The sequence below is a fragment of the Medicago sativa genome, chromosome 8 (genome assembly GCF_051527215.1).
Source record: "Medicago sativa cultivar Bolivia chromosome 8, Bolivia_mono, whole genome shotgun sequence".
In the NCBI taxonomy this organism is placed as follows: domain Eukaryota; kingdom Viridiplantae; phylum Streptophyta; class Magnoliopsida; order Fabales; family Fabaceae; genus Medicago; species Medicago sativa.
The window spans coordinates 94,209,423-94,332,248 of NC_140756.1; the positions used below are offsets into that span (position 1 = coordinate 94,209,423).

Here is a 122,826-nt window from a genome sequence, read left to right on the forward strand (position 1 = left end):
TAATATAATATTTATTTATTCTCTTAGCTTGTTCATACAATTGTTATGTCATGAGAAGAGAAGAAATAGTCAATTGAATCACGACAACTAATGAACAAAATATGATGCATGGTCTGACTATAAAAGGAAAATATGATCAAATACGAAGTAATTATTATTAATCTTTACATGATCCACTTATTATTGAACATGTATTGTATTAATTAATTCAACAGTGCAGCGGATGAAAGCTAGATCGTCCACTTGGGAACAGATTGTTTATTGTGATTGTGACACTTTTGACTGACTCACTAAACACTAAACAACAACACATCAAATTGGAAAGTGCTCCCACAAATAAAACATGTGTCTTGATAAAGGTAAGAAAACTACCACGTCTGCATGCACAAGCACAATTGTCGTTTATTTAGTATTACAAAAGATGAGGAGAGCTGAGCTACACACCTGCGCATTTTCAAAACGATCTCTCTACCAATTTTAAACTTATAGCTGATAGTTTAGTTTATAGCTCTTTTCATCAAAATAGATAGGTTTTGTAACCAATTTTTCTCACGAATTTATTGTATTTTTCAATATGAGTGAGTTTATCAGCTAACAATTAACTTATCTACTATACGCAAATTCATCCACTACAAGCTATTTTTTAACAACCAAAACCTACTAATTCAGCTTTTGCAATATTTCATTTGTCGCATAAACAAATTTGACGGCAGTGGCGGATCTTGAGTTTTTTTTTCGGGGGTGCCAAATATTTGAAAAATATATATTAAACATTTTCAAAATATATGCAACATTGTAAATTGGTGTGGTGGTAATATTTCTTGATTGTTACATGGGGATGCTGTGTTCGAGACCCATCTGGACGTTTTTTTTGAGTAAAATAAGGAAAATTCGCAAAGAATTATAAAAAGGAGGGTGCCAGAGGGTCGAACTCGCGACCTTTCATTGACTAAGCGACCGCATAACCACTGCAACACCAACATATCAATTGAAATATCATGGATAATATGAAATTTATATTAAAACTGGGGGGTGCAGTGGCACCTGGGGGCCTCCAAAGAGATCCGCCCCTGTTTGACGGCACATTGATGATCCCATAAGACTGTAGAAGAGACAGCAATATTGCAATTAAGTACGTCTTTAACATAATGTGTAATTTCCATATATTACACATTACGAACTCAAAACTTTGCTTGACATCCCTACATTACCTTAAAAAAAATCAGTAGTTTGTGAAACATAAAATCAATACAAGAGTGACATTAAAATTGACCGTCAGTTTCCACAGAAATTCTACATTTTTCTATCCTTTTATTTTATATTCCCTTACACCATTAGAAGGACTTGCACTAAAGCGGATTTTAATTTGCCCGGTCAAAACAAAAAGGCAAAAGCAATTACCAGTACACTTGTTCAAACCAACTCAACTCTAATCCTTATATTCCTTATCTTCTCTAGCTTCAACTTTCTTTACAAAGGTGAGGGAATCAAATATCAATTGAGCATTTCACTCATTGGCATAGAATATTAGAATATAGAAACTAGAAAGCTTATTTAACACTCATGAAATGAGAGGCCGCAAAGCAATACTAGTTGTCTATGTAACCTTATCATTTTCTATACTTTCAAAAAAAAAAAACACCTTATCATTTCCTAGAGGCTAGTACCAACATCACGTCTAGAACTATATGTGCATTTTTCCTTAGATTCACAAATTCTAGAGTAACGTATGTGTGCCCAAAGATCTAATCTTCTAAATGAAAGATCATTTATTTTTTATAGAAGAAAAAAGATTTTCAAATTGGATTAAGAACAAGGACACAAATAGCATAAACGCCATTTTCACTTCAAATTGTAATGACCTGCATCAAAGTCCGACAAGAGCTTTTGAGGATAATAAAGTCATTGCTTTCCATGTCTAATTTGAAAAGGAGGCACGCATTAGTTTAAGGAAGTTGATTTATTGACAATCATAAAACTTGTGTTACAAAGTAGTACTAGTGATACAAATTCATACATCATTTATTATTATTATGTACATCCATCTTTTACCAATACTCGTCAATGCCTACTAGGTAGGAACATTAGAGCATTAAACATTACCTGCTGACATCAGAACATGAAAATCACCGTTGAATAAGATCTACCTTCAGAGTTTGTGTTCCAAGAATACTCTCTGAAAACTTCAATCAGTGCCTGAACTGCATGTCTAGCTCTTCAGAAAATCGGGTTGATTGGTGACAGATCTCACCCATGACCAATTATGATCTTTTGTATTAACTGGGTTTTTTGCACATGCTACATCTTCCAGTGGAATGTATGCATAATTGCCATTAATAGGACCAGCAACAAATCCAGTATATCCAGCCATAACACCATGAATTGCAGAGTGTGCCAAGAGTGTACAATACAAATTATCCGTAGCATTTGCATGGACTGCACGAATCATGTATGTAGGATCTATATACTTGACTGTAAATAGCTCACCAGGATGGTCCCTGTCCCACCATTTCTTCAGCTCTGACTTTAACCACACTCCAACATCTAAGAAAACTGGGTTACCAGATTCATCTCGCTCTTCCTTTTGTGACTCTGTTCTTGGTATTATATCCTGGCCAGCACCCTCGGCAACTACAAGCACTGCATGCCCATTTTCCTTCAGTCGTTGGTCAAGAAACTCAAAGAGCCCTCCTTTTCCTTCCAAGTAAAAATCTAGTTCAGGGATTAGGCAGCAATCAACGTCACGGCTGCTGAGTGTTGCATGAAGAACGATGTGACCTGTGCTTCGACCCATCAACTTCACAAGGCCTATACCGTTAACTGCACTCTCGGCCTCCACATGAGCAGCACCGATTGCTTGCTGAGCCATTTCAACTGCTGTTTGAAATCCAAAAGATCTGTCGATTATTCCCACATCATTATCCACTGTTTTAGGAATTCCAACAACTGCAACATTCAGTTTACGTTGCTTTATTTCATTGAATATCTTCACAGCCCCTCGCATAGTCCCATCTCCACCTATAATGTACACCTGTTGACGAGAACAGGATGATAAGTGCATTAATAAGTATGTATGAATGCAATAGTTTCTCTTTTCTTTTTTTTTTTTTTTTCAATATTTATTTGTATATATTTTCCAGCCAGCTTAATTTGGAAGAAACACATAAGGAAGGAGTGATATCTGAATTGCACGGTTCCTGCTAAACTTTACAGGACAAGACTGAATTTGAGATGAATAGTTAAGGTGAAAATACAAGGATAATAAACAAATTGATTCTAAAAGCATAAGATTCAAGTAAATTGTAATGGTGACGTCAAAGTTATTATACATCACACACAGTGATCCATATTCCATCGAGTAGCTCTTATTTATTATGTGTGATATCAATGCATTTCCAAGCAGAAGTATTGTTGAGTTTAACTTTATTGCTGCAAAGGGGAAGAGAGGCATACAGTGTTACAGAGGTGGCACTCAGTCAGTTATAAGATGAGCAATGAAAGGCATCAGCAAAGAATCACTCGGTTGATAGATAGATAGGAAGGAACATTAAAAAGCCTTTCATTTTATATTTTGGTTTCTTTTATTTAATTCTAGTAAAACTTAATTCCAGTTTGTGTTGTGAGTTTCGCATTAACAAAACAAAACCTGATTGAAGCCTTGATTTTGGATGGCATCAACGATCTTGCATAAATCAAAACCACCTCTAGAAGTCTGAAGAACAGTACCACCTTTGGTATGCCAGTGGTGAACAATACTAGGGTTGAGCTGAACCAACGGTTGAGTAGAAGAAGAGTAAAAGCCTCTGTAACCAGCGGTGATACCAAAAATCTGTCTAACCCCGTAGAGATCCCAAAGACCAACAACAAGCTCTCTAATAACGGTGTTGAGTCCAGGACAGAGACCACCGCATGTTACAATAGCAGCTCTTACATCAGAAGGGTTGAAGAAGACGCTGTTGCGAGGACCGGCGCTGCGATAAGCGAAGCGTGTGGAGTGAGAGAAAACGAGGTCGTTTAAGGTGATGTAGAAGTGTTGGAGTTGGGGGGTGTGGAAGTAAGGGTTTAGATCAAGTGGATTTGGGAAGGTCTTGAGGTTGGAGATGTAGTGGTTGAGATGAGGAAGATCTTTTAGCTTAATGGGTTGAAATAATTGTGTTACATCTTCAAGGAGTTCTAAAGAAGAAGAAAAATCATCCTCCATATTTAGAATGAATTAAGAGAAACCAAAGGGTCGTCGTTTCTCTGTGTTTTCAATTTCAACAACGATGAACCACCGCTTTGAGTTTGAGTTTGAGTTTGACCATGAATAATCAATACGTGGCGCTCACTGTGTTTGAGATCGCATGAGTCATGACATGCCTTTTTACTTAATTAATTAACTCTGTCACCTCTTTCTCAAAAACTCTTATCTTTTTTTTCTTCAAGTTGTGTAATGGCTAGAATTCACATTTTCGTAAATAAATTAAGAGAGTTACTTTTTTCACCCTATGCCTTTCCTAGCGTGCCCTATTTTTTTCCCAAAATACCCTTCGTCCGGATTATCTATTCCGAACCAGTTCCGGAATACATATTCCGGATTTATTCGTGTAGTTTGACACCATTCACCCTGATGGTTGATGATACCAGTTATAAAAATAGTGGTCCGGATTATATAATCCGAAACGTTAGAGATATTCCGGAGTATATAATCCGAAACATGTAAATCACCCCGTTGAAATTCAACAAAAGGGGGGGTGAACGACAGTTCCGGATTATATAATCCGGAAAGCGTTAAATATGTCCGGGGTTTATAATCCGGAGTGCATCAGTTCAGAGGCAGAAGCCATCTGTTTTGGCTGAGCCTCTGTTTTAGAGCAAATTCAGTCAATGTTTTTGGCCTTTGACCATACGCAAACCAGAAAATCAAATTATAACATCAAAATTAACAACATAATATAATTTTTAAACTTTAATAAAATATCAAAATTATCCAAATGGTACATAACATAATTATCCAAAATATTCAAACAATAAAATTACATAAAATTATCAGTCCCTAATAACTACACCTCTGCTACCACCGCTGCCACCACCTCTGCCACCACCCCTGCCACCCTCAGTAGCTTTCCGACGACGGTAAACTTTGGCATCATGCACCTCTCTCAAGGCATCCTCCAAATGCTGCCATTTCTCACTCCCTTTCGGCACCAGACCGCTTCTCATCACAGCATAGATGTGGTCTCTGATGCGGCTCATCCTACCGCTAAGCTGTAAGTACGCAAGGTCTCCATCATCTTGAGCAGCTCGGGCATCAAGGACCTCACGCTCTGGTGGCTGTGGCACCGGTACCGGCATGTCTGTAAGAATCATGCGTGGATGAGACACCTGGTAAAACCAGTCAATGTATCCATCTGCTACCTCCACACCATGAACTGCAACCTGTCCCAACTCCTGAGGTGTCAGCGCATAATCAAGTGCTCGCGGAAAGCGGTTTGTGATCTCCGCCAAGTTAACATCAACAGGTGCACTCTGAACAGGATGTCTCGGTATGGTCTGAACCCACCCAAACTGGCGAAGCACCCTCTCCGGCAGGCATCTCACCATGCGCTCTCCGCATCTCAGCCATCCAGAGTAAAGGCTGACCCGCTCAAATGGACGTGTCTGACGGTGCTCTCCATATGGGGCCATGACAACCCTCGTCAAATCCATCGCATCTAGATAGCTTGACAAGGGTTGAAAAATACGAACTAATTGAACTTGCTTGTGTAGAGAAATCGAACTTACCTTCCATGATGCTTGACAAGGGTTGAAATGCGGTGCTTTTGAGCAAGAAAACTCCAAATTTGGTCAAGATTTTTGGTGTCCGGATTTTGGGATAATGTAGAGAGAGAGAGAGAGAGAGAGAAGTGAAACTGTAAAACTGTAAAAATGGGAGGTGAAGTTCCTTTTATACCTCGCAACTGTCCGGATTATATAATCCGGAGGTTTTACCTATATTTCGGATTACATAATCCGGAGGGTATGTTTGTAATTTGCGTAGGGCGCGCGAGGAGGCCATAGGGTGGGAAAAGTAATACTCATGAATTAATTGTCCGGAAAACAGACATGCCTTGGCTATTTTGGTGCGGTGTTTATTTTTAAAAAGAAAACTCTTATCACCTCTTTCTTTATTACATTTATCTATACCTCTTATAATATTGTTAATTATTTTATTAAATTATTTATTTTAATCAATTTTACATTATTATAATAATCTATTTTGTATATTTGAATGAGTTCATTCTGTTCATTTCCCCATACATCAAAACTCATTGCCTATGGATAAAGAAAGATTGCCTATGGATAAAGGGTAAACTGTATTTACTCTTGATTTCTATTTCAACTTAGACAAATAAGATGCATTCGTTTTATATTTTATGTACTTTAATAATTCATTTAATAAACTGTGAGTTATAATATTAGTCGTTCTTTTCTTTTATTATTTATGACATATATCAATTTTTAATAAAATAATACAAAACACAAACAATATTCTTATATATGTCTACCCAGGTCCGACCTTTAGCAAGTGTAAAGTGAGCTACAACGCTAGATCTTGCAATTTTAGGAGTCTAAAACTATTTTTAATATGCATCTAAAAGTGGTAAGTATATATAATAAAATATAAAAAATCAATAGACACTTGTAATAACTTGGTAGTAAATTAGAATGCAATTGGGTCCTTGGTCTTGAGGTTCAATCCTGAGCATTTGTGTGAATTTGAACCAAATATAAAAGTCTGAATTACAAACACAACTATTAGGTCATCACAATTTTTTTTATCAAACTTACAATATAATATATATTTCAGAGTTATATATGAATGTAGAAAACTACTATTCCTCAAAAAAAATGTAGAAAACTACTATATACCTTGAATTTTTTATCATTTGTTTCCATTAACAACACAAATTAATTCCGTTAAATAATTAGTATTTTTTCTATTGTTTTAAGTTTAATCATGCACGGTAATATTTTTTTTTAAGAAATTAAAATGGAATATATTAATAACAACTGAGGCGCTTCTTAAGCACAAGGTGTACTAAAGAGGACGCTCAAAAACAAAGTGTCTGACAAATATATGCAAGAACTAGCAATGGCTGATACGCAAACAACACAAGGGGTTCGCCCGCCACTGCTCGCAACCGTACACAAAAGAGGCGTTATTCGCCTTTAACCACCAATAAGCATGGAACTTAACTTTTTCCGAAAGCTCCATAATGGAAGAATAAACATTATTAAAAATTCTATTATTACGTTCTTTCCATATGAGCCACACGTAAAGGAGCCACAGAAGCTGAAGAAAAGATCTACAACTCCTCCTACCACCCAAGTAGTTTGTAAATTGAGAGAAGTGGGTGCTTGGGACGTTGTGATCTACACCTGAAAAGCCAAGCCAAAATCTGACATGCTGCCATAGAGAGCCAAAAAAACTGCAATTAATAAACAAATGTTGCGCGCTTTCAACTTGACCGCAGCCCGCCACACAAAGAGCATCATCCACTTGTATAATGGTGCGGTTCATGAGATTGGATTTTGTTGGTAACCTGTCTCGAAGCAACCACCAAGCTAAGATAGAGACCTTTGATGGAACCTGAGTGTGCCATATAAGTTTCTCTGAATCATCTAACACCGGAGGGATCTGAGCAGAGAGGGTCTGGTAACCTGAACGAACTGAATAACCCCATGTAGTATCTGCATGCCAGTGCCATGTATCTGAAACATTTATCTACAAAGTGACATTAGCAAGTAACAACCTACACTCCCCTACCAACTCCTCCTCCCACGCCCACAACCTCCTCCTCCACTTCCACGCCTCACCCCCTCATCCCAACCCAAAGAGAACATCGATGCAACTGAAATCGACTTGTCCTCTGCTAACTCAAACAACCGACCAAAACGTTGACAAAAGGGAACATCCCCTAACCATCGATCACGCCAAAAAAGAGTGGCTGCCCCATCGCCCACCTCTCTCGACACCCTCTCTAAGAACCAACCCTCACCCTCCTCTCCAACACCATCTCTAACAAAGATATTAGTACTAGTTTGTCATTATTTAGATAACAAAGACATTGTCCTTGTGAGCTTAGCTCAGTTGGTATGGACAATGCATAGTATATGCAAGGTCTGGGGTTCAAATTCCGGCCACCACCAAAAAAAAAAGATAACAAAGACATTTTTTTTAAGCAACAACAACCAATATACTTAAGACTCATTTTACACTATACAAAGTGATGATTTTTTTTAAGTTTTTGAAATTTCTTTTTAGGGTTAATTATGTTTTTGGTCCCTACGAAATTGCGACCTTGTAAGTTTAGTCCTTACTTAATTTTAATAGCATTTTTAATCCCTACAAAAAAAAAATTTACTTATAATTTTAGTCCCTGCTAAAATAAATTTTGTTTAATTATCCTTAAACTCATAAATTTATTAACGATTCTTTTTATACAAGTTTAGAACACTATGAAAGGTTCATTTACGAAAATCTATAATTTTTTAACATGAAATAAATTAAATATGAATTTTTTAAAACGACAAAAGTTTAAGATATAAGTAACAAAAATATGGACGTAGAAATCAAATTTTTACGATATTTTTTTCGGAGGACCTTTTAATAACGTTCTTAACACGCCTGTAAAAAATTGTTGAAAAACTTAAGAGTTTAAGCATAAATTAAACAAATTTGCATTGAGTAAGAACTAATATTGAGTGCAGAAATTTTTTGTAGGGATTAAAAATGCTATTAAAATTAAGTAAGGACTAAACTTACAAGGTCGCAATTTTGTAGGGACCAAAAACATAATTAACCCTTCTTTTTATTATGAACCCAATTTTTATTTTTTTTAGCAAACTTTGTGAGCTCAATTTTTAATATTAAAAATTATGGTTAGCGAAGTTCAACACAAGTTAGTTAGTTCCTCCCATATGTTATACCCTAATTTTGGACCTAAAAATATTTTCTCAAGATGTTTTCTATCTCTGATATGTGTCTTTGGACCTTTGAAAGATTGCCTATTTGTTACTGTTTACTCTGATATTTTACTCTGCTGTATTTGCATATTTCTACTGTCTATGTTTGAAAATACTTTCAATTGTGACTTTGTCTATGTTTTCTTGCATTTCAAGTCATTTGAATGTGTCCTTGATCAATTGCATCTTTCTCTGCATTTTACTTCAATGTTATTTGCAAAATTCATGAAAAAGGGTATTTTAGTCATTTCCTGCATTCAACTCATTTTAATCCTTGAAAATTGTTTGAGTCTTTTCAATTGGTTTGTATAAGTCCTTGTTTCAATCTCATGTGAAAATCCATTTCAAAAATTACATTTGAAGTCATTTCGAGTCAGTTTAGCCCCTAGGGGCATTTTAGTCATTTCCAGTATCAAAAACTCTTTAAAAATCCTTAAAAATTGTCTCTGAGTCTTTTCAATTTGTTTGAATAAGCTCTTACCTTAATTCCCCGTTAAAAACCATTTTAAAATTGCATTTGAGTCGTTTCGAGTCATTTTAGTCCCCAGGGGCATTTTTGTCATTTCACACAAAATTTTGGCAGAGAGAGGTTACTTTGAAGTACCTCATTTAAGTAGTTGGTTCGTTTTAGTCCATTTTGTGTTTTTTATTGGTTCCACTTTACGTTATTTTCCATTTACCAATTTTAAATTCAATTTTAGTTTAATTTTCATTTTAGTCCTAAAATTTCTAAAAATTGCATTTTAGTCCTTCTGTTTCATTTTATTTCTTTTTAGGTCTTTTTTAATTTGAATGTTAGTCCTTCAGGTCAAACTTTTGTTTTAGTCCTTTTTTAGGTCAATTGCATTTCAGTCCCAAAGTCTTAAAAATTGCAGATTAGTCCTTAATAATTTTTTACAGGTCAGTCCTTTAAGTTCTGAAAATTGCAGAATGGTCCAAAGAGTTAGTTGCAAGCTCATGTTCACGTGGCAGCACCTTACAGGCCAAGGCATCACATGTGTCAGCTTATAAATAGCTGAATAGTGCTAGTACCATTCAGAATTCGCCAAATCATCACAAACACCTTTCCCATTTTCTCTCTCTTCTCCAGAAAATCAAAAACTTTAACCGTTTTCCAGAACCATGAAGAACACGATGAACAACTCAAAACCCTAAAAAATTCCAGAATCAAAATTCATCACAATTGAAGCAAATTACGACGATTCTCAGAGATTCATCACTGAATCTTCATCATTGAATCGTGTTTCTTCACAATTCAAGTGAGATTCCGTCACTTACAGTGACAGATTCAATCACGATCACGAAGAAACTTCGAGAGTGAGAAGAAGAAGGATCGAAGCCAGATTCAAACCGGAGAAGAAGAAAGACGAACTGAATCAAACCGGCGTACAAGAACCAGCAAATTCACCGATTTATTTTCGGTTCAAAGCCTCATTTCTGAAGAATGAAGGAAAACGCGAAGTCTTCCGTCATCTTCTCCGTTCGTTCTCCGATTTATACCGAGGTAAAATTCTCGTTCTTCTCTCTTTTAAATCTCCAGTTTAATTGTTGTTTCGAACAAAGAACGGTGTAGATCGAAGAATGAACGGTTGATTTCATAAAAAGTTTCAGAAACACAGAAAACTGTAAAGTTCAAGTGTAGATCTACACCGATCTACGCATTTCCTGAGGAAACGAGTATCATTTTTGAACTTAGGACGAAGAAGACGATTTAATGATGCAAAAAGTTTCAAGAAACAACGAAGTTTCAACTCCGGTGTGGCGGCGCTAACGCCAGCCACCGCACCGGAGAGAACTCCGGTCGTCTTCTTCGGCCTGCAAGTTGCAGAGCTCATGAGCCTTAGAGGGAGAGGGACGAAGTGTAGAGAGAGAAAAGAGAGAGTGAAAATGAACCAAAACCGGTTCAAGGCCTTATATAGGCCAATGAGCCGGTTCGACCCATGCCCGCTCCATAACCCGATCCAGTTGCTCTCAAGCCCATTCTGCATGCCTGTGAGCATTTTGCTACGTGCACCCCCCTGTTTGTGTGTTTTTGGTAATACCTTGCTAGTTACACCCCTGTCTCATAAAAAACCCTTTTTAAAAAAATTCCTAAAAAAATTCCTATGTGTTTTAATGTGGTTCTTGAGGTTTTTTTTGTGAATATTTTACATGTTAAAAGTTGATAAAAATGTATGTGATATAACTTGTGATTTGGATGTCTTTCTTGTTGATTTCTTGTGTATTTTTGCTATGTTTGGCATGATTTTTTTTGTCCAACTGATACATGTACTTGTTGTGTAACCTTGTGATGTGCTTGCCACTAATTTGTATCTTTGTTTTTACAGTTTGTGAATGTGATTTGTCAATTACTTGTGTTGCAAGTTATGTGGAAAATAAAATGCCAAAATATGTCTAGAACATATCATGATTCTTGACTTGTTTGTATCCTTACAATCCTCATATTATTGAATGTAATAGAACCTTTAGAAAAGTTGACATGATGGGAGGATTATAGGTCATACACCTGTCTTGATATTATGATAAGTTTTAGGAATATCTTGCCACTTTTAGGTTATGGGTTCCATTATTTTTTGCCAAGTTTCTTAGTGTTTCTTTTGCTTATAATTTCCATTCTATAATACCCTATGCTACTAACCACTTTACTTCATGTTTCATACATCCATAAGCATCTCATCCTCCATCTTATAGTCCTAGCTTTTGATTCTTGCATTTTAAATTTTGCCAAGACTTAGTATGTAAAACTTTAGGGACTTTGTAACTTCTTTTATGCAATTTAAATTCTTGCAAGACCATAGCATGTATCTAGGCCAATGATGTAAAGGACAATGGACTCTAATGATGTACACCGACACAAGCACCGACACATGCACACACCTCACTTTAGATGTATGGCTAGGATATGCATGTTTAGATGTATGCTTAGGTTTTACACCTAGAGAAAATTCCAATTTTCCAAACGCAAAAACTTGAACCATCTCACTCAATTTTTTTTTCAAATAAACTCTTGGAACACATTCCAAGTGAATTTTTCTCTTTATTTTCTTAATAAAAGCATCAATGAAACTAATTCCAACTTTGACTTGTTTTTGCAAATGACTAATTCAACCTCACAATTTCACAATCTTATGCCCTTGAGGCCTCTCTCTCTCATTCTTCAAATTCCAATTTTCCAACTTAAAATCAACCAACAAAAACAAAAACCTTTTTGGAAGAGAACTACGGTGGATTTGATCCCTTAAATGGGTACGTAGGCAAGGAATCAAAATTCCTTCAATTCAAATAAAATAAAAAATCAAACATTCTTCTCCCTCCAATTCTTCACTTAGTAAACTCTTAGGTAAATAAACAATTTCAAAATAGCATTTAAAAATAGAGCGCGCGCGTAGAAAGTAAAGACGGTTCCTATAGGATACTATAGTCGTTATGGGTGCCTAACACCTTCCCGTAGCGAAAACAACTCCCGGACCTCGATTCTCAAAGGGTTTTGCTTATTTTTTCCTTCCCAAGAAAAAATGAGATATCAAAGATTAAAAGGTTCAAACGTAATCAATGTTTGACACCCGAAAACCAAGATAAAACACCATACAAACTTACTTTTACTAAATTTATAAGAATGACTATTTTTTATTTCATTTATATCTTAAATAGATGGTTACTATTGTTTACAAAATCTTTTTTCTCTGAAAAATATTGCTTACAAAATCTTGTTTTTCTATTTGGGATCCGTTTTTATTATTTGAATATGACCTTTAATTTTATCGGAACGACCCTATATTTACCCCTAAACAATGCCGGTAAAATACACTGGTTTAATAAAAGAGTCTCTCGTGAATTTTCGCAAGGTTATATGTCCGGATAACTAGCAATTTCCATCCTTTTAATTATGTTTGGTTATGGAAAATGCTATTTATCTAGAAAAATAGCATCAAGAATTTTTCAAGACACATGTGGCAAGTTTTAATTGCATGATTTATTTGTCCACTTCCTATTTTTCAGCCACACCTCCTTGAATTGTGGCAAATAGTGCATTGTGATTGGTTGCTTTTTATTCTTGAAGAATTCTTGATATTTTTTTCTAGAGATATAACATTGCTCGTTTGGTTATAATCTCTATATCCTACTTTTCTTAAAATTTTGAATTTTTATGTCTCATACTTATTACCAAAATTGTTTTGGAGTATATATCCTTAAAAAAAAATTGTTTTGGAGTAGAAATACGTCAGGTTGATAATTTTTAAACAGATTTTACGGATATTTAAAGGTACTTTTTATCTTTTTGAGTTAGCATTAGATTTATTGTGTGGAATTTAGATCTGATCGGGCTATGCCTTTTTTGAAAATATTTACACTCTTAAAGATGTAAGGTATGGGAGGATGAGATTATGCATCACTGCGCGTTGCAAATTACGAAGTTAGAACGTACACCCTTCGGTCACTATTATAAGCAAAACTTTGTATTTTAAGATTCATTTAATTAATGATGTATATAATCTTTATAAAGACCATATACATCATTAATTGAATGAATCTAAAATGCAAAGTTTTGCTTAAAATAGTGATCGGAGGGTGTAATTTATCATTCATTTTTACTTGTAAAAAATCTATTAGGTGTTTAACCAATTTTATATATATATATATATATATATATATATATATATATATATATATATAGGGGTTTGCTAGAACACACCCACTAGTTTTTATGTGGGAGTGTTTTAGCAAGTAAATAACTAAAAAGTGGTTAAATACACCCTAAGGTGTATGTTGCTATAACACACCTTCTAACAATAACAAGTGGGTGTGTTCTAGCAAATCCTATAGGCATTTGCTAGAACACACCCACTAGTTTTTATGTGGGAGTGTTTTAGCAAGTAAATAACTAAAAAGTGGTTAATTACACCCTAAGTTGTAGCTTTGCTAAAACACTCCCACATAAAAATTAGTGGGTGTGTTCTAGCAAACCCCATATATATATATATATATATATATATATATATATATATATATATATATATATATATATATATATATATATATATAGTGGTGTTTCTGCATTGAAGTTACACTTAATAACGTACACTGATACACACAAAACAAAAAAATTAGTTACACTTACAATACAGGTGCCATTTAGTTTACACCACTAAATAGAATTCCCAAACTTTGTACCAAAAAAAAAATGCCCTAACTTACACCACTAAAATAACATCTTGTATCATCTTTTTCATCATAAGATCTGATCCGTTAAAATAAATTTATAATATATCAATGGTTTATATTGAGGTGGTGTAAGTTGGAGCAATGTATTTAATGGTTCAAACTATACTTTGCCTACAATACATTGATAAACACACAAAAACAAAAACAAAAAACTACGTTACACTTAGAATACACTAATACACACACAAAAAAACCTTGATCTACATATAATTTACATTCTTACAATTAACCATAGATTTATTGGATAATTAATGTATCTCTCTTATAATATGACAAGATATCAGTTATTCAATAAATCTAAAAAAACAACTTCTTGCTTATGATAATTACCATGTGAAGGGAGTATATAAGGTTGATTCGCTGTATTTTTATTTTATGCAAAGTTTCTTCCACGTCCAGACCAACTCTGTCTTTAACCATGCCCTGCATTGAAGGTAATGTGATAAGACGTCTCTTTAAAGAATTAAATTAAAAGATATATGAATAAGTATATGTCCGATCGATAAAGAAGAAGTATAAAAAGGGGAAATTTGTACACTTCAATTATATATAAGGTGTGAACGAACGTGTGTAGCATCGTGGTCATAAATCATGGTAGTAATAATAAATGATGAAAAAGAAAGTTGGTGTGTTAGCAGTTGAGAGTTGAAATAATAGTAAGTAGTATGTACTATAGTATACTGTCTATAGTGTTGTGTTGTGAGCAATTAGGCTGCCTGCTTGACTCCCTTCACGCCAAGTAAAAGGGTCGTCAACCATTTAGAGAAGCCTCTTATATGGCATGCAGGGAGCCAGGCAAACACAACATTTTGCATCCGTTTGCTTTGATCAAATCTAGCATGTTAGAAAGAAAGAAAGAAAAAAAAGTTGCAAAATTGACACTAATATGTATATAATGAATGAATGAATGAATGAATGAATGGAAAGAGTTAATCAGTAGAAGGAGTGCATATATATAAATTAAGATATATATATATATATATATATATATATATATATATATATATATATATATATATATATATATATATATATATATATAGTTTAGAAAAAGTGAAAGAGAGGGAACTGATTTGTTGAAGGAGATTGGAGTGAAGAGAGTGAGACAAGAGAAAATCCATGAAAGGAGAAGGGTGATGGTTCTAATATTATTGGCAAAGACGGCAAACAAAGCCTTATTCTTAACTTATTTATAGTATTAAACGTAACTCAACTCTTGTATGTAGTTCCATTGGATAATGCCAAACCTGCCAGCCTCAATACTTCTTACAGTTGGTCTGTTTTGGATTTTCCTTCCTTCCTTGGAAATTGTCATAATTAACTTACCTTCCACCACCCACCGTTCACATTTCAGTATAACTTTCTCATTTACATTGCTTCATTTATTTTTTGTTTTTGAGAAAAATTGATAAAGTGATATATTAGGATACGTTTTAAAAAAATTGAACCCCAACATTAATTTATCTTTTATTTGCCCAAACAACAAGTCTTGTGTTTGAATGAACAACTGTGTCTCACTTAGTTAACTCTCAGTGACGTAGCTAGAAATTTTGAATAATGGGAGCAAAATATATATATATATATATATATATATATATATATATATAAACTTGTAGTAGAGTCATTTTAAATAATTTAGAAACCCTATTCTAATTATGAAGTATGATCATCTTAAACAATTTAGACACCGGTGTACAATACTAGTTTAGAGATCGAAACTGATTTGGAGTAGTCATTTTAGTCTCTAAATGTTTGATGTGTTTTTACTAAAATATTTGAAAATTATCAAAACTATGAACACATCTTCAAACGTTTCTTTTGTTATTCATTGTATAGATCAAATTGATCAGTGAAAAATATATTTAAAGATTAAATTAATTAACTAAAGACACATTTAAAAATCAAATAACTATTCAAAAAAATGTTTTTTCATTTTAATAGAAAGATTGATAACTCCTTTTGATTCAAAACCATTTAAGTTTTTTTTTTTAAATAATAGAAACCTCTTAAATTTTTCTATAATATATAATTACATTATTATTAATTATTCAGACGTTTTTGTTTAATAGAGTCGATAACATATGTATGGAAGGTTGATAAAACTTTTTTAGGGAAATATAATAATTAAATAAAACAATAATGTGTATTAGTGTATATGTATGAAGCCATGAAATTAGTGGGGGCACAAGCCCATAGGGAGCTGTAACTGTCATCAATTTTTTTCCTTCAAATAACTTATTGACTACAAATTAACTTTTTAAAGTAAATAAACAGAGTGTATGAGGTTCAAACTTCGACCCCTACATACATTATGCAATATACATACTAATTGAGTTAAACTCACGAGTACCTCTCATCAATTTTTCTTTTGTTGGAGTATTATTAGAAATCGGTACTAAATGGACAAAATTAATTATTTATTTTTTAAAAATTAAACATTGAAAAATAGTATGGCAATAAAATGATTAGATGATGTACATATGTCCAACAAAACTAATTTTAATGTTCACCTTTTTATTTACTCAAAATTCATTACAATTTTTTTAGTATGAAATAATTAAATATGACACTCATAGTACCACAGGGAGTATTGTAAAAACAAAAAAAGTACCATAGGCACCGGTGACTTCCTTTGGTCTCGAATATAAGCGGAAAAATATAATAAGTTTGTGTGACTTTTTTTAGTCTCGAATATAATCGAAAAATTATAACTTTTATTTACGTAGAACAAGATCCTATGAATGATAGTTTTGATTTTTTTTTTTTGATATCAAAACAAAATTAGCTACACTTAACTAAAATTCGTAATTAAGTGTAAAATTACTGAATTATGGCATAATATCTGCCGAGGCTGCCTTATGTTCCGTACGATGTGGGCAGGTCGAAACAACCCTTCATATGTTTCTTCATTGCGACACTTTTGCCTCCCTTTGGCAGCTGGTCCGATCTTGGTTAGGCGTTTCAGGAGTAGATCCTCAAAGCCTTCGTGCTCATTTTCTTCAGTTCACTCATTACTTAGGTGATTTGAAGACCTGATCGAGCCAAGTTATGAACCAAACTAATCGAATTATATATAGTTCAAGTTCAACTTATTTAATTGACGAACTTAATTTTCGGCTCATTTGGTTTATTAACCAAGTTCAACGAATTAATTGTCGAGTCAAGTTTCGAACTATGTTCGAGTTGGTTCGGTTCATTGTCATCCCTAATTATACCAATCTTTAGGTACCAAAGAGGAAGAAATATATATATTTAAGCTTGCTAATGGACGAGAAAAAAAGACAAGAGACCTAGATCAGGTGAAGTGTATTAAAGACGGTGAGGATAAAGTTTTGGTTTAGGAAAAGGATATAAATGATAGATGGAAGAAGCATTTCCACAACTTATTTAATGAACGATATGAGATCTTACCAGAGTTTAACCGGCTAGACATCAAAGAAGAGGATTATAACTATAACTACTATTGTCGGATTCAAGAACATGAGGTAAAAGAAGCGTTGAAAAGGATGAGTAATGACAAATCAGTTGGGCCAAAAAAATATACCTAATGAAGTGTGGATTTTTTTTAGAGATATACGAGTTGTGTGACTCACCTAACTTTTTAATGAGATTATGAAGACAAAGAAAATGTCAGATGAGTGGAGAAGAAGTTCTTTGATTCTAATCTATAAGAATAAAGAGGATATACAAAATTGTGTAAATTATAGAGGAATTAAACTAATGAGTCTTGTCATGAAGTTATGGGAAATGGTGATTGAGATTAGACTAAGGATAGAGACTCGAGTTAATAGTCAACACGGGAATCAATGGAAGTTATGCCTCATTGAGTATATCGCTTCCATGGTCGACCTCTCCGACAATGTTTTATGGTACAAATTGTTGGGCAATTAAGAATCAAGTAAACATAGGGAGATGATGATGTTGTGGTGGATGAGTGGTAAAACATGATATGATTAAGAATGACACCATCAGAGAAAGTTGGGATAACACTTATAATAAAAAAGATGGTAGAAAATAGGCTTAGGTGGTTTGAGTATGTAGAGAGAAGGAACGTAGATGTTGTAGTACGTAGAGTATATCAGATGGAGGAGAGTCAAATCAAAAAAGGTAGAGAAAGACCTAAAAAAACTATAAAAGAAACTATTATGAAAGTTTTAGAGGTTAATGAGTTTGATCCAAATATGGTCTTTTATAGAACACTATGATGTAATTTGATCGATGTGGTCGACCCCACTTAGTGGAATAAGGATTGGTTGTTGTTGTTTTTGTAATTGTATTCTAATTATGTAATTTGATATTTTTCTTATTTTTTTTACCTTAGAATATACTCGTAGTCCAAAAAAAATGATATATAGGTTGAATTTTTTCCAAACATGTTTACGACGTTAAAGTGAGTTAAGATCCTCTCCATTTGTTAAAATAAATTAAATATGCAATTTCGAGAGAGATAGACAAAAAAAAAAGATAATGGATATTTTAATTAAATGGGGCTTACTATCATTAATTACTTTATACTTTTTCGAGATTTTTTGTGTCTTTATCTCTCCAAAGGGATGGAATAGAGAGAATTGTAAAAGAAGATGATGTTGACTTCGTAAAAGTATGATTTTACACAAAAATCAATTTTTTTTTTACTAGGGACGGATTAATTATGACTTTTTATTCCCTATAATTATGAATTTCTTTAACAATCCATAATTAATTTGTCTCTCATTTAAAAACTCCAAAAAAAATTGGTGAAGGTTCTTGTGATGTTCTAACTGTTGAAGTTTGTTATATGTCCCACATCACTCAGGTTCCCGGGTTGTCGATTGTATAAATATGCTTGAGTTCCCTCCTCCTTTGAGCTAGCTTTTGGGATGAGATCCAAGCTTATTTTAACTTGGTATCAGAGCCGGGTTAAGGATTGCGATGTGGGAATTTGACCCAGTCCCACGCTAGGTCCCACGCTAGGCGTGAGGGTGGGTGTTGAAGTTTGTTGTATGTCCCACATCGCTCAGGTTCCTGGGTTGTCGATTGTTCGCTCAGGTTCCCGGGTTGTCGATTGTATAAATGTATAATATGCTTGAGTTCCCTCCTCCTTTGAGCTAGCTTTTGGGATGAGATCCAAGCTTATTTTAACACTAACCATGTCTACAAAATCAGGGAACGAAATTTGACCCATGAGTATACATTTACCCGAAACAAGCTTGAGTTCCCTCCTCCTTTGAGCTAGCTTTTGGGATGAGATCCAAGCTTATTTTAACACTAACCATGTCTACAAAATCAGGGAACGAAATTTGACCCATGAGTATACATTTACCCGAAACAAAATTGCAATTTTGCACATTTTGGTTGAAAAATAAAAATAAATTGAAACATTTTCAAAAAATTATGAAACTTCGCAGATCCATTTTATATATTTTTATAGATTTATTAACAAACATTTTGCTCAAAATTTGATTTTTAGGTCGAGATTTTTGCCGTTTTGTTTTTATTGAGTTTTTTGAACTTTAAAAATTCATAATTAATTCATCCCTACTCAAAAAATTATAATTTTTGTGTGTAAAACTATACTTTAACTTCCTAAAGATCTTGTCAAAAAAAAAAAAACTTCCTAAAGATGAATGGAAAAAATTTAACCTTTGGGCCGCTTTTTTGGACTTCTCGTACATTATAGGTCTGAAATAATAAGAATATCAAATTACATGGTTATATTTTACAAGTTATTTTTCGGACTTCGTGTATATTACAAGGTTAATTTCAACAATTAACCGTAATTTATTTTTATAGGTTCCTTCAAAAAAAAATGTTTATAATAGGTGGGAATTTTTTTTTTTGAGGAAAAAAATATTTTTATTTTTAAAAAAATAATGAAAACCACTTTAATGTGCATGATTTTGAACCTTAACATTTAAATTGGAAGAAAAAAAAAACTGATCTTTATAGTTTAACCGCACGGTCCTTTTGTTTGTAACAAAACACAAATTTCTCAGCATTGTTTCGATGCTTTGAAATGATCCAATATTTTATACATTAATTTGTTTATAATTATCCGATAGTAATGTAACTGAAAAATCGAAAAACATGATCACGCCAAACTCTCCTGTTATTTATAATGAGGTTGTTGTTGTATGGTATACCTTACTTTGCCCTAGTTTTTTGTTTTCTGCAGACTCAAAGCAGAATGTCTTCCAAAAACCATTCAATTTTTCTCTTATCCCTGTTCATTCTTTCTACAGCTTTGTTTCAATCATCTGCAGTGAAAAAGGTAAAACTCTTGTCACTATTTTCTTTCTTTTTTTCTCTGTGCAGTGATATCATGTTTAATCTAACTTTTTTTGTTTGCTTGTTTTGGTTTAATAAAAGTCTTACATAGTATATTTGGGATCACACGAGCATGGTGAAGGAGTTACTGAAGCCGATTTCGACCAAGTTACCAAAACTCATCATGAATTCCTTCAATCCTACGTGGGAAGGTAAGCTACAAATAATAGAAAAAGAAAATAGAATTGCTTGCACTTTTTGTTGGTTCAAATTTGTTTAAGTAGAAAAAAATATATGAATCAGAATTATGAAAACAAAACCCTAAAAAGTTAAACCAAGAGAGAATTATGTAGTAGTTCAGTGATGATGAACACGTCACAAAAGGGAAGGGTTTTTCTGAGTTTATGTTATTGTTTTTTATCCCTTGTAAACCATGTTTTCTGAATTGGACCCTAACACGTGAGGGTCACGCTTTAATCGGTTTCCCTTACTTTAACTAATGGGTACAACTACGCTTTAATGTGGACAATATTAGGCACACATACACATAACAGTAGAAAAAAAAATTAAAATTAAGAAAAATTAAATAATATATATTTTTAAGATGATTAAATAGCTTGTTTGGAACTACCGTCAACTTTATATTTTCCCATTTTGAGACAAATTTCGCAGTGAAAAAATAGAAGCTACACGATGTGAACTCTGATTTATCGCATGTCTACATTGTGGTCATCATACAAACAAACATAAACTAAATGATTATGGTCACCATACAAACAAACATAAACTAAATGATTATATGTGCATGTGTTCAAATAACTTCGATTTTACTTCATGAATCAAGTACTTCCTCCGATCACTAATATAAACAAAATTTAACTTTTTAGATACATTGAATAATTAATGTATCTAGTCTTTATTATAGGTTAGATACATTAATTATTCAATGTATCTAAAAAGTTAACTTTTGCTTATATTAGTGACCGGATGGAGTATTGACTTAAAAATAATTAAGTATTACAAACTATTTTTTTAAGAAAAAAAATTTGAAAGAGAAAAAAAAAAAAAAAAAGAAGTTGGTACAACATATTTCAGTCTCGAAACAGATGATTTTGATGCTTGTCTCGGGTTTAAGAAGTTCAAAATAATTCAAGCTTATATTATTGAAAGAGATTTACGGGGTGTTTTTTTTTTTTTTTTGGTATATTTGAAGTAAATTAGATTTACTTCTAGGAATAATTTTTTTGAGAATATAAGGATCCAAGTTTTATTTCAATATATTTTTAATGATAGAAGAATTTTTATGTTTGTTACAAATTTATTAAATGTCATTTATGGGAATAGAAGACTTCTTCCAAAGAAAATGATGGGATAAAATCACAGAACATATTTTTTTAAAAATACCTAAAATAAAATGTTCATCCTTAAATTTTAAAGAAACTTATTCCTATGAATAAATATAGGAAACTTGAAAGTTAATCCTTGTATTGTAAATTGAAATGCAGTCATGAGAAAGCAAAAGAGGCAATGATATATTCATACACAAAAAATATCAATGGCTTTGCTGCTTTCCTGGATGAGAAAGAAGCTGCTGACATTGCAGGTAACCTTCAAAATAACTGATGATGAATGGAAGAATATCAATGTCATACTTAATGTGTCGTTTTTTCTTTCAATTTTGCCTTCGATATTGCAGAGCATCCAAACGTTGTGTCAGTGTTGTTGAATCGAGGAAGAAAGTTACACACTACACACTCATGGGAATTTATGTCACTGGAACACAATGGTGTGACTCCTTCTCATTCCCTCCTTAGGAAAGCTAGATACGGTGAAGATGTTATTATTGGGAATCTTGACACTGGTAAAATTTTATGTTTTTTTTTTCTTCTTCTTCTTCTTGTATCTACCATTGTTAAGTTTTAACTATATTATTATGACTTTGTTATTTTGCACACATATACTACGTCAAATTTCTAAAATAAAATAGATAATTAATATTGTTCAAATTACGTGTTATTTATATTTAATTATGATAAATGTAAATAATAATGTGCCCTAATTTATTAACTTATAATTTTCAAGTGCTATTACTTTGTTTCTTGTTATTGGTGGAGTTTTGTATTTAAACCTTGTTGATCTTCCTTGACACACTTTGCGCTGAGAGGAACATCTTTTTTTTTTTTTTTTTTTTTGAGAGAAGGAGCATCTTTTGTTGTTTAATATAAGTTTCATTTTAGTTTGTTAAAAAAAACACATATAACACATAAATTCATTAGTCACAGTATAAACATGAAAATCATGGGTTAATGAGTTCAAAAGCCTTCTTAATTTTTTTTCTTAATTAATGGATAACATTGTGACTAATCAAATATTTATTTGAACATTGTTAACCATATATTTATTTGAACATTGTTAACCATATATTTTATTGTGCAATTTTATGTCAAAGTTTGTGAATCATAATCACATCTCTCATTATTACTATTAGATTAGATTAAAAGTAATAATAACAGTAGTAGAAGATGATCGTTTAGGGAAATTTTATTATAATGATTTATGGTATCACACAGACAAAAGTAAGCATTATTGACGTATCAACTATCTAATCTAGAGCTAAAATTGAGAAACTCTTGTGTGAATCAGGATCAAACCTATTTTCTTGGTCACAACCAAAGAGAGAAGAGAGAAGAGAGAGAAAATGGAAACAGTAAAAAAAAGAAAAAAAACTCTATGGATGACCAAACCTCATTTTTTGGTCCTGGTTCACACAAGAATTTCTCGCTAAAATTTTGAAATTTCTTGTTTCCTATCTATTCCTTCTTTCATGCTGACTAATAAAAAAGAAGTGCAATCACTTAGCCGTGGGCCCCATTTTTTTTTGTGATGAATCCCCACTCTCCGGTGACCATTACTCTTTTGGTCAAAATTTTTTCTTAATAAACAATAGATACTAGTTAGTAGTATTTCTCTTCCATATTGTTGTGGATATAATATGGTATAGTATATATTGTACACAATTAAGTAGCTAAAAAATTCCATTCTACTTTTTCATCACAAGTTTTTCAAAGGTTCCATATCGGTCCAATGAAGTTTCATTGCACAATAATTTTGTGCAACAAAACATGTATGATTGTTTTCATCGGAGTTTAATTAAATTTGTGATCCATGTAGGTGTATGGCCAGAATCTCCGAGCTTTAGAGATGAAGGGATAGGGCCCATTCCCTCAAGGTGGAAAGGAACTTGTCAGAGTGATCACACAGGCTTCCGTTGCAACAGGTCCACTCTTTTAGTTGTTTATATAGTGTAGTAAAAAATATGATGAAAGTATATATTTTTTTAAAAGAAATAAATTAATTGATGAGAAGTATGCTATGTGTTCTGAGTTACACATTCTTTACTATCGCTAATTATAGTATTGCTTGTGTTTACTATATGTCTCTAAGATTAAAGCAAATTAATAGTCCAAGTAAAAATATATATATCACCGGTGAGTAAAAAAATTGCTTGCATTCTGATTTGTATCTTAAAAGCATATATAGGTACATTGAAAATTTTAAAATGTGTCATAAAATGTTTTGATTAAACCTTTTAATATGGAGTATATTTCATGCAGGAAGCTTATAGGAGCAAGATACTTCAATAAAGGTTATGCAGCCTATGCAGGGTCAAAGGTACTACAGAACGGCACACTTGATACTGCACGAGACAATGAAGGTCATGGATCTCACACACTATCAACAATAGGAGGAAACTTTGTTTCTGGAGTTAATGTTTTTGGCTTAGGAAATGGAACTGCGAAAGGTGGTTCTCCCAAAGCAAGAGTTGCTGCTTACAAAGTCTGTTGGCCAGCAATTGATCACAACGGATGTTTTGATGCTGATATCATGGCAGCCTTTGATATGGCTATTCATGATGGAGTTGATGTTCTTTCCCTTTCTCTTGGAGGTGATGCTTTTGATTACTTTGATGATGGCCTTTCAATCGCTGCGTTTCACGCAGTTAAGGAAGGCATCACTGTGTTGTGTTCAGCTGGAAATTCAGGACCAACACTTGGAACTGTTTCAAATGTTGCACCTTGGATATTGACTGTTGCTGCAAGTACCATAGATAGAGATTTTGATGCTGGTGTTCAACTCCATAATGGACAACACTTTAGGGTATTATCCAATTTTTCTTCATCTTGTGAAATACCATTAATTAACTAAGTCAAGTTTTCCATTTTTCCTATCACTTCCATTTTCTTCTCTAATATTTCCATTATTGATTGATTATCAGGGATCTAGCCTTTCTATAGCTTTGCCAGAAAACAAGCTTTATCCACTCATTACTGCTGCTGAGGCAAAATTGGCTGAAGCACCAGTTGAAAATGCGTAAGTATATACTGGTTGCATTTACGGTCTAGTTTGTTGTTTAACTTATTTTTGAAATGGTGAATGTAAATATAATTAGTTTTTAGTAATGTCAATGGAGGATTCAAACTGACATCTCTCAAATTTTCCATTGTGTAGTACTCTATGTATGAATGGAACAATTGACCCCGAGAAAGCAAGGGGCCGAATATTGGTTTGTCTTAGAGGAACCAGCGCAAGAGTGGAAAAGAGTCTTGTTGCTTTGGAGGCTGAAGCAGTTGGAATGATTCTTTGTAATGATGAGTCTAGTGGCAATGAGCTTATTGCTGATCCCCATTTCCTGCCTGCAACACATATTACATATGCAGATGGCGTTGCTGTCTTTGCCTACATCAATTCAACCAAGTAACTTTTGTTGCTCCCTCCTTTTCTCATCCCTTCATTTGTATAGTTGGTCTTCATAGATAATTCAATTATTTCAACATTGTTCTCTTAACACCTTCAATTAATGTCGTTATTATCACATAACAGGAATCCACTAGGATATATTCATCCACCCACAACAAAGTTGAACATAAAACCTGCCCCAAGCATGGCGGCTTTCTCCTCTAGAGGGCCTAACCCAATCACACCAGAGATCCTCAAGGTTTGCCTATTCTTTCATTATTAATTTCAAATATTGTGTTATAAATCAAACTACATATTTTGTTTCCACACTTAGTATTTTCCAAATTGTCCATTAGTTGTAAATTGTGGTTTTACATGAGTCGATCGTAGTTTCATTTTCTTTCTTTCACCTCACCTTTTTCTTTTTGATTCTTTAGCCGGATGTAACTGCACCCGGTGTGAACATTATTGCTGCCTACTCAGGAGCGATTAGTCCCACAGAATTGGACATTGATAAACGTAGGGTTCCTTTCATCACCATGTCTGGAACATCCATGTCATGTCCTCATGTGGCTGGAGTCGTTGGCCTTCTTAAGACTCTCCACCCCAACTGGAGTCCATCCGCTATTAAATCTGCAATCATGACAACTGGTAAATTACCTAACACCATTAGGTTACTCATGGAATTATGATATGATTCATTGAGAATTAGTCTTGATTCTTGAATAAAGAGAGGAAATTAAAAAAATATCTGTCTGATAATATGATGTGTTTTCTTTCAGCTAGGACAAGGGACAACACTGATAAACCTATCCTCGATGATACTAATGTCAAGGCAACACCATTTGCTTACGGTTCTGGTCACATTAGACCAAATCGTGCCATGGATCCTGGCTTGGTCTATGAGTTAAATATCAATGATTACATAAATTTTCTTTGTTTCTTAGGTTATAACCAACCACAAATTAGCATGTTCTCCGGTACTAACTATCATTGTGATGGTATAAACATCTTGGATTTCAACTATCCTACAATAACAATACCTAAACTCTATGGGTCAGTTACTTTGAGTAGGAAGCTGAAAAATGTTGGACCACCAGGCACATACACTGCAAGACTTCGTGTACCCGTTGGACTTTCCATATCAGTGCAGCCTAAGAAGTTGAAATTTGACAAAATTGGTGAAGAGAAGAGTTTTAGTTTGACAATTGAAGTTACTAGATCAGGTATGGCTACTGTATTTGGAGGCCTAACTTGGTCAGATGGCACACACTATGTTAGGAGTCCAATTTCAGTTGGAGGAGTTAAAGGTTAGATTAGATTTTTTTTTTTTTTTTTTAGGGAAGTTAGATTAGAATTTTATCATTAGATTTAGGTATGCATCAATTAGTATTGATTTTTTTTTTGTTGGAGGATTGGAATAAAAAACAGTAAACTCATAGCTTGAAATTATTGATTTTAATTATTATTTTTATTTATTACTAGTCATTTTCTCTCGGTAGCAATTGCAATTTTTTTAATTTGAGACAACAAAATGGTGAGGCCGACGTTACTCTCTCTTGTTTGCTTTCTATTTAAGGTTTTGTATATAAAGGCTTAAAAGATCATTAAATATACTCTTAATCAAGTTTTAAAAAGTTTTAGTATAAATTTAATTATGGAGAAAATCGAATCTGCAAGAGAACATACTCCAAAGTACCAAGACAACATAAGTGGATTCAGCTATAGCTTTTACTTCCAGCTTCGCTTAAGTGAATATGCAATGATAGAGTTGGAAATCTATTAATTAGTATATGTTCGTTGTCTGTAGTTCTGGTTTTAAAGTTTAGGTCTCCATGTCACATGCAACAAAACAGTGCCAAATAACCCTAAAAAAAAAAAGGAAAATGTTAACCGGTGTCCCCGGTGCCCCAAAAAAAAATAGTGGCAAATAAGTTGATGTAATTGTATAATTTAAATACCTCGCTTAAATCAAAGAACCGGCGTCCTCCATAATTCAATTTGAAAACTTTTAGAACAATTGGTGCGTCTGCTTATGACATATTGCCATTATTCATAAATTGCTTAGAGAGCATAAGATAATTTACACTGCATTTGATGAAAATGGGAATCTGGAGAGATTGGAAAACAAGAGATTACTTGTCTCTAGCTTAAGCCATGGGCAAACCCCCAATCTCTAATACGACCCACACCATGCCCACACAATGAATTGAGGATATTATCAGCTTTGATACGCCTATACCCAAAAAAAAATTATTCATAGGAATGGGATTGGATTAAATACCTAAATTCGTCCTTGAATTTTCAAGGACCAGTCAAACTCGGTCAAATTAGTCCATGCTTGCGTGACATCTGACATGGCAAACCTTGTGAGAGGTTAACAGAACACATCAGCACCGTTAGCAGGCCAACTTAACAGAGGGACTAATTTGATTGACATTTGACAACTTCAGGGACGTATTAGACATTTTGCAAAATTTGGGGACAAATTTGTCTGGTCTTTGAAAATTTAAAGACAAATTTAGGTATTTACTAGATTGGGATAGTGTATTAAAATCAGGACAATTTTTACGGTAAGAAAGGAATATTTTTAGAAAAATGCTTAATCTCGCGACAAATCTTATCAGGACTATTTCACGAATGTGGTACCTACAAGCACTGGCTTGTAAAGTTGTAATTAATACAACCTTTCTCTTCAAAATGCTTAATCTCGCGACAAATCTTATCAGGACTATTTCACGAATGTGGTACCTACAAGCACTAGCTTGTAAAGTTGTAATTAATACAACCTTTCTCTTCAAAATGATGAGTTTTGTCTCCATATTATTATTGGAGTAGTGATATTTGAACAACTTTTTGGTACAACTCTTTTGACAACTTTGGTTTTCTCTTCTTTGATTGGTCAAAAATAATAGAGAGAAAAAGGAAGAGAGAGAATAAGAAGATAATGTGAGTATGAGTGAGAAAATTGTCAAAAAGTTGTTAGAAAATGGTTTTACAAATATCATTTCTCTTATTATTGTGAAGCTGCATACCTTAATCTCAACATCTCTGTCTACGGGACTCACCTCCTCTCATACACTATGAATCTGCTGAGTGTATCAATACTTATGAAGCTGCATGCCTTTTCAAATATTTCAATAACTGAATTTTTAGGCACAAAAAATTGAATTGCTCATAATACATGGGTTAATTAAACTGGTGATATAGCTTCACTGATTCACATGCTAGCCATTTGAGTGAGCTACGACCATGTTTAGATGTACTTGAAATGATGGCCTTTTAACATGATGGTGGGTTTTAGAAAGAAATGTAAAAAGACCATTTCGTGAAAATTCGTGTGAAAACTTTTCGCTGCATATAGCATAACTGATATTTTTATTCATCCCCTGTAATCTCTTGATTGGTTCTCCTCCCGTTTTTCAAATGCCTTGTACTCCCTTCGTCCTGAATTATATGAATTTTTTTTCTTCTAATTATACCCAAAAAATATTAATGTTATTTTTTTATAATACCTTTAATTATTTATTACTATCTCATTTTACAATTCTTTAATTTATCTTTCTCATACCATTAATGAAAGATAATTTTCTAGAATAAATCATAATTTTTCTTTCCCATGATTAATTACATTTCTCAATTTCTTAGTTTATCTGAAATAGTCAAAACGACTTGTAAATTAGGACGGAACGAGTATTCATTAGAAAAAAATATTAATTAATTTTATGAAATCGATGTATATTCTCATTAGGGCAATCTATTCGAGATTACCTGCTATTAGAAAGTTTTATTTGAAATTCACATATAGAAACAAAAATAGTAGAATCTTTTCTCCAAGTGATTTATTTCTAACAAGGGATCAAACCAAATATATTATCTCACCTAGGAGTATGTCTATGCACATTCTCCTTAACATATTATTATTAACATATTGTTAGGGGTGTAAGCTGTTGGACAAAATCGATGAACCCAGAACACCAAACCAAAAATCATCCAATATTTTTTGGTTTGGTTTGAAAACCAAATCAAATTGGAAATCGAACTGGATTGATTAGTTTTCAGGTTTCAATTTGGAAATTCAATAAACCGATGAACCAAACCAATAAGTTTTCGGTTATTGAACCCAGTTTGCATAGCCTATAATGAGATTCATGTTGTAATTAATATTCCTTTTGCAGTAACAAATGACAATCATCCAATCAAAATAAATGACGAAGATTGTTTTATTGTGTGAAACTAAATTGAAATCGGAGTCATCCGATCTCAAATCAACATATGATATTTATTAGAGCGTAAAATTGTGTTAAAATATTGCAGCAGGGAATCGTATTTATAGATAGTCTAAACCTCGACAATCTTAACACTCTAGGTTACAAATATTGATTTCATTCAAATTCTCAAAGTAGAAAGGAAGCTTATTTATAGATAAGCAGCAAGATAGAAATCAAAGCTCAAGGTTAGATAACTTGCATTACAAGTTATCATGTGAGACTTAATCTAAAACCACTAAAACCAAAACAATTAAGCTCTAATTATCCTTAAAAAAAACTACGTGATTGTGTACGTGAAGGAGAAAAAAAACTACGTGATTGTGGAGTTCGGGTATGCTCCATTTAGGCTAAGCTCCATTTACTCCATTTAGGGTTTGGATGCAAGACATGTGGCAAAAAAATATCTAACGGTTGAGATTTTAAATTAAAAAACAATAAAAGGTTGTTGTGATATGAAAGAAGAAGGGAACATGATTTTGTTTGTTATTATTATGTATTTTTATTAAACAAATATTTGTTTTTTAATTTAAAATCTCAACCGTTAGATATTTTTTTGCCACATGTCTTGCATCCAAACCCTAAATGGAATAAATTAAGCTTAGCCTAAACGGAACATACCCAAACTCGTGATTGTGTGCGTGAAGGAGAAGTTCTTCTACAAACAACCAATGAACATATGGCACCTCATTTAACATTAAAAAAATAAATAAAGTAAAAGAAACAACAATATTCCTTTTTTTTTCTCTCCTTCCTCCATTGTTTTGAGCAAGAGTTTCTACACCAACTAGTGACGCTCTTTCACCCTCATCGATTTTGACATACGCTGTGTGATGGGTTTTGTGCCCAATTTTATATTTTTCTCCATGTTGCCACTCCATATCATGGTTTATGACACATTGAATGTGCTTCCAAATAAAATACATATCATATCATATAATGTATCTAATCATTGTTAATACTAGTGCTTGGTTACAACCCGGTCATAGCGGTTGATTTCTGGACTGGAGAGGAAAATAAATTACTCCCTCTCTTATTTTTAGATTTTTCTATTTTTAATAATTTACGTGGCACTTTTTTTTTACCGGGTGTTCCTAAATTTTAGTTGTTATATTCGTTTCTACGTAGAAGAAATTCTCATGTAGGAGAAGCATGTTCAACAACAACAAAAAAGCAGCACCAACAGATTTCTTTATTTAAAAAAACAACAAAAGGCACTTTAGTATTTGTATAACCGTACATCCTCAACAGATTTTGATGAAAGTTTATAGTGTTTAGCCATAGATCACTAGATACAAATTATAGCATATCATCAGTAACAAAAGAAGGAACAAGAATTGTGTACCTTTGAATTAGGTTGATGAAGGATAACCGTAGACAACGCCGACGACTATGAGAGGGGTAACTACCCTCATTCTGTCTAGCTCTAGGTTTTCACCAATATTCAGAATCATTAACCGTCTAATGGGATGACGTTTAAATAGCTAAACGGTTGAGGGCAGGGACCTCTCATTGGGCTTATCTAAATAGTCCAACCCATCACGGTCCATTTAGTAACAATAGCCCAATCAAACATATTCATCAACTAATTAGTGTTTAACACAATAGACCATAATATATATTATAAGATTAACTTATAATAATTGATTATTGTTAATCCATAATTGATTAATTAAATAATTAATCCAACAGTCTCCCACTTGGATGACAATACTCAATTACTAAAACTTTTATGTATGGTCAAAACACTAATCATTCAAAAGAGAAGTGAGCTTTAATGCTGCAGAAATTGAATCCGATAGGGAAAACAAATCATACAGATCAAAGACTCACTTTTCTAACAAATGATGAATTTATAGTGACACGTTTGAATTAAAAAGAATGTGTCACTAAAGAATAGCCCAAGCATTTTAAAAATGCTATAACAAACTCCCACTAACCCAAAATAACATAGACTTAATCAAATCATTATGAGTTACAATACTCATATATATAAGTCTGTGGTTAGTGGTTCTGCCAATGAGTTTTCAATATTACAGAAGTCATATATCCACATAGGTACGCGAATAGTAATTACTTATAGGGATAGCCTATTAAGAGAGTGTAATTACATATAGTCAAAATCGATAAATGTTCTACGACATTCAATTAATCCAAATTTTGTAAAAAATGTGACTATGAAAATCCATAAAAGCAAAATAGGAAATTCAATAATCCCCAAATTGGATTAACATAGACACTTAGTTTAAAGAAAAAGATGTGGATTAATGTGGCCACTAGAATGTCAATAACAAAAGAACATTTATGATTATCTCAAATTATAAGTACCACAAGAACACAATATCATACTCGATAGGAGTATTGATATTATACATTGTACTTACTATTTATGACCTCATAAAATGTGGAAAGTTGGTAAAACAGAAGCACAATGTATATTTGCATGCCAAGAAGTTATTGTGCATATTCCAACAAAATTGACTTAAGCATCCAATTTATGATGCTCATTGAGATCGATAGAATTTTAACATATATCTCAATATAATAGAATGAGACTAAAGTTTAAAGTCTCTTAAGCTATGCCATATTTTATAGTGTGCACAAGAGTATATGGCGACAACGACAATAATATTGTGTACACATTTCTCTTGATCTCACATATATATATAAACAAGAGTGAGATTTCTCATTTGAGCTCATAATATATAATATTGTGTACACACTCCCACTGATCCCACATATATATAAACAAGAGTAAGTGGGATTCTCAATAGTGATCACTGACATAAAAATATTATAATAATGTAATATTCAACAGTGGGATACTCAATTACTAGTGCAAGATTATCAACATAAGTGGTTATATAATTTTAGCCAATAGAGTTTCATGAACTCAACCACATATTTTGCACATGAACATAGCAGAATTATTAACACAAGTGGTAACTCAAGAATAATATAAAACCCCTTAAATACATATTTTATCAATGGCAGATATCATCAAGAAATGGGTTTCATAGTTAACCACATATTCTGCATTTGAAATTAAGGAGAATGTAAATTTTCATTTAAGAATTTTATAACACAAGATCTCCTTCTCACAATTAAAATTCCAAAGAATTTTATAAATATAGTAACCTCTATATGACAGAATATGATGATTATATAAAAGGTTTATCATCATATGAGTGAGATAAGTCTTTATTATTATAAAATAGGATATGAGACTTTATTCACAATTTTAATAACTCACTCAAAACTCAAATGTTATAATTATACTTACACAAATTTGAGAAAAAAACATTAGGTTACAAGCAGCGGAAATACACAAGACTTATATTTTATTATTATTGAGGATATAAGAGAAAATAGTCACAAGCTTTCATAAGTATTAAAGAATAGCAATAGCATAATTAATATCCTCAATATAAGTCTCTACAATAATTTCATATCTAAAAATATGAAACAAATAAATATATTTGTTTATGAGATATAGTTAGTTGACATGTAGAATTTTCCTCACTTGTTGAAGAATGATAGTGAAACTATCTTACCCACAAAATGATGATTATGTTAAGTAATGTCATACCGATAGGGTATGTCCATCATGTTACACAATACATAGCAATGATTCTCCCACTTGATAGAGAACTAATCATGATAGTTGAATTTAAAAGTCTGAAAGTATTTTAAATAAAATATCCAACTATTTCTCTATCACAAAATGATATGTTAAGTAACGTCACACCGATAGGGTATGTCCGTCACTCACATAACAAAGGGATAGTAGCAATCCAAAATATTTATATATATAAAAAAAATCACATATAGTTATAAATTTAATTCAAAATATAATAATATTGGATTGCAAAATTTATACAATTTTCTACATGTCTTTTAACAAAATAACTTACTTATATTAATCTCATTCAAGGATCTTAAGCATAATAAGTAAGAACTATATCATCACAATGTATCATTCTTTTGTCTTACAAAATTTAAACATTGATAAAGTATTCTAATTATAATTGACATAAGTATAAACGTTTTAGGTACATTGAATAATAACAATTATATTAATAACAACACACCGATAGGGTATGACTGTTACCAATATAATGCTAATCTATTTAACAAAATTCGCATAATTGTACCCACGATAGGTGAGATTACAATTATACAAATAAATAATGTTTATGCTTAAGAGAGTATGATACAATAATATCATGCATAAACAATTGTACTTAATTTACTCAACTTCGGTCATATTCAAACGAGAGAAAAATGTGCTTAACAATATTTTAAATTAGCACATCATAAATATGACTTTAGAATTTCTTTTATATGAAGTAGTATAATAACAAAAGTTGTTATTTGGAATAGAAGTGTGTCAAATAGTTTTCTAATTTATCCAGAAAAGAACTCTTAGAATAAAATTTTTCAATACTCCCACTATAAATTAGAGAAAAAACACAAATAAAAATGGAGTATTATAGTAAGAAAATAGTATATAACAACAGAGTTCTGTTTAGAATATTCTAAAAAAGGATTTCACTTCTATATAAGATATCATAATTGCACAACAAAAGAGAAGAAAGACTAAATTTCTTCATATGTGCAATAATAAGCAATAAGGCACTAGAGGATAAAATAATTAAATCACAACTAACCTCAGAGAGTGTGACATCCATCCTTATACTTAGAGCCAATGACTTTTGATGACTTAAGGAGAATATCTTATAATATAGTCATCTCAAAATAATCATGAATAGAGAATAAGTCATTATAACTAAACATATATGAGACTCTAATTATAAATCAATATGATTTATATAAGAATTCAGATGTAAGGATGATACATATTTCAAAAATTGCCTCAATTCTTAATAAGTTGTTTTGATAATAGTTAACAGATAAACAACAAGGAGGCTTACAAATTTTAATTCATCATTAGAATTTTAGCATAAAAAAAAATGCAACCACGCCTCATTCATAGTTCAACATGTGATCCAAATATTTAATTGCGACAAGATACATAATTATATAGTTAATTATGTTTGTCACAAAGTTTAGAGTTATAAACTACGGGTCTAGATTAGAGAGTATAATAGAAAGCATAATGTATATTAAAGAAAAATATGTCAATTAATATAAATGGCATATATTCCTTCAAAAAAAAAAAAATATAAATGGCATATATATACAACTCACTATACTCATTTTGAAAACAAAATATTATGAGGACCCTTTCAAAACAATTTGTGACAAGAATCAAAGACAAGTGTCTTAGTTTAAATATGTCGCCAAAAGAATGATCAATTAGTGAACTTTGGATCTTTATGCTAAGACAATATGAATTCAAGAATATCTTACATTAGAATATTTATAATGCCAAGAATATTTAAAATCGTAAAATTCAAATTAATTATACTTGGCATTAAAATTAACAAAATTGAGCCTTCTATAAATTCACAATAGTAAATATAAGAGAGAATTTTCAAAAACAGTTTAAGCTCAAATATTGAGAATACATGATTTGAAATAAATTATTCTCAATTTAATTGATATATGATCTTTTCAAGATTTGACAAAATTTTGAAATCCATGCATCAAAAATACAATATCAACAATTGTCAAAAATATATTAGTTTATACAAGATATTTGAGACAAGAATATAAGACTGAGTCTAAAGATTCTTCACAATACTAACACTTTAAAAGAATAATTTACATAAGTGTTATATTTTAGACTCAAATCTAAAGAATGCATGATTTAAAAGAACATATGATTCTCATATTAGTATACATCAAATATTTAGATATCTCATAAACTAATTTAAATCCCAATTTTTATGAGTACAAAATAAATCAAATCTTCTTACGAATATTTTGGGTGGAAGTAAAAATTATATTTATATCTTAAAATAATATAATATTTACTAGTTAATTAGGGATGTAAAATTCCTTATTGACACATCAATCCCAAGTTTGAGAGGGTAAAATTTCTCAAAAAATGTCAATCAAGAATAAGGAATATTCATGTAATTTTCATACAACCAAAATGTGAGAATATAATTTAATTATCCCCAAATAATATCATATAAAATATTTATAAGTGTCAAATGAAGGGGCCAAAATTATAAGAATAGTAAACAACTTATTTGGCATTTAAGGCATATAAAGTTTGGAACTTAAAATGGCACGCGCTCACACGTCTGGGTTTTCCACAAAGTTTTTTTTTCTTTTTTTTTTTTTTTTTTTTTTTTAGTGCGCGCGTGTTGCCACGCGCCGGTCTTTCTTCTTCGCCCGTTTGGGCTGAATTCGGGTCGAAACGACCCGAGAATTGACCCGTCCTATCCTTGCTCAATATTCAACGAAATTCATCAATCTTTACATCGATTTGAACGAAATTGGGAGAAGGGAAGAACCCATGTATCGTTTTTGAGGAATATCGACTTAACAACAGATCTAAGAAAAATAGGGTTTATCCAAAATACAAAATAGGGACTGATTTCTCATAGAAAATTGAATTGCTTATTTCTCACGATCGATTTAATAGAAATCGATATGCTAAAACATGTTTGCGAATTCAGTTCCATACTACTATATGCTAATCATGCAGAAATACATTTGATAAAATTAATACAAAGCAACATTAGTTTCCTGCAATTGATTTTGCAATTGACTTTTGTACGATAAACCTTATAAAATTGATCTAACAAGGATATAGTTTATTGAATTTTAAGAGTAGCCACATGCAAAAGGATTAACAAACACGACATGGAGAGAATAGGCAGAAATAATTTACTGCATCGGTACATAATCCATTGATTCATAAATATTCATATGATAGAATGATAGCCATAAAATGTATCTAATTGGCTCTGATACCAATTGATGAAAGTTTATAGTGTTTATCCATAGATCACTAGATACAAATTATAGCATATCATCAGTAACAAAAGAAGGAACAAGAATTGTGTACCTTTGAATTAGGTTGATGAAGGATAACCGTAGACAACGCCGACGACTATGAGAGGGGTAACTACCCTCATTCTGTCTAGCTCTAGGTTTTCACCAATATTCAGAATCATTAACCGTCTAATGGGATGACGTTTAAATAGCTAAACGGTTGAGGGCAGGGACCTCTCATTGGGCTTATCTAAATAGTCCAACCCATCACGGTCCATTTAGTAACAATAGCCCAATCAAACATATTCATCAACTAATTAGTGTTTAACACAATAGACCATAATATATATTATAAGATTAACTTATAATAATTGATTATTGTCAATCCATAATTGATTAATTAAATAATTAATCCAACAGATTTATCTTGTTAAAGATCAACGTAACGTTCAATTTTTCTCTTTAAAGATCAACATAACATTCTTTACTTTATTTATATATATGTAACTGAAAGTAGAATGCGGACCCCGAAAGTATTCAATTTTCCTCTTGTTCTTCATCATTCTTTCTTCTTCTCTATTCCTATCATCTGTTTACGCATTGAAACAGGTAAATTAAGCTTTATGTCACAACCATTATATATGTTCTATCAAAGTCTTCATCTTTTTTGCTTTTCAAGTTTAAACCAACTTATTTTTTGGTTAAAATTAGTCTTACATAGTGTACTTCGGATCACATGAGCATGGTGATGGAGTTCTTGAAGCCGATTTCCATCAAGTCACCAAAGTTCATAATGAGTTCCTTCAATCCTATGTGGGAAGGTACACTACAAGTATAAATAATAGAAAGAAAAACTTGAATTTCTTTCACTTTTTGTTTTTTCAAATTTGTTTATTAGGAAAATGGACGTTATATTGTGATGCAGTTATGAGATAGCAAAAGAGGCAATGATATATTCTTACACAAGGAATATCAATGGCTTTGCTGCAATCCTTGATGAGAAACAAGCAGCTCAAATTGCAGGTAACCTTTAAAAGAGGAATGATATTTGTTCATTCATTTTTTGTGATAATTTTCGGAACAGTACTATAGTCTCTCTTATATTCTTATTGTGTTATGGGAAATGTTAATGAGTGTTGCATTTTTTAAAGACTTTAGATAGTAAGTTTTTATGGAGACTTTGCATTCAATGCATAGAAAATTAAAATGTTAGACTTTTTCAATAAATAGTTTCTTAATTGTGAATCCTTGAAGAGTGCTTGTAAGATACTCGTTAACAAGACTCATGTATTATAACTCTATTATTTTGGATTTTGTATCAATACATATATTTAATAATATTTTGTTGTTCTAAAATTAGTTGTTGAAATAACATTTAATAATATTTTGTTGTTCTAAAATTAGTTGTTGAAATAACATGTACATCTATAATCACTAATGATTAAGGGAGTTCTAATTTTCAAACCTTAACTAAATATATGTTCTATTTTGTGTTTGATGTTGTAGAGCATCCAAACGTTGTGTCAGTATTGTTAAACCGAGGAAGAAAGTTACACACTACACGCTCGTGGGAATTCATGTCACTGGAACAAAATGGTGTGGCTCCTTCTAATTCCCTCTTTACAAAAGCTAGATACGGTGAAGATGTTATTATTGGGAATCGACACTGGTAAAATTTTATGATATTTCTTGTATCTACTATTGTGAATATTTACCTTTGATTTCATGGGTGACAATTTCCTTAGATCAACCTCATAAAAAAAGGGGTTTATAATGTTTTTTTCCTGTAAAATAGGTTATTTTCGGTTTACTCCCTAGAAAATTTTTGGTTGTAATCAGTACTTTTAAAAAAACAAAATCCAGAATACCCCATAACATGTCATTTTTAGAATTTGTCTTTAAATGACCTATTAAGGGGGTATTCTGATTTTTTTTTAAAAGGACTAATTTCAAACCAAAAATTTCCTAAGGAGGTAAACCGAAATGACATATTTTACAAGGGGAAAATCACTATTAACCTTAAAAAAAAAAATTACCTTAGATCAGTAGTGTGTGTACAATTTTTTTTAGGCAGTGTGTGTACATTTTTTTTTTGGTCAGGTAACCTATTTTTTTTGTTTTTGGTCAGGTAACCTACTGATTAGAATTCACCTTTTTCAAGGTGAATAAGCGGGGTATCCGGGGTGTGTGTACAAATTTTAACTATATTTTTATGAGCTTGTTATTTTGTCACAAATTTTACATCAAAATTCTACAATAAATTAGGTGGTTAATACCATTCGAATTAATTGTGTTTAATTACTTTTTCCACCCAAATTACTCACGCGCCCTAATTTTTTTTTCAAAAATACTCTTTGTTCGGATTATATAGTCTGAAATAAATTGATAGTAATTTTCCGATTATGTAATCCAAAATATGTGTTGGCCGTAATTTTAAAGAAACCTTGGCTTATATTATTTTATTGACATAATTATAAATAACAAAAACATAAAATAAATGTAAATATAAACAAAATTAAAGGGACATAGATGATACAAAATCTCATTTTATTAATTTATGAGTACATTTACAATAAAGTTGAAGGTTAAAACTCATTACATAAAACATTCAAATACCTAATGCTATTTCTATTAAAAGCTAAAGCTAAACCTGTGGCGCAAGAACGATGGGGAAGGGGCTGGAGTAAGGTTTGTTTCCTTTCTTGGGAGAAAGAGACCTTGATGGTCAACCTTACACCCAAACAAATCAACCTCGCACTCATACAGACCGCACTTCTTTTCAGCGTGGCACCATCCCCATTGACTGTTCATACAACCCCTAAATTCCAAAGTAGCTTATTAATATGAAATACCAACGATGGAAACACATTGTTGTAGAAGACAGGATGAGAGAGTGTGAGATGATGAAATTGTGAAAGTTTAAAGGGTATTTATAGGAAAAATTTGTGAAGAATGAGTTGCATAGAGTGTAATAATTCTTAATTATGGATCAACAAATGTGTTCAAAGGGTTTTGCCAGCAATTAAAGCTGGTAAAACTCTTTGAAAACGTGTTTCATGAGTTACTTTTGCTGAGAAAGTAACCGTCCAACACTTTGAGTTGGTTCAGATTATACAATCCGAAAATATTCTAGATATGATCGGATTATACAATCTGAAATGCTTCAATAATATGTCAAACTTCGTACTTTGTAGGGTGAGGGATATTTTGGATTATATAATTTGAAACTATTATTTACAAGTTTTTTTGTGTGGTCCACATTGCACCGACAATTTATGTGGTCCGCGACACCCTAAAACTTCTATAAATCAGTGTGCCTATTTTCGAAAGCAGTAAACCACACCCAAAAAAAGCATGGACATTTATGTCATTGATCTGAACACCAAGCTAGCTGCAGTTTACTACAATGGGGGAAAGTCACCCTATCTATTTAGGATTTGCACTGATGTCACACTCTATGGGTTAAAGGATCGTTTGGATCAAACCAACTGTCAACTCAACCACAGAGACACAACAAGGGTGAATGGTGTTGAGTATCGACGCCCATCGACCGACTCAACCGAAACTTTGCGGTTCAGCCGGATGAAGCTCATGAACAACGACGACATGAGAACCATGTTCTTGATATTTGGTCAGTACAATACTAAAGGATCGATCGAGTTGGTCGCTTCGTTGGTCAGATATGTTGAAGAAATTCGAAAAAGTTTAATTCGACTCAGGAACTACGAAGATATCAGGGCTCTGTTGGAGGAACAAGACGAAGAAATTAGTTTAGTTCATCTGTGATCTATTATATTTTATTTTATTACGTGTTTTATGTTGTTGAATTATGTCTCTGATGTATTTGAAGTTGGTATATTTAATGTATATCGCTGAAATTAAAATCAATATACCTATGGTAACCTAACTTCTCCTAGAAGTTGTATCGTTGTTTCTTTAGGTAACCAACACTTTTTGTTTTGTTTTATTATCTTCATCGCACATTTCATTTTGTCACTCTATGTTTTTTAATGTCTTTGTGTTCGTTCATTACAGAAGAAGATAAATGTGCACACCGAAGGAACACATAGAAAAGATACGAAGATATATAGGGTGCAAGTCAGATTCAGATTATATAATTCGAACTAGTTCAACAAAGGTCTTTTTGTGTGGTACACATTGTACCAACAATTTCCGTGGTCCACGACGCACATAAACTTCTAGAAATAAGTGTGCTTGTCTCATTTGTTGTAAAACACACAAAAAAAAATTGAAAATTCTTTCAAAAGATATGAACGCCAAGAAGTTGCTATGAGTTAGATCTTGTTGCCTTGGCAATATAAATATGTCAGTTGGCAAAGCAGCATGATCTAACTTAAAAAATATACTCTTGAAACACCTTGCCTTTCATCATTACGTTGCAGACCTGATTCTGAAGAGATTCTTGTGAACTTGATCCAGTTGACATGCTGATCAAAATATGTCAGTCGGCAGGCCTCCTGGATCAAGTACAAAAGTACATCTTCGAACACCTTCTCAAAAGATTCATCACTTATGTTATTATGTTGTTTTAAACCATTTAATTATGTTTTGTACCTTTTTTATTTTCATTTTCCTATGTTATTTGCCATGAAAATCCTCCAAAAAATCAAACTTAAACACAGTTTGGTGTTGTTCAGATTATATAATCGGAAAATGTTTTGAGATTTTTGGATTGTATAATCTTAAACCTCCCAGACTGGGTGGGTTGTGGCGTTCCACCCAAGGTTTGGACGGTTTGTGGTATGTTTAATGCATTTTTGGTCGGTTGGAGCATTTTAAATGTTTCCTTTGACTGTAGTTATAGTCTATGATAGGTTTATGGCTATAAATAGCCTTGCATACTTCAACAAATTCATTCATTCTCCATTTCTTACCTTTTCTTTCACTTTTTTTAGTTATATATGAGTGTTTATGATATCATGGTGTTTACCGGTGTTTTTGGTAAACAATAAGACTAGTTTTAAAAGTTATTTGCAGGATCAAACTAGAAATCCTATGACATGTTGTGCAAAGATTTTTTCAGAAAATGTATGAATGTTCATCATATTCATGAGTTTGCTTATGAACAAGATGAATAAAACTGTTTTGTGATGAAAATAACTGTCATTCGACAGGAATCAACAATGTGTTTGAGGATTAAAAGACTTAGAATTTTAAAGGCAAAGAAACTTAAGGAAAAGTAAATAGCATTGCATTAAATGTAAATGGTCTAGCAAACCTTTACATACATTATGTGACTCTTTTCTTGCTATGTTGGGTAATTTAAGTTTTAGAATTCTGTAAGAGTGATTTGTGACTCGTTTTTCCTATGAAAAACTACTATATATACACAAGAAAAATAACTAACAGAATAACGGCTAGAAACTAAATCTTTTCGACAACTTTGGCATGCTTTCCACGTGTCTAGACCTTCGATCTTGCCTTCACAGAGAACTTTAATTTTCTGTTGTCGAATCAAAGCCCTATCGAAACCAATTACTATCGAAATCTTCATGTTTCTACCTTGGACTAAGATGATTTTGTAGCTTTGGCCATCACCTTGTCTGTCGAAATACATATTTAAAAATGCAGGCTAATACATGGTCACTGCAGACTGCTCATACAATCTCTGCAATTGCTTTTCAATTTATGCGGAGATTGTACGGTGGTCAGCAAAGATCTTTGATATCAAATATGACTCAGTTCTTTATTGTTTGCTTTTTTTTAGGATTCTAAAATCGAAAATACCCTAACAATCTATTTCGAATTATAAAATCTGAACAGAGGGTATTTTCGGAAGAAAAAAATAGGACGCGCGAGAATAAGATAGGATGGAAAAAATAATAGTCTAGCATTTTTTGGTCAACTTTTTTTTTCTTCTAATGAACAATTTGTCTCAATATTTTTTTTAGGAGAATTTTACTCAATATTGATAGGTAGCTATTTCTCTTGCATATTATTATGGATACAATGTTTATATTTTAGTTGCAAATTTATGGATAGTTTAGCTCAGTTGGCATGGACAATGCATAATATAATATATATGCAAGGTTCGGGGTTCGAACCCCGGCCACCACAAAAAAAAAGTTACAAATTTGAGTAGCTAAAAAAATTTGCACTACTTTTCTATCAGAAGTACTCCCTCCGGTCATGTTTATAAGCAAAAAATAACTTTTTAGAATCATTGACTAATCAATGTATTTAACCTATATAGGTCAGATACATTAGTTATTCAATGAACTTTAAATATTGTGTTTTGCTTATAAATGTGACGGAAATTTCAAATGTTTTTTTATACATCCTAAGAAGTTCTAATGCATATAAATCATGTGCAACAAATATAGGTGTATGGCCAGAATCTCCAAGCTTTAGAGATGAGGGGATAGGGCCCATTCCTTCAAGGTGGAAAGGAATTTGTCAAAATGATCTCAATGACTTCCGTTGTAACAAGTAATTAAACTTCCTTTCCTCCCACTCTTCTAGGATATTTGTCAAAATGATCTCAATGCGTAAGCATTGGAAATTTAAATATGTGGCATTAAATGTTTTGATTTAACCTTTTGATGCATATATTATGTAGGAAGCTTATAGGAGCAAGATACTTCAATAGAGGTTATGATGCATATGCAGGGCAAGAGGCAATACAAAACAACACACTTAACACTGCACGAGACAATGAAGGTCATGGATCTCACACACTATCAACGATAGGAGGAAACTTTGTTTCCGGAGCTAATGTTTTTGGCTTAGGAAATGGAACTGCGAAAGGTGGTTCTCCCAAAGCAAGAGTTGCTGCTTACAAAGTCTGTTGGCCAGCAATTGATCACAACGGATGTTTTGATGCTGATATCATGGCAGCCTTTGATATGGCTATTCATGATGGAGTTGATGTTCTTTCCCTTTCTCTTGGAAGTCATGCTCTTAAGTACTTTGACGATGGTCTTTCAATTGCTGCATTTCATGCTGTTAAGAACGGTAGCATTGTTTTATGTTCAGCTGGAAATTCTGGACCAGACACTAAAACTGTTTCAAATGTTGCACCTTGGATATTGACTGTTGCTGCAAGTACCATAGATAGAGAGTTTGATGCTGGTGTTCAACTCCAAAATGGACAACGCTTCAAGGTATTCCATTTTTTCTATCTTTACATGTTATAATAATGATAATTATCTAAGTCAATTTTTTCCCTTGTATTGAGTATTGACTTCCATTTTCTTCACCAATATTTCTATTATTGATTGATGATTATCAGGGATCAAGCCTTTTTAAAGCTTTGCCAGAAAACAAGCTTTACCCACTCATTACTGCAAGTGAAGCAAAATTTGCTAATGCATCCGTTGAAGACGCGTAAGTAGTATTAGCAGTCTATTATTTTTGTTAAAAAGTGTTAGTAACACTGGTCTCTCGTATACGAATTCAACACTTCAATCAAAAAGAAAGAGTAATAGAGTGTCCTGCTGATTAAAGCTAGCACTCCTGGTTGTTGTTAAGAAGTATGTAAAATTTGATTATTTGTCAGTAATATTGTCAATGGAGGAATTAAACTCACATCACCTTATCTCTCTCATGCACTTCAGTTGATACAACATATATAGTATTTAACATGCGTGTTTACTTTGTGTAGTATTGCATGTGTAAAAGGAACAATTGACCCGGAGAAAGCAAGGGGCCGGATATTGGTTTGTTGTCTTGGAGGTATTAATGGAAGAGTGGAAAAGAGTCTTGTTGCTTTGGAGGCTGAAGCAGTTGGAATGATTCTTTGTAATGATGAGTCTAGTGGCAATGAGCTTATTGCTGATCCCCATTTCCTGCCTGCAACACATATTACATATGCAGATGGCGTTGCTGTCTTTGCCTACATCAATTCAACCAAGTAACTTTTGTTTCTCCCTCCTTTTCCCTTCATTTCATATGTCTAATTCAATTAATTCAACAATATTCTCTAAACACTTTTACTTAATGTCGTTATTATCATATAACAGGAATCCACTAGGATATATCAATCCACCCGTAACAAAGTTGAACACAAAGCCTGCTCCAAGCATGGCTTCATTCTCCTCTAGAGGGCCTAACAAAATCACATCAGAGATCCTCAAGGTTTTCATATTCTTCCGTTATTAATTTCAAACATTGTGTCATGAGTCATACTACATATTTTGTTTCCTAACATAGTATTTTCCAAATTGTTCATTAGTTGTAACTTGTGATTTTACATGAGTTCATCCAAGTTTCATTTTCTTTCTTTCATCTCCCCCTTTTTATTTTTGATTTTGTAGCCAGATGTAACCGCGCCTGGGGTGAACATTATTGCTGCATACTCAGGAGCGGGTAGTCCGACAGAATTGGACTTTGATAAGCGCAGGGTTCCTTTCATCGCCATGTCTGGAACATCCATGGCATGTCCTCATGTAGCTGGAATTGTTGGCCTTCTCAAGACTCTCCACCCTGACTGGAGTCCATCAGCTATTAAATCAGCAATCATGACAACTGGTAAGTAATATAACATCTTCAAAATACTAATGCAATTATAATATGATACCTCAATTTGTTCATTTGTTGCAAAATTTATTATAACATGTTTCCTAATTAGTTGTTAGGTTTGCTTGTAATTAGCATGTCTATTTTGCTTTGCTTCTATAATCTACTTTTTTTTTTTTTTGAAGGATAATCTACTTAGATTTAACCTTGAATAAAGAAAGAGAAAAATACCCATCTAACAACATATATATGTTTTTTTTTTTTTTTCCTTTCAGCTTGGAGAAGAGACAACACTGCTAAACCAATACTTGATAACACTAATGTCAGTGCAACACCATTTGCCTACGGTTCTGGCCACATAAGACCAAATCATGCCATGGATCCTGGTTTGGTCTATGAGTTAAACATCAATGATTACCTAAACTTTCTTTGTTTCCTTGGTTATAACCAAGCACAAATTACTATGTTCTCTGGTACTCCTACAATAACAATACCTGAACTAATAGTTCAGTTACTTTGAGTAGGAAGCTGAAAAATGTTGGTCCACCAGGCACATACACTGCAAGCCTCCATGTACCAGCAGGACTTTCTATATATGTGCAACCTAATATGTTGAAATTTGATAACATTGGTGAAGAGAAGAGTTTTAATTTGACAATTAAAGCAAATGTAACAGGTGTGGATACTTTATTTGGAGAGATAACTTGGTCAGATGGCACACATTATGTTAGCAGTCCAATTGTAGCCGGGGGAGATATTTTTTTTGATGATTAAATAAAACATATTCTCCATTAAAATTAAATTAAAAAAATATGATAATTTAGAAAATGTAGTACTTTTTTTATTTACAATTATTGTGGATATTCTCTTTCAAAAAAATTATTGTGGATATTTTTTTTGACAAAAAATATTTAGTTAGTTTTATCTACTACTGTAGACACTAGAAGTTGCACAAATTAAACATATATTAAATAAGTGCACGGACACAAAAAATTCTTTTTTGAAGAAAAAAATGAATTAAACAACATATCGAATTATTGGATTGAAATTATTTTAATTTATAAATAAAAATAATTAAACAACATATCATATTAATGTTTTAAATTAAATAATTAAGTAAATATCAAATTGTAAATTATTCCTTAAAAAAAAATCAAATTGTAAATTATAGATGCAAGAAGTTTTAGCTCGGTGAATAAAGTTTGGCTTTGTAATCTCAACGCCCTCCCCAAACTCTTTAAAAAAATTATAAAGCATAGATAAGAATATGTGATTTAGATTTGTTGAACTTTATAAAGCATGTGATTTATTTATTTTTAATTTATGATACAAATCTAAGATACATTAAAATAAATTTTGTCAAAAAAAATACTTATAATAAATCTTATATGCATATAAAATACTTGAAAGAAATATTTGATTACTTTTCATTAGTATATAATTATAAAGATCTCAATTTACAAAAAGTAATATTGGTGATCAAAATAGAAAGTGTAGGGTTTTCGTATAAATCATAATTTATTTTCATTCTTATGTTAGGGAATCAACGAAAATATCTTTAAAAGAATTCAAAACAAGACCTTGACCAAAAAATAATGAATTCAAAACAAGATTAGTATATTTTTAACTGATCGAGTCTCCTCTCTCTTCATTGTATTCATTCACAAAAAACATAACTTTTAATTCTGATTCATTGATAGACAGTTCTACTAATTAACTCACATCTTAAATTGAAGCATTGAAGCATATACATCTCTACTGAATTACCATTCTCAATGATGTTTGAAACTTTTGTTTTGAGAGTGTAATGAACGGGAATGCAGAATATTCAAAGCTTCAGCTAGACTATCCAAACAAAATGAATAAACTAAAGTCTTTTTTTTTTTTGTGAATGTATAAATTACTTCAATTTCAACCCGCTTCTAATCAAAATTTACAAAATCAGTTCATTCAAAACCAATTCTACACGGCGTTCAACTCACTTTCCATGGACGTGTGGTGGGTGCTTTATAGACCAAACATGCTTTAAGTCATACACGCCTATCCGTCCACTTCTATTGTTTATCTTTATCGAATAAACCATCATTTAATCCCTAAATTTTATGTCTCTCTCCAATTTAATTCCTAAATTATATAATGATAATAAGTAGTCCCTAAACTATATGATTTTATATACTCCCTCCGGTCATATTTATAAGTAAATTTTACTTTTTCATATTAAATAATTGATGTATCTAGAATTTATTGTAATCCAAATACATCAATGATTCAGTAAATCTGAAAAAGGAATAATTGTTTCTAAATGTGTCCGCATAGAGTATTTATTATATTTACATAGTTTAGAGACTAAATTAAAAGGGTTGTGATAATTTATAGACTAAATTAATGGTTTATTCAATCTCCATCATGCTGAAAAATCCACACAATTTTGGCATACTTTCTAGTAATGCCTATTTGTGCACATATCGTCATCGGTTGAAGAAAATACCATGTGTTTTCTTGCACATTGAGAGCGATGGTCTTCTCAACGGAAATGTAGTTCTGGCCTGCAGGTAATGTGCATGGAAAAATCAGATCAATTTTGCATGGTTGATGCTCACATCCGCCAATAATTTCATGATGCAGAGAAATTTTGCACCCAAAAAAGTGACAAAAAATTACTACATCTGTTCCCTAAAAAAAATTACTACATCTATACTTCTTAGATATAAGATAATCTTGAGTTTCTCATGCTCCTTTTTATAAGAACCTCTTTAAAAATTGTATGAATTATTTTTTACAAACTTATCGTCAATTTTTTATTTATTTGTTTGGTACAAAAACATATCGTTAATTTATTATTAGAAAAAATAAACAATCTCATGAGATAGAACAATTTATTATATTTCAGTATGTATGAATAACCTTCAAACAACAATTAAAAAAATTGGAGTGACAAAATTTTGCTTAATTACTTTTACATGGTATTAATTCTTCCTCAAAATGATATTTCACAGTTCTGTAAGCACAACTCAGCCGATAGTTGTAAGGACAATATTATGCAAAGATTTGGGTTCGAACATCGGATTCCCCACTTCTCCATATTTAAAATGTGTGAGCCACATCAACTAGGCTACTTGACATAAAAAAATGTTGTCCACGTGATATTATATTTTCTATACAGTGAGATGCTATTATAGTTACTCGTCACAAGACGAAAAAAGATTATTTGCCCCTTAAAAGAATCTGGACAAGTATCTCAATGTTTTCGCGGTATGTTGTACAAGATTACTTCCTTATCATTTACTTTTATTGCAATATACTCCCTTCGTCCAAAATATCTAACCTAGTTGATTGTTTCACATATTCCAATGCATAATTTTGACATTTAATATTTTTAATTATCAAATAGTTATGTGAATAGTACACATGGTCAAACTAGTTCACTCATTTTGGGACAGAAAAAGTATCCAAAATGAGTAATGATAAACTGTACGACTTTTGGTTCGTCTCAAGAGCACATATGTCAAATACTAGGCTATACTTAAGAGTAATGATAAATGCTCTCTTATTTATTTTCTTTTGGTACAAACTTTCTCACAATTTTAATTCGATCTAAAAAGACCAATTTTACTTGGAGATAACACCATCTTTGATTTCTCAAAAAAAAACACCATCTTTGATTTACATATATGGATTAGAATCAATTAACATCATGATGTCAAACTTAATATATGATACTTTTGATAATTTTTTACCACGGAATTATTACAAGATTCATCGTTGTATTAAAAGCTACTGTCAGATAGATCATGTTTAAAAATTTGACATTAGTCAAATATCCTTTAATGTGCTAATGAGCTGCATCAAAATCAACATCTTATGAATTTTTATCAAATGTGTTAATTCTCTCTAAAAAAAAAAAGTGTTAATTGTTATGTATTTCGTCAACATATTAATTGATATTTGATTGATGTCTGAATTTCTAGACATAATCTATATAATAATAGTTTGCAATCTAATTGTTGATTTTCTAATACAATCTAACAATATCGATATTATACAAATTGAACTAGGTCTTATATATACAATAATACAAATAAAGAGTTTGTAAAAAAATAAAATAAATAATAATACAAATAAAGAGGTTCTTTCCCCTAAAAAAAAATAAAGAGCTTTTTTATTGGTTTCTTGATGTAGTCTACATGCTCTAGGAAGGAGTATTTTAACTACCAATTTTACCAAAAAAATAAGAACAAAACTATTTTTATAATAGAAGAAAAGAAAACATTGTCTCGTACATAGTATAGTGTGACTATAAGCGCTGGTGCATTATCCCACGAAATGCTTTTCAAATTATTGATCCAAAATACGTGTTGCAGCAAAGATTTTGAAATATGCATCTAAATTGAACAAAACTATTGTAAAAAGTGCGATCTTTGAAAAATTCAATCGCCAGTAGGTGTCCCTCCAAGACTAACAACAATTAATCATGGTTATAATCATATTCTATGAAGTCGGTATACGATGGAGAGCCATCCTCTGCTAGGTGAAGAAGGGAAAAACATTCATCACAAAAATAACAAGGGTTGTCTGGTGTCCATTTGTCATCCACAGTGACCTTTGTAGCTCTGAATATTTTGCAAACACCGCATTTCTGAAAACGTATCTTCAGTTGAAAAGTGACAATTGGATAAACAGCCCAATTCTGTACATCATCGGCATGAATTAACCTCATATCTCGTATTACTAAGGTATGGGTACAGTTACCCTGCAAGTAGACAGAGAACATGCCACGTTAAAGATCCAATTTCTAAGAAAACAATTATAAATTTGGCCACATCAAACACCATCGTAGTTAGGTCTCAATGAAAACACAGCCCTTTTCAAGTTTGCTAGTGCTAAATAAATAATCTCCTTTTAATTTATATATTGGCCAATGATGGTGTTAGGAACCAATTTTCAGAAGCAATGAAAAATAAACAAATATGTGGAATAATGAAAATTGTATTATTGAATGATAGGTGGAATTGGAATGTTTGCAGATTCGAGGAAATAGAATCCTAAACTGCCCAGAGCGTAGCTCCTATAGGAAGCTATTGCTTACTACTCATATCTAACTGCAAAATTCTTAGGATACTCTCTCAACCCACGTCTTCATTCCTTATACTATGGACAAACGGTTACAATCTCACTTCTCTCATCCACGCCACAATTTTACTTAGTGTCACCCCTTTTTCCCTCTTTTACCCCTCCTAGAGTAAACTCTCCACGCTATGGGCTTATTTGGATCCAATATGAACCAAGGGCCCAAGCTGATCAGCTCTAACAGATGACCTCGTGCTTTTCTAATTGAATCATGCAGGTCTCATTCTTCCACCTCAATCTCAGAAAAAAAGATTAGCATATATTATGTTAACATAGTCACTTCACTATGGCTACTTTTTTTATGGTCTCATTCTTTCACTATGGCTACTCACTTAGAATATGTTTTGAGGGAGGGGGTGGGGGGGGGGGGGGGGGACCCAACAAGGTTTGGAAGTGTTTTAAGATTGGAGGAGAAAACAAGACTTATGACTAGTATTCTCTTTGTTTTGGGAGTATTATAAAAATATGGAAAGGATTTAGAGAATTTTTCAAAACCCTCCAAAGTTTCCCAATTTTTTTTTAACCCCCAAAATTAAAGAAAAATAAAGACATGCAAGGTAGGGGCTGTCCCCTCCTCTCCTTTCCTTTCCCCTCCCTTCCTCCTATAACTTCCCAACAATGTCTTAAAGAACATGTTTATCTAAAGAGAACTTACATCTTGATCTAGCGACAGTTATGGATATTAAACCATGTTGTTTAAAGGTAGTGCTGAGCACACAACAAAACATATGGATTCTTTACTATGTTTGATGCAAATTAAAAATAAAACAGAACACAGCATAAAGTAAAAAATGCGAAACATTGGTTACACCAAAATTGATGGAACCAAACAAAACACTCAGAGCTTGACGGAACAAGGTTTTTACAATCCATTCTATCATTGCATCAAACATTATTGAAGTTTTGCCTTTTCACTTGAGAGGCATTGTACTATTGTAAAATAGGAGAACATCAGCCAAACTTCCCTTTCAATTACCATGAGACAAATTTCATAAGCAGTGCCAAATTTAAAGCAAAAAATTAAAAAAATGGAAAATGCAACAACAAAACAATAAACCTGTGACATATAAAAGAAAGTACCTGATGACAATAAAGGTATCCAGCACCAAGCCGAAAACCTAAATCACAAAAATGTATCTTGTGCATCTCAAAAGATGCAAAACGAGGCAAGTGTGATACAGATGCTTCCCCGACAATTGCCTTTTGTTTTTGCTGTAGTTCCCCATTTATAATATATTCCCATTTCTTCTGTGCCTCCTCCTTGGAGTTTTGAAGCCAATCGAGTATGGGTCTGGTCAAATCAATAGCAGATGGATCCCTCAAATCAGTGTAAAATACATCCTGCAAGAAACTGGTCGTCAGATTTGATGAAGAAATAGTGATCTCGTTACAAGAGGGACTAGAGGTGCATACCTCAATTAGAAAATAACCAGAAGGGTCATGTTGGCCAGCTTTTTGCATAACCTGGTCCGTTGAGCAATTGATCTTGTCCCTCAATACAGATAAGTTCTGGCCACCAAGAACTAACAGCTCTTGGGTCTACCCAAAAGAAAAAGAAAAAGAAAAAGAACAGAGGACCTACATGTTAACTTTGATGATAGTAGTTATCCAAAATTCATTTTGAAAATGAACAGAATTATTATTTTGATTATGTAGGCATGGCATTGAATACCTTTTTTTTGGCATTGGATAGCTTGACACCTTTTCGAAAATTATGGTAAATCTCGATAGAGAGAACAACTTCTGAATCCTGCACAGGTATGTGCTCCTGAAGAGCCATTGTGTTGACCTGTGAAACATTAAAGAAGAAGAAGAAAGATAAGGAATATGAAGATGGAAAAAAGAGGAGTAATGCATAGTAAGAATTTAGGAGAACCTTTGTGGCAGAACTTGTGGACCTAAGAGACATCATCCTTTGAGTTTTGATTGATTTTGATTTGTTGGCAGATTGATTGATCCTGGAATCAGGACTAAAGCAAGATAGGTGAATCAGGACGACTAAAGCTCATAATAAAATGAATGATGAATGAATATTCATTGAGTAAGAAAGAATAGTATATTAACTGAAATGAATGAAGTGTGACTTGTGCCTTATCTTCCTCCTGCTTGTGTTTGATTCTGACAACCTCCTCCACCTTTTCTTTACAATTACTATCAAGAATGGGTTTATTTGTTCGACGGGACTTTCTCCTGAAGAGCTTGTTATTCTGACCCCTGCTGCAACCAAATCCAGTAATCAATTAATGAATGATATCATAACAGATAATAATAATAATAATGAAAAAAGAGGGTAATTGAAGTGACTAACTCTGCTGCAGCAGCATTAGGAGGTTGATTTTGATTGTTGTCTCTTTCACCCTGAAAGACTTGTTGTTGTTTCAAAGCCATGTCCATTAACTGGTCCTCAGTAAAAACTTTAAGATCATCGACGCTAATATCATGATCATGATTCGAATCAGGAGGTAATTGAGATTGCAGAGAGTGAAGTTGAGAAAGAAGTGAATCCTGAAAAAGAGGAACCCTAACAATTGGGCCAGACATATTGGAGACGTAAATGGGTCCACCCCTCGGAATTGAGATTGAAGGATCATCAATTCCAATTGAACATTCCAATTCCAATTCCAATTCATCGTCATCCATTATTCTTGTTTCTTCTCTTCTGCCGATTGCCGATAAAGGAAAATATTTTATCCATGTGTCATGTTTTATTTCGATAACGGTTTCAACTGTACCTCTACCTGGTTAATACTTTTAAAACTCGGACCGTGAACCTGAACTGCTCGCTCAAAACCGGAAAAAACCGGCGACTCGGTGGTTTTGAAAAACCGAACCGGTTCAATGATTAAGAAGAAAGAAAGGAAAAAAAAAACAGAATTTAGAAGGAAGGAAGCAAAAATTTGAAGTGGAATTGCAGTTTAATAATTTGATTTTATGATGTTTTTTTTATTGAATCTATCTCATAAATCTTGAGTATGCTCTCTATGAAAAAAAGAATAGGAGAATAATGAAGAGATGAGTGACGTTTAAGGTGAGAAAGTGACTTAATTTTTCCACCATGGGAAAATGGCATAATAAGAAGAGACTTCAACGGCAGATATGGTAGATGGACTACCTAATGGCTAAACCAATTGTACCTAGATAATAAAAATTCGGTAGATTATATTTAACTTTTTTTTTTTCCTTAGAGCATCTACGTTGGTGAGGTCTTCACCATTTAAGATTTGGTACATGATTTGGTACATAATAGGTACCTCAATGTGGACAGTTTTTAAGGGTCTTCTAGGACTCATGGTCTCACTTAAGACCTCAATGCTTAAATGGACCCCACATTACTTTTTCTTAAAATAATCATTGTCATTGTACATTTTAATCAATTTAATATTATAAAATAGATAATTGTCTCTTAAATAAATAATTATTGATACCATATACACCTTTTGTTAGAGGGTCTCCATTGTATTGGTGGAGTACCTATTAAGTACTACTATTATTAAAAAATTATAAAAAAATGATGTGTCCATGTGGAACCCGTTTAAGACCTCAAAATTGAGGGTCTCCATTGTGGATGCTCTTCATTCTAATTTGTTTTTAAACAATAGTACTCTACACTACCAAAAAAACAATAGTACTCTAAATGTCTTTCGTCAACAAATTTCATTATCGCTATTGGAATAAGTTAAATGTGACACTATATATAAGTATTAAAAATGACAGATAAGTTTTTTTGTCTCTATAAATATATCGTCTTTTTTTGTCGCTATTGAAATAAGTTAAATGTGACACTATACATGAGGCCTTTTTGTTGGAAAATGTTTTTTTGCTGGGTTAAGCGAGGGCTCTGATAGCTTGAAAATTGTTTTTTTGACATAGAATACTTCCAATTGACACATGGAAATGACCCTAATGACCCTGGCGGTAGTTAACTACCGCTGGTAAACATGTCGGCTGTTAACTACCGCTGATACCCAGCGGTTGTAAACAACCGCTCACACCAGTTACAGAACCAGTGCAGTCTGTAACTGGTTTTTCCAGCCATTTTGGCCTGTTTGTACCTGTAATTTCAAACAGCAATTCCGCATTAAATGAAACAGAAACAACAACATCCAGCAATCATAAACATCAACATTTAATAGTTTATCAATTATTCGGTTACATTACACCAAACCGATAATGCGTTAACGTTTAACAATTGTTTGAAATTCATCAAATTTTCCACATTATGCAAAACATTACACGTAATGTACATTAATTACTAATAAATGCGAAACTCAAATATATTGATATACATATAAATAGTTGAAGGTTAGTTACATTATATCACCCCCAAAAATTGGTCATTAAATTATATATCCAAAAAAAATATGTCGGCGCGTATCAACCAAAAAACGGATTAACACCGACCAAAAAGTGTCACATTTCATCTAATAAAAGCAAATCATCTAAATGTTCCAGAACGTCTTCAAATTCGGTGTTTGCTTTAACCGGAGTGTCATCAAACATAATTGGATTATCTTCATTTGTTGGCTCCTTTGGTGGAACCAGAATCTCTTTGACCTCAATGTCCATGAGTGTTTGGAAACGATCGTGTTGATCCAAAAATTCATCCTCCCATGTTGCCGCCTCTTCGCTCCTGTGATTTCTCCACTCCGTGGATGTTGGAGGTAGTGGGCAACCATCTTTTAGTGAAAGAAGGACAAAATGATTAGGGATTAGACCAAGGCAAATCATGTTGCTTTTCGGGTTAACCGGAGGCCGTCCTCTAAGTGGGAAAAAAGTCTCGGAGATGTAGTCTTTCCATGTTGTCATCTCTAACACCGGCCTATTGTAACATGATGCAACGATGTGTCCCATATCCGGCAATGTCAACCATTTGTCGGGAGGTGCAAAGCTACTAGGATTTTTGGGAGGATACAATCCATCCAAGATGTAGTTGTAACGGTTCTCGCTCGCATACACCTCAATGTATTTGCTCCTATGCTCTTTTAACTCTTGAATAAGTGCTCTCCGCACCATAACATGACTTTCTTGCGTCAAACCCAAGGCTTCCGCTATAGCCCTAAACCCACAATGCCCGTCACCAATAACATCCATAACTCTCTCAATGGATGGTATCATGAATTTTGGCATGTAATAGATAGGATTGGATGGATCATAACTTGTTGAAACCAAGCTAGGCTTAGGAACTGGAACCGGAGAAATGCCAATGCGAGCACCTTTCCTTTTAGTTTGTGAAGATTTTTTTCGTGGTGAAGATTGACTTTCCGGATGTTGAGAATCAATAGTCTCCCGCGTAGATGGAATCCTACCACGTGTGGTTTTGATTTTTTTGGGAGCTCCTTTGGTTGCCACCTTTCTTGGAGGTGGTGACAACAATGTGGTCTCCGGAAACGCTAACAACCGCAATGCCTCTTTGATTTCTAGTTTCATTTGGAACGGAACTCTTTGGAGACGTTCTTGGATACCATGCCACTCCTCCGCGACCGAAAACAAATCTTCATTACTTTGTTCTTCACCCATGTACAACTTATGCCAATGTGGGTGTATCTCATCCAATCGAATGGGCATGTTGTGACGGATTTTCATAGCAATGAAGCATGCACAAGGTAGGCCATACGATGTCCTTTGAACACAACCACAAGTTTTCTTCTCAATGCACAAGGTTCTCCTAGCACGCTCTTCTTCCACAAAAATAAAATTCATGGCTTGTCTAGACACGTGACCACCCAACCCGGAGTACAAAGTGACATCTTTGTATCGATGTTTCAAGACCGTAACGCTCCTACCAAACAATGATTGTATCTCCCCAAATTGGTTTGCCAACATCTCATCAATTTTATGCCAACAAGTACCCATATCACCCTTGGAGGTGGACAAATATTCCTTCACCACACCATCAGCTCCTTCAACTCTATTCGTGGTCCTACACCCAAGATGTAACACAAGGTCCGTCCATGCCCTCACTAGTTTGTCCTTAAAAGGGTTCAATATGGTTTCTTGAACATAGTTAAGAAACTTTGGATGATCCTTACAAGCATCTTGGAATTCCACTAGATTAGCCGCATATAACTCTTGAGTAGGAGATTCAACCAATTTTTCCCATGTATCAAATATGGTATCAACCAACTTACTATGCTTCTCCTCGTCGACAATCTTCTTTTCGCCATCCACCACAACAACGTTTTGTTTAACTTTGCAATCGGTGATGATTCTTGATCTAACATTTTTGCCAACATGGAAATAACAAAGTATTGCACTACTACTGGGGAGAACATTGTTTACGGCATTCATCATACCCGTGTCCCTGTCGGTCACTACCACCTTAGGCATATCACTTTTTGGTCCAAGAAGTTTAAGCAACATTTGCAAAGCCCAAGTAAAGTTATGCTCCTTCTCGGACGTCATAAATGCAAAACCAACCGAATATGTCAAATAGGTTGAGGTGACTTCAACTATTTCAAACAATGGCATCCTATACAAGTTGGTTTTGTACGTGGAATCCATTATCAAAACAGTAGGAAAAGTGTTAAACAACTTTACCGAAGTTGGATGAGTCCAAAATATGTCTTGAACGGTTTTACTTTCATTTTTTTCTCTTACGTAATAAACATATCCATTCTCTTCCAACTTTGTGATTAGATATTGCATCTTCGTCAAGTCACCCCTTTTTGCCTTTTTGAATTTATGACGTTCATTGTAGACTTGCTTGATATTTGTCATGGTCTCTTTCCTTTTATTCCTCAAGTTTGTCAAAATATTTTTTGGTTTCACCGAAGAATCGGTCAAGTCATGTACAATCTTCTTGTCGTCCTCCGTTAATCTTCCGGCAAGAAGGTGCCCTGCTACATACGGAACCATCTCATGGTTGTGAACGCCATTAAGAATAGCCAATTTCCAACCATTGTCTTCCCTAACGACATATCCACGCACCTTGAACAAACACCCACATTTTCTTGATCCCATTCCTTCATGCTTCACTTTTGTCTTCGGTACTTTGTGCTCGCCGCTCCGTTCACAAACCAACTCCAACATAGCATTTCTTCCTTCACAAGATCTTCTAATGACAACCGTAAATCCAGCCATATTTGCTTGTCAACGGACCCAACCAAGCAATTCGTTTTTATCTTTCCATGTGTCTTGGGTTGAAAAGAAATGAGCCGTGTCCACATCGGAATTGACGCTTGAAGCCTCAACTTTAACGGAGACTTCGACCTTAGCGGGAGCTTCAACCTTAATGGAATCGACATTATCTATAAATAAACAACAAAAAAAGTTGCTTATTTGACAAGGAATAAGAAAGTTGCTTTTTTCTCAAACATTATCTATAAATAAACAACATGCAATTACTAAACTAATTAATAAACATCTATCTAATATCATATATTAACATAAACAAACAAAAAAAAAAACAAAAGAAAAAAAAATGGGAAAAACATTGTAGTGGCAGTAGCTACTGCAGAAAATTTTTCAAAATTTTCTTAAGTGTCCAGCGGCAGTTAACAGCCGCTCACTCCTAGCGGTAGTTAACTGCCGCTACAACGCGTGTCAGTGCAAAAAAAAAACCAGAAAAATGAATCAAATGCAATGGATTTTAACGTTGTAATACCTGTTCTTTGATGCATTTTGTGTGTAGAAACGTCCTAGCAATCCATCAGCAATGATTTGGACCCAAGATTTTGACAAAATTTTTTTGAAATGGGGATTTTTTGGGTATGGTATTGGTGATGTAAGGTGATGAATGAATAGGTGAGGTAGAAGTTTGCTGGTTTTGGGGGGAAAGACACCAGCGGTAGTTAACAACCGCTGGGTCCCAGCGGCTGTTAACAGCCGACGTATCTTCCAGCGGTAGTTAACTACCGCCAGGGGCTTTAAAGTAATTTCCATGTGTCAATTGGAAGTATTCCTTGTCAAAAAAGCAACTTTCTGATAGCTTTACCCTTGAGCCAGACCTGATTTTAACAGATTTTGTTTACTCCCATATAACATGTGCATGTACGCCTCGTTCTTCTTTCCGGTAAGCATTAAATTTCATACTACAGCATTATTCATGTATTACTTTTTCTAATTTGATTGTTGCTGGCAGGCAAACGACATCAGGCAATGAATGTTCCTAGTTTAAGTCTACAACTTTATGCAAGCAGCTGGTTAGTTGATAGATTTTATTCTAGCGTGAGGAACATTAGCAAGCAACATGATGGATCCTATCAATGGGGGCGCACTCTTGCTAACAAGCCAAATATTTGGCAATTCCTAAAATGAGTTAGTCATGTTCACAGTCAATAATGATAACAGCGAAATGAAGGCCAATCAGAAACCAATATTTGGCAATTCCTAAAAATGAGTTAGTCATGCTTCTATAACTACACTACTCACAACCTACACACGAAATTTGTGTTTTAAGAACATTACAATTAGATTGACTATTGGAAGATTATGATATGATATACAAAAGAGGTCAAGATGACTTGTTTCTTCGATGGGTTGATCCCTTAAGAAGACAAAGCCGCAAGCGTCTGCTGAGAGCCTCCAGCTTCTCAAATCTGTCACTCTTTGGTTTCTTTGCAACCGTTTCAGCTTTTTTCTTCTTCTTTTTACCCTTCTTCGGCTTCTTTTCATCTTCTTTTGAGTCTGATGATTTCTCTTTCATACTTCGCAAAGGTGTTGCAAATACCTTCACAGTATTCTGACATGACAAATAATGAATTAGCAATAAATACACATGAGTGGCACAGAAAACAGAACCCTATATAAACTAGCAGGCAAATTACTGTCACTTTGAGAATCATTTTCAATATACATCTGTCGTATAACGCCTCATTTTTAGAGAGGGAGCTTAAAGTATTTTTTCTCAAATGCGGAAACATGTCGAAGATTTTTCTTTCACACACTTAAAATCTTACATAAAACTTTCAAAGTTAAATTAAGCTTTACAAATAAAATCTTAAATCAATATTTGACTTCAAAGAAACTTTTAGCCTTTCCCCCAATTTCTACATCTTCTATTCTTGAAACCCTAACCTCCGTTGATCTTCCATCTTCAGTAAATAAGCTTCTTCACACTTGGAATGGAACGAGTTGCTGAAAATTCTACTTGTTTGTGGTTTTACCACGGTATTTTGTTGAAGAAAAGTGAGAATTTGAGAAATGGTGATTTGTGGCGTGAAGGGGTGAAGTTTGTGGTGATAGAGAACCGCAAATTTTGTGAACTCTGATTTCTAACCTTGCTATCTCCTATTTATAGCCATGATGTCAATTTACCATCTTACCCTTGGTCAATATTACCTATTCCCTTGGTGTCCTTTTTTTTTTTTTTCCTTTTTTAGTTTTGGACCTAAATTTGGTTGGCCTTGCTTATATATATTTCATGGTCTACTAATTAGTTTCTCCTCTAACTCACTTAAGTAGGTTAATGAAGGGTGTTAAGATATATTATAATTCTCTATTTATTGTAATTATATTGTAATTATGTTAGGAGTAATTAGTCTTTAGGACAACTTTCTTGTACTTGAAACACACAATGAATATACAAATATTTATCATATTCTCCTTGAGTTTCTACAAAGGGTAAGGTGAAGATTGGGAAAATGTGGAATATTAAATGTTGCTAGTAATGAATAAAGCAGAGAGAGAATACCTGAGAGAGCTTATCATCAGCACTTAAATCTGCACAAAATTCTTGATCACTGCCTCCTAATGAAGAACACCTGCCCCAACTTTCTCTATTTGAGCTTGTATATGAGCAACAATCTTCAATCTGGCCATTTAGCTTGCCCTAAAAGTCATTAATGGTCAAGTTCAAGTGAAGGAATATGCTAAAATTATAAAAATGTGGACTGAGTCTCCACACTTGTCAATTTTAACTTCAAACCAAAATGATGTCATCAACGACATAAGAAAGCCAGGCCAGGCTTACATAAAGCTAACAAAGACATGGACGATTCCAGAGTAAAACAACACTTAAAATCTCTTCACAACTATAACTATGATCTGTTGATCAGGGTAAGTCCTTTTCTTATAATAAACTACTCAATTCTAGCCACAAAAAGTCTACTAATGAAATAATTTACCCATTCAATCAAGACTTAGTTTTTAGAGTAGTGGGGAGATTCTGAATTTAAAAGTAAATAGTTCTTCACTTGTGAAAAAATCCTTGTAGGCGCACATAATTGTTTATGAAGAATATAATTTTAACGTAAGAAAGTTCTGAAAAAAGAAGTTACTATAAATGAAATTATAGATTAAAATATTCTAAATTAAGAAAAGTTAATCTCAAAGGCAGTTAATTTAGTCAATAAGTTTTTATCCACTAGCCACTCTTCGAACTTTGTCTATCAGTTCAGTGTATAATAGTTCCCATTCCGAAAGTAACCTTAAAATTGCATTTGCAGTTTTTTCAAAAAAATAAATAAATAAAATATAATTCACGAAATCGGTTTAGTAAATAAAATACTAGCAAAGGTACAGTAGGTAAGTGCTCTCACAGTCAAAAGCACCGTTCAATGTGTAGGAGGAATGTTGGCAGCTGAATCATTTCGATACACTCTTAAAACACACTTTGCGATTCGTTCATTACTTAAATAGTCAACATATTTTGAAGAACTTTGCAATTTGAGGTGAATAAATTGACTATATTAGAAAATGAACCAAAAGAATGTCCATAAGAGTGTGTTACTAGCATTCCTCTCGTGTAGATTTTAAAGTGCACTGATTGCTTTCAATACTGAAACCTACATGTAAAATAAAATTCCTGGACCATTTCTTAATTTCACAGACAATTCTATAAAGATAACCTGCACACTTGCGGCTTCATCAGGGCCAATTCCATCATTGTCATCTGTAGTTTCATCTTCAAGCAAGGGTGCCTACATTATAAGTAATGGATAAACTAAATAGAAAGTTTTTTTGGAAGAAAAAAATAGACAGAAGGTTAAGGCACCCTACTACATCAGTCAGGGGAGCAACTTCTGAAAGAAGTTCGCTAACTGATTTTGTTGCAGATATTGTTGGAAATGTAGAAGATGAACTTGCAGCATCAGTAGTTGCAGACCGCAGACTAGAGAGAATCTCGTATAATACGCTCTAGCATGAAAAAGAGAAAATTAGTTTCTGTTCTTCAAATAACACTATCATAATATTTCTAAGTCAAAAAACCTAAAACCATACTAATATAAAACAATGCCACAAAAAAGTAACAATAATAATTTATGGTAACATTAATATGATCTAACAAAAATTTATTTATAACCATATATAATCATGATAATGTTTCCAAAAACTGAAATGGAAGTTGAAACATTGAGCGCTAGTTATCATCGATCCGCCCCAGACATGATTAGAGGTTTCAGGCAAGTTAAGGCTAGGTATCTTATCACCTTTTTTTTGTTTTTCCATTTTGTTGATCTTGAGCAAGGTAAAATTATGGTTCGAAAAAAGTGTCACCAAGTTAATATCTTCAATTTTATTATTCTGATTAGTTTTTCTCAAGCCATATAACTTAAATATTACCATTTCGTTAGTTCACAAATAAAATAAACATTTAACTAAATTCTTTGAGGACCAGGCTTCTCATAAGTGCAGCTAATACTTCAATATAAATCAATATTTATTATCGATTTCGTTTGCTATTCTGATCATATTCTGCAATTAATAAAGTGAAGAAAGCACTGAATAACTAGTAGTGTGGAGGGTGCAATAATACAAAGAACATAATTTTTTTTGGGTTACACGAAGAACATAATTAAGTGAGCAGGAAATCAAGACAAGAAATTCTAAAGTTAAATACCTCATCCACACCGGAACCAAGTTTCAAATCCCCTAAATCATAATATTTCTCGAGCTTTTCAGCAATAGAGACTTGAGGAGGACGGAGGACATTGTAGAAGAAAATGGAAACTGAATCATAAAAGAATTGTGGCCGGGAGGAATTATGGTCGCCATCAAATTTAATGATATTTTTATCACCCTACAAATTCATAAACAGAAGTTAGATATTTTGGCTATTAAGGAGAACAAAATGCAGCTGCTTTAGAAAATAACAAATTCAGATATTTGTATTAAATTAATACCGCATAGGATTCTGAGATGAGATCAGAGTGATGCGGCTGAATGAATTTGTCATCACTTGCATGTCCAAATAAAACAGGAATGAATGTCTTCGGAGCAACCTGTACGCTTTAAAAGCATTAATTTAAGATAGAAATGGAAAGAAATGACTTTAAAAGCAATTCGTTTAACCTGAATAAAGCCTATTGTGGTTAGATTCGTCATTCATGATGAAAACAAAATATGATCGATGAAGGTCTACATAAATGTGTTCATAATGTTTTAATTTAAAAAAGATGCACAATTAATGCTTACCAGAACACAGTTCAATTTCATAATATCAAACTTTGCCTTCTTCTCAATAACCCGCCGCATGTATTGTACAGCCATTTTAACCTAATTGGGAGAAAATGCAACAAAATATCCGACTTAACAAACATACTAGACAATTCTAACTGACAGCTATAGGTCTTTACTATTTAGCTTAGATCCATGTTGCTCAAAAGTAACCAGCATAAAAGTTATAAAATCACGCAAACTAGGCAAAACAATACACTTCGCAGATCCAGTTCATTCATTCAATCAAACAATACACGGACATAAAGTCAACTAAAATCAAGATAAACACAGCTAAACCTAAAAGTAAATCCAATGCATATATAGTTGTATACCAATTTGGACAGTCGAGCTGAAAATCAAAATATGTGGGACAACCTACACCTACAGCTTAAAAAATAGTTCATGACCCCAAAAAAAAAAAAAATCTTTATGCATTGTGGTAGTTGAAATTCCCAGCTTTGGCCTAATTATACATGATACTAGTTGAAACTCTCGGCTTTGCTAGCTCTAATTTTTTTATTCATAAATAATGCATCCTGTGACAACCCCTTAAAAACAACCATGCAAAATAAAAGTATATTCTTTATTAATTAACGCCAAACTTGTCATGATTAATAATTCCCCAACTTTTGTTTTAACAATTTCCTAGTAAAAAAGAGCTATAATTATGAGAGGAAACCCTAGATCCAAAATAAAATCTTAATCAAAATTAAGTATATTCTTCAATCCTAGGGATTCCTTTTTCTTTACTTTCCATCTTAACAAAAAGGAAATTATTAAATTAAAACTTGCTGACACACCAAGTCCTACAAGCTAGAGGCTAGAATAACTTAAGCTCTTCCAGATTCCAGCAACAACTTATGAAGAATGTTTACAAATTACAATACAAATTAACAGCATATTAAGATGCAGTTACAACAATGCAATAATTTTCAAGTCTTTTACAATAAAGGGAGTTGGCAATACTTGGCATCCACACAGGGATACACGCACAGACACACACACAGACAGAGAGAGTACCGTGAACTTTGGAAGCCGGATTTTATAAACGTCCACAAGCTCCATCATGAGATTATATAAGTTTGAAAAGGCGCTATCCAATACCATTCCAGCAATAGAAGGGTCTTCGGCTCCATAAAGAAGGCTAAATCCCACAAAAGCAAAGTGAACATTAGATATTCTTTGTTTATAAGTCTGCTCATAATTAACATGTATACAGAGAAAATGTAAGGAGTGCAAGATACTGCAACACTCAGTATCTTGAACTATCAAAACTTATGAAAATACAAATTAAAAAGTTTAAAAAAAAAAAAAACATCAGTTCTTTCCCGCTTTATGTTTTTCCGATTTATAAAATGTTTAAAAAATATTTTTGTTTCAAACACAGGAATGCCTCAACAGTTTTGTCCACAAAGATGCATGGAGAGAAATAGATGTTGACAACACCCTTGACAGAAAACTTTAGTGGAATTATGTTAGAACAATATGTGAAAATCACCCATTGAGGTCCTTTCTTTTCTTGGTGAGATACATGTAGAAATTATAAAAGTACCAAAACAGCATAAATTCTTAATAAAATCAACAACAACCACCAAAACTTATCCCACTAAGTGGGGTTGGTTGCATAGACCAAACGATGCAATAATGTTCTATCAAATGCCATATATATTTCTATCTAACTTTTGATGAAAAAATCAATTTTAAAAAATTCATTAGAAGATGTAATACCTAGTAACTGCGCCCATTGACCTCCCCCATAAACCTATACGGGATATTTGTTTGTTGCTCCTCAAATGCGACACCACAATCTTCAGATCATCTTTCTACCACACAAAGGAATGGTCAAAAGGAGTCTAAAAATCTCTTGCACGTGAAATTGTAACGGTAACATTCAACTAGACAAAGCATTACAATCTACAGAAATATGCAATAATAAAATACAGAAATTAATTACACAAAAAACACATTCATAAAGAGGCAAGTTACTTCAAGCCAACTAAGGATAATATGACATAGTCTCCATCAGATAAGCCTGACCCCGAGAAGACAAGGGTAAAAACAGTAGTATTTGTGTAATTAATCGAACAAATAAACACATTCACAAAGAGGTAACTTACTTCGTGCCAACCAAGGCTGACATAGTCTCCATCAGATAAGCCTGACCCCGAGAAGTCAAGGGTAAAAACAGTAATATTTGATGGCAAGAGAATTACAGCCGCTTCATTGGCATCTGCCCTACATCCACTGCATCATTTAACACAAGTACACATATCAAAAGGGGAACAAAGACTATGTCATTTTGATGAAGTAAATGTTCAAAAAATAATATTTATGATCATAATTCAGAACCAATAGCAGTGGCCATAAAAGTAACACATACCTGTTTCCATGGCAATATATAACACAAGGAAGAGAAGTATCTTCAGGAAAAGGAAAAGGGAGATAATGACTACACTTCAAGGTATAGCCTCTGGCATTCTTGAGCTGCACAATTACAAAATAGATAAATCTAGCAGTACATACGCAAACAATTGGAATCGTGATGTACCTTCCATATATAGGCAACAATAATTGCAACAACCCATAAAATAAATACTCGATACTTGCCTCTAAATCCTGCCTTTGGTAGGTTCTACCAGCAAGAGAGAATTCCTTTTCCCACAGATACTGATCCGGGTTATAGTCCGCCCTGTGTATGTGGCAAAGTATAAACACCCAAACTGTAACTCAATTTGCAAGATGAAATATGATCACATGTTGAGACTTGAGAAATGGATGTTGAGGCACTTATATGATTGTTTACAATAATTAAATGCAGAGAAAAAAATAAAAAAAAAAAAAACAATAGTTGACGTCTATAATGAGAACTATCTAACATGGTTCTTTGAAGATTGTTGGAACATATTCTTGAACAATAACCAAAACTTTTTGAAATAGTATGGGGTTTGAACCATGTTCAGTTTGAGCACAGTATAAAAAGAATTTCAACCAAATCAAAAGAAGATAAACATAATAGTTCAAAAACTTACGTCCCTATTGACCTCTTAGTGAAGAAAGAAACATCATATTAACTTGTTTGGATAAACTACTTATAGCACAAGCGCTTATCATGATAAGAGCTTATGTATAAGCTTGCATAAGCTATTTTATAGCAAAGGATAAAATAACGTTAAATTGTGTTTTGTGTATGCTGTAAGGTATTTTAATAAGCTATATTGGAGGACTTAGGAAAATAAGTTGAAAAAAGCTTATGAAACTGTCATAAGCTGTTTTCATAAGTTCTTCCAAACAATCTCACAAAACTTATGGCATAAGATAAGCTGCTCAAATAAGGCAATCCAAATTTGATGAATAAAAAAGAATAATAATACCTGGGAGGGCGAATAACGAAATTGATGAATTGCTCAATCATCTTGTATCTATCTTATAGCCACTTGGCGTCATGAAATGAATGAGCTTAGCTTACAGTTAGAGTGAAGTCTGTAAGAAACACACACAAATATAATAAAATTCTCCAATCTCTCTTTCTTCACAACTCAAAAAGTCAAATTGGTAGTATTTATGAAGTTGAACTCAAGCTAAGCTATAAATGTCCAATTCCTGTGAGAAGTTTAAAAGAATCCCGAAAAATGAAAAAGTAGTAGTTTCAGATCCAAATGGCGTTCCCTTAAAAGTAGTATGACATTGACAGCAATGATTGTGAACAAGCAAGTTTATGAAATATGGAGACACGCAAATATCAGAGATGAGATGAGATCCCAAATGATGAAAAATTGACGCACATTTTCGACTTTAATCTTTCTTGGCTTGGGAACAGACAAAAAAGGAAAAGAAAGAAAGTAAAAAAAAACAACTTTACTTACTTAACGAAATGAAATGAAATGAAAAGGGTGGGCCAAAGTCTGAGCTAAGCTACCACCACCACCAAATAAGCTGAGAAGAAGTATGGTTAGAGAGGAATGAACAGAAAACAAGATTTGTATTGATGTTGTTATCTGCTACTTTCAAAGATTCACAGACACACCAATTCAATTCCAAGAACACCAAACACCTCAGCCAGCTGTCCTTTCTTTCCCTCTTATCAATTTATTCTTTTTTATTTCTTATGTTTCATGTTATGTTATGTTAATAAAAACATGGTGTAAGATTGCAATGTTTAGCTTCATATAAACATTGCATGATATAATACTCTTAATAAAAATTGTTTAATTTTTAAAAATTGATTAATTGTATTAATTTTGATGATCAAATTAATATTATTTACTAAAATACATTTATTAGTTATAGTTTTTTTTTAGGGAAATTTATTAGTTATAGTTAGTAGAGTGGTTAAATTGGATAAAATTCAATAAATAAGAGTATAATGGTGGGAAAAAAATAATAAATGTAGCATTGATATTCTAAAGTGACACTTATTTTGAGAAAAGATATGTGGACATAAGTATTCTGGAGACTTGAATATAGCCATATTTGTATGCATAGATATTTTGTCGTTTTATGCTATTAACAAGGATTATGTAAGTTTGTTCACTAATTCATCATTTTTGTTGTTAGCAATTTCGAATTTGTATTGTATCGATGTACTTTATCGATTTGAATGAATGAATATTATTTATTTTTGTCAAAAATAATATTTAAAAAAATGTTAAAAAGATAATTATTTTGAGACAGACGGATAGAGTATACGTAAAAGTTGTGTTCGAATTCCAAACATCTTGTTTTATTTTTAAAAGAAAAACTAAAATTGAATTATATATAGTCAAGCGACTTTATTTTCTCCGTAAAAGAAGTGGCAGAGAAACAAACACAAAAGGAATGTCAACATCAAATTATGGTATAAGTCACCAACAAGATTCAAACATTTTTTTTTATGGTATATTTCAAACAACCTATTTATTTATTTTAAAAGGTGAATTTTTAGTCATTAAGTTACTTGATGAGAAAATTAAAAAATTCTTTTAACAATTCCATTGAGTAAGAAAAGCATTATTGTCTTAATTAAATACTATACCTTTTTACGGGTAAGTAGCATATATTTATTTAAAATATTTTTTAATAAAAATCTGTTTAGGTCATGTCTTGAGAATGCTTTTAAGATTGGCATTTATAGCCATAAGCGGGTTGGATAAGTCCTCTATTTTAAGCATTTAGTTATTTTGTTAGTTTCGAGTTTAATTTTTGAGTGTTTTTCTTCTTCTTCTGGGTTTGGATGAAAAATGCGAAGGTTTGATTATGAAGATGGTGAACTAGGGGTGAATGTTAACGTTTTTCATAAGATTTAATGGAATTGACTTATTTGGTGGATGGAGGAAACTTGACCAAATTGAAACAAAAATTATTTATGGGACCAACTTGAAAACTCATAATTAGTTAATGGATTGGTTATGTACGTTAGCTTTTATTTTTAGTCTTTATAAATGTACTGACTTTTCATTTTATTCACTCTGAAATTTTCCTTAGACTTTTAGTCTATATAAAATTTACAATCACAACTTTTGATCCCTATTTTTAAGTCAGCTTATGTATTTTTTTTGATGAAATTGTGCATAAATTTATAGAATATTGTGAAAATCTGTAAAAAAAAAAATGAAGTAGATTTTTTAAACAAAACATGAATTAAATATGAATTTTTAACTAAAAAAAATATAAAAATTCATATTTAATTATGTTTTGTTAAAAAAATTCTAATTTATTTTGGGAGAAGTTGTTATTATAATATTATAATTTTTTGCAAAATTTTTATTTAAAAATATGAATTCCACACATAAATTTACTTAAAAGAAGGAATAAAAAATAAAGAAGAAAATTACTTAAAAGAAGAAAATTTGTTAAAAAAGTTACTTGATAAGAAAATTAAAAAAAATTTAGATAGATTATAACAAAAAGTTAATATATTTACTAGTACCAAAAAAAAATTAATCCAAAAAAAACAAACACCTTTTCGTGAGAGTAGCATTTTTTTCGATAAGAGAAAGGTAGATAAAGAAAAGGAAAAAAAAAAAAAACACGAACCCACTACTCCTCCTTGACAGAACAGAACGTCTGCACGGAGTTGGCTGAAGTCAATGGTATGTATGCTATTCATATTCTTCTAACATGCGCCTTCCTTGTTCGATCTATTACTCAACTCATTATTATGTTTCGTTCATTTGAATTTTTTTGAACAAGGAAAACGCAAGTGTAGTTGTAGTTGAAGAAGAAGAACAAGAAAAGCTGATCCTGTATTCGTATTGGAGAAGTTCATGTTCCTTCCGAGTCCGAATCGCTCTCAACCTCAAAGGTCTCAAATATGAGTACAAATCAGTTAATCTGTTGAACGGAGAACAATCTCATCCTCGTTAGTTCGTTCCTCTCTTCTTTTCCTTACTCCGTATTTATTTATAGCATCTCAATTTCATTACAACATTTTTTTTATTTATTTCATTTTCATATCTTTCAGATTTTCTCAAGCTCAACCCTGTTGGTTTTGTTCCTGTTCTCGTCGATGGCCCTGCTGTTATTTTTGACTCTTTCGCTATTATCATGGTAAGTCTCACTCCTTTTCTAAAAATCTACAATGTCTGTTTCATTTTCATGATTTCTATCTATGCATTGCTCGCAGTATTTGGAGGATAAGTATCCTCAACAACATCCTTTGCTCCCTACTGATATTCACAAAAGAGCTATCAATTTCCAGGTAACTAAGTATATAGTGCAGTGTTTTCTTTTTCACTGTAAGTTGGATAATATATATGTAATCAAATTTGAATCTCATTCTCCTGTTCAAATTCATGTTCTGGAAATGGATTCTCTTCTATTGATTTCATCCACAGGCTGTCAGTATTGTTTCTTCATCAATACAACCTCTTCAAAACCTTAATACCCTGGTATGTATGTCACATCTTACTTCTTCAAAATTTTAGGTTGTTTTGTTCTTTTTTTAAAGGAAGCAACCGTTTTGTGGGTTTAGAGTGCATATGATAAGTTCATTGTTATTTTGCTTTTCTATTTGCAGAAGTACATTGAGAAAAAAATTAGCCCTGATGAAAAACTTCCATGGGTCCAGAGTGTAATTAGAAAAGGCTTCACAGGTGAGATTAAACTAATTTCCTCATCAATTGCTTTAGACAGGGATTGATAAAAATAGTAGCAAAAGATACAGTTTCATAGTTAATGTCATGCATTGATTCAAAGTTAAACAGTTTAATCAAAATTGTCTATGATAACATATCACTTTTTTCAAGAAGTGTGATAACGGATCATTAATTAAGAAACCAAGGTTTACTTTCTCAATTTTAACGTAATAGATGCTTTTGGTCCAAAAGTGAAGCACCAGAAATTTCATCTAGATGCCATGGAAATGGGGCGGAACATATGATGATAACCAAATTTATCTTCCAGATCAACCCTAAGTAGCTAGTTCATGAGACTATATCAACCAACTGTATCGCTGATAGTTGATATCTATCTCCAGGATCTCAACTGTTTTGAATAATCAACTGCTTATAAAAGATTGTGTTAACACTTATGACTTAACAGTGCAAATATGATTTTGTACCTAACAAAAAAAGTGGATCTTTTGATTGGTCAAAGGCATAGCTAGTAATGTTAATGGTCGAAGAAAATATTCACTGTGGTATTTTGTCCTCATTCATGTTTTTTATTTATTTGCAAATGTTAGTATAGTTGGTATTATGTTGGGGGTGGGGATCAAATCATAGACCTTACCACTCCACTTCTTAAACTCCCCGCCCAACCACCAAGTCAAATCTTATATCCTCTCCTTTATTGATAGGAAATACTTCTTGCTAGACACAGTTATTGTTCTGTTTATGTTATGTCCCTCCTTGCTAGAATAAGTTTCAGTGTGTTGTTGGCTTAATATAATTGAATGTATTTACAATTGAATGTATTTCAGCACTTGAAAAGCTATTGAAAGAACACACTGGGAGGTATGCTACCGGAGACGAAGTTTTCATGGTATGTTGCTAATCATCGAAGTTTGTTTGTTTGAAAACTAGTAAAGGAATAAATAACTCCTGTCAAAAGGGTCAAGTTGCCCAATCTTTGCTAGCGCGATAAACCATATGAATGTCTGATCATTGTTGTATAATGTAATAAATGTATTTATCATCTGCTATTTTATAATATAATGCAATTCAACTCCAAAGTCAATGATGCAAGTTTTTGAAAACTAATAAGGTTAGCTGTAGGAACAGACACTAGATTTGCATCTTTTGTGGAATATATTGTCGGCTGAGTTATGTATAATCTAACATGTTCATTATCATTTGCAGGCGGATATATTTTTAGCACCTCAGTTACATGCTGCATCTAAGAAATTTAACATTGACATGGTAGTATTCTATGGTCTCGTGTATATTTTATGCATATCTAATGAAATGTATAGTGTATTGTTGTGGGGCCATTACTACAACTTCTTTGATCAAGATGCATCTTTACTGTTTTCCCTATTATGATTAAAATTTTAAGCAAGGCAGTTTTAGCCTTGTGTTTTGTTCCCAATCGAAACAAATATAGGCTGTTACCTAAATGCCTTTGCATATTTACTTGAACTTGTAGTTGATTTAGATTGAATGACTGTGTCAACCTTCGTTCCATGCTCTTCAAATCAAGCAAATAATATGAATGTGTAAGATGAGTTAATCTCAGTCTTAGTTCTGATCTGTTTAATTACCAAATTTCTCAAAAGTGCACTACTTTATTGCTTTTACGGGTCGTCGGCTGTTGGTGAAGTACATGCAACTAACATTTCAAAGATAAAACTGGGCATTCAATCAGAAAGAGGATGCATTAATAAGAGGGTGTTCAATATGGATAAAACCAGTCATTGTCAAGCTCTCTAAAATTTTGAAACCTGTTATTTTCTATAGTGAAATATTATGTCATGTCAAATTGCATTGCCCAAATTCATCAGATGACTTACATTTCCCTTAATTGTCCAAGCAGAATGAGTTCCCTACTCTATCAAGACTACACGAGACATATTACGAGATCCCAGCATTCCGGAGGCTTTGCCAGAGAATCAGCCAGATGCAGTAAGCTAGCTGAGTCAATAATTGGGGACTGGGTAGTGACTCCTAAAGCACATGATGAATTTTTAGAGCTACCATTTATTATTTCTCTAGTTTATGAATGTGTTATTAATCTGCACTATGCTGCCGGTTCTGATTAGTTTTTTTTTTTGTATGTTTTTGGCACAGTTTGTAATTTTCAGTGCTTGACTTGATTGATGGATAACATAAATGCGACCTGATGTTAGGTTTGAGATATCGCAGCTGGACCTACTGATTTAGAATCTTGTTGAATTTGCCTCCAGATTTAGTATTTGTAATGGTATACAATACTTAGGGTCATGCTAGCAAGTGTCTTAAGGACATTGTTTCAAAAATCTATAATAGAAATTTTTTTTGTCTTAGAAATACAAATCAAACTATTCTCAGAGTAATTATTACATCACTTTTCTATACAAAAGTTATCTATTTTGGCTCCTTAAACAATGTCAGTCATTTGTTACTAGCATTTTCCAGCAATAAGGTTGCCACGTGCAATTAACTACCACCATTTCTTTTTCTATGCCTCAATTACGATTTTCAATTTTTCACATATATTAAGAAAACGATGTAGTGTATTTTATAGCTGTCAATTTGTATGTAAAGTCTCTCAACTTAGCCTGTCCATGTGTTTGGGGCCAAAAAGTTACTTTTTAGATTAATTGAATAACTCATGTATTTGGTCTGACCAATTACACGAATTATTCAATGAATCTAAAAAATAACTTTTTGCTTATAATAGTGATCGGAATGAGTATTGTCTTATCACAACAAATCTTGTTACCATAAAGATGAGTAGCTACATCTCCCCCTTTTGCACCAGCTAGATAGCGTGGAGAGAATTAGAGTAGCACATGACATTTTTGAATCTTGCCTCCCAACAAAGGAGGATACCTTGCAACAAGGCCATATCTCGGTAGCCAACATAACCACAAATGAAGCTGCCATTATGATATCTCATCAAACACCAAATCAAGCAATCTCTGAGATTTGTCCGAGAATACAAAGTGGAAACTATGGATACGAGGAAATTAAACACTAGGATTAGACTTATGGACCGAATCACCAATTTATCTACTTGTTGTACATGATCCGTGCAATACTATGACTTCAAATATAAACACTTTTTTGGGGGGAAAATGTCTATATAAATTGCATTAGAAATTACCAGATACATTTACAGTATTATTGTTTTCAAATATGAAGCACAAATATGGACACGAACGTCAGACAAGACATAGACACTGACACCGACAATGTTAATAATTTGAGAAAATCACATAATTCAGTGTATATGTGTCGGTGTCGTGTCAGTGTCAGACATGTGTCGCCTAATTCGAAAGAGTGTCCGTGCTTCATAGCCGCTTATTAATATTACTCGATGTCTTGAATGATGAGAAGTCAAAATTAAACACTTATCCATATAAAAGAGTATTTAGAAACATCTATACATAAAATGAAAACATTAAATACGATACATATATGTGAGGCTTAAAAAAAAGGAACAGAACTACGGAAGTAGTAAATTGCCCATGGAAAACCTTATTGTTACATAAAGTATTGTATATCGTTACAAATTCAACCAGCTGCTGAATCAGTGGGTCCTGCTGCAACTTCTCCAACCTAACATCAGGTCACATTTCTGTTGTCCATCAATTGAAATCAAGCATTGAAAATTACAAACTGGGACAAAGATAATCAAAACCGGCATAATGTAGATCATTGACAAATTCATAAACTAGTGAAATAGTAAATGGTGGCTCTAAATATTTATCATGTGCTTTAGAGGTTCACTTACCAGTCCCAAATTACTGACTCAGGTAGCCTGCTGCATCTGGTTGATTCTCTGGCAACGTCTCCCGGAATGCTGGGATCGCATAATATGTCTCGTGTAATCTTGATAGAGTAGGGAACTCATTCTGCTTGGACAATTAAGGGAAAAGTAAGTCATGCGATGAATTTGGGCAATGCAATTTGATACATGACAGGAGATTTCACTATAAAAGATTTCAAAACTTTGAGAGTTCCGCAATGACTGGTTTTATCCATATTGACCAGTTTATTTTTGAAACCTTCACCAACAGCCAACGAGTGGTGCAGGCAAGCAAGTCATGACTCATGCACTTCATCTTTTGTCCAACTCCGAATTTTTTTAATCAAACAGATATGAACTAAGACTAACTCATCTTACACATTCATATTATTAGCTTGATTTGAAAAACACTAAATGAAACGCTAACACTAATTCAAAATCTAAATCAGCTAATAGCTCAAGCAAATAGGCAAAGGCCGGAGGCATTTAGACAACAGCGGATATATGTTTGGAGTTGGACAAAACACAAGGCTAAAACTGCCTTGCTTGATGTTTTTATCGTAACAGGGAAACGGTGAAGACACATCCTTGATCAAAGAAGCTGTAGTAATGGCACCACAGAAATACAAGCCATACATTTCATTATATACATGAGACCATAGAATACTACCATGTCAATGTTGAATCTCTTAGAAGCAGCATCTAACTGAGGGGCTAAAAATATATCCGCCTGCAAATGATAATGAACATGATAGATTATACATAATTAAGCCGAAAATATATTCCTAAAAACATGCAAATGTGCTTGTTCCTACAACTAACCATATTAAGTTTCAAAAACTTGCGATCATTAACTTTGGAGTTGGATTGCATCATATTCTAAAATATCGGAGGATAAATATATTTATTACTTTATACATCGGTGATCAGCCATTTGAATAGTTGGCATTGCTAGCCAATATTTTTGGGCTACTGGACCCTTTTGAAAGGATTTATTTACTCCTTTTATTAGTTTTCAGATTTTGCCATTTCAAAAAAAAAAAAATTAGTTTTCAGACGACCAAACTCCAATGATTAGCAACATACCATGAAAACTTCGTCTCCAGTAGCATATCTCCCAGCGTGTTCTTTTAATAGCTTTTCAAGTGCTGAAACACATTCAATTTTAGATACATTATATATTAGATTAATCCAACAACACACTGAAACTTGTATCTAGTAAGGAGGGACATAAACAAAATATTTTTAACCAGTAAAGGAGAGGATGTAAGGTTTGGGTTGGGGTAGAGAAGTTAAGAAGTGGAGTTACAAGGAGGTCAATGATTTGATCCCCCCACCCCCAAAGCAGTAATACCAACTACAGTAGCATTTGTTATTAAAAAAGAGGAGCGAGGACAAAACACCACAGTGAATATTTTCTTCAACCATTAACATTAAATGCCACTCTGGCAAAAGATAGTCAAGACCCGAGTGTTGCAGCTAACAAATGTTCTTTCCACCAGGGATACAAACTATGCCTTTGACCAATTTTATGATCCACTTTATTTTGTTAGGTAAGTTACATTCATTGTTTTTACTTACTAGAGGGGCTTTTGAAGTTCTCCTCCGTAAACTTGGAAGCTCAAAAGGGGGTGACGGAATTCGGATCACGGGTCTATTATGTTAATATAGAAAGTTGTAAACTGTGGAACTTTTTGTGAGCTCATTGACTGACTGGCCCATGTTTTACCTATTTGGTTTTGTATCAACAGTGTATACTTGCTGTATTTGATATGCATAAAGAAAGTGTTTTCCTGTTGCTTAGAAATTCTAAATGGCAGCACATGTATGGTTTGTGAATTTCTCAATAGTTTTTTTATTTCTCTTATTAGGTCCTTTGTTTACTTCTTCATTTGCATATCACAGTGCTCTTGAAATTCTAATGGGAGTATTACTAGTTTTTTTCTGTGACATTTCTTTATATCATTCATTTCAAAGTTCAAACAGGTACTAAATATAAATTTCATTTTCTCTGGCAGGCTTATGTGCTGAAGTCATTCACGTCCCTTGTTTTACCAGGGAGTTCAATCTACTTTAATTCAATCCGAGAAGTGTAAGTTATCTGTGTTTCCGTATTTATCTGTTTACTTTTGTTGCTGATATTTAGATGAATATCTCTTTCATATATACATATATATTTCCTTCCTGTTTCATGGTTAAACATGTTGGTTGTGATTTAGGTGATTAAACGATTACCAGTGATATATCATATACTGCATCATGGAAATTTAAGGCCCTAGGCGTATCTTTCTGTTGAGAAAAGTGTACATGTTGAGGTCTCCAGTCTGTTACCGTGCTCTAGATATAGTCCTCATTCACAGGATAAAAAGTGCATCTAGTCCTTAAAGTTCATTGTTTATTCTTGGAGTATATCTCAAAATTTGTCCTTGGAGTACTTTAACTTTTCTAAGGATACAACTAGCGATTTTCTGCTGCTGCAGCAGAAGTTCTTACCCATGCAATCACTAGAGTGGAAAGATTATTCCCCCCAGCATTTATTATTTAACATGATTTCATTCTATTGTACATTCTTTTGCTAATCAGCCAACTTTTAGTTCACCCTGCTAATTGTTGTCTGTCCTAGATTTGAAATTATAATGAATTTTGAGATATATATTGATTAGCTAAGTGCAATGCGTTGATCATTTTATCTTGTCTATTGTTTCATATATGAAGCTTCGATCATTTGTGGGTTGGTGGTCCTGGATCAATTGTTATAGGTTTGAGTGGTCGGGTTCTGAAGCCATCAGTTTGTCTGATGACTTGTTGCTTTCCTCCTATACCATTGGATGGGCGAGTTTGCATCCGATTTCAGATTTTTGGATTAAATGCTGTTGTGCCTGAAAATGGTTATATATATGCCTAGACACTGATCTTTTGAATGTTTTACATAGTTTTTTTTTTTTTAGTTACATTTTTTTAACTGTTAGAGGCTAGGATGACATATGTGACCCACAATATGGAAATATGCTTTATAGATTATTGGAAAATCACCTAGACATCCCAAACATACCGTGATACAGAGTTGTACATAGTTGCATGATCATCATTTCATAACTAATTTTTATTTCTCACTTCTAAACTTATATTGTAGGCATTTCATACGTAAATGCAACTTTTGGTTCTTCACTTTTGGACCAAAAGGATCTATAAAGTTAAAATTGAGAAAGTAAACCTTGTTCATTTGATGATCCGTTATCATATGCAATATGCTAGCATATTAGAATAAACTCTTTAACTTTGAATATATGCATGACATAATTGAGTGGCATTAGCTATGGAACTATATCTTTTGCTACTATTTTTATTGGTGAGGAAATTAGTCTAATCTCACCTGTGAAGCCTTTTCTAATTACACTCTGGACCCATGGAAGTTTTTCATCAGGGCTAATTTTTTTCTCAATGTACTTCTGCAAATAGAAAAGCAAAATAACAATGAACTTATCATATGCACTCTTTAAAAAAAGAACAAAACAACCTAAAATTTTGAAGAAGTAAGATGTGACATACATACCAGGGTATTAAGGTTTTGAAGAGGTTGTATTGATGAAGAAACAATACTGACAGCCTGTGGATGAAATCAATAGAAGAGAATCCATTTCCAGAACATGAATTTGAACAGGAGAATGAGATTCAAATTTGATTACATATATATTATCCAACTTACAGTGAAAAAGAAAACACTGCACTATATACTTAGTTACCTGGAAATTGATAGCTCTTTTGTGAATATCAGTAGGGAGCAAAGGATGTTGTTGAGGATACTTATCCTCCAAATACTGCGAGCAATGCATAGATAGAAATCATGAAAATGAAACAGACATTGTAGATTTTTAGAAAAGGAGTGAGACTTACCATGATAATAGCGAAAGAGTCAAAAATAACAGCAGGGCCATCGACGAGAACAGGAACAAAACCAACAGGGTTGAGCTTGAGAAAATCTGAAAGATATGAAAATGAAATAAATAAAAAAAAAAAGATTAATTAAGCATACAAGGTTGTATGTAATGGGTTAGTGGGCAAGGAAAAAAAGAGAGGAACCAACGAACTAACCAGGATGATATTGTTCTCCCTTAAAAAGATCAACTGCTTTGTACTCATATTGGAGACCTTTGAGGTTGAGAGCAATTCGAGCAATTCGAACTCGGAAGGCACATGAACTTCTCCAATATGAATACAGAATCAGCTTACTACTAATACTATTATGTTGTTGTTCTTCACTTGCACTTGCACTTGCCTAGTTTGAATCAACAAAACATAATGAGTAAGTAAATAGATGAATCAAAGAAGAAGATGCAAAGCATACCATTGAGATTGAGTTGCTGCTAAGTGCCGTGCTTAAACTTCCAACTTCAAACAAACCAGAGTAGAGTAGACTCTACGGGTTTGGTCTTTTTTTCTCTTTTAAAAATCATATATAATTGGACTCTATACATTTTTAGATAACGCGGGCAGAGTCAATTATTGAGTTTAACAAAACTCTCTCAAACATTCACTTTCCAATATTTACCATACAAAACTTACATGACTCCCACTATTCATGAAACGAGTCTCACTTTATATAAATCGACTCAATGAAAGATAAAGTGTTTTTGGCACTGATCATAGACCATCCTCAATGGTAGATCTTATCTCCATAAGATTTGTACTTAATAGGTAACTGGGGAGAAAATATTTATGGGTACTTAATGAGTTGGAGGTCTCAGCCAAAACTTCCCTTTATATGTGGATCTCATTTGTCTTTAATATTAAAAAATTGAAATGTAATGATAGAGTTATTGATAGAAGATTAGTGTGTCTCGTTTAAGAAATTTATATGAGATGTTGGATTAGAGGGAATGAATGTTTATTAGATACTACTATTAAAAAATTATAAGCGAGTGAGATATATACATGTGACTCATTTAAATACTCAAAAACGAGTTTCTCCATTATGGATGCTCTTGTAAGGACAACTTATAAACTTGTAAGACGATAATAGATTTGTTTGGTAACAATTTCTTCTCACCACTTTATAAATTCATTCAATAAAAGATAAATTTTTATTTTTATTTTTAGAGGAACTTGTAAAGTTTGCCGATAAACTACTTCAACTCTTCAAAGATAAAATACTTAGTTGCAATCCCAAATTAAAAGTATTTGAGCACGTACACATAACTAATAAAATTTAAAAGAGAAATAATTTATTATTTTACTTTTAAATTTTATCATCTATATGTTTGTCTAAATAAATTTTATCTGTTCCCGTGAACTTATATCAGTTGGTAAGGACAATACATAATTACATAATATATGCAAGGTTCGGGGTTCGAATCCCGGACACCACCCAAAAAAAATTATCTAGGTTTCCTAAAAAAAATTATCTAAGTTTTTTTTGTAAGTTTTTTTTGTGGTGGCTGGGATTTGAACCTCAGATCTTGCATATGTTATGCATTGTCCATTACCAATTGAGCTAAGCTCACGAGGACAAGACATCGAGTTTTGTGACATTAAATTTTAAGCAGCATTTGAATTTATATTTGATGGACACCCCAACGTCCATACATGCCTGTGGCATTTTTTGTTGACACATTCAACATCAAAACAAAACAAGTCTTTTTTCTATCTCATTGAACTCCAAATTTCATCTTCTTATCCATAGTCATCTCTCCTCTGCTGCTCTTTGATAAGTAAGACTTTATTAAAACAATTAAAAACGGTAACTTTTTTATTAAAAACAACAATTACTTGTTAAAATTACTACTCCGTATATATTTAATTTAATACAAGAAGTGTACAAACATACTATTTATTTAGAGTATGCAAAATTACATAAATAAATATCGAGAAATGATATTTGTACATCCACTTTTTGACAACTTTCTCTCTCATACTCACATTATATTCTTATTCTCTCTCTATTGTTTTGAATCAATGAAAAGAGAGAAAATAAAAGTTGTCATTAAAGTTGTCCAAAATGATTGTCCATATATCACTACTCATAAATATCTAAAAAGGATATAATAAAAAGAAAAAAACAGCAACAACTAGTATTCAGGTTCGAAGTTGGAAGTTTAAGCACGACACTTTAGGACCGGCAGAAGCAGAAGCAACTCAATGGTATGTTCGTTTTGCTTTCTTTCTTTCTTCTAACATGCGCCTTTTTTATTTTTATTTTTATGGAACTGATTATGTTTCATTGATTTGAATTTTGAACAAGGCAAACGCAAGTGTTATTGTTGAAGAAGAACAAGAACAACAGCTGATCCTGTATTCGTATTGGAGGAGTTCGTGTTCCTTTCGAGTCCGAATCGCTCTCAACCTCAAAGGTAGGTCGCTTCCCTTTTTAACATCAATTCAACACTTTATTCAATCAAATTCTTCTATAAATAATAAAATCATTAATATTCTTCAAAATTTTAACGATTCTGATAAAAAAAAAAAAAAAAACAAAAGACTCATGACATGAGTGTTAAAAAAAGAAGAAAGAGCGGAAGATTGTCACAGAGATAGAGTGTATGTAAAAAAAAACAAATCGGAATTTATTAGAGAGAGCGATACATCAAATTTATTGGAAAGAGACAGAGTGCATGCAAACGAAAAATTGGAAGAATTCATTGATGGATTAAAACGAGAGTATAACAAGGAAAAAAAAACTCTAAAAAATCCACTATCTCAGTTGGAGTGTACTATTTTAACGACACTTAAAAAAGGGAGTACCAATTAAAGAAAGGGTCATGTTCATGTTAACCCGTGCCAGCCCGGACACTGGTTAAGGATACCAAAAAAAGGAAACTTTTTTGACTTTTTATAGATTGATTACACAATTTTCAATGCAATAACTACTATATAATTTTATTTTTTAGTATCCGGGGGCACCGGTTAGCATTTCCCTTAAAGAAATTAAGACTCACTTTAACCTTTACATTCATTCATTCATTCATTCAGGTCTCAAATATGAGTACAAAGCAGTTAATCTGTTGAAGGGAGAACAATCTCATCCTGGTTCGATCCTCTCTTTTTTCCTTACCCCTAACCTATGTCATAATTTATAGTATCAATTGCATTACAACATTTTATTTATTTTTCACATCTTCAGAGTTTCTCCAGCTCAACCCTGTTGGTTTTGTTCCTGTTCTCGTCGATGGCCCTGCTGTTATTTTTGACTCTTTCGCTATTATCATGGTCAGTCTCACTCCTTTTCTAAAAATCTACAATGTCTGTTTCATTTTCATGATTTCTATCTATGCATTGCTCGCAGTATTTGGAGGATAAGTATCCTCAACAACATCCTTTGCTCCCTACTGATATTCACAAAAGAGCTATCAATTTCCAGGTAACTAAGTATATAGTGCAGTGTTTTCTTTTTCACTGTAAGTTGGATAATATATATGTAATCAAATTTGAATCTCATTCTCCTGTTCAAATTCATGTTCTGGAAATGGATTCTCTTCTATTGATTTCATCCACAGGCTGTCAGTATTGTTTCTTCATCAATACAACCCCTTCATAACCTAAATCTCCTGGTATGTAAGCCATCTCTTTTTCTCTCTCTCAAAATTATAGGCTGTTTTGCTGTTATTTAAAAGGGAGAAAAGGAACAAACCAACCATTTTGTGGATTTACAGTGCATATGATAGGTTTATTGATATTTTGCTTTTCTGTTTGCAGAAGTACATTGAGGGAAAAGTTGGCCCTGATGAAAAACTTCCATGGGTCCAGAATGTAATCAAAAAAGGCTTCACAGGTGAGATTAGACTAATTTGCTCACCAATAGCTTTAGAAAGAATTTATAAAATTAGTAGCAAAAGATATAGTTCCATCATTAGTGTCAATTATGTCATGCATTTATTCAAAGTTAAAAAATTTACTCTAATAACTAGCATACTGTGTATGATAACAAATCATTAAGAGAACAATGTTTACTTTCTCGATCCTTTTGGTCCAAAAGAGAAGTAGAAGTTTCATCTAAATGGCATGGAAATGAGGTGGTCTTCATTAATTAAAACTTTTTGCTTTATTCTTAATGAAACACATACGAAATTTGGCTATTACAATGGCAATATGAACTTGAATATAGTTGTCAATGCGATGAGAGCAATTGGGATTTTACTATTTGAGCACTACATTTCTTGATAAACATTTGGACTTAATCTGTGGAGTGAACCAGAAATAAGAAGAGAAACCAAAATAAAATAAAAATAGGAACATATGAGGATAACCAAATTCAATCTTTCGTAAGTTGGTAGTTCATGTGAATATATCAACCAGTTGTCTTGCTGGCAGAGGATGTCTATCTCCTTTAGGACCTCAATGATTTTGAACCTAACAAATGGAGTGAATCTTTCGATTGGTCAAAGGTATACTAGTAGACCTGGTGGAAATAACATTTGTTAGCTTGAGCATTCAGGCGTTGACTATCTTTCAACAGACTAGCACATGATATTAATGATTGAAGAAAATATTCACTGTGTTATTTTGTCCTCACTCCTTTATATTTTTATTTTTATGAATGACAAATGTTAGTATAGTTAGTAATATGTTGGGAGTGGGGATCAAACCATTGACCTCTGTATCACTCCACTTCTTGATTTCCCCACCTCGACCATCAGGCCAACCTTATATCCCGTGCTTCACAGATAAATTTTTTTTTGTTTGTTAGGTCCCTACTTACTAGAGATAGGTTTCCTTACTAGATACGAGTTTCAGTGTGTTGCTGGCTTTATCTAATCCAATATTTTTATAATTGAATGTGTTTCAGCCCTTGAAAAGCTATTGAAAGAACACACTGGGAGGTATGCTACTGGAGACGAAGTTTTCATGGTATGTTGCTAATGATTGGAGTTAGTTCTGTTAAAAGGGTCCAGTAGCCCAAAATTTTTGGCTAGCAATGACAACTATTCATATGTCTGATCACTGATGTATAATGTAATAAATGTATTTATCTTCTGATATTTTAAAATTATAATGCTATTCAGCTCCATGTCATAGAGGAAGACCTAAGAGGTAGAGGAAGACCTAAGAAAACTATTAGAGAAACCATTAGAAAAGATTTAGAGGTCAATGAGTTGGATCCAAATATGGTCTTTGATAGAACATTATGGCGGCATTTGATCCATGTAGCCGACCCCACTTAGTGGGATAAGGCGTTGTTGTTGTTGTTGTTGTTGTAATGCTATTCAGCTCCAAAGTCAGATCACAAGTTTTTGAAAATTAATAGGGTTAGCTGTAGAAACAAGCACTAGATTTGCATCTTTCTTGGAATATATTTTTGGCTTAATGTTGTCTATCATAGTTATATATAACCTAACACGTTTATTATCATTTGTAGGCGGATATATTTTTAGCACCTCAGTTACATGCTGCATCTAAGAGATTCAACATTCACATGGTAGTATTCTATGGTCTCGATATATTTTTGTGCGGGAATAAGGGGTTGTAATGAAACATATGGCTTTTATTGCTGTGGTGCCATTACTTTAGCTTCTTTGATTGAGGATGTATATTCACTGTCTTCCCTGTCAGTTTTAGCCTTGTGTTTTGTTCACACTCCTTTGGCCATTGCCTATTTGCTTAAGCTTTTAGTAGATTTAGATTCAATGATTGTGTCAGCCTTTCATTTTGTGTTCTTCAAATGAAGCTAATAATATGAATGTGTAAGATGAGTTAATCTTAGTATTAGTTCTGATCTGTTTGATTTTAAAATTTTGCAAAAGTACATGGTTTTTTTGCTTTAACCACTTGTTGGCTGTTAGTGAAGTACATGCAATCAACGTTTCAAAGATCAAATTGGTCATTCAATCAGAAAGAGGATGCATTCATTTAAGGGGGTTGAAATATTTTGTCATGTATCAAATTGCATTGCCCAAATTCATCACATGACTTACTTTTCCCTTAATTGTTCAACCAGAATGAGTTTCCTATTCTATCAAGATTACATGAGACATATTATGAGATCCCAGCATTCCGGGATGCTTTGCCAGAGAATCAGCCAGATGCAGTAGGCTAGCTGATTCAATAATTTGGGGCTGGTAAGTGACCTCTAAAGCATATGATAATTTTTTAGAGCTGCCATTTATTATTTGAATAGTTTATGAATGTGCAATAATCTACACTATGCCGATTTTTTTCTCTCTCTTGGTTATCTTGGCACAGTTAGTAATTTTCGATGTTTGATTTTAATTGCTGGATATCACAGAAGTGCAACCTCATGTTAGGTTGGAGAAATTGCAGCAGGACCTACTGATTTAGCAGCTGGTTGAATTTGTAACAAAGATACAAGATACTTTATGTAGCAATAAGGTATCCAAGTGTAATCTATTGCACGTATGTGTTTGATAATCCTAGTGTTTAGTTTCCACATCGTATTCTCGGTCAAATTTGTTTTTATATCTTTTGGTGGAATTGTGTTTATAGATGTTTTTAACATCTAATGGAAAAAAAAACTTTGGTAATTGAAAGAATAAAGATAATAAAAAATGGAGAGGGTCTTGACTCAATGTTTTATAGTCCATCTCTACCTCTAATTAATGAGTAAAGATCTTCTTCATTTGCTTAAAATAAATGGATAATGTCATTTGGTGAGAGATAAATACAAAAAAGTATGTAGTGGGTTCTACCATTATTAATTATTTATGGTTTTTACAAACTTTTTTGTGTTTTATTTCTTTAAATTGGAGAAATGAAGAGACTAAAAAATAGAGAGATCTTAGCTCCTGATTATTGGACTATCATCTTCTTTGCAGAGCTACTACCTCGAATTTTGGACAATTTTATCATGCATATACATATTGCACTCAAACACCCAATTTATTGATTGTTTCGTGGATAATGCTTCGAAGTTAATTAAATCTGCATTTTATTTTATTTTCCTTCATAATTTCCCATTGTCCAGATAATAGATTATATTCAGTCACAGGTGTTTGGGTGTTGATGTAAATAGACTCACTGAGCTTTTTCGATTGCAATTTCTCATTGCCGAGCTAATTTTGCAAGCTGTTATTTGACCATTGTTCTCACTATCAAAAACCACGAGTGATTCACCACTCACTAAAACTAGATTTCCGGCGCAGCGGCTGAGAGCAAGGTTATTAGGCGGTGATGGTTGGGGCCTTGAGGGGATGGGGTCATTTACTGGGCAGTGGGACGAACGGCGGCCGTTGCAGCAAAGGTTGAGTACCGATGGTGGTTGGTCGTTTGAGAGAGATATGTGGGGTTTCAAGTTTCGCTCTTTGTTTCGGTCGCATGTGGCATTGTTCAATTAAAAGAGTGTCGTGTCATATTAGTGGGTGTGTTCAAGGGCGTGTGATCCCAACATTACTCTTATTTTAATTTAGGGAAATGCTAACAAGTGTTTTAGTAGGATACTTGTTTTTTTTTTTTTTTTTTTGGTACAGATTAGGATACTTGTTAAGAAGCTAAAGAATAAATTTTGTTTTTGAGATTGATGCATTCAACACATTAAAATTTTAAAAAAGTAACTTTTTCTATTTAAAACTTACCAATTATTTCTATTTTAGAATCTTTAAGAAGTGCCCTAACATATTTGTTAGGAAGACCCTTTAATTTATAGACTAGTTATTTGATTCAATTTTTGAGTTGGACAAGGGGAGTGGAGCAATTTATTAATCTTTTATTATTAGGTTCGGGATGTTTATTGATTTTCTTTACTAAATATTTGTACGCATTTCTCGATCTTTTTTTTGAGAGCGCATTTCTCTATCTCACCTTTGCAAAACTGCTTTTTCGTACGCAATTTATTGCTCAGTATTTTGTCCATGTAACACTGCAAGCCTTGGTTTTTTTTTTTTTTTTTGAACAATGCAAGCCTTAATTATGTGCTAAAAATTGTCTTTGATTGCCGATGAATGTTTGTTCATTTGATAAGAAATTGACTCACCCATAAGATGGTGGGTTCAACTCCCGTTGACAATATGAGAATCTATTTGGTAGGTGGTCTCTAAAAAACACTGAGGTCCGCCTTCACCTAAACTTTTGATTAGAAAGAGAAAAAAATTGTCATTGGAATGTATTTTTTGCTAACAAATTTCACCTCTTGTATATCCTTATATCATTTATTCTACCTCGATCTTGTATTTGACATCATCCACTATCTCTCATATCATTTTGTACGATGGATCCAAAATAGTCTCATATCATTTTGTACGATGGATCCAAAATAGTTAAATTGTGACTTGCAGTAGCGTATGGATTGTTGTTATGTTTCTTAATTTTCATTTCTAAATTCATATTTATGTTTCTTAATGTTCATCTCTAAATTCATATCATTTTCTAGTTTTATTTCTTACGTATTTGACTCAAAATAGGGGTTGATATTTTCGTTCCATTAACTAAAAATTGAGACTGTATAAACGACTTAGAATTATGACTTGGATCTTACTCAACTGCCGTGTAAGTTTGAGTGAGGTTCAATCTAAAAAATCCTAAAATTGTATCCAAGTGTATCTAAAATCATTTGGATTACAAGTTATCAGATCATCGATATGGTGCCACTTGAATCACACTTCAAGTGTCCCGTTTTGAGAGTGAAGGTATGTGTTAAGATCTCATATTGCAAAATATAAGATATGAACATGAGTTTATAAGTATGTGTAATCTTCATCTTACAAGTGATTTTTGAAAGATTGAGTTAAGACTAACATAAAATTATAGGATGACAATTTTTTTTCTTTTCATAGAAGACAAAAGTTTATCTTTGATTGTGAATATAATTTGAGCATTAAATGGATGGGCTATAAAATTTAGCATATGGTTTCCTCTCAAAAGAAAAGTTAACATATGGTTATGTAGCTTCACGAAATAATACAAAAAAAAAAAAAACAACTATGAAAAATAGATTGTGTGGAAAATGCGTCCAATGGACAATTTATTTAAATGGAAACAAAAGAGTAAAAAAAAATTACACGTTTACGATAAGTGGAAGCAAAAAAAAAAACATTTCTTGAAGACATTTATTTTTTTGGATGAAAAAGAAAATATAACGAATTGTGTTCAAGAAATGTATAGAAGTGTTTGTTTGCCATTCCATTTTTATCCTTCAAAGGGAGTGCGTTGGAGATGTTCTACAGAAAATGTTGTGTATTGCTAACAACATTTCGTGAAAAAATATCGACAATGTTGCTTTTTTTCAAAATTTTCAGAGACGGATCCATAATTTCAGTTAGTGGTGGAAATATCATATACCACAAATCCTCGTTTTAAAAAACACACACTATTAGAAACATGAAATTATGGCCAAAATAGCATAACGGGGCAGCTTTCCCAAATCTAACTAAAGAACATTCGTCCCCGTATGCCCTCATGTGGTTTCCAGCAAATAAGGTTGAAAATTTGAATGATATTTCAAAAACATAACATACCCGTTTGTGAGTCTCAACTCTTACGATACTAACCTTCGAAATATATAGTAACACTCATGCTTTTACAAGATTTGAATCATAAGACTTATATTCTATCCATTTGATGATTTTTTTTTTCCCCTTTCCATACGGGTTAGAAGACTTATTTTTTTCCTAATAAAAAGTATTTATTTTTTTGTGACCAATGTAGCACATATATCTATATCTATCTACTTCAAAAGAATTTGGAAGGTTTAGGAAGGAAAAAGAGGATCACTTTCTTATTGTGACAAACCATTATGCAAGTTGTATATAAAATTTATCCTATTTTTATTGCTATAAAACTCAAAGTTTTTTTTTTATCACTCATAATTTTAACTGTTAAAAAGTACTATGCCAACAATTCAATCCCAATCGAAGCAAATAGAATAATACATTTTGGATCTATGTACGTACAGCAAACTACTGATGAATCAATTAACTCAATAATGTCTTGTAATTTTTTCCTCTAACGTTAAACTTTACAATAGACAATACTTGTACAAAAAACACTTTCTACAACAGAAATCTACATCAGTAAAATTCCAACCATTGTTTGAAATGAGACGATGATATTTGTGCAATTGACTTGAACTTTATTACATTGATTGTCTACTGCAACCAATTTTGCTGTTAAGGTACATGGTGGCAGTGTAGCACCAAAACTGACTTACTATCATGCTTTATGCAACTTCACAAAATCATTTTTGCACAGACAAATAAGGTAAATGTGTACAAAACCCAAATTATCCTTTTTGCTAAATGTAGTAATTTTCTCATACAAAAAGACAAAACGCCCTTCATTTGTTAAGGGGCCACTAGTTTTGTCCTACTTAAATTGAACTACTTAAATTGAACGACAATTTATCTATTTTTTTTAAAAAGAAAAGTATATTGTCTAGAAATCTTAACTCAACTGGTAAAATGACAAAATTGTTAGGTCGGACGCTATGATCGGGGTTCGAAAGGTTATAATATTTTTGTAAATACGGTGCATCCAATTTTCTTTTTAAAAGGAAAGTATATTAATAACTCTAGTCTAAAGCAGAAAATTTACTTTGATTTAACATCAAGACCAAAACAACCTGATATGAAAAGTCACAAAATGATGACTCATACTACCATAAAAATGTAAACAATGTCCTGCAGAATTATGCAGGTCGAGTAGCAACACAAGGAATTGGAAATTTGACTAGCTTTACCAGTTTCATACTATTATGCAAAACAAGCATTAGTATTTGACATTTCCAAGACAAAAAAGGTTTTAGCTTTTGTTGCAGGCTGTCTTGTATTTTCTGTTGTAATTTTACTAATTTATTTTAAAGTTAATTATTAATTGTATTTTTTGTTTTGACTTGGTCAACTTGGTCATTACACGATTTCATTTTCTAATTAGTGTTATTTTACCGTTACAGTCAACAAATCCTCATTACTTGGAATTAATTTTGTCACGTTAATAACCGTTGTTACCAATTTGTTTTGTGTATACAAGGGAAATTGAGGTCTTACCCTTGAATTGTTTTGTCAAACCACTAGCTACACCTTATAAACATGTCATAATTAATTATAAAAAGAATTAAGTTCCCATGAGCATCTAAAAATCACATGGTAAGTGGCCTCACCTTTGTATTCTTACATGATTCGTGACTCCATCGTACATGAGTATTTTAAACTTTGACTATTCAAATGTATAGTAACATGAATGTGAATTTGGATTTATCACATTCCTAGGATTCATTTATTTGTGTTCAAATGCATAGTAATACAGGATATATGGTTAGTTTACTAAGTGGCTAATTCAATTTTATCCTCACCTTCATGGTAATATTTTATTTCCACCCATTTTCTTGGAAATAAAAGCATGTGAAATTGGAAGTTATTTTATAATGGGAAATTAATTTTCTAAAACTCTTATAACCTGAGTTCAACGTTTTTCTTTTGGAAAAAACCTGAGTTCAACATTAAAACTAAAAATATTGTGCGTATAAATTTTTCTTTTAGGGAAGAAAGTGGATAATTTGGTAAGCGGCCTTTGAGAAATTCTTGCATGGTCTCTTCCTAACATGTCATCTTTAGTCTCAACCAACAAAAACAAGACACGTAATAAAAAAATTGAAACAAGTTGATTCTCTCTCCTATTACTCCCTCTGTCCTTAAATGTAACCACCCTTTCCCTCTAATAAAAGGGTGTTTACATATAGGGACGGAGGGAGTATTTATGAAAACCATCTTCAAACCGTTTGCCACCACACACTCACTTAAAACCTCCGGGAAACTTCCACCACCAGCACAAACACACATGACAAATTGGACCATATTTCGTTGGTAATGCAAATTTATCACCAAAATTGATGATTGTGAGACCATTTTTTGGCAAATTATTAATTCATTATGGCTGAGTTAATGTCATGTTTGAAACATCTCAAAGGCCAATGGTGTTTTTTCAACCGGAAAAAAAATTAAAAATGAAGGATAAGTATACAAACAACTTAAAAATAACAGGCATCATCCATGCTTGAGCAGCAATGATTTGGGCAATTTTGAAGTTTCGAATTCGTTGGTAATGGAGGTTTAGACAACAATGACTTAAATGGCGGTGTATTAGTGGAGGAAGAGAAACAATGATTTCAATTTTCATTTATTTATTTATTTTTAATTTAGAAAAAATGATGTGTCATGTTTTTGTTGGTTGTGACTAAAGATGACATGTTAGGTAAGAGACCATGCAAGAATTTCTCGTGACCTTTTACCCCCTTCATCTTAGTAAAATTTCTACTTTGAAACTTGTTTCATAACTAATTTTCATGTGTTGTATTTTAACCAAAAACAAATTGAATTGGGTGATGTGTAGGATTACCTAAATCTAGATTGGTGGGAACTTAATATGATAAAAATTATACAGACTTTAGTTTCTTCATTAGGCGGTTATCATATTACGTTACGTTGTCACAAAAATATTTTATTTGAGCTAATTAGTTTTTAACTCAGTCTATTTCTACCGTTGCTAAAATATCTCTCATTAAAGTCACGTTGTCCATTGAAACCTGAATTTGCATTAATCCAACACATGAGAGGTGATAGAAAAATATCACCAACGAATTTGTAACTGCATATAATTAGGATTGGACTTGGTCTTTTTCTCTCACGTCTATTTATTGTTAATTTGACCAAATCTCACTCAAGTCCCCCATGCATTTACCGACCGTGCTCCATATTTTTAGCATCTCTCAAGTCCCCCATGCATTTATCAGGGTGTATATACATATATAGTGTAAGGTTATTTAGAATCAGTAGACAATTAGAAAAAGATCAGTTTCACAAAATTACTCTTAAGTGTTACTTTTGGCTCCAGTATTTGCTGAGTTAACATCTATATATCTTTTCTTGTGTACTAATATGGTCGAGAAGTACATGTTGTATTAGGGAGTTGCGCAATATAATTCATTGGTTCAATAACTTTGCCACGCCTCAAATACTATCTTACGATTTGATGTTTTGCAGGTTTATCATCTTCCGGTCATCCGCAACATTAATCTAAGGAAATTTGACTAGCCTTACCAATTTCATACGGTTATGCAAACAAGCACTAGTATTTAACATTTCCAAGACCAAAAAGGCTTTGGCTTTTGTTGCAGGGTGTCCTGTATTTTCAGATTCGTAATGGAGAAACGTATGTGGCTTCACCTTGTATTTTTACAAGATCCATGACTCCTTCGAGTTTTTTATGTTTTGAATTTTTCACTATTCAAATGCATAGTAACATGAATGAATATGATATTTTTTTTCTTTCAAGTCTTCGATCAAAAAGTGGGGCAGACATTTTTAGCTGATCTATAGCCACTCACAGTGGAGGTGTTGGACATATTTAGGGTGTGTGATAGGACTAATTATATATCAAAAGTTTAAGGAGCTCAACTATTTGCCAAAATACTAAGCCTAATATATTTTAAGTTCATAAATTGTTTGAATCTTAATATTGAATATACGAGAGAGAAAAATGTTGGACCATATTTTTTTATCCTAGGACTACAGTACACTTTTTTTGTACAACTTTTATCCTAGGACTACATTACACTTTCTTTTTTGGGTACAACAACAGTACACTATATTCTAACCATGATGAAAACAATGAAAATGAAGGTGATCACATGATAAAATTGAGTATTTTCATGATGCCGGTCATAATGAAAATTAAAAATATGATGATTATGTCATCGTGAGCTTAGCTCGGTTGGTAAGGACAACACATAATATATGCAAGGTCTGGGGTTCAAACCCCGACCACCACAAAAAAATATGATGATTATTTTTGCCGATAAACAACCTACTCAGTTTATTCCATTAGACATTTATGATCTAATAACATGGAATAATCTTATATGTGACTTATAAGATGAATTAATAAGAAATGATCCTAAAAAATACATTAATTGTCAATGGTCCTAAGGTTACTTTCACTACTAGACATTTTACATTATCATATTGTAATCGTTGCTTTTGGTCGAGAAGAACATGATAGGAGTTTGTTTGTGCATTCAAAAGAATGCGATATATATATATATATATATATATATTGTAAAGTTATAATTTGGTACAAGTCATAAAAGAAACTCTTTAGAAAATGAATTTAATATCTGAAATCATCTATCTATAAGGCTTAATGAAAAGGAATCATGGGGTGAAATGACTTTAGGGAGTAAATAGATTGATTTATAAAACATATTTTAAAAAAAAAACATGAAAATACATTTGAGTAAGGAATTTTCTATCTTAGATTATATTGATAGACACGATTTTGCAATATATATCTATACTTATGTTGTTTTAAATAGTCTTGTTACGATTTTAATAGATTATTTAAAGAAAATATTGATTATGAACGAAATATTAATAAATTTGCAGTAAAAATATCAAAATAATAATATTCAAATGATTAGTGGGGCATTATTGTCTAGTTCACATAGCACTCGAAATCTTAAGAACGACAAGACTACACGACAAGTTATACACTTATTTGACTTGTTTGGAGATATTTGGTAAAAACTTATCTCACCAACTTATATTTTTAGGGCATTTACTTGAGCTAATATTTGTATAACTATTATTTTTTAATTTTTTTTTTATGTTTATTGTCTCGATAAAATTTATGAATTTAATTTATAGGCATAGATATTTTAGGAACTAACCAATAAAAACGTCACTATTGTGTGATTTGGTTGGATATGTAAAAACATTAGTACATTGTTAATGCACAAAAATTGATCTCAGTATTAATTGCCGTTTTAGCTTAAAATTTTGTAATATTTTTATAAAAAACTCAAAATGCACTTAACATTATTTTCATTGATTGATTGATGACTATTTTGCTTTGAAATGCTTTTAAAAGTAAATAAAAAAAAAACTCTTGGTATTCAAATCCCATTTTTATCTTATGCTACAAAAAGAAAGTAGTTTGCAGTGTTCTGCAAGCCAAAGCTTGCCAGATTGTTGGCATGGCTATTAATTAATAATGTAGTGGCTAGGTAGCTAAGAGGCTGACCTAAACGACAAAACTATCGCATTCCTCTTCTATTGCTTGTACTCTTACTTCTTCATTAAGTTTTACTATTTCACTATATATGGAGTATTTTCTACTAATTTCCATATTAATGTGTTTGGGTGAGTGTATTTGTTAATACTATAGTCCTAGAATCACTTAGCATCTTATTGGTTCTGCGACTAATTTTTCGCATTACCTTAAAACTAGGACAATATATTTTCACATCAATGTTGAAGCTTGATTTTCTAACTTCTATAAATCACAACAACTTTAAAAAAAGAACACAATAAAATATACTATTAGTCAAACGAAACGAGACAAGCCATTTCAATAAAAGAAGTGTTAGATAGGTATTTGAATTATCAAACGTGCAAGTGCTTTATTTATGATTTGTGATTTTGGTAAGGAAAGTATTAAATTAAAAAAAAAATAATAATAATAATAATAATAATAATAATAATAATAATAATAATAATAATTATTATTATTAGTTTGTGCATGGATAAAATTGAGGTAGCAGTGGTTTTGGATGAAAAGAGTTAAAGAATGTGAAAAGTAAGAAAACTCTTAGCATTCTTTTCCGTTTAAGGGAAAAAGATGAAAAAGCGTATATGGTAGTATTTGTTTCTAGTTATGCAAAAACGCCAGCTGAAATTCAGAGTGTGACTGTAAACACACACACACAGAACGCATGCCACTCGCATCGCACCGTGTCTGAGACTGAGACTGAGACTGAGAGAGAGTTTGTTACAAACAAACTTGCAAATTCCACTCTCTCATCTCACTCACCTCTCCATATTCCATTGTTTTTTTCATTTCTACGACCTTTTAACTAACAGGTTCATCATCTCATCACTACTCTTTTCAATCAACTATTACCATTTTTAGCTTTTGATTTTCTTCTTTGTGTTATTTCTTTCTACTTTCAGCTCCTCTCCTCTGCATTTGATTCTTTCTCTTCATTCACAGATTAGCAGCTTCATCAGGTAAACTTCCTTCAATACTAGAACATAACATAACAGAACAGAACAGAACGTCAATGATTTAGATCTTAGATGATCATGATGTGTTAATTATTTTCTTCATTCATTTGCTTGTTTCTATATACATTTCTTTTGCTAACTATATATATTTCAATGATTTTCAAACTTTTCCTAATTACAAAACAAAAGAGTGTCTGTGAATATTCATTATTTGTTGTTACTAAATCAAACTTGTCTCATTAATTACTTGATCTTTCAGAAAATGAAGATGGTTAAGATTGAGAGTGAGGAGGGGTCTCTCAACAGAGACGTCATCTCTCATATTCTCACACGCGTTCCGGCCAAGCCTTTGCTCAGCATGAAATGCATTTCTAGAGTGTGGAACCGCATCATTTCAAGCCCTTCATTCATCAAAGATCAACTCAAAAACTCAAAGCTTGTTTTAAATGGTTTTATTGTTCAAGATAGGTACATGTTCTGCAAACATGATGTTAAAACCATTAGTTACATCCCTGTGGAGCCCAAAAACGCTGCTAAAGTAGTTCACCACAAGGTTTTTGCTTTTCTTCCCGAAGATGTTGTACTTTTGGCATCGTGTAAAGGAATTGTTTGCTGCCGTAGCTGTTTGCCTTCCCCAAATCCAACCATGTATCTCTGCAATCCTTCAAACAAAGACTGGATTCAATTGAACTGGCCTCCTCAATCTGACATAACTGATAGCATAGCTCTTGCTTTTGATTTTGATTTTGAGCCATCCAAATTCAAATTGGTAAGGGTGAAACGCGTTCAGAAGAATCATGATGATTATGATGATAATGATGAGGAGGAGGAGGACGAATCGTTCTACTTCACATTTGAATTGTACTCCTCAGAAACCAAAGCTTGGAAGAAATCGAATGAGATATGCGACTGTAATGATGGTTTGATTAAAAACAAAGGGGTATACATAGGAGGTGTCTTGCATTGGCTTACAGAAGGTGATCAAATCATCGCCTTTAATGTTGAAAAGGAGCTGTCTTTGATGATTTCAGTACCTGTTCCGGCGTGTGAGTTTAGGACAGTCCCTCAAGCTTGCATTGGAGAGTATGAAGGAAGGCTTCATTATGTTCAGGTATCAGAACAAGGTCTTCATGTCTGGTGTCTTGATTCTCTTGAAGATTATTTTGAGTTCAAATGGGTGCTTAAGCATTGCAAACTTTTGGAGGATTTTGAAGCAGAATATCCACGCCTCTTTTTGAATTTAAGGAATAGAGTGTTGGAGAGTGATGATACAAATCCTTGGATGAATCCTCTTGGCTTCAAAGATGGGAAATTGCTGATTAAGGTGTCTGCAGAGTTATACATCTATGACATGAAGAATGACAAGATTGCTCATGCTTGTTCCTTTCTACAACTCAACCCACAATCCTTGTCACATCCTACAGTATTTCCTCATTCCTTGACTTTGGTTTCCCTAAAAGATCCTTAGTATAGAATTAAGTCCGATATATTAGCTTTTATTATCGGATTATTATCGAATGTTTTGGGATATTTTAGTTTATATATATGTAGGAACTAAGTTGCTTGGAAGGTTCCTTCCCTCCATTTCCTAGCTGAGGAAATTTTGAGCTGAAGTTATATATTCTTACTAGCCATTTTAGTATGTGGACAAATTTGAGTTGATCAATGTTTTCAAGTTTCAATTAATTTTTTATGGCAATGAGTTGTGAATAGTATTTCAGTCAATGCATAACCATTTCATCTTTGCATACTTTTGCTTGTTAAGTATCTGGCATTGTTTTATGATGAGTTTATTTTCTATTTCTTTGATAAAGAAGGACTAAGGAGTGTTCTAGGACTTCTGTAATAGTTAGTTCTCACAAACACAAATACATGTTAGGTGATATTGGTTTGCATCAAGAATAGTCACATTACATGACACTAAAGTATCTCACCCAATTCTACCAACCCTGTGCATTGGCCTATTCCAAAATACAACACCCAAATACAATGAAAATAGCTCCCTGCAACGCCTACATCCATCTCACCCAACATTGCTCACTCAAACTACTGAACTGATCATAACTCTGCCATAATGCAAAATGATTCAGCAGTATAATTGGCACATCCATCTTATTGAATCCAGGGCCAGCATCAACAGCACAATTCCACTTTTCAAACATAATAATTTTATGTGCATCCCTTCAACATAAATCAGTTGTACTTGGCTTCTATTATCTATACTGTGTCTGGTCCTTTTTGATGCACTGCTGCAGCCACTTTTTGTTCCAAATGCCACTTACATTTTGGTAACTTGTATCCCAAACAACTCAATTACTTACAGCAGTTCAACAATTAAATGCCTCTCCATCGATCTTGTTTGTAGGCTATGTACCTTGCCTCCTCCATAGCTTCAGTGTACTCAATTAAATTATTCATCTTGACCTGCTCCTTAACTTCTTGTAACCTTTTATTGATCTTGACCAGCTCCTTTAGAAATGTTGTAACTTATGAGCACTAAGCATCATATTGATGCCCTCTTTATCATTCACAAGTTGGAAAGTCAAGTTCATGAAATGTTTTTCACAAATTTCTCTATTCTTTATAATCACTGTTTCTTTTGTTTTTAACTCAGCTGCAATTCTGAAGTGTGCCGAGTACTAGTTGTGTTATCATCCATAAATATCTATTTTGCATCTTCTAATTAGCTTCCACTTGCATTTATGACTTAGTTTTAAATCTCGAATTCTTCATGTGGCTTTAATTGCTTGCGAGAAGAATTGAACTATTTTTTTTTTGACAAATAAACTAATTTAACTTATACATATGTGTGGTGCGAAAATCTGATCAACAATTTTAGGCAATTTCTTTTTTAGTCAAAAAAAAATATTAGGTAATGTCGAGTGAAATATGGTCCAACAGTCACACATGGTGTTTAACAAAGGGGAATGAGCTGAAAGTACCATGAACCTGGAAAATAAATAATGAATTTTTGTTTGGTCACACTTAAACATAAGCAGCTATTATTTAGCTAAGTTAGCAATTGCTATATCATCAGATTTAGCTAAGTTAGCTAAGTTAAACATCAGATTTTTAATGGGATATTAGCAATGAAGTTGAAATCCAACTTACTGTCGTTGATGGGCTTTTCCCACAAGGGAACGAATGAATCACTACGTGGTGGATATATATATATATATTTGTTTTACGCAGGAGATAGTGATTAATGAAAATCCAAGAGTTAGTTACAATAGTCAAATTTCCAATTCCTTGTGTTACACGAAATTAAATCAGCCTATTTTGAATGAAGATTCAAGAAGAGAAATGAAAAGGAGTGCTCAAATGCTAATGATAATCATGCTGTTGAGTTTATTTTTGATTTCATCTGCGTGCAATCAAGTGCAGAAGTATTATTCATGTAACATGTTCTGGGTCCTGTTGGATATTGAATATGATATTCTAAAAACAAATTGCTTTGATAATAGAAGTATCATATTACTGGTAAGACTTTTAGTAGCTGAAATTGACAATGGGTTTTCTTGATATGCTAATTTTTTAGGACATGACATGCCAAATGAAAGTGTGAGCATGGGAGGCATTTCTCGGTGTTGTGGTGTATTGATTTGTCATTTTAATTTGTTCAAAGTTTAAGCATATTTTTTCTTGGCACGCTTAAATCAAGGGCTTGGCTCCGCCTTTAAATAATTTTTCTTTTTTTCATATACCATACTTTTTTTTTTTTTTTTTGGTGAACTTTCATATACCATACTTAAATTATCCCCTTCTTTATTTTCTTGCTCAAGATTCAAAGCGTTTGCTACCATGAGAAATTGAAAGAGACACCAAAGACTTTCAGCTTCATTGTATTGCAATGCTAATATTGGCATTTGGCTCAAATGATTCATTTGGTTCTACTTATTACCTATAATCTATGATAGTAAGTAAATAATAATCGCATTAATTTAATAGCGCTTGGTTACACTGATCCCTTCTGACTCCTGCAACTTTACAAAGTAGTCAATTTTCAGCTTCACTTGGACTTGCTTGGGCTAATTTTCTAAGGTTTTCAATGATCATAACCAGTTTTGTGTTAAATCGATTGACAAAACACTTGGGCAACCACCCTGCAGGATCTAACTGAATAAAACAAAGCGATGAGGAAAACTTATTAGTCAAGATTTTATTGTTGTTGCAGAAATATATATACTATGAGGAATACAAAGAAAACTTATTCATATAGTATGAATATTAACTTTAATTACCTGAACAACATAAGTAACAGCACATGAATTATCTTCCAGCTTCTCAACTACCCATCCTGATTGTAACAATAGTCCTCTGATTGAATTATTTTGCTTCGGATGTAACCCAGCAGCTATTTCTTTTGGCAGTGAAGCAACTGCTACAACCTACAAATCCGGTTTACATTATTTTCACTCAGTGATTTAATTTGAAGGAGAGAAAGAATTATTAAGATTTTGTTCACGAAATTATTAGTACTAACTAACCACAGTTCCATCTTCCATGGTTTGACGGCGCTCATAGACAATGAATTCTCTATTCCTAAAGAGAGGCTTAGAGTTATCTCCAAACCTAAGACGAATTATGCTTAGGTTGTCTTCAATTTCTTTTATGTACTTTGCTTCCACCAAATCAGAGTCCCATTGCTGGATTAACATTATAATAATATAAGTAACCATTTATTTAGAAGCTTCATCATAAAGTAACCAACAGAAAAATGATATGATCAGTACCTTGGCAGCATCAATGGCATTAGCCACAGTGATGAATTGTTGTGGAGAGACGGATCTAAGCACCCAACGGCTGCGAAAAGTGTGAAATGAACCTGACCTTCGTTTTGATATTTCAACTCCATTGTCAAGAGTGAGCACTTTCCATTCATCATTGTTTGAGTTTCCTCTGTTTGTATCTGAAGCTGCTAATAACTCTTGTATGCAGCTTTCACTTGCAAACTGTACATACCTTTTAAGAGAGTCCTCACTAATTGACCTTTACAACAAATTCATCATTATCAGTTCACTAATTAATTTCTTCAACAATTATATATGAACACAACATTTATTTGATTGAAATGGTTGGTATTTAATTTAGCACTCACCAAGATCGGCTGCAAGGTACAGTTCTCCTGCTCATTGTGGCTGGTTTCTATGGATTTTTGTTTTCTTTATGAGTTATGACATTAAGATTTAATACTATTGGTAAATGAAAGGCATGTATATATACAAAAAGTGCTAAGGGGTTATGTGATGATGCGTAGTTTAAAAGAGAGGCTAAGAAGTGCCAAGAAGAGGTGATTGCTGCACATGCAATGCCAGAAGAACCTTACATTATTAGAACAAAAGCCCTCTCTCTTTAGAGATAAATAAAAGATAGATTCTATTATTCCAGCCAGAAAAGCAGCAGGATAAAGGGTTGAAAATTTTATGCACATGGAGTGTTGGAGAAGAAAAATAAACACATATATATGTAGAGAAAAGAAAAGAAATAAGAAAAGTGGAACTTCAACTAACTTCATGTATAATTAGGCCAAAGCTGGGAATTACAACAACTACCACAATGTGGAATTTATGAGCTAAATCACATATAACATATTCCTCCTGCTAAGTGAAGTGAAGTGTACTTAATTGTAATAATAATAAAAAAGGGTAACATATTATTCTTCAATATTGGTAGCTCCAAATTAAAGAAAAAGTGGCAAGTGCTTTGGAATAGGAGGCCCCAGTCACGTGCCATGATAGAGGTGGAATAGACTGCAGCAATGCATTCCAAACAGCAAGGCAAGGCAAGCAAAACCGGTCCCTATTGGCACCATGATATTTGATTGAGATTGTCCTTAACGCAACGTTAGGTTTGTTAGTACCAACAACTTACTTCCCATTCTATTTCACCATTATTATTATTATTATTATATACTATACTGTAGTGTAGTACTTCTTTTGTAGAGTCTTTGGTATTTTCTTAATTATATTTATTCTAATAATGATGCATGTTGTGACCAGACTTCTGTTCAATTCCACATCCAGTATGTGGATTGTGGTTGTGGAGTGGTTAAACACCAAAGTGGGCATGGGGTGTTGGTTATTGTAAAATTAATTAACAATTATAACAAAAGTGGCAACAATGTCACCATATGACAATCGATTAAAAATATGTAAATGACTTTCAATATCACTGCAAGCCATAATAAGTATGATGATGACTGATGAGGGCAAGGAATTTGATCAAACCAGCTAAACTTACTATAATTAAATTCATTATTACTTGTCACCTTATCAAATCATAAATTAAATAAAGTAATAGTTAACTAATTGATTTGACTTAAACATGGTTAATGAAGTTCTTCAAAAACGAATCATTTAAGAGATTCCTTTATAAAATTAATCATTAGTTTTTATGAACTGAAAAACTAGCTAGTTTGCATTAGCAACTGGTGTGAGAAATTAGAATAAGCTTTGCCTTTATTTGATATGAGCTTTTTCCAATATCCAATTTAATAAGGAGTTCCCTTAAACTTTTTGTAAGAAAAATAAAACTATAGATGATAATTTAGTACACCATCAAAAGTACAGATGTACAATAATAGTAGAATTTAAATCCGAATAATTCAAAATGGTGTATAATACTGCAAATGATTTCCTCCTACTTGCTGCATAATTTATACAGTGTATGATTTTATTTTTATATAAATTTGGACTTCCAGTTGTCCTGCTTCCAACATGACATACAACGCCAACTGATCCTGCCTACAAAAATAATAGTAATTAAAAAGCATTTATGAAAATTTATGATAAAGCATATCATAGGATTGCTTTTCACCAAACCAATCATTGCAATACATCAAACAAAGTTAGTAAGGAGGAAGGGGGTAGAATTTTGAAGTTAAATTGATTCCTGATGGGATGTGTTTAAGGATAGCTCTTATTAACATGATCCACCTAAGGATAATACCCAAAAATGTTTACAACATTATGAAAAAAAATTCGCTCATTATAAAAAAAAAAAAATTCCTTCTTTAATTTTTTTATTTTTATTATTTTTTTATATTTTATGCGTTGTCCCTACCAACTGAGCTAAGCTCACGAGGACTAATTTTTTATTCTTTATTTTTATGAAAATTTATAAACTTTTTTTGTCAAAATAAAAAACTTTTTTATCATGGATGAATTAAATATGAATTTAATCCCTTATATCTAATCCTAGCTTACATTCTAACCCTAATTCTAAATACCTGGCGGCAATCTTTTGAAAATCTGAAATCAGAATTTCCCTCCTAATAGTGTTAATTAATTGACATTGTTTCACTTTAACCTTTCAGCTTACTAGGCACATTCATTTCTATTACGTTTTCCATGCAATATTGATTAAAATATTTGTTTATTTGTTTACTTTAAACAAAAACAGTTCAGCCTATCCTTAATATATAATCCAACTAATTGCAATTAATTCCTGGTAATTTACGTACCCACTCCTTTCCATATTCCCATGCTTCCACTCCTTTCCATATTCCCATGCTGCAACTTAGTTTTTATTTTCCATGCACCACACGCCCTCTCATCTGCCAAGGCATTCTGTCTATAAGAGAAATGCTAATATCAGTCGCTTGGGCACTCTCTTTTGGACAATTGCTCAATTATTGGTCCACGTGGTTGTTAATAACAATTTCGTAACAGGCAACCGGCTTAAGTGTTTTAGATTAAAATAATATTTTAAAATAACACTTTCAAAATCGATGCATTTTTTTTTTTGGCAAAATTCTGCTTTCATTTTTATGCAAAAATCGATGCTTTGCTGGATGAAATTCTGGGATGTGAAGAAATAAAGAATTGGTGGCACATCCTTTACACTGTGAGGCGATGAGAGTTTACAAATTGAAGCAAAGTAGAGAAAAATTGATGGATCTGAAACGAACAATTGGTGGATCTGAATAGAAGAATTTAGATTCAACTAAATTTTAGTTTGGTCGAGTACAAGGTTGTTGCAGATGAAAATATGGAGACTGAAGAGAGATTTAGAAAGGGAGAGAGAATGTTAAGGAACCAGTTTTGTTTTGGGGGAAAATTTAACGAACCCATTTTTTTGATTAGAATATGCAAAGAATCAATTTTGATACTCCAATTTTTTTTTAAGAAGCTACATGTATTTTGGATTGTTGAGGTGTGGCTGGCTGCTGTTTTTAACAAGGAGAATGATTTGGTGATTCTCAGTAGTAGGGACGAAGGGGTGCATCAGTGCATGCGTGTTCTTTTCTAATTTATTTTTGTTTGAACAAAAAAATAAATAAAGGGTATGATTCTAAACCTGTAAAGCCGGTAAGCAGGTAATGAGTTTTTTTTAAATGATGACATGGACCAATAGTTATGAGAGTGTTGAAGAGAGAGTGTGTGAGAGATTGTCCATAGCATTGCTCCTGTCTATAATATACCCTCATGGATTGTACCATCGTGCAAGGTTTCTTTCATATAACAAAATCTTAGAAATTGAATAGAGTCATGGCTACCGACAACGTCCATACTCTGTTATCGTACCATGCATTGATTGGTAACGTCTCATATGATTCATTTACAGCTGTTGTTCTGTTTTATTTTTGGTTGTTATATGCATACTAATTTTTAAATGTTCAATTGTTCACTGCAACAACACCTTTGAATCCCAACCCTGTCACCGAGCTGGAGAGAGTTGTGAATGAATTGCAAGTTAAATACAGGACATACTGCCTTGAGTTGAACGTTGAGAATGTGCGTTTTCTTACAATTCAATTTTCTTCGTTGATATATACACTGCGAATAATCTGATTCCTAATGAAGTGTTTTGTTGAAAGAAACTACAATCCTGCAAATGTGAATCATGCTGTTCCATTGCCCTTTGCTCATGACTTGATGAATTTTCAATTTACTTATGCGAAGAGGCTATCTGCTGATGAGATTAAGGATGGATGTATGGTAGGTTGTCTTTTCTGATTTTATCTTTGTTCAGTTCCTTGCGTATACATTTACGTCAAATACCATGAAATATTCATATATTTTCCTTATTTTCATCTTACAGACTCTTGCTTATAGTGGGTTCTGTGAGATTGCACTTCAAACTTGGACTCCTGCGCTGGGGATTGTAGATGAGTGTGGGAATCTGTGGTAGTGTGATCTGGTCTTTGAGACGCGTCCATATACTCATTTTATAGTTGGTGGTGGTTTCAGCATAATGCTCCTCGCTAGAAGGCTTTGTGAAGGGACTCATGTCATGGTTGGTGCACCTGAGGTTGGGAGTAACCACACTCTGTTTTTCCGAGTTATTCGCCGATAGGAGATTTCATGTTGCAGCTTGGAGTTTCGTCTCAGATATATATGTCTGGCTTTGTCACCATATTAGTTGTTTTGGAGTTTATCTTTATACTCTTTAGTAATCTTTATCTTTTAGTGTTGTTTTGTTTAGTGTTTGCTTGAAGGTTGTTTGACCAAATTAAACATTTTAAGGTTGTTATCTGTTGATTGGAATGAACTGCTTCAATGAGTTTTAGTTATTTAATTGTCTCCATTACAATTTTGTATTATTGCACCAGTCGCATATGCATGAATCTATGAGTTTCATACGCCTGAGTTTTGACAGTAATGTATAGCCTTTTGATTATGTTAATTGCCGTTTGGTTAGATGGATAGGTATGTATTTGCATTCAATTCTATGTGCTTAAATTCCTCCACTGAAACGTGGGAAATGTACCGTTATTTAATATAAGGTCAAATGTATATAAAGGTCCTTTAAGTTTTTCGTTTTTCCCAAAGTCGTCCTTTAAGTTTCAAAAGTCCCAAACAAGTTCTTTTAGTTTTTGAATCGTTTCAAACAAGTCCTTTTAGAGGATAATGGTGATGATTCAGATGATAGCAACAAAGAGCATTATCTAACATTTGTCATGCCTAAAAAGATGATTAATTTTAAGTGGGTGTTAGGAGCCATATTTGGTACCAAAGATGAGTTCAAGGAAACAATTACCAACTATGCTATCTACAATAGGACTTGTTTGAAACGATTCAAAAACTAAAAAGACTTGTTTGGGACTTTTGAAACTTAAAGGACCACTTTGGGAAAAATAAAAAACTTAAAGACCTGTAGATGCATTTGACCTTAATATAACAAATATTTGGTTTAGTGGTTCTATATAAAGAAAAGGAAATATCTTTTACTTTACTGCCATAGTTTTTCCAAATCGTTTCATTGGTTATATTGATTTCAAAGGCCATAAAATATACTCCCAATAATAATTATAATATCATAAATGACTTTGCAGATATGTTTGTGCATTTCAAGCCCTATTTTTATAGTTCCCAATAATTTTTCTTGAGCTGCCTTGAGTAATGCTCACCTATTCCCAAAGTTTTCTACCAAGGATTTGATGGGTGCATGCCGATTCACTTAATAGTGCATGGTAATATAACCACATAGATTTTTTTTTTTTTTTGAAACGGCAAAATATTATTAACCGACAAGCCCGTGCGAGAAGCACTAATAAACTCGGGTGGAAAAAAAATACAATAAGGGGAAATCGGTTGCCATTCAATCACCAGGCTCGAATAAAAATCCTTTAAAAACCACCCAACATCACACCAAATAATGATGCGGAACTATACATGCTACAAAGCCACATGAATAATACAGCTTCATAACCGCATAGAATTGATACATATAAAGTTAGCTATTATAATGCAATACCTTAATATGACTTCAACTAAGTGGAATGATACATACAAAGTTAGCTATTAATCGTTTTTAAGGATCAAAGGAATTTTAAAAAAAAAAAAATGCTTCCCTCACTAATAACTAATTTTTTTTTTTGAAAGAACTAATTGTTTCTTATATAGTTTAGGATGGCTAATTAACTTTATACCATAACACTTTTGCATTTACAGTACAACAATTGAGTAGCAACTAATTGAATTAGCACAACCAGTTTTATAATTATTCTCCAAAATAATCCTAGAACTATATTCACCGTAAATGTTTTTGGTGTTTTGCTAACTTGATTTTTTTTTTTTTGTCTTTACGGCTGACACTTACTCCCTCCGTCTCAAATTATAAGCCAAAAAATCTCATTTTTTTGTCCCGAAATATAAGCAAAATTAATACCAACATTTATGCTATTATTATGTTTTATAAAAAAAATAATCTTTTTCAAAAGAAAATTAAATGCAAATTGCATTGAATTTGTTCTCCTTTTTATTTTCTCCGTAATCATTATCCAATAAGAATTGTTTTTACATCTTTTTATGAAACTTATTCTAAGAAGAACACAAAAAACTATAACTCATATAATATACTATGTTTTAGTTTTCTTAATAAGTGTGAATTTGTGTTTTTTGCTTATAAATTGGGACGGAGGGAGTAGTATGGAAGATGATAGAGAATCATTGAGGTTGTCAATGGTGAAGGAATTACGGCACATACTCGACCAAGCAAACTCATATGCTCAAGCGTACAGGAGGGTTCGAGACACATATATACAAAACAATGCTCCTAACATGAGTTTTTATAACAGACCTTATGATATTTCACACCTATATTTTCTAATAAAAAATACAGGTAATGTTTTGAACTATATATGACCCGTGCAGAAGCACGGGTGAAAAGTCTAGTAAAAATTTATCACTTCTAAAATAAAATTGTTGGATTCGTGCGTGTGTGTATTGAATGGAGTATTGTTTTAATTAAAGCAAATAGGGGAGGTAAAAGAGTAACCTTGAAAGAAATGAAATTTTCAATCGATAAAAGCCCATGAAAATCCCCGAGTCCTTTCTAACCCGAAATGAAAGTAGTTCCGAAGGCCAGAACCACACAAAAATAAAATAAAATAAAAAGAATTAATAATACTTTGATTTGAATGAATTTAGTTAGGTAGATGATGGAGGATGAATGAATAATGAAGATGAAACTGAAATTCGTTCCATTATCATCATCTTGTTCGTTAGCAGCTGCTGCAGTACTGTGTGATTCCAATTCCAATTACAATTACAATAAGAAGAAGAGACACAGCAGTATGAATATGATAGTATACTCCTCCTCCTCCTCCTCCAAAAGCAGCAGCAAGAAGAATGATTCTTCTAATTCTAATTCTAATTCTAATTCTCAACCAACTCCAACTCCAACTCCTCCTAGAATCACTTCTAACGCCAAACAGAACCTTCGCTTCCTCAAGATATGGAAGGTAGGTACCTTACTTATTTATTTAATTTATGTTTTTTTTGCATCTATCTATCTATCTATCTATCTATAAATAATATTATTATTTATTTAGGAGTACCAAAAACGAAAATCCAGCACTCCAAGACCTTCAACTAGTTACCGTAAAAAGAAGAAGGCCGAGAAAGAGGATCTTGCGGATGACCAAACTGACCTCTATCGTGATCCAACAACCTCCCTCTACTACACAAATCAGCTGGGTCTGGGGGGTTTAATTGACAATGCTGCTGCTGTCCCTGTTTTGCTTGTTGATGGTTACAATGTCTGTGGATATTGGATGAAACTCAAAAAACATTTTCTCAATGGCAAACTTGAACTTGCTCGCCAGAAGCTTATTGACGAACTTATCACCTTTAGTATGCTTAGAGAGGTCAAAGTCGTTGTTGTATTTGATGCCATGATGTCTGGATTCCCCAATCACAAGGAATATTCTTCCGGCATCGACATTGTTTTCTCAACTGATGCATCTGCTGATACATGGATTGAAAAAGAGGTTACATATCATATCATATCATATCATATCATATAACTTATTATATCTGATTTCATTGTATTCTTTGAATTGAACTTTAATGTTGTATTGTATTCTTTACTCCTCAATTTAGGTTTCAGCTTTAAAGGAGGATGGTTGCCCCAAAGTCTGGGTCGTCACTTCTGATCACTGTCAACAACAAGCAGCACATGGAGCAGTAAGCACATTCTCATAAACATTGAAGCAACTTCATTGTCAATTTTCTTTATAATTCTTTTCCAATCATAACTATTGTTCTCTCCTTGTTGATCTGTGCAAACTAAGGAAATATAAGTTTTCTATGATTTTAACATGATTTCCTTTTCTTCTTTTTTTCAAATGCTGGTGCATTTCATTGCTCAGTTATCAAGCAACTGTAATTGAGATTTATACTCTGGATGTTTTCAGGGGGCCTTTGTTTGGAGCAGCAAGGCATTGGTAACCGAGGTAAAACATTAATATGACGTTTCTGAATGTCTTCAATTGTTTTTGTTGCACATTTGAATCTCAAATTTTTGAATGGAGTATTAAATTAAGAGTTTACGTAATTTAAAAATACATGACCATACAGTTAAAGAGGTTCAGAAATCCAAATCTTTGATTAGTGTGACAAATTGACAATCATTTGGATGAATTTTATATCCTTCAATGATATTTTACATGGTCTTGTTTATTACTTGTTTGGATAGTAGATCAAGGCATCACAAAAGGAGGTTGAAGAGATGCTTCAAGAGCAAAGGTATGCATTGAGTTTGAAAAATAGTACTATGTATTTTCCATTAGATATATTCGTTTTGTTATAAATGTTTTATGATTTTTCGCTGTATGGTGTATGACCTGTGTATTAATTGCCTGTGCAACTTGAGATGCAATATTCTCTAATGCAGTGCAAATTTACAAACCAGTTTTATCTATTGTGATTTTTGTTACAGTCACAGATTTCCTTAATGAGTATCTAACTATGGGGATTTATTTATATGCTTGCATTGTAATTCTTGATGGGTTCCTGCAGAAAAGTTCTGCCATAATGAAAAGGAAAATAGAACATTTGTTAGAAACTTTCTCCTATTAAGGGAGGATATAATCTATTTAGTTTTAATAGTTGTCATGTAATTAATTTCCTTAGTTTCTGTATTTATGTAGTTTCTAATACTAAACTGTAAATCTTGTATGTCTGTGCTGAGCTCAAGCATTCAGTAAATTTTCCCATCTCAAAATGGTACTAGAGAAACCCACCTAGCCCTGGTTCAAGCAATAGGTGAAACTACTGAAAGTAGAAAACGTACTCTGTCCTCCACCACTACAATTGCTCATACCGACAATCCCAACTATTTGTATATAACATATTGGTAATAATCTAACTTTGGATTCTTGATACTACTGCCTTCAACCATTAATCTGGTGACCAATCACTTGTCTTTTTTCTCTACATGAGTTGTCTAGCTTTGTGATACTTTGTGATACTTTCTGATGGCTCTAAATTACTTGTCCAAGGCATTGTTTTTACTTCTCCAACAACATATATGTCATTAAAATTCGTTTATTTTTTTCCATGTGTCCTTATAATTTGATTTTCTTGAGTTGACCCACGCCTTTAACTGTTCCAGATTTTTACTTTTGATTTCCTTACTATCCTGGTTAGTGAATGTTAAAGACCATTGGCATAGGGCATGAAGCACATGAACTTCACTATCTGTAGAGATCTCCCATGGTATGCCCTGCTACTGAGTCTCTCAGTATTGCTTATCATTGCCTTGGTCATCCTAATTTATTAACTTCTTTGTTCTATTGTAAAGTTAGAATATTTGAGTTTTTAGTCATGTCACCTTAAGAAGTATGTCAGTCCTTCATTTTCTAGCCAAATTCAGAGTCAAATAGGGTCTCCTTTTGCTATCGTTCATTCTGATATATAGGGTCCAAGCTACGTACCCATTGCATCAAGACTTTCCTCTTTGTCCCTTATTCGTCTTAATGACTGATAGTTTTGAGTTACTTTCTATATTCAAGTTATTCTTGATATGAATTCGCTAGCTGTCAAGACTAAATTTGAATTTGTAAAGGTGGAAATTTTGATTCGAGGCCTACCAATGACATGTACCAACAACAATGGAAAATCACAACCCAATATTAAACAAGCTACGAGAACCAACAGATGTAACTGACTTCACTGTGATCTCGCGATCAACAAGTCATATGAATCTGATGTGATCCACACCTTGACCCTCACACCCAACAAGTGAATCAAGTGTCGGTGGTGAGGAAAACGCCACAATCTGTCATGGATGTTAGTCAATTTGAGTGCCACAGACAAACTATTATCAACGCTTAATATCTTTGCTAAACTCAGTCAACTTGTTAATCCTGAATAAGAACTACAAAATAGAGAATTAGAGATCTTCCAGCATCCACAATGGAGCTCCCTCATTTGGATGTTTAAGTGGGTCCTGCTTTTACACATTACTCATTTTATAATTTTTTAATGTCAATAGCTAATAAGTACCTAATTCCTCCAATCCAGCAATATACTTTTTAGATGTTACCTTCTTTGAAGAGGCATCATATTTTAGCTCTTTAATCTAAGGTTGAACCTAGTATACTTTTTGAGGCTTTACCTACTCCTATTTTTGTCATTCTTTATATCCCTTGAACCCATCGGCGGATTCTAGAAGACTAGAATTGTCGAGATTCAGACATATCCTCAGCAGAAACCTCTCATTATGCAAATGGAATGTCATTCGAGGTTTCTATTAATTGAAGAAGGCAATGAGATTTGCAATGAGTCATGCCCGACTCCAACGATTTTCATACTGTTGATCTGGACAATATGAATGATAAACTTTTTGATGATGTTTATCTTTATCTTATTATGCTATTATGTTGTCTTTTGTCTTTCTTCCTAGGAATTTTAGTGAGGCTCTCTCAATTGAGTTAAAGGAAAGCCATGATGAGATGATTGTTCCCGCGTATAACGACATGTGGAACTTAGCTCCTCTTTCCCCAAGAAAAATAGTTTTTGGAGGTTAATGTGTTCATTAGTTCTTCTTTCCCTGACGAAAAACTGTTGTTGGATGTTAATGTATTTATGGTATGAAGGTTGATTTATAAGGCCAAATAAATCATTTCAAAGCTCGTGAACTGCAAAAAGGCACTCTCAAATATATGGCCTTAATTACAGTGATAAAAAAAAATCCGTACCCTAGATGTCTTCAATTTGACTTCTTGGTATGGCAACTATTTGGCATTGGTCATTATATCAAGTAGATACTGATAATGCCTTCCTTCCTTGTCATCGTGAAGAAGAGACATATATATGGAGAAACCACTAAAGGTTTGTCGCTTAAGGGGATTAAGGTTTGATTTGTAAGTTGTAGCGATCTCTTTATGGTTTAAAACAATCTCCTTGAGTTTTGTTTGTGAAATTCAGTTTTGTTGTGCAATCATTTGGTGTGACTTGGAGCAAAGCTGATCATTTAGTTTTTTTTATTGACATTCTTCAATTAGAAGATAAATGTATTAGGTCGTTCATGTGAATGTTATAGTTATTATAGGTAATGATATGAGGGAATATCTTTATTGAAGAAACATCTTTTCATTCATTTTTAAACCATAAACTTGGGGAGAGTTAAATACTTTACTGCTCTTGAGATAGCTTATTCAGAAAATGGCACGCGGTTTCACAAAAAAAAATGTTTTGGATATATTGGAAGAAACTAGCATAATCAATTGAAATCCTGGACCCTCGTGGATGTTAACAGAAAAGGGAAATTGGTTGGTTCAAGAGACTAGGTGGTAAATGTAGGACCATCTCAGAATAATTACACAAGTTATTTCCTTCGCAGTTAACATGATGAGTCAATTTGTGCCATCTCTATGTATTCAACATTGGGGTTTGAATTTTATGATGCATAAGAGTACTTTGGATCAAGGGTTGTTGTGTGAAGACAATGGAAATGCATTGTGGGATATTCTGATGTAGATTGGGCTAGTTCACCTATTAATGTGTGATCTATTTCAAGGTATTGTACATTAATTGGAGCAAACCTTGTTTACTGGAAGAGTAAGAAGCATAATGTAGTTTTTTGGTCGGGTGTGCAGGTTGAATATTATGTTATAGCTATGGTTACTTGTGAGCCTATATGAATGAAACTGTTACTTCACGAGTGGTACTTTTGCAGTATCGTTTAGATGAAATTGTATTGTGATGATCAAGATGCTCCTCACATTGCATCAAACCTAATTCTTCTAAGTTTTGTTTTGGTTACATAAACCTAAGTCTTCTAAGTTAGAACTAAGCATATAATAATTATTGTTACTTTATCACAAAAAATGTTCTCATGGGAAATTGCTTGAGTTTCTGATTTCTAGTGACTTTCAACTACATGCATATTTTTTTTTTTTTTTTTTATAGATGTCTTATAGTTGGGGTCTTTGTTTATGTAGTTTCCAATATTAAGTTGTAAATCTTGTGTGGGTGATTGATTGTGCTTAGGTTTCTCAAACAACTTTTTGTAACTATTTGCCTAACTCAATAACATGAAATGATGGGATCATGTAAGGATAATCAAACAACTTTTTTTATTACAGGGAAATTTATTTATGCTTTTGAAAGAGTCCACTTCTCTGTTGTAGTTAGTACTTGATGCTCAATTACTTTAACAGATCCTACCGATTGGTTTGCTTACTAATGTTGTTATGTACAGATCCACTTCTTTTCAAGGTAGATTGTTGAAGCACAATCTTGATGCAGAAGTAGTGGATGCTCTGAAGAACCTGAGGCAAAAGTTATCTGATAATGAGTTGAAGTAAAATATCAAATTAAAATTCTAGTCAGAGAATTTAGTTTGACATGTGAATATGTTTTAATAGGTTAAAGATGCTTTATTTTATTTTATTTTGCATGTCGGCATGCCTTCATTATTAACTCGAAAGTTGAAACCCTTAACATCATGGCTGATAACTATTTTTTCACTTATGTCAAAATCTGAACTAATTGAATATGACACTGGCTGTGTCAAACAAAACCAAGATATTGTAAACACGTAAAATGTATCAATCAAATGTATCAGCAGCGTATCTGTACAGAGACTATTTCTATAGATTTTTGCCTGTGGGAATGCAAAATCGCTGTACTGCATAACAAATGTTACTTTATGAATTGCTATTTCTTCTCTTTATGCATGGTTTGGAGGAAAAGAATGCTACAAAGCAGAGGAGCAAAACTGGTTTATCGTTAATGAAATATTCGTTGTTTTTTGTCTCCTATAAATGACCATTTCCTTGTTTCATTGGACATTGCGAATAGTCATTTAACATCAAGGAAAATGCTAACAATTGCCTAAGGGTGCATTTTAAGGCAGTCAAGATAGAAATTTTATCTTGGATTTTGTGTATTTATTCTTTAAAAGTTTAAAAGTAATCATTTTCCAATACAAATGCCAAAAAAAATTTCTATCTTTAGTTTCTTGTTAGCAAGACTCGATCAATTTGCCCTTCATCATGCAAACTTTACATCTGACAGCCAACAATTCAGCGTTCGTAATGAAGTCGTTACAAACCTGAAAATGAAAAGCAATCCATTTTGGGAGGCCTTTTATACATTATTCCTATGATTTGTGTAATTTACTTTCATTTGTATAAGAGAACCAGTACACTACTGTATAAGGATTGAGTGTTTGTGTGTGTATTATTTATGATTCACCCGCTACTTCATTCTATTAACCTTGTTGTGATTTTATGTGTAATAATCGAATGATTCATGGTTGTATGTTAATCAGTATTAAATTAAGTGCAATTTACATTTGAAGATGAATGCCAATAACTACTATTTTTGTTTCATTCTTTATAATTTGTTAATTTATTAAAATGCCAACTTAAAATATTGGAAGATAGTTTAATTAACTTTTTAAGAAAGGAAATGGTCATAGAAGTATGTTAAAGCATGTTAGCAAACATTTGGGTAGATATAAATCAACCGTTAAGTGCATGTGTATGTAATGTGTGGGGATATTTGATACTAAGATTGCAATGGTTTAACTAGGTCATTGAGTTCAAGTGTTCTGATTTGAACAAAATCTTTGAAAGAAATATGTAAATGTAATGGGTGATTAGAGGTAAAGAATGAATGGTTTATATCTCTGTTGTCTCATTCTTGTTTTTATTATTCAAGTACTGGTTCTACAAGCATCGTCAATGGGCTACAATACATGGGATCTTTTTTAACATTCGATGGTCCTTGATTGGTTTTTTGTTTTTTGGGGTGGTGCGGTGGGGTTGGTTGAAGATGCATTCTAAATCATAACTCAAGGTAGACAGGGACATATGTAGGGAGAGTGACACTTTTGAACTACACTTGGAATTAGCTGAACCATTACACACAACACAAAGTACTGCTCTGCTCCACTCACTCATACCCACCGCTCTTCATCTATTTCTCAATTCCAAAATCAAAATTATGACTTTTTCTTGTCAATGTTAACAACAACCAGCTTTCAGCAATTAGTTTTCTTTTCCTGTTATATATAAGTTACCGCCTCTTGTGTAAAGTAACTTTCAATTCAATACACACACTTGTTCTTTCTTTCTTTCTGTACAAGTTATTCATTCAGCTTACATATAATTTGAGCAACAAACTTAGAAGATAAACAGTGGCACAAATCTTTGTAAAACAAGACCATATACGCACTAGTAGCATTCGTTAACAATATCAAGTCTTAGTATCTATTTTTGGTTGTGTCCTTGAAGCATATTTTCAAAGATACATGAATAATTAGAGTACGGTGTTCTCTCATGATTAGACATACACATACCTAACATCACCGATGTATTGAATAGACTAAATCTTTATATTAATTGTTAGACTATACTATATGCTTTGGCTAGTCCAAAGTTTTCATGAATTGGGTCACTAGTTAATCTCTCTCTCTCTATTCCTGTTTTGTATTACCTTTACTAATTAACGGGTGAACTGATGTGATGAAACATAAGATTTAAAATAAAAAATAATTGTGCAATATGAAATGAGATGAGAGTAGTAACTTTCTTGTATGTAGTATGCAAACTACAAAGAAGTGAGTCACGGGATGCTTGCCTTCATACAAAATTACGTGTGGTCCCACTCTCACATATGAAAACCAAACCAATTGATGAGTGATACGGTTTTTCTTTTTTGTGTTCAACCAGACCATCCAACAATAAGTTAGTTCCAAAGTCTATTTTAATTTTAGAGGTGAGAATAAATGCAGAGTCAGAGGGTCAAGAATCAGTCAGATGGTCAAATTCTTGACTGGTCATTAAATTAAATGAAATGGAATGGATCCAACGGTTTCATAGTGGACCCTTCAGGTTCAATGTCAAGTCCTCTCCATACTCGTGTTTTTGTCTAATATATTATCTTATCATATCAATTTCTAATTAATTTTCTCATCACGCATTTCCTTCCATTCGCAATATTATGAAAATGAAGTTTATTATATGCAATTAATATTCGGTAATGCAGCATAATTGTTGAGCTTCATGGTATTACAGTTAAAGAGAGACACTTAGCTTGTTTGTTACAATATATAAAGAGTAGACTTTTAGTTTTTGTATCTGACATACATAAGTTTGTCATATATAGTCCGTGCTTTAGCCTAGGTGTCACTGATATATATCTGATTCTGAACTTTGACATGGTTGTTTTGTTTTGTTTTGTTTGGGAACTTTAAGATAACAAACTCGATCGTCTTGTGTTGTGTCGTTTCGTGAGTTGACAACTTTTATATATTCAGATCAGAGGATGTCAAATATTTTACTGCCATTCTTAAGAACCACGTCCACGCCCACACAGATTTTCACACTTAAATTGTGAAAAATAATTCACACACATTATTTTTAGTAAAACTTAGGCTCTGTTTGGTAAAAATAGCGGATAGCTGATAAGCTAGCTGATAGCTTTTAGCTGATAAGCTAGCTGATGACTGATAAGTTAGTTGAAGTGTTTGGTAAAATTAGCCGTTTACCTAGCTGGTTTTCGGTGGGCCGGTTCATTTGGCTTCGAGATCGGGAGTTGTGATCCAGCTGCAATCTCTGTTTTGACTTGTTTTGGTTTTTCTCTGGTGTACCGAGGGCGAGGGGTGCCCTGCTAATTTGGTACTAAAGACTGGTGGGCCGATCACTTTTGATTCGAGATCGGGAGTTAGTTCTTTGACTCAAGTTGGTTTTTTGGGCTGTTGTTTTGTGCTCTTTCGGTGGATCAGGGTCGTGAGGTTGTGGCAGCTGCATCATCCTTCGGTCAGGTGTTTTTCGATACGTGGCTTAGCTTGGGTGTTGGGTGTTGTGAAAGTGACTCAAAATTGGAGTTTGGAGGCCAAAATTGATGTTTGCTGAAAGTACAAATCGGTGGCCGATTTGGAAAATCGGTGGCCGATTTCGCGTGCTGTTATTTTTCAGAAACGTATTTTTGGGCCAGATTTGTTACAATTTTATGGGAGTTTCTTTTACTATAAATATAGGCCTTGTATCAGACTATTTTGAGAGAGATAAAGGGGGCTGAAACAAGGGTTTAGAAATCAAACTAGGGTTTGTATAGAGTTTGTCTCTTGGCAACAAACTAGGGTTTGAAGGTTGATTCACCTTGGGAAACACTATTAGGATTGAGTCTCTTGGTTACGGGAAGAGGCTGGGATTTGGGTAGAATTAGGCGGGAGACTTATTCTTGTAACCCATTGAAATCTCTTTTGTAACGTTACTCATCATATAGTGGAACGGAGGGCTGCTCTCTCCCCCAGACTAGGTCAATTTGGACCGAACTGGGTAAACAGATTCTTTTGTGTTCTCTCTGCTTTTCTCTCGCTGTTTTTCTACTTTTGCTTGTTTAATTGCAATTCACTTTGATATTGGTTGCTTAATTATCCCTTGCTCCACACATCAAGTTTGTTATTGGTGTGTTTTCTCATCGAACTCGCAACAATTGGCGCCCACCGTGGGGCAAAGGTCAAAGGATAATCAAGTATCATGGGTTCAAAGTGGGATATTGAGAAGTTTACCGGCGATAACGATTTTGGGTTATGGAAGGTAAAGATGGAAGCGGTGTTGATACAGCAAAAGTGTGAGAAAGCTTTGAAGGGTGAAGGTTCGTTACCGGTCACCATGACACGAGCGGAGAAGACCGAGATGGTGGACAAGGCCAGGAGTGCCATTGTCTTGTGCCTCGGAGATAAAGTTTTGAGAGAAGTAGCAAAGGAACCAACCGCGGCATCGATGTGGGCAAAGTTGGAATCTTTGTATATGACAAAGTCTTTGGCTCATCGGCAATTCCTAAAGCAACAACTCTACTCATTCAAGATGGTGGAGTCAAAGGCCATCATGGAGCAACTTACGGAGTTCAACAAAATCCTTGATGACTTGGAGAATATTGAGGTGAATCTTGAGGATGAAGATAAAGCTATACTCTTGTTGTGTGCTCTACCTAGATCTTTTGAATCGTTTAAAGATACCATGCTCTATGGAAAAGAAGGCACTGTTACCTTGAAAGAAGTTCAAGCGGCTTTGAGAACCAAGGAGTTGACTAAGTCGAAGGACTTGAGAGTTGATGAAAACGGGGAAGGCCTAAGTGTTTCAAGAGGGAATGGTGGAGGTAGAGGTAACCGGGGAAAGAGTAGTAACAAGACAAAGTTTAAATGCTTTAAGTGTAACAAGATGGGTCACTTCAAGAAGGATTGTCCGGAGATTAATGGTAATTCCGTACAAATTGTCTCTGAGGGTTATGAGGATGCAGGTGCTTTGATGGTGTGCTGTTTGGAGGATGAAGGTGATGTTTCTCACCTTGGGGGTGATGCCTGGTAGAGCGGTGGTCGTCTGGAGAGACGTTAAACACTCAACATCAGCCTGGAGAGGCGGTGGTAAGAATACTCATGGTCAGCCTAGAGAGGCGGTGGTAAGAATACTCATGATCTACCGGTTGAGGTGGAGGTTCAAGGAAGACATAGTGGGATGTACTCATTTGCTAGTTGAGAGGTTGGAAGCTCAGCTTTAGGTGGAGTTGAACACACCGGGAGTGGTACGACTATGGAGGACCTTGGGTGCTATGCTCTAGTGGTGAGCAAGGGTTTTCTTCATGAAGACGGAAGGCATTCCGGAGGTTGAAGAATGTATAGCACGGCTTGTGGAATTACCCTAAAAATCCAAGGGTGATTGGATGCAAGGTGATCTTCAAGGAAGCGGGAGATGTCTCGTATTGAAGAGGTATGGTGTAGTCTTGTAGAACTACCTGAAATTCCTAGTGTAGTTTGGATACAAGGATCTTCGAGAAGGCGGAAGACATTCCGATGGCTGAAGAGGTTAAGGTGTGTACTTGTGGAACTACCTAAAATTCCTTGAGTAGTTTGGACACAAGGATCTTCAAAGGGGCGGAAGGCATTCCGATGATTGAAGAGATTAAGGTGTAAACTTGTGGAGCTACTTGGTGTAGTGGGAAGCAAGGGAAAGAGCAGCAAGGTGTTGATGTTAAATGGGCATCATCACTAATTTGGAGTCAAGGTGGAGATTGTTGTGAAAGTGACTCAAAATTGGAGTTTGGAGGCCAAAATTGATGTTTGCTGAAAGTACAAATCGGTGGCCGATTTGGAAAATCGGTGGCCGATTTTGCCTGCCTTTTGGGAGGCTTTCTGTTCGGGAAAAATCGGTGGCCGATTTGGAAAATCGGTGGCCGATTTCGCGTGCTGTTATTTTTCAGAAACGTATTTTTGGGCCAGATTTGTTACAATTTTATGGGAGTTTCTTTTACTATAAATATAGGCCTTGTATCAGACTATTTTGAGAGAGATAGAGGGGGCTGAAACAAGGGTTTAGAAATCAAACTAGGGTTTGTATAGAGTTTGTCTCTTGGCAACAAACTAGGGTTTGAAGGTTGATTCACCTTGGGAAACACTATTAGGATTGAGTCTCTTGGTTACGGGAAGAGGCTGGGATTTGGGTAGAATTAGGCGGGAGACTTATTCTTGTAACCCATTGAAATCTCTTTTGTAACGTTACTCATCATATAGTGGAACGGAGGGCTGCTCTCTCCCCCAGACTAGGTCAATTTGGACCGAACTGGGTAAACAGATTCTTTTGTGTTCTCTCTGCTTTTCTCTCGCTGTTTTTCTACTTTTGCTTGTTTAATTGCAATTCACTTTGATATTGGTTGCTTAATTATCCCTTGCTCCACGCATCAAGTTTGTTATTGGTGTGTTTTCTCATCGAACTCGCAACATTGGGGTTTAGGTGTTTTATTTTGACGGTGTTCTTTGGGAGTGAGTAGTGACGATGGACGATGGTTAATACCGAGTTTAGAGTGTTTGTTTTCTTTAGGAGTCTATTTTAGATGTCGATGTGTTTTTCTGGGTTTATTTTCAGGGGTGTTCATAGGTGGTTATGGTGTACCGTCTATATGCGGCACCATTTTGTTTCTTGTTTCGTTCATACCCTGCGTCTTGCGGGGATGATGTTTAATAATATTTGCCGATTAAAAAAAAAACTAGCTGATAAATGTAAAATGACATAAAAGGGTATTATTAATTCAAAATATAAAGTTTATATAACTTGATATTTAAATATTCAGGAATTCTTAATTCAATTTTGTTTTTTAAAAAGTAATTGAAATTTATAAATTTAATATATCTTTTATATTGTAAATTAAATTTTATTCACTAAAAAATTTATGGGAAATGTTAACTTGTGCCCTTAAGGCACAAGTTTAGAAGTCAAATGTAGAAATAATGTATTGGAATGCGTGCATTAAATTTAATTTTTGATGTTTTAATGAGTTGAATGCACAAAGTTTAAGGGAATATTTCTTTTTTGAGATTTCTTAACATGTGCCCTAAGGGCACAAGTTAACACCACCCAAAATTTATTTAAGTATAACGAGGTATATATACTTTTTGTCAGCGGAGGTATATATATTTTTTGTCAACAACATAAGGCAAGAGAGATAAATGGAGGTATTTTGTCAAAAAAAAAAAAAGAAGATAAATGGAGGTATATATTGTCAGCAACATATAGGCAAAAGATAAATGGAGGTATATATATTGTCAGCAACATAAGGCAAGTGAGATAAATAATAACGAGGGATGTATTTGTCAAAAAAAATAATAATAATAACGAGGGATGTATATTTATTAGGAAAAAAACGAGGGATGTATATTAGGGAATTGTAGGTTTGAATTAAATTATAATAAAAGGGTAAAAATGAATTTTAGATAAAACAATAGGGGTAAAAGTGGAAGAAAATATGAGAAGTTATAAACTATAAGCTCAAACGCTACTTGGAATAGCTTCTGAAAAATAGCTTATAAGCTCGTGAAATAAGCTATAAGCTCATGGTCAAAAAGTGTTACCAAACAGAGCTTTTTTTGTCAAATGAGCTTATAAGCTAGAAGCTAAGAGCTAAAAGCTCTTTTTTGGTGTTTACCAAACAGACCCTTAACTAACAATTAAACATAATCATAAATCTATTCTATATGTAGTAACTACTTTTATTAAAAAAAAAAAAGTCAATTCTTGTACATATGATTGTGATTCTACTTTGATTTTATATGAAAAATGTTCTGCTCAAATTATACCTTTTTATTTAGTTCATCTCATTGGAGTGACTTCTCCATGTTTGATTAAGCTTTAACTCATTTTAGCCTACATTTAAACATAATGTCTGTTTTCATTTATGATATTGAGTATCCACTAATACAAAGATATATATATATATATATATATATATATATATATATATATATATATATTTTAAGGAATGCAGAGATATACTTAGAATATAAAAAATGGTGAATTTTTTAAATGAGTTCCTAAGTGGGTCTACGTGTACATACTCATTTATAGTTTTTTAATATTAATATTAATAATTAATAAACATTTGAACCCTCTCAAAACCAACACATCATTATATTTCAACAATAATGTACAGGATATGTTTTCTACCAATAACTTTAGCTGTAATTATACTGCTCTCCATGTTCTCAATACATGTCGCAGTCAATCACTTCGTATATATTAATACACAATTTTTATCATCAATATCTTTAATTATCTATAATAAAAATTATAAGAATTGATATTTTAAAAATATTTGTTGAGACAAATTGAACAACATTTTATATGCTAACATTTATATTTATATATTAGTTAAAAAAATATGGTCAGAGTAAGTTATGTGAATAATGCACATTGTAAAAATACGACATGTATTTATGAACGGAGGGAGCGTATATATTTAAAAATACGACATGTATTTATAAACGGAGGGAGCGTATATATTTTCTTATAAAAATTTGCTTGTGGGACTATCGTTAAGAAAGAGAGAGTGTTTGTACAAGTTTTCTCTCCCATTTCACTACTATTTTCTTTTTTTTTGTCAAATAGTCTAGTGTCTGTAATAGCATTAAGATGTCGTCTTATTTCCCATTATCTTGAATTAATTTAATTGATTCAAATCCTTTAATTTGTTTTTAAAAAGTACTAGGTTAGAAATCCGGCGTTGCCCGGGTTAGATATTAAATAAGTTTTATAAGTTTGTGTGCACGAATACACGTGTCAGTATATTAGATTGAATTTATTTAAATTTACACTTATAATAATATCATAAAAATAAATATAAATGATGAGATGAATGTCCAATGCAAGAATAAAAAGTGTAACAAAATCAATAATGAATTAGTCCTAGTGGTAAGAGTTTTGGGTCCCTTTAAACATGTGGTCATGAGTTTGTTTCGTGACCCATGCGTATGAGAGAGAAAAATCAATTGAAAGGGAAGAAAGTGGTTGATATATATATATATATATATATATATATATATATATATATATATATATCAAAGTATATGTATGAGAAATAATAAAATTGGTGTTTTGCAAACCTGAAGAAGGAAAAATGTTAGATGAAAAGAAGGTTTGGGGATTCTGCTGGTGCTCAAAATATGTAAATATGTGATTAACGAAAATTTATTTATTTATAGTTAACATTTGCATTAGAATATGCTGCTAAAAGATAACATAATAACTAATTGAACCTTTTTTTTATCAAAAAAAAAACTAATCGAACCTTTTTTTCCCTCAAACATAAAAACTAATTGAATGATATAGTGCTAAAAGATTAGTAATAACTAATTGAAGCTTCTTTTCTTAAAAATAATTAAACAAATTGGAGTCTTTTAATCATAAAATAAGATCGTATATGTAAACTTTGTTGAAAGTATTATGTGTAGTTTGTTGAGATATTTCTGCTACATAAAATATTAGAAATTCAATAAAAATTTAAAGAAAATATTGAGTGGATAAAATCAAAATGTTGTTGAGATATTTATGTTAAATAAAATAGGGTTAATTAAGTTTTTAGTCCCTATAAATATTCACAGTTTTATTTTTAGTCCATATAAAATAAAATCACACTTTTTAGTCCCTATGACATTTTCCTTAAGCATTTTAGGGACCAAAAATGTTGATTGAAATTTTTTATAGAGACTAAAAATGCTAATGGAAAAATTTTATAGGGACTAAAAATGTTGATGGAAAATTTTATAAGGACTAAAAAGTGTGATTTTATTTTATAGGGACTAAAAACAAAATTTTGAATATTTACAGGGACCATTTACTTAATTAACCCAATATAATATTGGTTTTTAAAAATAGGAAAAATTATAAAAATATTGAGAATGAATGTGGAAGTGACACGTGGCATAAAAAAAACCTTACTTTATATTGATATATTGATTGATTGATTGATGTGTAGTTTGTTGAGATATTTCTGCTACATAAATTATTAGAAATTCAATAAAAATTAAAAAAAAATATACTGAGTGCATAAGATCAAAAGTTTGTTAAGATATTTATGTTAAATAAAATATTGGTTTTTAAAAATAGAAAAAATAATAAAATATTGAGAATGAATGTGGAAGTGACACGTGGCATAAAAAAGCTTACTTTATATATATACTATTGATATTGATTGATTGATTGATGTGTAGTTTGTTGAGATAATTCTGCTACATAAATTATTAGAAATTCAATAAAAATTAAAAAAAAAATTATACTAAGTGCATAAGATCAAAAGTTTGTTGAGATATTTATGTTAAATAAAATATTGGTTTTTAAAAATAGAAAAAATAATAAAATATTGAGAATGAAAGTGGAAGTGACACGTGGCATAAAAAAGCTTACTTTATATATCAACTAGTATATTTACCCGGCGTTGCCCGGGTTAGACATATAACTTTGTACAATTGAAAATTTATATATCCACAGACAAATATAATTAACTGGATTTAATAAACTTATTAACATATATAGAATAAAATAAACATTTTTTAAGTATCCGGACTTGCAAAAATTTAGAAACGACTGTGTGTTCCTATAGACTATTGGGTTCACGGTGTCCACTATAATGGCAGGCGCCAATTATGAATGGATGTCAATCCTTACTGCTATAATGACACTCACCAATTATGAATGTCCGCTATACTGGGTTCACACACAAAACAACATAAAAGATCAACATAAGCAAAAATACCTATTGCTAAACTACGGAACGGGTAAAATAATAACAACAACAACAAGAATAATAATAATAATAATAATAATAATAATAATAATAATAATAATAATAATAATAATAATAATAATAATAATAATAATAATAATAATAATAACAATAATAATAACAATAATAATAATAATAATAATAATAATAATAATAATAATAATAATAATAATAATAATTAAAAAAAACAAAATAGGAATGGATGCCACAAACTCAATTATGAATAAGAATGGAGAGAAGAGCGATACTATTGAATCAGAAGAAAAAAAATAGTATAGATGTTAGTTCAAGAACCTGAAACAGAAACAATAGTATAGGTGTTAGTTCAAGGACCTGAAACTTATAGGTGTTTGTAATGGATGCCAGAAACAATAGTTCAAGGACCTGAAAGAAAAAAAACAAACTGTAAACTTACTCGTAGGTGTTAGTTCCATCTTATATTATATATATATAAATAAAAATCTAAGCATAATTAGAAGAAATAATAGTATAGGTGTTTGTGTCAAACCTGAAGAAAGAAAAAGCTTAGATCAAAAGAATGTTTGAGTTTCGGTTTCTGCTCAAAATATGTGATTACGGTAATTAACAAAATCTCATTTATTTATAGTTAAAAAAAACGAAGCCATTTTTTCCTCAATGAAAAAACTAATTGAATAATATGTGTTAAAAGATTAGATGGTAACTAATTGAAACTTCTTTTCCTAAAAAAAGAAAGAAAAAAATTTAATGGATAGTATTGAAAGTATTATATATAGTTTGTTGAGATATTTTGGCTACATAAAATATTAGAAATTAAATATAAAATTATAGAAAATATTCAGTGGATAAAATCAAAAGTTTGTTGAGATATTTATGTCAAATAAAATATAGAAAACATAATAAAAATATAGAGAATAAACGTGGAAGTGACACGTGGCATAAAAAACCTTACTTTATATATATACTACTAGTTTAGAGACCCGGCGTTGCTCGGGTTAGATATTAAATAAGTTTTATAAGTTTGTGTGCACGAATACACGTGTCAGTATATTAGACTGAATTTATTTAAATTTACAATTATAATAATATCATAAAAATAAATATAAATATTTCAAAAAAAAATTAAAAATAAATATAAATGATGAGATGAATGTCCAATGCAAGAATAAAAAGTGTAACAAAATCAATAATGAATTAGTCCAAATGGTAATAGTTTTGGGTCCTTTAAACATGGACTATTACTTTCCCACCCTATTGCCTTCTCCCGCGCCCTGTAAAATTTTTAAAAATGCCCTTGTGCATTTCGGATTTTAAAATTAGGATTCATGTTTACTATTTCGGATTTTATAATCCGGACAATTCTTATGTATAATCAGTCATCAGACTCTCTCA

The 122,826-nt window shown here is 32.8% G+C and overlaps 12 protein-coding genes, 2 long non-coding RNA genes and 1 pseudogene across 37 annotated transcripts; 7 read left to right on the forward strand and 8 right to left on the reverse strand.

Moving 5' to 3' along the window:
• Positions 1-1,941: 1,941 nt before the first annotated feature.
• On the reverse strand, positions 1,942-4,335 carry PFK2 (phosphofructokinase 2). The gene is made up of 2 exons (XM_085737834.1): positions 3,647-4,335; positions 1,942-3,031 (listed from the first exon to the last, which is right to left on the reverse strand). The coding sequence occupies exons 1-2, from the start codon at positions 4,199-4,201 to the stop codon at positions 2,210-2,212; spliced, it is 1,377 nt and encodes a 458-aa protein (XP_085593960.1). The 5' UTR covers positions 4,202-4,335; the 3' UTR covers positions 1,942-2,209.
• A 3,060-nt stretch (positions 4,336-7,395) lies between these two features.
• On the reverse strand, positions 7,396-9,492 carry LOC146903586 (uncharacterized). The gene is made up of 4 exons (XM_085737254.1): positions 9,470-9,492; positions 7,815-8,041; positions 7,566-7,713; positions 7,396-7,429 (listed from the first exon to the last, which is right to left on the reverse strand). Exons 1-4 carry the CDS (start codon positions 9,490-9,492, stop codon positions 7,396-7,398), a joined length of 432 nt encoding a protein of 143 aa, XP_085593380.1.
• A 10,858-nt stretch (positions 9,493-20,350) lies between these two features.
• LOC146903587 (subtilisin-like protease SBT5.4) lies at positions 20,351-29,927 on the forward strand. Its single transcript, XM_085737835.1, has 11 exons — positions 20,351-20,461; positions 20,560-20,669; positions 21,963-22,060; positions 22,154-22,318; positions 23,629-23,734; positions 24,072-24,615; positions 24,734-24,828; positions 24,967-25,212; positions 25,339-25,453; positions 25,632-25,845; positions 25,977-29,927. The coding sequence occupies exons 1-11, from the start codon at positions 20,378-20,380 to the stop codon at positions 26,507-26,509; spliced, it is 2,310 nt and encodes a 769-aa protein (XP_085593961.1). The 5' UTR covers positions 20,351-20,377; the 3' UTR covers positions 26,510-29,927.
• Positions 27,552-45,626, forward strand: LOC146903588 (subtilisin-like protease SBT5.4; annotated as a pseudogene). The gene is made up of 12 exons (XR_015023257.1): positions 27,552-27,570; positions 36,892-36,983; positions 37,086-37,195; positions 37,300-37,397; positions 37,881-38,043; positions 42,719-42,824; positions 42,955-43,498; positions 43,627-43,721; positions 43,999-44,247; positions 44,357-44,471; positions 44,651-44,864; positions 45,128-45,626. The product of XR_015023257.1 is annotated as a subtilisin-like protease SBT5.4 (transcript).
• Positions 45,627-49,070: 3,444 nt separating this feature from the next.
• Positions 49,071-52,694, reverse strand: LOC146903589 (snRNA-activating protein complex subunit-like). Of its 4 annotated transcripts, none has more exons than XM_085739407.1 (7): positions 52,288-52,694; positions 52,044-52,193; positions 51,856-51,937; positions 51,652-51,768; positions 51,393-51,518; positions 51,060-51,320; positions 49,071-49,602 (listed from the first exon to the last, which is right to left on the reverse strand). In XM_085739407.1, exons 1-7 carry the CDS (start codon positions 52,617-52,619, stop codon positions 49,318-49,320), a joined length of 1,353 nt encoding a protein of 450 aa, XP_085595533.1. In that variant the 5' UTR covers positions 52,620-52,694; the 3' UTR covers positions 49,071-49,317. The 4 variants fall into 4 exon arrangements, with proteins under 4 accessions (XP_085595533.1, XP_085595531.1, XP_085595532.1 ...); XM_085739405.1 differs by having other exon boundaries at positions 51,856-51,949; XM_085739406.1 differs by having other exon boundaries at positions 52,044-52,196.
• A 1,538-nt stretch (positions 52,695-54,232) lies between these two features.
• On the reverse strand, positions 54,233-57,895 carry LOC146903590 (PKS-NRPS hybrid synthetase cheA-like). Its single transcript, XM_085739083.1, has one exon. The coding sequence runs from the start codon at positions 57,057-57,059 to the stop codon at positions 54,390-54,392; it is 2,670 nt and encodes an 889-aa protein (XP_085595209.1). The 5' UTR covers positions 57,060-57,895; the 3' UTR covers positions 54,233-54,389.
• Positions 57,896-58,197: 302 nt separating this feature from the next.
• Positions 58,198-66,462, reverse strand: LOC146903591 (uncharacterized). 5 transcript variants are annotated; one of them, XM_085739086.1, is made up of 14 exons: positions 66,221-66,462; positions 65,729-65,837; positions 64,965-65,046; positions 64,738-64,841; positions 64,475-64,601; positions 64,086-64,180; positions 63,378-63,501; positions 62,334-62,414; positions 62,042-62,140; positions 61,759-61,938; positions 60,918-61,055; positions 60,767-60,838; positions 59,611-59,748; positions 58,198-58,659 (listed from the first exon to the last, which is right to left on the reverse strand). In XM_085739086.1, exons 2-14 carry the CDS (start codon positions 65,767-65,769, stop codon positions 58,432-58,434), a joined length of 1,509 nt encoding a protein of 502 aa, XP_085595212.1. In that variant the 5' UTR covers positions 65,770-65,837; positions 66,221-66,462; the 3' UTR covers positions 58,198-58,431. The 5 variants fall into 5 exon arrangements, with proteins under 5 accessions (XP_085595212.1, XP_085595214.1, XP_085595211.1 ...); XM_085739088.1 differs by having other exon boundaries at positions 65,729-65,957; XM_085739085.1 differs by having other exon boundaries at positions 64,738-65,046; positions 66,225-66,462.
• Positions 66,463-68,297: 1,835 nt separating this feature from the next.
• Positions 68,298-71,655, forward strand: LOC146903592 (glutathione S-transferase zeta class-like). Of its 3 annotated transcripts, XM_085737339.1 has the most exons (10): positions 68,298-68,425; positions 68,526-68,694; positions 68,797-68,882; positions 68,959-69,033; positions 69,170-69,223; positions 69,352-69,427; positions 70,255-70,316; positions 70,634-70,693; positions 71,307-71,395; positions 71,561-71,655. In XM_085737339.1, exons 1-10 carry the CDS (start codon positions 68,423-68,425, stop codon positions 71,565-71,567), a joined length of 681 nt encoding a protein of 226 aa, XP_085593465.1. In that variant the 5' UTR covers positions 68,298-68,422; the 3' UTR covers positions 71,568-71,655. The 3 variants fall into 3 exon arrangements, with proteins under 3 accessions (XP_085593465.1, XP_085593467.1, XP_085593466.1); XM_085737341.1 differs by lacking the exon at positions 70,634-70,693 and having other exon boundaries at positions 71,307-71,427; XM_085737340.1 differs by lacking the exon at positions 70,634-70,693.
• Positions 71,656-72,801: 1,146 nt separating this feature from the next.
• Positions 72,802-77,650, reverse strand: LOC146903593 (glutathione S-transferase zeta class-like). 4 transcript variants are annotated; one of them, XM_085737333.1, is made up of 10 exons: positions 77,569-77,650; positions 77,316-77,499; positions 77,118-77,203; positions 76,967-77,041; positions 76,777-76,830; positions 76,597-76,672; positions 74,310-74,371; positions 73,894-73,953; positions 73,209-73,329; positions 72,802-73,033 (listed from the first exon to the last, which is right to left on the reverse strand). In XM_085737333.1, exons 1-9 carry the CDS (start codon positions 77,569-77,571, stop codon positions 73,219-73,221), a joined length of 711 nt encoding a protein of 236 aa, XP_085593459.1. In that variant the 5' UTR covers positions 77,572-77,650; the 3' UTR covers positions 72,802-73,033; positions 73,209-73,218. The 4 variants fall into 4 exon arrangements, with proteins under 4 accessions (XP_085593459.1, XP_085593458.1, XP_085593460.1 ...); XM_085737332.1 differs by having other exon boundaries at positions 72,802-73,052; XM_085737334.1 differs by having other exon boundaries at positions 72,802-73,093.
• A 1,643-nt stretch (positions 77,651-79,293) lies between these two features.
• On the forward strand, positions 79,294-83,740 carry LOC146903594 (glutathione S-transferase zeta class-like). 3 transcript variants are annotated; one of them, XM_085737336.1, is made up of 11 exons: positions 79,294-79,361; positions 79,462-79,570; positions 80,190-80,246; positions 80,341-80,426; positions 80,503-80,577; positions 80,714-80,767; positions 80,913-80,988; positions 82,003-82,064; positions 82,573-82,632; positions 83,152-83,272; positions 83,440-83,740. In XM_085737336.1, exons 1-10 carry the CDS (start codon positions 79,359-79,361, stop codon positions 83,248-83,250), a joined length of 681 nt encoding a protein of 226 aa, XP_085593462.1. In that variant the 5' UTR covers positions 79,294-79,358; the 3' UTR covers positions 83,251-83,272; positions 83,440-83,740. The 3 variants fall into 3 exon arrangements, with proteins under 3 accessions (XP_085593462.1, XP_085593463.1, XP_085593464.1); XM_085737337.1 differs by having other exon boundaries at positions 83,459-83,740; XM_085737338.1 differs by lacking the exon at positions 80,503-80,577.
• Positions 83,741-89,933: 6,193 nt separating this feature from the next.
• Positions 89,934-94,859, forward strand: LOC146903595 (F-box protein At5g49610-like). 2 transcript variants are annotated; one of them, XM_085733433.1, is made up of 3 exons: positions 89,934-90,308; positions 93,107-93,163; positions 93,420-94,859. In XM_085733433.1, the coding sequence occupies exon 3, from the start codon at positions 93,423-93,425 to the stop codon at positions 94,626-94,628; it is 1,206 nt and encodes a 401-aa protein (XP_085589559.1). In that variant the 5' UTR covers positions 89,934-90,308; positions 93,107-93,163; positions 93,420-93,422; the 3' UTR covers positions 94,629-94,859. The 2 variants fall into 2 exon arrangements, with proteins under 2 accessions (XP_085589559.1, XP_085589560.1); XM_085733434.1 differs by lacking the exon at positions 89,934-90,308 and adding an exon at positions 92,663-93,016.
• A 2,110-nt stretch (positions 94,860-96,969) lies between these two features.
• Positions 96,970-98,809, reverse strand: LOC146903596 (Polyketide cyclase/dehydrase and lipid transport superfamily protein). The gene is made up of 5 exons (XM_085733435.1): positions 98,259-98,809; positions 97,894-98,149; positions 97,648-97,806; positions 97,402-97,548; positions 96,970-97,276 (listed from the first exon to the last, which is right to left on the reverse strand). Exons 1-5 carry the CDS (start codon positions 98,291-98,293, stop codon positions 97,157-97,159), a joined length of 717 nt encoding a protein of 238 aa, XP_085589561.1. The 5' UTR covers positions 98,294-98,809; the 3' UTR covers positions 96,970-97,156.
• A 3,156-nt stretch (positions 98,810-101,965) lies between these two features.
• LOC146903597 (uncharacterized) lies at positions 101,966-102,688 on the forward strand. Its single transcript, XR_015021989.1, has 2 exons — positions 101,966-102,099; positions 102,203-102,688. It is a non-coding gene; the product is annotated as an uncharacterized LOC146903597 (long non-coding RNA).
• A 2,333-nt stretch (positions 102,689-105,021) lies between these two features.
• On the forward strand, positions 105,022-111,034 carry LOC146903598 (yacP-like NYN domain protein). 8 transcript variants are annotated; one of them, XR_015021153.1, is made up of 7 exons: positions 105,022-105,347; positions 105,438-105,875; positions 105,988-106,071; positions 106,302-106,340; positions 106,586-106,632; positions 107,084-107,242; positions 110,594-111,034. XR_015021153.1 is itself a non-coding variant. In XM_085731573.1 (7 exons), exons 1-6 carry the CDS (start codon positions 105,063-105,065, stop codon positions 107,565-107,567), a joined length of 960 nt encoding a protein of 319 aa, XP_085587699.1. In that variant the 5' UTR covers positions 105,022-105,062; the 3' UTR covers positions 107,568-107,604; positions 110,594-111,034. The 8 variants fall into 8 exon arrangements, 6 of the variants coding, with proteins under 6 accessions (XP_085587699.1, XP_085587700.1, XP_085587701.1 ...); XR_015021154.1 differs by lacking the exons at positions 107,084-107,242; positions 110,594-111,034 and adding exons at positions 107,501-107,604; positions 108,794-109,333 and having other exon boundaries at positions 106,583-106,632; XM_085731573.1 differs by lacking the exon at positions 107,084-107,242 and adding an exon at positions 107,501-107,604.
• A 10,141-nt stretch (positions 111,035-121,175) lies between these two features.
• LOC146903599 (uncharacterized) lies at positions 121,176-122,296 on the reverse strand. Its single transcript, XR_015023455.1, has 2 exons — positions 121,964-122,296; positions 121,176-121,839 (listed from the first exon to the last, which is right to left on the reverse strand). It is a non-coding gene; the product is annotated as an uncharacterized LOC146903599 (long non-coding RNA).
• Between the last annotated feature and the right edge of the window lie 530 nt (positions 122,297-122,826).

What these genes read in the sequence shown, in the direction of transcription:
- LOC146903586 (XM_085737254.1), bottom strand. Translation starts at nt 9,492, where the DNA reads ATGGTTTTTAACGGGGAATTAAG. An exon ending in GCGTGGAAGTGGAGGAGGAG is followed by an intron (nt 7,714 to 7,814) that starts GTTGTGGGCGTG and finishes ACTGGCATGCAG; the next exon opens with ATACTACATGGGGTTATTCA. An exon ending in TGGTGGTTGCTTCGAGACAG is followed by an intron (nt 7,430 to 7,565) that starts GTTACCAACAAA and finishes TCTCTATGGCAG; the next exon opens with CATGTCAGATTTTGGCTTGG.
- PFK2 (XM_085737834.1), bottom strand. Translation starts at nt 4,201, where the DNA reads ATGGAGGATGATTTTTCTTCTTCTTTAGAACTCCTTGAAGATGTAACA. An exon ending in AAAATCAAGGCTTCAATCAG is followed by an intron (nt 3,032 to 3,646) that starts GTTTTGTTTTGT and finishes TCTCGTCAACAG; the next exon opens with GTGTACATTATAGGTGGAGA.
- LOC146903589 (XM_085739403.1), bottom strand. Translation starts at nt 52,619, where the DNA reads ATGGATGACGATGAATTGGAATTGGAATTGGAATGTTCAATTGGAATT. An exon ending in GTCACACTTCATTCATTTCA is followed by an intron (nt 51,950 to 52,043) that starts GTTAATATACTA and finishes ATCTTGCTTTAG; the next exon opens with TCCTGATTCCAGGATCAATC. An exon ending in CTGGTTATTTTCTAATTGAG is followed by an intron (nt 51,321 to 51,392) that starts GTATGCACCTCT and finishes AGTTTCTTGCAG; the next exon opens with GATGTATTTTACACTGATTT.
- LOC146903590 (XM_085739083.1), bottom strand. Translation starts at nt 57,059, where the DNA reads ATGGCTGGATTTACGGTTGTCATTAGAAGATCTTGTGAAGGAAGAAAT.
- LOC146903598 (XM_085731572.1), top strand. Translation starts at nt 105,063, where the DNA reads ATGAAGATGAAACTGAAATTCGTTCCATTATCATCATCTTGTTCGTTA. An exon ending in GCTTCCTCAAGATATGGAAG is followed by an intron (nt 105,348 to 105,437) that starts GTAGGTACCTTA and finishes TTATTTATTTAG; the next exon opens with GAGTACCAAAAACGAAAATC. An exon ending in GCAAGGCATTGGTAACCGAG is followed by an intron (nt 106,341 to 106,585) that starts GTAAAACATTAA and finishes TTTGGATAGTAG; the next exon opens with ATCAAGGCATCACAAAAGGA.
- LOC146903596 (XM_085733435.1), bottom strand. Translation starts at nt 98,293, where the DNA reads ATGAGCAGGAGAACTGTACCTTGCAGCCGATCTTG. An exon ending in ATGCCATTGATGCTGCCAAG is followed by an intron (nt 97,807 to 97,893) that starts GTACTGATCATA and finishes ATGTTAATCCAG; the next exon opens with CAATGGGACTCTGATTTGGT. An exon ending in CTGTTACTTATGTTGTTCAG is followed by an intron (nt 97,277 to 97,401) that starts GTAATTAAAGTT and finishes TGTTTTATTCAG; the next exon opens with TTAGATCCTGCAGGGTGGTT.
- LOC146903591 (XM_085739085.1), bottom strand. Translation starts at nt 65,769, where the DNA reads ATGATTGAGCAATTCATCAATTTCGTTATTCGCCCTCCCAG. An exon ending in TCAGCCTTGGTTGGCACGAA is followed by an intron (nt 64,181 to 64,474) that starts GTAAGTTACCTC and finishes TTTGTGTGGTAG; the next exon opens with AAAGATGATCTGAAGATTGT. An exon ending in TTGCTCCCCTGACTGATGTA is followed by an intron (nt 60,839 to 60,917) that starts GTAGGGTGCCTT and finishes CTTATAATGTAG; the next exon opens with GCACCCTTGCTTGAAGATGA.
- LOC146903587 (XM_085737835.1), top strand. Translation starts at nt 20,378, where the DNA reads ATGTCTTCCAAAAACCATTCAATTTTTCTCTTATCCCTGTTCATTCTT. An exon ending in TATTGGGAATCTTGACACTG is followed by an intron (nt 22,319 to 23,628) that starts GTAAAATTTTAT and finishes TGATCCATGTAG; the next exon opens with GTGTATGGCCAGAATCTCCG. An exon ending in GCCTACATCAATTCAACCAA is followed by an intron (nt 25,213 to 25,338) that starts GTAACTTTTGTT and finishes ATCACATAACAG; the next exon opens with GAATCCACTAGGATATATTC.
- LOC146903593 (XM_085737333.1), bottom strand. An exon ending in ACTCTTTCGCTATTATCATG is followed by an intron (nt 77,042 to 77,117) that starts GTAAGTCTCACT and finishes CATTGCTCGCAG; the next exon opens with TATTTGGAGGATAAGTATCC. An exon ending in AAAGAGCTATCAATTTCCAG is followed by an intron (nt 76,831 to 76,966) that starts GTAACTAAGTAT and finishes TTTCATCCACAG; the next exon opens with GCTGTCAGTATTGTTTCTTC.
- LOC146903594 (XM_085737336.1), top strand. An exon ending in ACTCTTTCGCTATTATCATG is followed by an intron (nt 80,427 to 80,502) that starts GTCAGTCTCACT and finishes CATTGCTCGCAG; the next exon opens with TATTTGGAGGATAAGTATCC. An exon ending in AAAGAGCTATCAATTTCCAG is followed by an intron (nt 80,578 to 80,713) that starts GTAACTAAGTAT and finishes TTTCATCCACAG; the next exon opens with GCTGTCAGTATTGTTTCTTC.
- LOC146903592 (XM_085737339.1), top strand. An exon ending in CGGAGAACAATCTCATCCTC is followed by an intron (nt 68,695 to 68,796) that starts GTTAGTTCGTTC and finishes CATATCTTTCAG; the next exon opens with ATTTTCTCAAGCTCAACCCT. An exon ending in AATTAGAAAAGGCTTCACAG is followed by an intron (nt 69,428 to 70,254) that starts GTGAGATTAAAC and finishes AATGTATTTCAG; the next exon opens with CACTTGAAAAGCTATTGAAA.
- LOC146903595 (XM_085733433.1), top strand. Translation starts at nt 93,423, where the DNA reads ATGAAGATGGTTAAGATTGAGAGTGAGGAGGGGTCTCTCAACAGAGAC.